This window comes from Cervus canadensis, chromosome 6 (assembly GCF_019320065.1).
Source record: "Cervus canadensis isolate Bull #8, Minnesota chromosome 6, ASM1932006v1, whole genome shotgun sequence".
NCBI classification, from domain to species: domain Eukaryota; kingdom Metazoa; phylum Chordata; class Mammalia; order Artiodactyla; family Cervidae; genus Cervus; species Cervus canadensis.
Window position 1 is genome coordinate 46,099,622 of NC_057391.1, and position 144,179 is coordinate 46,243,800.

The window sequence follows — 144,179 nt, forward strand, 5'->3', positions numbered from 1 at the left end:
AACAGGAGTCTATGTGTTTCTGGGCTTCCCAGGTGGCTCAATGATAAAGAATCCGCATGTCAGTATAGGAGACCCAGTAGTCACTGGTTCCATTCCTGGGTCAGGAAGATCTCCTGGAGTATGAAAATGACAACCTGTTCCAGTATTCTTGCCTGAAACATTCCATGGACAGAGGAGCCTGGAGGGCTGCAGTCCATGGGGTTGCAAAGAGTCAGACACAACTGAGCACGCACGCATACTTGTGTTTGTAGCAACTCCAAGACTGGATTATTGCAGGACACAATCTCTCTTACGTAATACAGGCCTTAGCTTAGGCAGAAGTCTTTAATTACTCTAGTGAACTCTGCCCTTTTAAATAAAGAGATAAGGTGACTGCGTGCCCTTGGGCTAAGCCCAGCCCTGTTGACTCAGAAAGGGGTCTCTAAGGTCAAAATCTACTCACCAAGACAGAATAACCCATTCCATTTCTGCCTTTGCTCAGGTTCTCTAGAGGTGGTATTTATCAGAATGTGCCGTGCCTTTGACTCTCAGAACAATACCGTGTACTTCGATGGGAAATATGCTAGCCCCGATGTCTTCAAATCCTTAGGTAAGAAAATGTCTTCAAATCAGGGCTAGGGGAAAAGTTGGGAGTTGGGTGATAGCTCTTGAACAAAATGGAAATCGTGGGTTTTTTTGGATATAAGAGTTAAAGGATGTTATACACTAATGCATACCTGTGTTAATAATACTTTCTAATTAATTACCATAGAAAATTGACAGCTTTGTGTCCATATGACATGTAAAGGTCTAGAGTTTCATTTTATCTATTTGGTATATTCTTCCAGTTCCCTTCCAGATTTTAAGAACCAGGTTTCCAGGGGATATGTTATTCAGTAAACTGGAGGATATGATTTACTACATAAATCAAGCAAAGATCTGAAAGTCTGCCCTTCCATACCCCTCAAATAACAATATTAATGAGATATCAAAGAAAGAAAGTGTAGTTAAGTGAAACTATGGCATATACCTTAGAAATAAATTATTTTAGATGTCTATAATTTAAATAAAGTGAGATAAAGTCATTAAAATTGGGATAGTATCCAAGATATATTGTTAAATGATTTCAAAAACAAGTAAATGGCATATATACTTGAGAATATATATTTAAGAGGTATATATACTTGAGAATAGCCCATTGACATTTAATTATATGCACATAATATGGAAATCTGAAAGAACAGACACCAAACTTAACCAGTTTTGGGGGGTGGATTTTTATTTTATGGAACTTTCACATTCTGTGTTTTCAGTTCTATAATAATTATAATGGTTTTACTACCATAAAGTGTCATTTGTTTTCATTTTTAAGCATGTTGTTTTAACACGCTTGTTTGTTTTAAGGCAAACAAAAAATGAGTGAAATTAGCATCTCAGACTATAGCTGTTAGGCTCTGTTGGTTAAGAGTGTGGGCCCTGAAGTTAGGCATCTAGCTTTGAATCTCACGCTGTTACTTCCTATCTGTGGAATCTTGAGTACATTCCTTTTGTTCCCAAGTATGTTTCCTTGTCTTTACAGTGGGGATAGTAACAATAATACTTTCTTCATAGGGCTGTTGTAGTATTGATAGAATGCCCAAAGAATCCTCTCAGAGCAGCACCTAACGTAGTAATCACCTAATAAAAGTTCACTGTCAATGGTACTTCCCTGGCAATCCAGTCGTTAAGGCGCTGTGCTTCCTCTGCAGGGGATACTGATTAAATCCATGGTCAGGGAACTAAGATCCCACATGCCATGTGGTGTGATCAATAAAAGAATACATGTATATATCTTAAATTACAATATTTTTTAAAGTTTCCTCTCATTGTGAATGATGATATTGGTAGTAATGGTGATGGTGGCTAAACTGGTTTTTTCTTTTAAGGTTTGAAAGTATTACACTACAAGAAATGTTATTAGTATTCTCTCTGATCTTCAACTACTAGATCTCTCTTCACTTTTTTCCATCTTTTTTTCTAGGATAATAACTAAAATCCTAACCTGTCTTTAATTTTGGCAGGTTGTGAAGACTTTATTAGCTTTGTATTTGAATTTGGAAAGAGTTTATGTTCTATGCACCTGACTGAAGATGAAATTGCATTATTTTCTGCATTTGTCCTGATGTCAGCAGGTAAGGTAACCAAATACAATGGTTTTTAAATTGTCCAGGTAAAGAATTTTTACAAGTACACAACTTATAATGGCTATAGTATATTCAGGGGGATACAAAGAGAGACTGCCACCCTTGTTAAAATCCAATTTTTCACTTTTTCAGGTAACAATCCCTCTGATACACACATTTGTACATGTACTATTTTAAGAAGACCTCATGCCATTCTGATAAACTCTTAAGAAATGAGAATTGTATAAAATCCTGTCTACAATTAACCTCCTAATAACAAGAGAAATGCTGTGGCAGAGTAGGCTTGCCCTCCTTAAACACCAATCTCCAAAATAATGTGGTGTTTAAAACCTTCTCCTTTTTCTTAAAGTCCATTTGGATGTCATCTACAAGTTTATTTGAATTTAATCTCTGTTTTTAACCAGTACTGCCTCTTGGTGATAACCACTTTTGAAAATTTGCTATCTTCTTTTTGGAATTCTTAGTCATAAAGACTCTGTCCTAAACTAACAGCCCTTAATTAATTTGGCTTTCTCTTGACAATTTTAGTTGCCGTGTACTCTTAAGACAATTTTCATATTTTTTGGAATGGCTGGGAGAATTGATATGAGTATTTCCTTCAGAAATGTAACTTTCAGAAAGTGTTGAGGGGCTGTGGTGGTTGCATTTGCACTTGTTTGAGCATGGTTTTAGATTTAAATGACTCTCTTTTTGGAAGAGGAGGACCCTCCTTCCCTTCAGATGTCAGTAAAAATGGAAAGGCTTAGCACTCTGTTTTGTTTCATGGATTAGTTTTCTTCTTTAGGAGCAAATTTTGAATGAGGGGTGAAAGTGGCCTAATAGTCCCTGACTCTGTATTGTGTTGTAATGATCTATATCTAAGAGTCAGGAGGAATTGGGTGTTCTGACACCAATTGGAAGAATACTAAGGAGTCTGGTTTTTCACACTTAGATCGTTCATGGCTGCAGGAAAAGGTAAAAATCGAAAAGCTGCAACAGAAAATTCAGCTAGCTCTTCAACATGTCCTACAGAAGAATCACCGAGAAGATGGAATACTAACAAAGGTGAGAGCCAAAGGTTTCCAACTGACACAGCTGATTACCCCTTGCCAGTGATCACACCAATCATGTTTGTAAGTCATCCCACCAGACCCCAGAATCCTCAGTAAGTGGCAAGCTACTGAAAAGAAAGAAATATCTCCATTTCAGAAAATTTTCTTGTGCCAAAATTCAGGTTAAGATCTATTTATTATCATTGGTTATAAAGTGTCCTGGAATAATGGAGCAATGATTGAATTTTTTTTAAAGCACTAATCATTCTGAAACCCTCCCCCAACTATTCCATAAGAGATGGGTAGAAAGCAGAGTTAATGTTCCACACTGATATAAACTAGAGAACTTAGAATTTAAATCTTGGAATTTAGAAGAAGGAAGTGATGAAGGACTAAAGCAACCAGAGTAGCCATCTATTTTAGTTTTAGTTCTATTTCCATTAAATTCATTAATAATCAACAGTAAATGACTTTTGTATTTTCTTCATCAATTTCTCATTACTACTCTGTATGCAAAACATAAGATTTCATTTGTGCTTATTATCTTTCACAATAAAGATATAATTAGGATGGCAATTTAAAATAGGCTAATATCCTTTGGTGCTGGTGCTAGTAGTATGTATTTAGTCTTAGAAAAATCAGCCCTGTTCTTTCTTGGATTATTTTATTTGTTTTATTGTTATCAGATGATGATTTGAAAGGTTTGGGGGTTTCTTCCTGTTTACTTTCATTCTTTTCTCCTGATAGCTAGGCAAGGTCAGAAAGGAGAAGTTGGGGGTTAATTGCAGTTTGTTTTTGATTTTGCATCTATTAAATGAGACACTGAGGCAGGAATGGGAAATGGAAGAACCACCCTTCTCCATCTTCTTGCCCCAGTGCCAGGATACCACTAGGGTCTTTGATTATAGAGAGCACCTAACACATAACACATGGTCAAGATCGATGCTCTGGTGAAACATTTCTTAGGATGATTCTGAGTTGGATATTTTGTGCTGTACAGTGCTGTAGAGTTTAAAAAGCATTTGTGCAAGTCATGCTACTGTCCTCAGCAGGTAAATAGTCAGTGCTGAGACTCTACCAGTCCTGTTAACTTATTTTTTTTTTCAAACCAAGGCCTTTTGCTCAGACCCAGAATTGCTTTGTTCTAGGCAGAGCTCTTTCTAGCGAAGAAACTTGTCGTTGGAGTTGGCTAGTATTCCTTTTGCATAAAATATCTAAAGATGGCTTTGCCTGTAGTAGCAGTGACTTTGTCTACCCGTGGCTGCCCCTTGGCCCGCTTCTCTGTTCTCTCTCACCACATCTCTTCCTTTTCCCCCGGGGTAGAAGGCAGGGTTCAGCATGATAGAGCAGAAAGCATGTTGGAATAGGAGGAGGAAGTAAGAGACTTGAGTTCTTTTGCTTATGATCATCTTTTTGGGTTACAAATTATTGAAGACAATATTTGTCTTCAAAATCATATTTAACATACACCTGGTATTCTATGAGTATATCATTTATTTTTACCATCCCTCTATTACTAGATGTTTAAGCTGTTTCAAGTGTGTTTCATCTTCGTAAACAGCATTGTGACGATTGTCCAGATTCCCTGATTTTTGATTCTTGCATCTCTTCTCTCCTAACCCCGTGTCCTTTATTCCACTTACAGCTAATATGCAAGGTGTCTACATTAAGAGCCTTATGTGGACGGCATACAGAAAAGCTAATGGCGTTTAAAGCAATATACCCAGACATTGTGCGACTTCATTTTCCTCCATTATACAAGGAGTTGTTCACTTCAGAATTTGAGCCAGCCATGCAGATTGATGGGTAAATGTATCACCTAAGCACTTCTAGAATGTCTGAAGTCCAAACAATGAAAAGCAAACAAATCAATTAACCGAGACACTTTATATGGCCCTACACAGACCTGGAGCGCCAACACACTGCACATCCTTTGGTGATCGGGGTCAGGCAAAGGAGGGGAAACAATGAAAACAAATAAAAGTTGAACTTGTTTTTCTCATGCATATGATTTCCATTATGCCTACAGATATGGACCCTTTTTCTGTCTCGACTTCTTGATCGTTGACCTCTGTTTACAACAGAAGGCGGGTACTAAAGTTGGAAGATGTCCTTTTCTTGTAGCTCACTGCCCACAGACTTTCTACAGAGTCACCCATCTGTCGGTAACCACAGAGGGTCCAGCACTAATCGGTGACTGGTGTGCATAGCGGAGGTTGCGGCATTACTTTGCACAACTTGCTCTTTGTCTCATGAAGGAAGTTTTTATTTTTTTCACCGATTATTGCCAGTCAGCAGGATGGCACGAAAAGGGTCCATGGCACTAGCAACAATAGCATTATAATATATTACAGGGTAAATGGGCATGAAGACTATATATAGCTAAAAAGAGATATTGTTTATATATTGTTTTAATTAATATAAAATGTAGTTACTGGAGTAGCTTTTCCTGTTGAATTGATAAGGCACTTTCATTTTGCACCTTTTTTCTTTAAATTAAATGCTAGCGTGTTCACTGTCGTGTCGCATGTGCACCAGAAACACAAGTTTAACTGAGAAGGCTTGGAAGGTACGTCGGGAGGTATTTATGCTGCTGTTTACACAATTATTTTTAAAAGACTGGCTGGTCATATCTAGAAATCATGCTGTTGGATTAATTTTTTTTTTTTTACATGTGAATTTGGAATTAGACACAGAACTCTCCCTAAATTGTACTTTGCTTTTGGATAAGTTTAAGGATAGATGTGTTTATGCTTCATACAAAGTTGAGTGATTCGGGTAGACTTACACCCTCATGCACAGTATTTTTCAAAAGCTTTTGAACATGCCACCTCATGGAGATTGGGGGGTGGGGGGGGGCTGCTCATTTTACATAGTTGAGTAGACTCAGTCTCAACTTGGAATTCTTAGGCTTTAAGAACAGATCAGTAACCAGAATATTTATCAGAATCTAGCTTTTAGTAGAAGGACCCAAAGATTTTGTCTGGAGCAAACGCACACTCCCCATGTGTGAAGACATGAAGCATTTGGTTCGTGAATGTTTATGTTCTTGGTATCATCTAGGAACCCTGAGACTTTCAGAGTGAATGGTTTCTAGACTAACTGCCTCTCCATGGTGTCATTCTAGAACACTCTTCTCCATATTTCACAGTCAGTGGACAGGAGGGCAAAGGAAACATACGATGTTGAACTAGTTTCTCTTATTTAAATGTTGACTATTGTTAAGTCTTTAAAGTGAAGTTGATGCAAGCTGCAAACATTTTCTTTTGTATTTATCTTCACTAGAAAACTGTGGACTGTAATTTATTTTATTAAATCTTTAGAAGACAGTTTGGCTTTTGTATTCAGGTGAGAAATATTGAGTTGTTTTTGTTTAATTTTGTGTATGTGTGTGTTTTTTGTTTTTTACATAATTCCCAGTGGTGGGGAGGGGAAAGGAACAGTCTGATAAGGCAAGTGTGCATATTCTAAAATAAGTGACCTTTGGTAATATAGGTGTTTAGATGATTTTAGTCACACTTGGAGTGGGATTCAAACTCCTGGCCTAACATCAAAGACCATGTCTATAGAGAAGAGAGAACATCTTCCCATAGTGTAAAGGTGAGCGTTTCCTAGCACCCTTTTACAGGGAAGAAAGGATCTCCTCTACCACCAGGGTTTCTTCCCCCATCCTCCAATCTTCTGCAGGAATTCAACTCCTGCTGGGTCACCCAGAGCCCTCCACTCTGTTTTTAACTCCACTGACTTTCTGACTTGTTTCCTGAGGGACTTGGAAAAGGGGAAGGAACTATTCACACAGAAGTGTGTATGAAGCCTAAATAACATCTTTTAACAAAAGGTTTTTTTTCAAAAATACAGTAAGGGTTTAGCATAAGTAGAAGATGAGAATAGTATTTACTTAAATTTCTTACAAGCATATAAAACTTTATGTGACTTTATATAGAGAGGTAACAGTCAAAGTATAGTATTTATATTTGGGCAAGAAGGATTAAATCAAATTTTTAATTTAAATAAACATAGTTCCTTGAAAAATCAATAGTATTTATACTCTGAATAGAGTACCAACTTTAGTTCAGTTATTTATTCATCCTCCCCACCCCGTTGTTTCTCCTTTTGGGAAGAAACGGTGTGTTTTATTTTGGTTTGGGTTTGTTTTTGCTTTTTTGTCATTTTGATTCACTAAATTTGGGGATGATTTTATTAAAGTCTGTTAACTTCTTTTTAACCAAAGCTTTCTGAATATGACCAGCCTCAGGTGCTAGCGCATTAAAGAGCAACTAAACCTAATTCCAGTGTCCATTTGTGAAATGATGAGAGCTAATTGGACTTCTCTGAGGGTGAGAGAGAATACAATGTTGAACATAAATTTCTTTTCCCAGAAAGGATTTTGCATGTAACTAATGCAAAAAAAAAAAAAAGCTCTAATCTCAGTAAGTCACTCCATGGTGACATTGCTTTTGGAGTAAACCAAGATACATTGACATGATGCTGCTACTAGGTCTTTGTGAAAGAAAAACAGGGTGTGGACTTTAAGACGAAGTACATCGACAGTGTAGGAACAGAGTCGTAGAGGCGTGCTCGGTGAAATAAGGGAACAACTATTATACGGATCGAAGTTGGGATCTGAAGTTAAACAATTTTTGTTGAAAAAATATGAAATGCAGAGAAGGATGTGAAAAACTTTGTATTTTTAATTTCTTCCTTATTATAGAAATACCTGTGTGATGACACAAAATACTTGGTGATATAGAACAATTATTCTTAATCGTTCTTGTAATTAAAATTGCCTAAACATAAATGTCCAATAGTCTTTTAAAGATTGGAATCACATCATTGTTATCCTGACTGCTATAATGCCTCTTATACAATTTTTAAACGTATGGTAAATAAGGCTTTTGCACAAAGCCTGAATACCTTCGGTGACAGTGGTGTCCAAATGGTTGCATTGTGTTGTGAAGAAACTGGCCTTGGTCACAATGAAATCAAAAGTGCAGATGAAAGTGCTTTTGGGGGCAGTTTGCAAATTGTGGTTAAAGCTATGGATTTTTTTTTTAAGTGTTCAGCATCCTAATTTGCTTTAAAGGTGTGGATTTTTTTTTAAGTCTTCAGCATCCTAATTCACCCTTTCTAACTTAAAGAAAACATTACTTAAGACACTGCTTCTAAGTTTGGTTGTTCTTTATAGTGTGGATATTCAGATCTCTGTGAGCGTATGGGGATGGGCTGAGGGTCAGGTGAGGAGGGAGTGTGTGAGTGTGTGTGTGTGCGTGCGCGCATGTGGTTTTTGTATGTATGATGTGTATGTGTCGGACCGCTTCTAGGCTACTAAGTGTCAATGGAAAAGAAAATGTATTCAAAATACTTAAATCAAAACTAGAAGATGGAAAAAAAAAGATTTATTCTATACAAAGCCTTGTCTGGACCACTTTAGAGAGACTTCTATTTTTTTAACCCTTCTATAAATATTTGATGGCACTTGAAATATTCCTGCAATAAAATGTGATTTGTGTAAAGAAAAAAAAGATTTTGTAATGTGAAACAAAGAAAGAAAGTAATGTAATTTTCTAAAAAAAGAAATACAAACAAACAAACTTTGTATTATTTTCTTGATGGAATTTGTCTATCTGTCTTTGGAGAACTTTTTATTTCATTGAATGTGCCATAGTAGAAATACATGTTTTTAGTTTTAGACTTAAGGAATAGCTGTTTGTGTTCCGACATTCCAAAATGCAAAACAACCTAGTAAACTCTTTAATGAAAAGGTTTAAGTAGGATGTAAGCGTCTCTCGTTGTTGCTTTTTTGCACATGTTCTTCATTCCTCTCTAGTGCAATATGTACATAGAGCACTTCCAGGTGTACTTTGATCCCTCAGGGAAAATTACATATTTGTACAGTTTTTTTGGTTTTTGTTTCTTGTTTTTTTTTTTTTTTTGCCTTTTGTTTTTGGCTAAGGAATGTCGATTGAATCACTTGTTATTGTTGAGGGGCAGCCAGATAATAATCCTAAAGCCACTGTTTCCAACATTGATTGTTTAAATCATGTGTCCTTCCAATGCTATTATTTGAAGATAATAATAAAAAATTATTTTCTGACAGTTCTTTGTGCTGATTGGTGGGAAAAAAAAAATGGGTAAATAAGCACCTTACGATTGACTTAACTGTGAATGACAATCCATCTTGATATCAATAATAGAAGCCCTATCATTTTGGAGTTCGGGTTATAAGAAACAAACAATGCGCTCAGGGATCTTCTAAAACTCTTAAAACAGGGTGGCCAGTACTACTGGGACAAAATTGTGTTTTGTATTGTTAATAATTATGGTAATACTATCCCTCCAAGGCACAAGTGAACTGTGTAGAAGTGCGTGTGTGTAAACCTCACTATTGTTCATTTTGTTTTGTTCAAAATGTATATGTTCTTCGGTCTTATGTGCTTAAAAACATTGAATAACTTCCAGAGCAGTATAAAGTGATGCCAGTATGTTCAAAAGATAAACTAATAGGTCATAATCAACCAAGAGCATCATTCAAAGTACAATCCTGCATACTTCACTCACTGTTTCTCTAATAATTAAAATATTATTGATAGATTTTATTTATAGCATTATATATTAAAAGGTATTTCAAATTCTACATAGTATGGATAAAAATTTTAGAAGCAGTCGTGAGATAAGAGCCCTGCCCATCAGCGCAGTGAGAGAGGTAAAAGTTGAAACTTTTTTTTTTTTCAAATACCAGCAAGTAACTCCTTTTTTCACTGTGTTCTCCTCTAGAAACAAACAAAAAAATTCCTTTTGGGGGATTTTAACTGTCTTCTACTTCCACATTTGTCATCTGTTGAGTTAATATAAGAGCAAATGGCTATAAAGACAAACAAAACCCACCAATGTAACAACAACATGAGCCAGCTTTTAGGGTAACATTTTGTGTTTTTGAAACATTTTGAAAGTAATTATTTCAATATGTTACTTTCCATAACCTCAGTGAACCTCAGTGTAATTGTTCTCTTTGATTCTTCCACACCTAGAGTACACTTTCAGAAGAAGCTTTACGGTGTTTTCTTATCCCCAAGGAAAAGCAAAATTTAGGATAACTTTCCATGTTGTTTAGATAAAAAAGAAACCATCACCTTGTTTTGATGATAAAGACTATGAAAACTGGCAGAAATCTCTCTCTCCCCATATACATATACATATATATATGTATATACACACACATACACGTACACACACAGAAGTTATTGACATACATATTATACCATTTAGTTCCCAGTTCTTACAAAGATATGATACAGCAGAAGCCCATAAAAACAACTTTATCCTATAGATCAGGGTATATGCCCATAAATGCAGTTGCAACAGTACATTATCTATTACTAACAGTCCATGATACACATCTTCATTGTATTTCCAAAACACTGGTATTATTAAAGAGATTGCACCAGATTTGATGAAAGAGACTTTCCTACTATTGTTTATTCTTAAGATAAGGCTGGCAAGCACTATCTTTACAAAGTAGTTGGTTTCGCTTCTGGGTCTGTTTGCTTATTTGTGTAAGTGAGCTCATTTTTGTCAGGCTCTCAGTACAGTTTTTAAAATAATCCAGAAGCCTGGCTTCATGCTAAGAAGATATTGTAGATGGAGGGGATCTCCATGTTTAAGCAGACCCTCAGAACTTAGAGCAATAAATACGTTCAGTCATTTATTTATTTATAAATGAATGACAGAATATTCAGTCCAAATAGAAACAATGCCTTTTCAGCAATGCAACATAACATGGAGTCTTGTGTTAAGAAGGTGAATATGAGAATTTTAAGGAGATGCCTAGAAAATCCATATTTGCTGTTGACATTTAGTGTTTGCCACAACGAACATCACACCTCTTTTTCTGTTTCCCTTCTAAGAACTGATGAAAGATAGCTTCCTATTAGCTTTGACATGCTGCATGTGCCATTATGTTGTTCTCCAAGAGCAACTAAGTTCTTTGCAGTGTTCGTGTGTGATTCTTTTCTCCTCATTATTACTTTAACATGGATGAATAGTATTCCTACGAACTTGGTTATCATTGAACAGATTGCATATGTAAATGCAGATAATTCTTGAGCAATATAGTGAATATGATTTCACACACACACAAATCTATATGTACTGTACACATCTTCCTGAATCTAAGACTCTCTTCTTAGCCACAATGGTTTGAAATCTCATATAAAACAGTGGTAAATTTTTAAACATTAGGACATTAGCTGGCTGCTTCTTTAAATGTACCTGTATTGTCTGCCTGCTCCTTTTGTGGAGATGTGTTTTTGTATTGGATGTTTGGGCCAATGGGAGGCTTCAAGCAACAACATATTTTCCCAGTTTAAATATATTTAACATACGACAAACCCCAGACAAGGCTTTTAATATGTATAAAGAACTGCAGTGTTAGGTGGTTTATTTGCAAACCGTTTTCAATGTTGTCCATTTTTATGGCACCTTTAACAATATTCTTGTTTCCAAAGTACAAAAAAAAAATAGGTTAAATAATCTAGCCATAACTGAATGTCAAGCAATAAAACAAATGACTTTTGTGCATAGACTTAAAAAAATACAAATTTTAGACATCTGCATGTAAATGCAATCTCTTGTTTACTGCTTTCTTCAACTTGAGCAATTGATTCCTTATTTACTATTAACTTAAGAACTTGTAATGGCCTGTAAACATTTTCTCTCTTACTCTTCTTTCAAATTTACCTTTGTCCCTGCTTTTGAGTCATAATATTTAATGTTGTTCTGCACATCTCTATACAGTTAACTTTTTGGCTTTCATTCTGTATAGATAAGAAAATGTTATATTATAAACAGCCTACTCAGTGCAAATATTTATCTGTTTATCAAATCCACAATATGCTGTATAATACTGGTTTTACTATATAATCTATTTTAGACATAGCTGTTTAGAACTAGAGTGTGCTATTTTTGTGTTTTTCTGATGTGTGGTGCTAGATAAGTTACTTTTGTGAACAACAACAACAAAAAACCCTTTTATTCCTAGACAATACCACCTTTGGGTCTTGTTAATTTCACTGAGTATAACTATATATTTGTATATATATACATATATATATATCTACCTGTGCCCAACGGCAGCTGTATCAGAGTGCTGGATTTGGGACATGCTTTTCTCTTTAAATACATAATATCATGATATAAATTATTCTAGAGTGTATTTAATTAGGATAAAATTACTTCCTTAGTATGGATATTTGACATCTATAGGGTGAATTTGTTTATAAATATGGATATATGAAAATGTATTAGCATTTACTTTATGTTTGCTACTTGGCTTTATACCATATCTCCTAAGCTGAAAAATAATTTGCCAGGCCTTCAAGATCCTAAAGAAACACTCTAGTTTAATGGAGTATTATTTTTTTTCTTACTAAGGCACCTTATTATTGGCACCTGACAGAGTTGTGTACTTAGCTCCTATAATAGATAATACACATTTATATAAAATGTCCTTGTTGGCTTGATGGCAGAATAAACCTTTCCCCTCCTACCTGAGCCATGAGAAGTATAGAGACATCCGCTATCATGGCAGAACATGGGCAATAAAGCAGCTTTGACAAGGGATGTTCTGTGTTAACTTGACCTCAACCAGTTCCATGAACTGCGTGAAGGACCTTCATTTAAAAGTCATTTAATAATGAGCTTAGTTAATTCTTTCACCTGTTCTCCCAAGACCTATTGGCTTTCTTAAAAAAAAAAAAAATCCACGTATATCAAATATCTAACTAAGGATGTAGTTAACCTTATTAAATATTGATTAGAATTGTTCTGTAATATTACTGAATTTGTAAGATCTTTAGCAAAGATTTTTGAGCAATTTATAAATATAGAGCAAATGTTTCTGTTTACTGCACTTTTTGTAATTGAAGGTGATAAATTCTCAAGCCATGGTTATTGGCTTCCATGCACTGAATATTTACCCACAATTCTAGACATTTTCCATTTTTATGGAAGAGTTGCTGTTACCTTAATTATAAATGCAATCATGTGGTTAATGAGAGCTAATGCTAATAGTTAACCTTTTAAAGTGAATTGGCTATAGTTTAGGGAGAAATCTCTTTGAATACAAATCATTTCATTCCTTATTGCTTCGCTTAGAAAGGGATTGAAACTTTTTTTTTTTTAGCACCATTTCGTATCCTAAGGTTCCTAAGGATAGAGATAGTATCTCTTTGTGTCTGCACAGTGGCCAGCACATCTCAGCATTTGATAATTGTTAAATGACAACAAGCGTGCCCCAATTCCAACTTTTTTCCTGGGTTGTTTTGGTAAATTTATAAAGTATGCCAAGCCTTATGGTTAATACTTTCTTCTACAACCAAGTTTTAAAGCCACATTTTCAAAGACCACATGAAATGCTGATTCTAATTGTGTGTAGGTCTTGAGGATTAAGCACACAAATTTCACAAAACTCTGTGAGTAACAAACTCAGCCTTCTGTAAATATACATGCAAGTTCAGAAACAGTAATACTGTACCTATAAATATGCGCTGTCTGTTTTGTGTACAGTATGTAAAAACTCCTTTTCTGCCACACTAAAAATGCAAGCCATTTATGGGAATCCTAAAAAATAGTATTGTACTAAAACTTTGCTAATGATCTTTATTAGAGGATCATCCAACTTTTCACTGACATTGGGTTTTCTTTTCAATTCACTCTTACAGTAGTCTGCTTATTTCCAGCCGTTTGTTATTTTATTGAGTCCTCAATTTAAAAAAAAAATATTTTGATTCATTTTGTAAATACAAGCTGTAAAAAAGAGAGATTTAATGTTGTCTTTTAAATACTCCGATTTTCATTCTAATATGAATGTTGTTATATTGTACTTAGAAACTGTACCTTTAATATTACATTACCTTTATTAAAAGTGCATTGAACACATCAATTTTAGATGTGCTTTATGTACTGTTATCCTATAATAAAATTTCAGCTTCTAATGGACCACTTGCCTCATTTTTCTTTCTTTTTCTTGGTTCTTGAGTTACATGTACAGTTTTCTAGCTTGTCTCCATAGAATGGAGTAGGACAACCTTGCTACTCAAAGTGGGTCCATAGACCTGTGGCACTGGCATCACTCATGACCTTGACCTTGTCAGAAATGCAAAAACCTAGGCACTATCCCAGACCTACTAAAATGGGATGTGTACTTTCACAAAATCCCCAGGTGATTGGTTTTCCATATTAACATTTGAGAAGCACTGGTCTATAAGGTAGTACTTTAAAAAAATATAATTCGTCTCTATTTTGCAGGGAACAAAACATATACAAGGATCGAGCTACCCTTTGATCAGAAAAGGCAAAGGAAATTTCAACTTGTGAGGAAACGTCTATTGGTTGATAGTAGCTGCCAGAATTGCAGAAATGAGGATTCTCAAAGGAGTGCCATGACTGATCGGTGATATCTACCCTGAATGTAGGAGGGCAGAAAACCTGAACTCACACCACACTTTGTCATCTTTGCTTTAGAAATCATTAAAGGAGAATGTCAGAATGATACCACAGGCTTTAAGGATGCCAAAGACTTTTTAAAAATCTGACTTTACCTGGGCTATCATTGTACCATCCCAGCCTGGCCCCTTCTCTTGAGTAGATCAGATAGGAGTAAACCAATAGAGTTAACTTCAGCTAAATATCACATAATTTTAATGATGCAGAGTCTCATCATAAATTATTTTCAAAGTAATCTCAAGGACACTGACATTATAAAATATTTGGAAGTCAGACTGAAGTCAGACTAAAGGCAACTGAGTTGGGCTTTTGCTCCACCCACATTCCTAAGCATCTCTTGCACTTAGTAAAATAAATATTTGAAATGATCCCCAAAGTCACTGCATTTAACAAACATCATGAATCACATTAATGGATCCCCAGTTGTCTGGAGGCAAACCTAAACAGCCAAGAGTGGCAGAAGCCTCTTGCTAGATTAACAGCCACTTTTTCCTTTTCCTGCACCATCAGTTGTGAGCTTGTTTTCCTGATGTCATTTATCTATGATTAAGGAGTTAACAAAAGTCTTTGTGTGTTTACTATGATTCTGGATTTTTTTCTCTTTTGGAGGGGAAATATTGACTCTAGTAAGATATAGTCATGTCTCAGTAATCCATTTGTTACTTATCTGCCTAATAGATTTCTCAAACAGTATTTTTAATTCCAGAATGATTTCTTTGTAGGGGAAAAGATGGTTCAACTGTGACTTGTTCTTTGCCTACAGAACAAAATTAATTTTAGCCTCCCTCACAGTTAATTACAATAGTCACCCCCTAACAAGTCTCACATCTATCTTTTACCATTCTTTCTTTACTGTTTCCATAAAATACACATTGTATTCTAAAGACAAATACTTATTTAGTTGTCCTACTTGGAATTATTTCTGCTATTATTACCTTCACTCTGTGGGATAGTTAGGGTCTACCTATAAATAACTAGTATCCATGGAGTGAATGTGGAGGGAAAAAAAAAAATTCTGAGAAATTGGTGCAACCAATGTGGAAAACAGTATGGAGGTTGAAAAAAAAAAAAAACCTAAAAATAGAGTTTCCATGTGATTTAGCAATCTCACTCCTGGGCAAATATCCAGAGGAAACAAATTCAAAAAGATAGCACTATTTACAATAGCCAAGGCAAGGAAGCAACCTAAATCTCTCTCCTTTGACAGAGAGAGGAATGGATAAAGATGATGTTGTACATACATACAGTGGACTCAGCCATTTTAAAAAAGAGAATGAAATAATGCCATTTGGAGCAACATGGTTGAACCTAGAGATTATTGTATTAAGTGAAATAAGTCAGAAAGAGAAAAGCAGATACCATGTGTAACACTTAAATGAGGAATCTAAAATATACAAATGAACTTATTTTCAAAATATAAACAGGCTCACAGTCATAGAGAATGAACTTATGGTTACCAAAAAGGAAAGGGGATAGGGAGGGATAAATTAGGAGTTTAGGATTAGCAGTTAAAAACTATTATGTGTATCAATCAATAAATAGCAGGATCCTATGGAATAGCACAGAGAATTATATTCAAAATCCTGTGATAACCTAGAAAGTAACACAACATTTTAAATCAACTATACTTCAAATTTTAAAAATTAAAAAAAAAATTGGCATTCAAATGAACAGTTAATTCTGGGTCTTATTTTAGCCCAGAGATCATCTTATAAAGAATCCAATAAAATATACTTCAAAACTATTATCTTCTGAATAGAAAAATTTGAATACTTTAGTCATTCTGTTCTGACAGCATTTCTTTGGCTTTTCAGGAGTAATGATAATTCCTCCTCACTTGAAGTACCGTTTATTGCTGAAAAGCCTAATTAGAACAAACTACTATTGGCAACAGTATTTCTCCCATTAGTTTCTGAATCAATTACTAGATTGAAACATCTTTGCTAGGGGGCTATTTCTGGATTCTCACTTTGAAAAGACCTTATGGATAATTGTAAATTCCAGAAGAAATTCCCTGAGTGAAGTAGTTAGCAGCTTCACTTCATGGCCAAGTTCATCCCAGATCAAGCAAAGGAAGCTTGTTAGCTGAGGGGTAGGAAAATAACATGGTACTGATTTTAAAAAAAGAAAAAAAAAATAGATGACCTTGCACATTTCTCTATCTTGATTTGGTTGACAAGAAGAAATACACATAACAAGTCTGATAACTTCACTTCGCCAGGTACTTGTATTTTAAAGTTCTTTTTGAAATTGTAGTCCACTGAACCATTTTATAAACTCAAAATGAGTAACTACTCTTGTAAATTCTTTCAAAAGGAAATTGGCTTCTTGTACAACTTACAAGTTTATTTCTCAGTTTTCGCAAAAATGGAAATAAAATCTTTCTTCTGCTTGAATATCCACAGAATAAAATGGAACAATCACTTTGAAAAACATTTGGCAGTGTTTTCAAAAGTCGAACACAAATTTACCATACAACCCAACAATTCTATTTCTATGTATCTGCCCAAGGGAAATGAAAACACAAATTTCACACAAAGACTTGTATACAATCATTCATATCAAGATAACTCATAATAACCGGAAAGTGGGAACCATCTAACATTCATTGTGTTGACAGGATAAACAAAATGGGTATATACATAAATGTGCTACCATTTAGCAACAAACCAATTACTAATACTTGCTACAACATGGATGATCCTCAAAAATGGATGATCTACTAGGAGAAAAGAATCCCGATGCAAAAGACTATCTACTGTATAATTCTATTTATCTGAAGCATCCAGAAAAGGCAAGTCTGTAGAATTATGAAGCTGCTTAGTGTTTGGCCAGAGATAGAGATGGGAAGAGAGATTAACTGAAAAGGAGCACACAGGATTTCTCAGGGCGATGGAGATGTTCTAAAACTTGGTAGTGTTGAGAGTTGCACAGCTGTGCACTTACTAAAAATCAGTGAATAACTGAAGTAAATTTTATGGAACATGGATTACACCTCAATAAAAACTGTTTTATACACACACACACACCGTGTTTTCCCTATAACTCAAAGAACAAGTCCAAAGTTCTAAATTCTTTAGCATGGTAGGAAGACCCTCTTAGGCCCCTCCCTTTTCCCCGTCTAAGGGCCTTCACTTCCCCAACACAGTGATACAGTAGCGTTCTCCTCCCGGCACCATATACTGTTTCATACTTACGTAGTCTTCACACCCCCAAAACCACAGCCCCTTTATCCAATGAACTCCTACTAGTCCCACAAGACCCAGCTAAATGAAACTTCTTCTCTGAAGTAGCCTCTAAATTGTCAGAATGAGTTCCCTCCTCATTGGGTTCCCATAGTATCTATAATGTGTGTGTGTGTGTGTATGTGTGTGCACACACACGCCACTGAAATAAACACACACAACATGAGAGCTCTGAGTTTCGATTTTATTCAGGGACTTACTGAAGAGTATAACCCAGGAGACTGCCTCTCAGCTCTGAGGAACCAAAGAGGTAAGGGGACAGGTCAGTATACATGTGGTATTCTGGAAGGGAGATGTAACCAAGCAAACCTTCTTGGTATAAAAGGTTGCTGCTAGTCAAGAAAAACAGACAGCTTAATGGTTGTAGCGCTTTTCTAAGTATAGGAAAATGCATTTAATCCTCTCAAAAAACTGCTGAATAGGTGCTCCACGCTCACACACACGTGCTCACAATATCTCTATTTTATTGATGAGTCAGTTAAGACACTTGAGTAAAGTCACAACAAAGTCTGGGTATGTCCAGTACTGTACTTGTCACCTGTCCTCCTTCCAACTTACCATACCCTCAAGGTGGAGGAGTTTCTAGGACAATATGCAGCCCGGAGAAGGAAATGGCAACCCACTCCAGTATTCTTGCCTGGAGAATCCAAGGGACAGAGGAGCCTGGTGTGCTCCGTCTATGGGGTCGCACAGAGTCGGACACGACTGAAGCGACTTAGCAGCAGCAGCCCCTCAAGCGAGTGTCCAGCAAATCCTGTCTCAGCTTCCAGGGCAGACTACCAGGAGTCTGGGGACCTGGAGAGGGCCCCGCCCACTGCGTCACTGGTGACGCCATTACGCAGGGTCGAGGCGGCGCCGCCGCGTCCTTTAAATAAGGCCTTCCCAGGGAGTGCGCGGGCGAGAGAGGAGTCGGGTGGAGGGTGTGTTTTTGTTCCGGGGGGGTCGCGGTCTGGGCCAGAGCCGCCGCGGACCACGAGGTGGGCGGCAAGGCAGCTTTGTGACGGAGACGCGGTGGGGAGGGCGCGCTCGGGAGAGTCGGGAGGCGGGAACATGGCGGCCCGTTGGCCGTGCCGGGACCCTGAATAGCTGGTGCTAGCGCAGACCTGTTCTCCGGCTTTGCTGGCCGTTTTCTTAGCTCCCTGAAACCTTGCTTCTCCTTTGGTTCCCTTTCCCTCAGCCTTCCTTGTGTCTTCCTCGGCTCTCTCGCCCCAGCCTCTCTCCGGGCAAAAGTGTGGAAGGTGGGTTCAGTAGGAACAGGTGAGGCCCGTCCGTTACTGAGAGATAGACTCTAGCATTTGGCTGCGTTGCCCACAAACTCTTTATCTGTACGCACACGATGACAGGAGACGCACTGAACTTGGAGTGTTGATGTTCAGACCAGATTTGTAGTGCTATTGATTCCTCTTCGTGATCCCGTTAAATGCCACTTAGGTTATCTAGACCTCAGTCTGCGCAAAAGTGAGGTTCTGTTTGAAAGATTCTTGATATACAGAGCTTCTGCCCTTCGTCGCTCCCCAGAATTTATCGTTGGGAAGGTGGAAGCATGATTTATTTTGGCAGTAAGGGAGTCGGGGCAGGAGGCTGAGTGAAGATATACATCCCGTGCCCTAACGGGATTTAGTATATGAGCAGTGAGAATGCCAATGTGTTTCTGTCTTATTTCGCGAAGTTCTTGGAATTAAGTTAAATGGAGAAGGACTGATCCTGTGTCAGCTTCGCGGTTCCGCCTCAAAGACCTTGGAAACAGCCATCTGTCTGCTTTTTTTCTGTTTTTTGTTTTTTTGTTTTTTTTTAAGTGTCTGTTTTTAAGTGTCTGTGTCGGGTGAGGGTAGGTGTTAGGAACAGGTTCTTGCCTCATCTGAGTTAACAGTATCTGGCCCGCCAGTCACCTGATTTTGTTCTTGATCTTTGGTTTTTCCTCAGTTGAGTGCAAATTCTGGAGAAATCCTCTTTTTTTAAGAGCCTGCACTGCCAGGCAGCAGAATTGTGAACTAGAGTGAAGGAGAAATCTAGGAATATGAACTCCATGATGGCCATGGGTGAACCAAGGTTGAACTGGTGAGTTACATCTGTTTGTAATCCCCTAAAGTGGACTGAGGGCCTTTCCAGGTGGCTCTGCTGTAAAGAATTCGCCTACCAATTTAGGAGACACAGGTGCAGTCCCTGGGTCAGGAAGATTCCCTGGAGAAGGAGATGGCAACCTGCTCCAGTATTCTTACCTGGAAAATGCCAGGGACAGAGGAGATTGGCAGGCTGCTGTCCATGGGGGTCTTGAAGAGTCGGATACAACTGAGGGACTGACTAGGCACCTACGAAACGAGATTGAAGTGGGTCTGGTGACTAGATTAGGAAAGGAGGGTATCTGGCCTGAAGAGATCTGGAGGAAACAAGAGGATAAGTTCAGTAGCTTAAGAGTTTACAATTCTCATCCACACCTACTGAGCAGTTTTGAGTTACCTTTGACTGTACTTCCTCTCCTAAAGTGATGACATTTCAGCACTTGGATTGCATCTGTGTATAAGTCCATCCTGTATTTATTGTTGGTCTTAGTGAAGGAGAGATACTGGAATATTCTTGTATTCAAGAACCTAGCCCATATCTGTACAAGGAATAGACCTTCTTTAAGAATTGACAAGCTTTTTTTGTAATATTGGAATCTATATCAAGTGATAATGTAAATGCATAGACTATTTTAGAAGTGTATGAGAGCATCCCAAATAAAGGACTCTATTTAAAGTAATATAGTGGCAATAGAAATCTAATGTATGTGCTGCTTTAGGTCAATTTGACACACATTTACTGAACATCTATACTAGTGAAGGAGTTTGCTAGCAGAGGAGAATATAAAAGTTACAAGAGATAACAATGATAGCTAAGATAGCACCTGACTCAAAGATTCAATCAGTATGTTTTCTAGTATAATGTAGATGATGATATTGTGTATAATGATGTAATATTCATATTACTTCACTAGCAATCATATTACAATATAGAAATGTTATCGAAGTAACATGCTATACACCTTCAATTTACAAAGTGTAAAATGTCAAATTTATCAGATAAAGTCAGTATGTGCTTAATAAGTACATGCTTATTGCAAACAGTGCTCTCTTACTCCAAGGAGCTCACAATCCCTGGGCCTGTGACTTTGTTTTTGTATGTTATGCAAAAATTTTAGAATTTAATGAGATGTCACAAATACATAGCAAGTAATAAGAAACTACCCTGGTGTATAGCAAATAAGATTTTTTAATTTTATTGTTTGTACATTAATCATTGTTTTTTAGATAAACACCTTTAAAAATAGAAATGAATATGGGGCAAATATGCTAGAATTTCCCATTTTAGGAATGGCCAGCTGCAGGTGCTATTTGATTAGATTGTTCTGTTGTAAGTTCCTAGAGATATGCTCATTTATGCTTCTTGCTATAAAGAATATGTTCAAATGCAACACAGATGCTGTTCTATACCGTTGATATTGTGAAACCAAGTGTGGTTCAGGGCCTTTGCATTGCCTTTGCAATGTATTATAGACCTTGGAACTGTTCTTTTCTATAGAATCCTACTAATTTTTGTCCTCCCTAGATTAATGGGTCTCAGTGTATTTAATTTATAAATTGTTTCCTTAAACCAGCATTTATTTGACACTTACTAGATGGAAAGCCTTGACTACAGTATGTTAGTCTGTAAGTTAATTACAGTATGGAAAATCGTATATGACCTTACAAGTGGTTTTAGCAGAGGCACACTATTGATCACATTTGCCAAGTAAACAAAAATAATTGGATAATCAGTCTTTGTAGTGTTTTTTGGCCGAGCACAATAGTGAATGAGACAAAAATAAGTTGGGAAGCATTTTCTTTGAGCAATCAAACAGCTTAATGTTATGCCACAGAGTCTAAAATGAGTACTAAAGGAAAAAACAAGGCTGATTATTGAAATTGGAGAATTTCAGAATGGGCCTAGCTTAAAAACTATACAAGAAGTAAAACATCTAAACTCTGGTATGGGAAGTTAAAACATTAAGAAGTGATTTTCTGGGAAAGGAGAGGTCGGGGACTTGTAGTTTTAAATTGCAGTTGTACCATTATGCTTGTTAATCTTGCCTGATATTTCAGTTGTCAAATCCAAGTAAATTACTTTGTTTTTCAGGGATGTTTCACCAAAAAATGGTCTTAAGACGTTTTTTTCTCGAGAAAATTATAAAGATCATTCCATGGCTCCAAGTTTAAAAGAACTATGTATTTTATCTAGCAGGTAATATGCTTATTTATTTGGTTATTTATATACATATTTGATATTTTTCTGATACTTGAAGTTTTATATCTACCTGTCTATATCCACTGTGAAACATTTGAATTATAGGAATGTAAAAATTAGAAAATAGAAGAACTTAGTATCCCCAAAAGACCACTCTTTGGTGTATATATGTAACATCTTTTAAGACCTTTCTCTACACATGAACAGATACATATTAAAAATGGGGGGAGTTCCCTGGATGTCCAATGATTAGGACTTCATGCTTTCACTGCTGAGGGCCCAGGTTCAATCCCTGGTCAGCGAACAAGCCATGCAGTATGCGGCCCAAAAAAGAGGGATGTAGGTTGGAAATCACACTATAAATACTATAAACACTATAAAACTTTTGCAATTTGGTTTTTTCATTTAACATAATACTTTAGGTATTTTGTGCCCCTATATTATCTCAGTCTTCTTAATGGCTGCATATTACTTTACTATACAGAGATACTTTTAATTCTTTTCGCCAGTTCTACATTGTAAAATGTTTGTGCAGTTTTAACAGTAACATTTATAAATTTCTTGTAATTATTTCTATAAGATAAATTTATAGAAATTGAATTATTTGGGCAGATACTATAAACATTTTATATTTTATTAGATACCACCAAATTGCCACAGATTTCCTGCCACCAAATTTCTGGTATGAGAATGTGTGTTGTGACAGTAATAATTTCCCCTTCTCACTGCTTGCCTGCTTATAACAGCTCTTCTTTCCTTTGTGATTGGCTGCATCTACTCTGTTGTGGATGAATCTTAAAACTGAGTCATGAAGTTTACTAGAAAGAAATGATAATATGCCAGATGAAGAATTGGGGAGCTCCCCTAGGAGAGCTCAATGTTTACTTTCATCTTTTCTCCACTTCTTTTGCAATGGAGAAACATACTTCCACCCTCTGCATGGAATGGGACCCCATCTTTTCCACTTTTTCAGTGCCCTGTCAATTAGCATCCCCTGTTACTCCCACTTCGCTAGCTCTCTTGTTTTTGGGTGGGGGGCACTTTGGTCAAGTGGCACAAACTTGCAGGATCTTGGTTCTTCAACCAGGGATCAAACCAGTGCCCCCTACAGTGGAAGCTCAGTCCTAACTGCTAGACCATCAGGGAATTCCCTCGTTCTTCTCTCTCGATCAGTATTTAAGCATGCTCAAGTTTGTCCTGTCTCAATCCCTGAATTTCACCTTCCCTCCTGGGTAGTGTTACCTCTCCTCTCATTTGTCCTTAGACTTCTTTGTACTTGTATATGCTTGCCGGGGGGACATGAGGGAGAAGAAAGCTGTAAGACCTACAGAAAACAGCTAACAAGATAGCATTACCAAAAATTACTTTAAATGGACTAAATGCTTCAGTCAAAAGACAGATTTGGAGCATCTATTTGAGAAACAGAATGGGGGGAAAAAGAAGAACACCTTCCCTTTACTGCACATCCCATTGCACTTGATTTCACTGAACATCTCACTATGATCTGATCTGTCTCCTACCCTCACTAGGCTGTTAAAACTACTCCTGTAAAGATAATGAGCTATTTTCTATGGAGGTATCTCACTCACCTCTAATTTTCCTCCTAGTTTTCTGGTGATTGTGGTATTTCTAGTGGAATCAACTCATTACTACCACTGATATTCATTTAGGCTGTTTTCATTCCCTTGCTATTAGAAACAGTGAGCATCCTTTCTATATACTTGCTGGTATAAGAATAAGTCCCTATGAGAGGAAGATGTGTGTGTGATTTTAAATTTTATAGATATTGCCAGATTGCCATTAAAAACATTAAACAAATCCTTTTTTGATTCCATCAGATAAATAGGTAAGTTCAAATAAAGGCAAGCAGAAGTTGTATTAATGAGACATTTTCAGAACTGCTTAAAAAAGGCAGTTTCAGGAGCAACATTTCTTGCCGAAGTGCATAATTATTTTCTTTGCAAGTATCAACTACAAAAGGTTAAGACTATAAATTCTTTATCAGTGTGCATCTATGAATATTTTTCAGAAGCTATTTCTATTATCCAGCTTGTACCACTTCTTGGAGATAACTAACTTCTTAAAGCTTGTTATCAGTTAAACAGTTGCCTTTGTTTATTTGAATCAAAGAATGCCTACCAATATTCATGTCCTGAGATTTAGTGCACATATATCTTTACTCTTAAAAAAAAATTTAAAAACTCACTTTTATTAACTTTTATTTCAGCCTCATCTTTCCAGACTAAAAATTTCCAGTATTAGTCTTGTTCATTCTGCTTCTTAAATATTTTATGATTCTTTGTGAATCTGGTTCTATTCAGCATATCCCAAGTGTGGGTTATAGTCTGAAATACGTAAAGAAGAGGACATATTACTGGAAGCTGAGTACACTTAACTCCTAAAATCTTTTTTTCTTATAGTAAGAGTGAATTTTCAGACTATATTTAATTACCAGTTTTCTTGATAAAAAAAAAACTAGAAAGAATGTAAATTTATTAGCCCTAATTTTGCAATTTTTTATTTTCTATAAATAACATATTTGAGAAAATATTAATACCTCTGTTTATGCTACTTTCAACGTGAGGTTTTTAATTCAATCCTTCTCCCTCCACTAAAAGATAAAAATTTTGCCTTTTAAAAAATTAGTTTCAAAAAAAAAATTAGTTTCTGGTTATAGATATTTATAACTGAGTTTTAAGGCAGCAAAAGGGAAAGTAGCTTCAAATACAAAAAAAGAAGAAAAAAATTTTTTAACATGTTTAATGTACATAAGTAAATCAAATTCAGTGGGTACAGGTAGACTTGAGATGGGAGCTAGAAGCACCATTTCCAAATGCTACTTAAAGAAGCTACCCAAACCAGGAGACTTTAAAGTACAGGAAGCAAAAAGTTTTGAATTCTGCCTTTTTTTCATAGAAGCTTAAGGTAAAATAGGAGAGTGGGTAGTTGACAAAATGAAGGATGAAAACTTCAAACTATCAACTTAAATTAAATATAATGCTGTAAATGTGGATAGAGAAACCCTGTCAGATGCTTTTGGCTTGCTCCCTGATGAAGATTTTGACAGCACTGCACACAGAAATGATCTTGATGCGCTGCCATTTCATTCTTTGCTGAATGTAGCCAATTTAAACTGCTAGAATTTCTTGACATTCCTACTCTGGCATATCTGAGTCAGCATCTTGTTGCTGCAGCAGCTTAATTAAATTTGCCAGTTTGTGCCACAAGGACAGACATGTTCTCATATTCAGAGAGACAGCTGTGAAGCAGTATTGTTAAGAGTTGCGGACACAATACTGTTAGGTTTGAATAGCTCTCAAGACATTTTCTAGTGAGAAATCAATTTGCTGTATTACATTTCTCCCAAGATCAGCAGTTAATATTCATTTTGTTAACCTAAAATATGCTTATTTTTTATGCAGTTATTGGAGAAACTTTAGTAGCTAAGTATGTCTTCACCTGTATTATTTTCAGAGCCAATCTAAGCATCCTTATTTTAATTTCCAATATTCTTTTTCTGTTCACTAACCTGCCCTCTTGATTAGTTTTCCATACAGAGTTTAGTTCTAAAAGAGTAGTCTTGAATATTTTGCTTACTGGGGGGCCTTTTAAGTCTTTTTTTTTAAAGAATTTTGAAATTTTTACCATGTTTATTCTAGTATTTTAAAGGTGATCTAAAACACATTAGTGGTAGTTTTAGATGGGGTTTGACTCACCCTTCATCCAGACACAGATGTTGGTAATCCTCAGACTTATGAGGCTGAAACTTTCCTACTTTGCATGACAAATGTTAATAAGAAGTAAGACACCTCTTTGCTATGAATTAAAATTCATAGATATTAGTAGCCACAGACATAATACTTTAAAATAATGCTTTACAAAAAAAAAATAAAAATAAAAAAATAAAATAATGCTTTACATAAATGTGAAATAAAAGGAAAATCATTTTTGTCGTGTACTATAGTAGATGCTACTGCACTAGAAGATTTAATGAAGTAGTCAGATGCACCAGCTAACATGAATAAAATTGGATTTAAGATAAACTATATCACAAAAAAATCATAAAAGTAAAATTTATTGCTGGATAATAATAATGATACAGTAATAATAACAGACCACACTTATTTGTATATGAGAAGGGAAAGTTTGAAATGACTTCTGAATGTTGTGCAGGACACTACCACACATTATAAAAATCTAGTGTTCTTGACCTCTAAATGCCTTCTATTCTTCTGTTTTGGGAAAACCCAGATACATGCACAGGCTTCCAGAATGCTCTGAGGGTTAATACTGTTAGATTGAGAATCATTGCTCTGGATATTTCTTTCCCCTCCGCTTTCTTCCTCTTAATCCCTGATTTTCATATCCTTAGGATTCTCTCCAATCACCTATTCAATATGTTCAGTTTGGAAACCCTAGGTCTCCATAGTCACATTGTATTGATGTACGTATTTACTTCTGTTTCTTCCCCATTCATTTGTCTGATCCACTTGATTATAAAATCCTAGAGAGTAGAGACTTACCACACTCAGCGTTAGTTGTGTGGCTGTATGTCTACTACCCAGCATAGGGCTGGCATATGGTAGTAGACACTCAAAATAAATACTAATGAATGGAGGAATGAGGAATGAATCAGCAGACATTCATCCTTTCATTAGTTTCCCTTCCTTTTGGTTATTGTTGTTTAGTTTGGAACCAAATCATAGGGTACGATTACTGTGGTGGAAATTAAAGTTGCAGAGGCTAAGAGAATGTAGTTTTGTGTGTGTACTTTAAGACTCTTATGAAAAGTGTAGATTATAACACTGAATAGCAGTAACAGAGACAGAATATGTACCAGGTAAGAAATTTGTGTTAATGTACCTTAACTGGGATAATAAGGTGATTTTTTTTTCAATTGGGGGTGGCGTTTTGTAAACAAATACGGTAACAGGTTCTCTAGCTACTCGCTACTTTTTCCTCTAGTGCATTTCACTATAGATAGGCCAAGACTTCCTGTATTCATACAAGACATTTCGATCGACTCAGCCATGTGCATGAGTGGTAGAGGATTATACAACTTTTTTCAAACAACCATTGCTTCCATAGAGTATATCCACACGGTGTTCAAGCTTTCTTTTTAACTCTTGAGATAATAAATGCAGGGGAAACCTGAAAATTTAGAATTTCAATGAATTTGTGAACTGCAGGTTTATGACCTCATCCTATCCTGTTCCTAGTGGCTTTTGTTCAGTACATTAACTGATATATCTTATTGAAGAATTTGAGTATTAAAAAGCAACTTGCATTGTAATAAAATGTGAATCCAAAATACCTGCATATATAATTGGCAGGAGTGATTAACTCTTCTTCAGTAAAGGAGAGAAACTTCCAAACTGAATAACTTGTTTAAGAATATGCCTCTTCCTCTCCATCAGGTAATTGAAGGTAGACTTGTGATATGATACTATCCTGCAGAATACTTAATTTATACTAAATGGCTAAATATCAAAATGCAGGTGGCAGAGTTAGATAATAATCCAGAGTTTAGTCTGTTAATCACTCTATATTCTCCCTGGTGATTGAGAATCATGAAGTTTCATGATAGTAATCTTCTTATGAAAAGCACATATTTGTAAACTGTATTTTTTTTTCCAGACGTATAGGAGAAAATTTGAATGCCTCAGCAGGTTCTGTAGGAAATGAGCCGACAGTTAATTCAGCAGCTCAAGCAAAGGAAAAAGTTAAAACCACAGTTGGAATGGTTCTTCTTCCAAAACCAAGAGTTCCTTATCCTCGTTTCTCTCGTTTCTCCCAGAGAGAACAGAGAAATTATGTGGATTTATTGGTTAAATATGCAAAAGTCCCTGCAAATTCCAAAACTGTTGGAATAAATAAAAATGACTACTTGCAGTACTTGGTATGTATTCTATTCTTCAGCTTCCATAAAAAATATTTAAAAGTTAGAAAGTATTTTAAATTTGCTTTTTAGGTACAATAAATATCATTAATAAAAATTAAAAATAAAAGGAATTTAACTGACAATATTAATGCTTTAATTCATAGTTAAGGCATTTTGCTCTAGTTCTGAGTATATTTCACCCTAGTTCATGTTGAGTACTAGTAGTAGAACTTTACCTTGAATCACTTTAAAATTTTTGTGTAATTATTAAGTAATTTCTGAATTCTCAATTATGTGTTGCTGTGTTGAACATCACTGTTGCAAACTCATTGTTCATATCTGTGATCACTTCCTTGAGATAAATTCTTAGAAATATAATTACCAGATGAAAAACTATACATGTTCTTAAGGCTTTGAGCTGCAGTTACACATGAGCAAATCGTTCTGCAGTAATTTTAAACCAGTTTGTATGTACCACTATTGTACAAAGGTTTTTCCAGAATATCTTCACTAATACTGAACATATGGGAAAAAATGGCAATCTTTTGCTTTATATTATAGTGGTTACTAATGAAAATAAGCACTTTGCATGTGTTTATAAACCATTTCTAATTCTTGTTTTGTAACTTGCCTGTTCATATGTGTGCTTATTTTTCCATTTGAGTGTTTGTCCCTTTTTATGTTAATTCAGAACATTTTATTAAATTAATTTATTAATTTCTGATTGTAGTGTTAGTCATCAGCTTTTCTCTTTTTGCAGTTATCTGTTTTGTGATTTCTGCTTTGGAAATGATCATTTAAGTTCAAATTATTAGTGCAGTGATTGAGAAGTGATTGTTTTTAACCAGGTGTCTTATTCCAAGATATGTCTATTTTTTTTTTTTTGTCAAAATCAGGATATGAAAAAACACGTGAATGAAGAAGTTACAGAATTCCTAAAATTTTTGCAGAATTCTGCAAAGAAATGTGCCCAGGACTATAATATGCTTTCTGACGATGCTCATCTCTTCACAGAGGTAAAGAAAAATCACATTTATTTAAGCTGCCAAGTGATAGGCAATAGCAGCATTTTAAAATGTGTGATGATTTTCCAAAAGTATGTATTAATGTTATCAAATTAGAGACCAAATTGTATATAGGTCTTTTATTCATCATGTATTTAAGTGATGGAAATACTAGAAATAATAACACCTCAAAATCAGACACTGCTTTTAATGCTCTAGCTACTGTATTTGAATTGTATTTTACTCATATGGGTGATCTGATGTGATGAACTGATTTGCCTTGTGAGAGAATGGGGATTGCCTTAAAAATCTGAATGATCCTTTAGAACTGAGTCATAAATTTGTGTTCACTATCCTCATGGTAAACAGCCACCAGATGATAAATTTCATCAGATAATTTTTTTCTTATTAAATTATTCATGCAGATTTGTTAGCAAAAAAAAAAAAAAGCATGTAAATTGCTCTGCCTTGCAACCTCCCATCATTTAGTGGACATAGTAAAAATTTAGAGTTGTAGTATTCATCTAGAAACATCAACCCCAGTCTGAATTATTTTTAAGCCTTTAAAGCTAGTCTCTGTACAAATCAGTGTGATAAACTTAATAGTATTGAACTCTACACTTAAAAATGGTTAAGATGTAGATTTTAAGGGTATTTTACCACTTTTATAAAATAAGCATGTTTATTAACAAAGTACATTATTTGATAGCTAGCAATCAGCTTTAAGTCTTTTTACCCAGATTGACTTAGCAGCACATTGTCTTGTTACGTTTTACATCTCACCCCAAAGACTCACTGATATTTATCTAATTTTTTATTGTTTTCAAATTTTAATTTTATGCTATGAAATGTAATGTACCTATGGAAAAGTATTTAGAGCAAATATATATATATAGCTTTCCAACAAATAATTTTATAGTGAACACCTTTGTGACTCTTCCAAGTCAAGAAGTAAAACCATTAACCTGGAAGCCCTCTGTGTTACCCCCCTAAATAATGTTTCCCTTGTTGAAGAAATAATCACTGTTCCAAGTGACTGGTTTGATAATTTCCATGCCTTAAAAAAATTTTTTTTTGGTCGTTCAGGCTTTCTTTTGTCTGTTTTTAAATTTTATGTGAATTCTTTTTTTTTTTTTAATATTTATGTATGTATTTATCTGGCTGCGTTGAGTCTTAGTTGTGGCACATGGGATCTCTGTTGTGTCATGTGGGATCCTTCCTGGCAGGGCATAGACTCTCTAGTTGTGGCATTTAGGCTCCAGAGAGTGCTGACCTCTCTAGTTGCGGCGTGTAGGCTTGGTTTCTCCGTGGCCTGTGGGATCTTATTTCTCTGGCTAGGGATCAAACCCACATACCCTGCATTGCAAGGTGTTTTCTTAACCAGTGGACCACCTGGGGAGTCCCCGCTTTTGTACTATGTGAACAGAATTCTTGTTTTACTCAATAGTATGTTAGTGAGTTTCATGTATATGTATGTGTGTAGTTGTATTTCATTCATTTTCGTTTCTGTACATTATGAATGCACATAAATAGTTTATTCTGCTGATCAAAATTTGGGCTGTTTGTACAGACAGAATAGACTTACGGACTTGGGGAGAGGGGAGGAGAGGGTGAGATGTATGGAAAGAGTAACATGGAAACATACATTACCATATGTAAAATAGACAGCCAATGGGAATTTGATGTACGGCTCAGGAAACTCAAACAGGGGCTCTGTATCAGCCTAGAGGGGTGGGACAGGGAGGGAGATAGGAGGGAAGCTCAAAAGGCAGCCATAGGTATATGTATACCTATGACTGATTCATGTTGTGGTTTGCCAGAAAACAACAAAATTCTCTAAAGCAGTTATCCTTCAATTAAAAAATAAATAAATTTTTAAAAATTGGGACTGTTTCTAGATTTGCACTATTCAAGGCAGTGCCCCTGTGAAAATTGTCATACATGTCTCTTGGTGTACATGTGCACACATTTCTACTGGATATATGATTAGGAATGAAATTGTGGGTATAGAATAGGCACATCTTCAACTTCAATAGATAATGTTAGACTGTTTTCCAAACTGGTTATGCCACTTTACATTCTACCCATCAGGTTTTGAGAAGATTTTACTCCATATTCTCAGCAAATTGATACTTAGTCATGTTAATTTTAATCACACTAGAGGATGGGGTGCTATGTACAAAAGACTGTATACGTTTTCATATGTCTTTTGGTCATTTCTTGTGAATTGATTGTTCAGGTTTTTCCCTTTATTCTGTTGGATTTTCCCTTTTTGTTGCTGATCTGTGGGAGTTTTTTGAATATTCTAAATGCAGAAGTTTTATGACTTGTATAGTAGTCCCTCCTTAAACTCAGTTTCACTTACTTTCCTCAGTTTCAGTTATCCACGAGTGGAAAATTGCAGAAATATCATATTGACATATCATTTTGAGTAGCATGATGAACTCTCTCAGCTTCCTGCTTCAGCCCCCCTGGGATGTGAATCATCCTTTTGTCTAGCCTCTCCCACCCATGAGTCTCTCTGTAAACCCCTCGGTTATCAGATGACCATTGAGGTGTCACAGTGCTTGTGTTCAAGTCACCCTTACTTAGCTTGATAATAACCCAGTAGTGCCAGTGTAGTGACGCTGGTGATTTGGGTAAGTCACAAAGAAGCCACAGAGTGTTTCCTTTAGGTAAAAGGTGAAATTTCTCAACTTAGTAAGGAAAGAACAAAAATCACATGCTGCAGTTGCTAAGATTTACATCAGAAACGAATCTTCTATCCATGAAATTATAATGAAGGAAAAAGAAATTTGTATTCCATTTTGTTGTCCCACCTCAAACTGCCCAAGTTACATCTGCAGTGCTTAGTTAAGACTGAAGAGACCTTGATTTTGTAAGATATTTTGAGGGCAGAGGCCACATGCACATAACTTATTACAGTATCACTATAATTGTTCTGTTTTTATTTTATTGTTTTTAGTCTCTTACTGTGCCTAATTTTTAAATTAGATTTATCATAGATATATAAATGGATTGAAATGATATTTGGTTTTACCTACGATTTCAGACATCCACTGAGAGTCTTGGAGTATATCCCCCCTGGATAAAGGGAACTACTGTATACATAGGAAGTTTTTTCCTTTACCTGATAAAACAGTTTCTTTTAATCTGCAAGTTACCCCTTCATATTTTTTTTCCCTTTAACTATCTTTTCAAGAACCTGGATCATTTGACCTGTAGACTTTCCTACAGTCTGGATTTTGATAATTATATATTCATAATAATCCTCAGTATGTTCCTCTCTGCTCTGTATTTCTTAGAAATTGTCAGCTGGATCCAAAACTTGATCAGAATTATAGTCTTGCCAAAGGGATTGAACATATAGATGGTGGTATATTCTTTAATCAGGTGACACATAATGTCTGATTTTGAGATGTTAGGAGCTATTGAGGTTTAATGCCTGGATTCATTGATTCACTTGGTCTGCAAAATTATAAGATTCTAATTGCATCATTTATTTTTATTCATTAGTTGGAATAATTTTATAAAGATATTTTTCCTCGTCTACTGTTTGGCTTCCCATTTCATGTAGCAAAAAAAAATGCTAGCTTCTTTATCAGTTTTCAAGAACATAATTGGCCCCATCTTACTTTACAATGGTGATCACTGTTTTTTGAAAAATATCATTGAATAATGAAGATAAGTATATTTGATGGGTTTTAGTCCACTGCAATTATCCTTTTTGAAACTCAGATAATACCAGCTTTGAACAGTGATGGGTTCTTCATACTGGCTTTGAGTCACTCTAGTAGTCTTTGAGGCTTGTTTTGTACAATACCTGACCGAGCCCTGGAATCAAGAATCTCCTAGAGCCTTAGTTTGTAGTGGTATTTCAAGACTACAGTCTGGGCACTGGGGATGCTCACTGCACCTAGGTTAATCAGTGTTTCTGAGAGCATTTCAGTTTATGGAGATAGAAAAAGTATATTTTAAAGAAAAAAATGGACTTCCCAGGTGGTCCTCTGGCTAAGACTCCATGCTCCCAGTGCAGGGGGCCTGGGTTCAGTCCCTAATGAGGGAACTATATCCCCCATGCCACAACTAAGACCCGGCACAGCCAAATAAATAAAAGTTTTTAAAACTTTTTATTTTGTATTGGTTTATAGCCAGTTAACAATGTTGTGATAGTCTTAGGTGAACAGTGAAGGGACTCAGCCATACATGTACATGTATCCATTCTCCCCCAAACTCCTCTCTCATCCATGCTGCCACCTAACATTGAGCAGAGTTCCATGTGCATGTTCTTGTTGGTTATCCATTTTAAATAGATCAGTGTGTACATGACCATACCAAACTGCCTAACTGTTCCCTACCCCCAGCAACCGTAAGTTTATTTTGTAAGTCTGTGAGTTTCTTTCTGTTTTTTAAGTAAGTTCATTTGTATCATTTCCTTTCAGATTCCACATATAAGGGATGTCATGTGATATTTCTCCTTCTCTGTCTGACCTATTTCACTCAGTATAACTCTTTCTAGATCCATCCATGTTGCTGCAAATGGCACTCTTTCATTCTTTTTAATGGATGAGTAATAATATTCCATCATATATGTGCACCACATCTTCTTTATCCACTCCTCTGTCAGTGGACGTTTAGGTTGCTTCCATGTCTTGGCTGCTGTAAACAGTGCTTGCAGTGAACATCGGGGTGCATGTATCCTTTCAAACTGTGCGTTTTCTCTGGATGTATGCCCAGGAATGTGATTGTAGGGTCATATGATAATCCTGTCTCTCTTTCAAACCAACCTGCATTATTATTTCATATGGGCAATATTTGTCTTCATTTAACTACAAATTTGGACCTTTTTTCTACCTTTCCATCTCCTCTTACTTTTCACATATACATTCTGAGATCCTCTTCATTATTTCTAAAATGCTTTATGTTCTAGATGTTCCTTTCGTGAAGATCTCCTGGTGGTGAACAGTCTTCTTTTTTGTTTACCCAGAAATATTTTTACTTTGTTCTCATTTTAATAAGATAGCTTTAGTCCATACATGGTTCTAAGTTGACAGTTTGATTTATTTCTCAGTGTTTGATGATATAATTCTCCTGTTTCTGACTCATGTATTTTTATTGAAACATGTATTGTTTAATTGTCAGTTTCTTTTAGGGAATCTGTCTTTTCTTTCTGACTGCTCTTTATTTTTGATATGTTACAGTTTCATTACAATGTATTTTAAAAAAAGAAAATCCTACTTGGTTCATTGTGTCTCTTGTATCTGTATATTTAAATTCATAATTAAGTCTTTAAAATTCTCAACCATTTTCAATTAATTGCTTCTTTTTCATTTTCTCAAGTCTCTTTCTGGGATTCCCAAACTTACTAAGTTTCAGTCTGTCTTATATTTCTCTTTTTTTGGTATAACAAATTTTACCATTTTAACCATTTTTAAGGATCGTTCAGTAGCATTGAATACTTGAACACTGTTGTGAATAGATTTTCATCATTCATTCCCAGACTTTTCCATCTCCTCAAACTGAAACTATATTCGTTAAATAACTTATCATTTGCCTTCCACCCAGTCCCTTACAACCGCCTTTCTACTTTTTATTTCTATGAATTTAACTTCACTAGGTACCTTATATAAGTGGAGTCATTGCAGTGTTTGTCCTTTTGTGATTGGTTTATTTTCCTTAGCATAATGTCTTCAGAATTCAACCATTTTGTAGCTTGTGTGAGAATTTCCTTACCTTTTTTAAAAATTCATTTTAATTATGGTAAAATACAAATAACATTATATTTACTGGCTTAACCATTTTTTAAATGTGCAGTTCTATAGTATTAAATACATTCATATTTTTGTATGGCCAATCTCCAGAACTCTTTTCATCCTGTAAAACTGAGACTATCCCTGTTTCTGAACTGTTTCTATTCACAACACTTCTGAAACCATTTATGTGGGATTTTTCCCTCATACCAACCGATTCTCCAGCTCGAGACACTGAGTGTAGGGTTTCCCTGACTCACCCCTGCCTTGAGTTCAATAATTAGGTAGAATGGCTTAGAGAATACTTGCTATTTCCAGTTTAATATAAAGAATACAACTGAGGAACAGCCAAATGGAAGAGAAAGATGCATAATGCAAGTTGTGAGGAAGAGGCAGGGAGCTTACATGCCCTTTCCAAGCACACTACCCTCCCAGACCTCCCTGTCTTCAACCCAGAGGCTCTCTGGATCCCATTCTTGAGATTGTTGAGGGGGCTTCTATGGAGATTACTTAGTGGCATGCTTGATCAAATCATTGGCTGCTTGTGACTAGCTGCCTCTGGGCCTTTTGTCATCTCATTAGCATAAAGAAGACATTCTTATCACTTAGGAGATTCCAAGAGCTTTAGGAGTTATGTGTCAGGAATAAGGAACAAACACAAACTAGTTCTTATTGTATCACACACCATTTACTTTCTGTCTCTAAATTTGTCTGCTATAGATACCCCCATATAAGTGGAATCATAGTATTTGTCTTTTTGTGATTGACTTACTTTACTTACCATGATGTCTTCAAGATTCATCCAGCTGTAGTGTGTGGCAGAACTTCCTTTCTAAGGCTGCATATTCCATTGTATGTATATGGACATTTTCTTTATCCATTCATCCATTGATGGAAACTTGATTTGCATCTGTTGTGAATACTGCTGCTGTGAATGTGGGTATACAGATATCTATCAAGATCTCTGCTTCTCAAGCATTAAATGTAGCACTGTCCTGTTCAGCTGCCTACCTAATCTTAGAACTCGTTGAGACATGCTCTCAAGCCTCTTCATGTATTTCTTACTGCTCACTGCTCCTGTTTTTCTTCATTCCAGGTATTTGGAGTTTGTTTATTTAGTTATGGTTCTTGGAAATTCTTCTCACTTTTACCAAGCCCAGCAATGTGTGAAAATTGCTAGTTGTAACCTAGCCAGCATCTAGTGTTATTTGAATAGGAGTGCTGTTCAAGATACTACTTTAGCATATCGCCAGAAGTAGTGTCTGTTAAATGTTAAGCTTGAAACATGTATGAAAATGTATTTTCTCTCTCTGGAGCATAGTCATTTTCATCTTTCTTCGTAATGATGTGTACATGTATGTGTTTTTGGTGTTTTTAATTTTCAAGATACTTTGAGTGTTAAATAGTATTCGTGGGTGGGTGATAGGGATCAGCATGAATCTCTTAAACTCATTTGTTCACTCTTAGTTGTTTTTCCAACGTAAGTAAATTACTAATTAAAATTTTTAAATTAAATATTTTAAATAAGATCTTTTGGTTACTTAATACCTACCAGCTGTGAAATACCTTTAAAACTATGTAATATATCTGAGTATAAGTATAAAACTGTCATAGATTTACACTGAATTTTTCTCTTGCCATGATTACGGAGTAAACTTACTTAACGAGCACTGTGATATTCAACAGAGTTTTACCAAGAAAGATGTTAAGATAAATATCGAATCAGGATAATCTGTATGTCACATAGTTCTTATATATTGCTTTCTTTTGCATGTTCAGATTTTTGTAATAACTACTTTAGGACAGGAATGTTAGGGGTGAAAGTTGACTAATATTATAAATGAGGAACAAAGATATTATGCAAATATGAGTTTGCAGTTAACTAGGTTTTTTGTGTTGTTGTTGTTGTTAACATTTATTTGGCTGCGCCTGTCTTAGTTGTAGCATGTAGGATCTCGTTCCCTGACCAGTGATCAAACCCAGACTCCCTGCTTTGGGAGCACATACTCTCAGCCACTGGACCACCAGGGAAGTCCCTTGACTCGGGTTGTTAAAAACAAACAGAACTTCCCCATGTTATCCTACATGTGCCTTAATTGCAAGTAGTGTGTGTGTGTGTTAATTGCTCAGTCACGTTCAACTCTTGCGACCCCATGAACTGGAGCCTGTCAGGCTCCTCTGTCCCTAGAATTCTCCAGGGAGAATTCTCCAAGGAGTGGGTAGCCATTCCCTTCTCCAGGAAATCTTCCCAACCCAGGGATCAAACCCAGGTCTCCTGGATTGCAGGCAGATTCTTTACCATCTGAGCCACCGGTGAAGCCCAATTGCAGATAATATCCTGAATTAAATATCATAGTCATTATTAAAAAGCGTAGAATTGAGGGGAAAATTGTGAAAGATAGCAGGGAGAGAGGATTAAAGAAGAGAAAAAGAAACTGTATGAAAAGGTATTGGAGTAATGATACTGATTTGTAATGACACATTTTATAAATGTCTGAAGGGAAAGGGGATATAAAATATAAAAGTATACTTATTGCTAAAAGCTTTTGTGATATAAACTATATTCTAACAGGTTCAGATTAAAGTTCATTGAGAGAAGAAGAAAAAACACATCCATTTGGTCCTCCATATCTGCCAGCTCTGCGTCAGTTTATATGGATGGCTGATGGTACTATATACCATTTTATATGAGCCATTTGAGCATCCTCAGATTTTGGTGTCCATGGGCAATTCCATAGATACCAAGAGACACTTGTATCTTAGAAGATAATGTAGTGTGTATGGTTTTACATTATAAGTCCCCCACCCCCTCCAAAATTGCTGTGCTTCTTTGAGTTATTTACATGTCATCACAGGTGGCATAGATCCTATTTAGGTGAAACAGTGAATTTTCCTTCCTCATTACATTTCCTTGTAAGTCATTAATATTTTGAGAACATTTTGGAGAGAAGAAAATACAAATTAGTTATAACCTTTCTCATTTAGTTTTTAGATTGAAGATTAGAATAACCTGTAAAATAACTACTTCATTAATTCATTGTGCTTGGGACTCTTTTTAGGGTATTAAACTTATTTCTAATCATTCATGTAGCTGATTTTATTGCCACAAAGTGTGAAAATTTTCACCTGTCTCTATTTCTTTGACAGTTTCTTAAATAGCATAGAAAATATGTCTTCTCTAACTTTAAATTCTAGGGCTTCCTTGATAGCTCAGTTGTTAAAGAATACGCCTACGATACAGGAGACCCTAGTTCAATTCCTGGGTTGGGAAGATCCACTGAAGAAGGGATACGCTACCAACTCCAGTATTCTTGGGCCTCCCTTGTGGTTCAGCTGGTAAAGAATCTGCCTGCAATGTGAGAGACCTGGGTTGGATCTTTGGATTGGGAAGATCCCCTGGAGAAGGGAAAAGCTACCCACTCCAGTATTCTGGCCTGGAGAATTCTAATACAATTGCTATTTTTAGTATTATTAAACATCATTTTTTAAAGAAATTAAGCTAAAAAGAATTGTTGTGAAAAATAAGAGTTTGAGTCAAATAAAGAATATACAGTATGCCTGAGTTATGAGAAGTTCAGTTAATGAATGAGGCTCATATTTGAAGTAAATAATTATATAGTCATATGTAACTAAATTATTTTTGTTGCATTGTTAGAGAAGTACAATGAAAATGAATTTCTCTTAATTTTTAATTTTTAGCAAATTTTAAAAGCTTGTATTGAACAAGTGAAAAACTATCCAGAGTTCTATACTCTCCATGAAGTCACCAGCTTAATGGGATTCTTCCCATTCAGAATAGAGATGGGATTCAAGTTAGAAAAAACTCTTCTCGCATTGGTAAGGTTTGCCATATGAAAATAAAAATAAATATATTTTTGTCTGAAATATCATCTATATTTCAATAGAAACATAATTTAATTATATTTCAGTATTTATGCTTAAATTTTGAGCAGTAGCAAGATGTCATTTTTAAAATATGCAATATAAATGTGTCCCCTTTTATTGTATGGCTACAAGTATTTGATGTTTTAAAAGTTATTACTACCAACTTTATTTCTTGATTTTCTTAGTTTCCATCTTTTTTAATGTTCCTGAATACAAGCAAAAAGCCCCTTTAAAGGATTTTACTCACAATTATATTGGAAGTATGTGTGTGGCGAAGATATCTTCTCTTACACCCGGTTATGACTTGTACTGAATAAAATAAGAGGTTAGAATTTAAAGTGACAGAGAAAATTCCATGGCATCCTTATCTTGGATCCTTTTTTTAAAAACACATATATGGTGATTGTTAAGTAAAAACATGAAAATCTTGTCTTAAGAAGGCTCTAAATTTGATAATTTGCATTTAGTAGAATGAAGAATTTTAAGTTTAATGAAAAGATACTTCAGGAAAAAATACGTCAAGATTTCTCTATAAAACATTCATTTTTTTCTTATTTAGGGAAGTGTAAAATATGTGAAAACAGTATTTCCTTCAATGCCTGCAAAGTTGCAGCTGTCGAAAGATACCATACCAGCCGTTGAAACACCAGAACAAATAGCTGCAGCTATGCATTATGTAAGTAGTAAGATGGTTTTGGATCTTCCTTAAAACTTTATGAGGTAATCTTCTTTACCTCATAAAGTTCATGTAAACTGATTGTTCTAAAGTACCCTTTCTTAATTTCTCCTTTCTCATGACTTAGTCAAAGTTTCCAATAAGTATAATCAAGTAACAAGTTTTATGTTGTTTTTCAGGACATTAGTAAAGACCCAAATGCAGAGAAGCTTGTTGCAAGATACCACCCTCAGATAGCTTTAACTAGTCAATCATTATTTACCTTATTAAATAATCATGGACCAAGCTACAAGGAACAGTGGGAAATTCCAGTGTGTATTCAAGTAATACCTGTTGCAGGTGTGTGATTTGCCATGTCAAGTAACGCTCTCAAAAGAGTCCAAACAGTTCTCTTTCAGCTCTCTAAATACAGGTGGTCATTTGTCAAATACAAAAAGCTTAAGTTTTGATTTAAGGAGGATGTATACTTGACAATTATGTTCAGGAGAACTTTTTAATATATAGTGCTGCTCTAGAATTGACTCTCATAAGTGAGTTATTAGATCTACAGGACCTGTATGCATGCTAGGTTTGTGAGAAGTAGAAAAAAAATTATAATTTAGGGTGGCCAGAAACATATAAAATGGGAAAGGTTGTTCTTTCACTGAAATGAATGTAATATTTTATTAGACAGCCTCAAATGGATTAGTTTCCAGGGCTTGTTTACTTACCTATTATTGGAATTCAGATTTAAAGTAAGTCTATACTTAAAAACGTTAAGATAATTTCTCTCTTGACGGTAAAATTAGTATTTGAACATGAATTCTGTATAAAATATTATTTCCCTTCTGTTTTTGTTCATATTTAATAGATTTTTGTATCTTCTAGAATTAATATTCTTATATATAATAGCACAATTCTAGTAAATGAAGAACTATGTCTAAAAATAAAACTACAAATTAGTGTTAAATATGATATATTCTCTGGTAACCATTTTATCACAAGTATAACTCAAGAGTAACTGAGTAATAATGACAGTAAAAGCATAATATTAATAATGAACAACAGAAAACCCTCTAAAAACTTGTTAGAAACAGAACATATTTTTTTGCCAGTAAGAATCTCTTGCCCTTAGATCTCTAAGAGTCTTTCAATTTCTTCATGTTCAAGGCACGTGTATGGGACGTGTGCTTCCACTTTCCTATCCTGTGTCTCTTTGTTTAGTAATTCTTCTGTTGTACATCCTATATTGTTTTATTTTTATATGACTACTACAAACTAATCACTCCCATTCTTTTTCTGTTTTAAGGTTCAAAACCAGTTAAAGTAATTTATATTAATTCACCACTTCCCCAAAAGAAAATGACAATGAGAGAGAGAAATCAAATCTTCCATGAAGTTCCCTTAAAATTCATGATGTCCAAAAATACATCTGTTCCAGTGTCTGCAGTATTTATGGACAAGCCAGAAGAATATATATCTGAAATGGATGTATGTAACACTTTCTTTTTTTTTCCCTTAAGAGAATGTACTTGTTTATCCTTTTAAAGTGTAATGTTTTACTACAAGTCTCTAAATCTGGTAATTAAAAATATAAACATTAGATTAAAACTTAAAATTGAACCCCTGGTGGATCTAGACTTTAGACAGCTAATTTAACCTCCTTCAGCCTCAGTTTTCTTCTATTACGGAAGAAAGATGATAATACCTGCTTCATAAAATTACTGTCAGGATTAAATTTGATACTTATACATAAAATGTTGAGCACAGTCTTTAGTAGTATTTATTATATACTAAGAGCTCAGTAATGGCGGTCATTGTGGTAATGGTTTTATTTAATTGGTTTCATTAGTATTCAATAGTTTTTAGGTATGAAAAGGATCAGATGAGTTTGATTGATGCAGAAAGTATTTAGCCGAATTGTTAATCCTTATTAGTATATACTTATTATCTGTGTGACCCTAGGCAAACTACATAATCTATCTGTGTCTAGTTTGCTGTCTGTAACATGGATATCATGATAACCTGGGCTTCCCAAGTGACTCAGTGATAAAGAATCTGCCTGCCGCTGCAGGAGACACAGGTTCCATCCCTGAGCAGGAAAGATCCTCTGGAGGAGAAAATGGCATCCCACTCCAGTATTCTTCCCAGGATAATCCCATGAACAGAAGAGCCTGGCGGGCTACAGTCTATGGTGTCAAAAAAGAATCAGACACAACTGAGCATGTAGGCACACATAATGATAACCTAACTCGTAGAATTATTTGAGATTAAATGAGTTAATGCATCTAAAGCATTTAGAACAGTGCTTCGCGTTTTATAAATACTAACCTTTATTATTTTGTGTATTGTAAAATATTTTCCCGTGATTATTAGAGTAAGACATTCTATTTTACAAAACTTTTATTTATCTATCCCACAAATATTTATTGAGCAGATACTATTGCATGCACTAAGGATACAACAGCAAATAAAAATGAAGTCTCTTTTTTCTCAGAATTTACATCAGTGTCAGGACACATAATTGAAACAGTATCAAAAACAAATATTAATAAATGCTATTCAGAAAAATGGAGCAGGTTAGGGAAGAGAGATGAGAATAGGATTCATGATCAGGGATGCTTTTCCAAGGAGAGGAAATATGAAAAAGGACTTGAATAAAATGAGAGTGCAAACCAGATTAGAAAATAAAATAGGAAAATGTTGTTCTTATTTACACATAAGAATTCATACTATTTTAAGAATATTGACCTTTTGTTTTTCATGTTGGCCTATATTTTTTGGTTTACTATTTGCCTTTCAATGTTTTTGTGATGTGTATGTCATAAAGCACTTCCAACTTTTCTTAAGTTTTTATAGGTTGTTTTCTGTTTTGTTTTACATTTTAAAATCTACTTAAAGCTTACATTGGTGTGAGATGAATGTCAGTAAATAACAAGTACTATGAAAAAAATGAAGTAGGTTAAGAGGGATAAAAAATGATGGAGTAACTTCTTTCAGTAATGGCAGGCCAGATAATTTGGACCATCCATTACTGATGTCAACTGAAAAACACTGTACATATTATATAAATTTATTTCTTAGAATCATCAAAGACCTAACAAAATAAGGGAAACTTATAGGACTGAGATAGTAAAGAAAACTGGAATCCAGGTTGGTAAGCCTGTCACGTAGGGTAATTTTTGCCCTAATGATATTTGCCAGTTCTGAAGAGGCAACAGAAAATCTGCTTTTTGGCAGCATCACAGGACCAGTCACTTTTCCACCATGAGCTTGGACTCTGCAGGGCTGTACCCCAGGAGTAAGGATGAACCAGAAATAAATCTGCTTTCTCATAGATTGTATCCTGGGTTTTCAGGCCTTGAACTTGGATTCAGATGCTTTTGGATTGCTGGTATCTCTAGATACCTAGCAAAAGCAAGTGGAAATAATTCTTAGAGGAACAGAATAACATTTTGAGCTTCATATTATTTCTACAAATAACTTTCAAATATAGCATCCAGAAAGCATTTAAAGATAACTAGACACTGAAGGAGACTGGATACTCTGAGCAAGAACCATCACAAACAATGATTTGAAAAAGAACTAAGTTAAAAAAATTTTAATGAAAAATATATCAAGTACAGTTAAGAATTCTGTAAAGATGGTTATTAGCACATTAGATAAAACTGATAAGAGAATTAATAAACTGAAGTTGGGTCTGAAATAACTATTTGTAATGAAACAAACAACAAAAAGAAAATATGAAAAAAAGAAAATATGGAGAATAGGGCACAAGGTACAGAGAATATAGTGAGAATGTCCAGCATTTGTATACTTTCACCCAGAAGGAAGGTTTAAAGGGATAAGGGGACAAAACCATACTTGGAGACAAAAACTCCTCTTAAAAGCCACCAAAGAACCAAAAGGCGCATTGCCTGTAAAGGACTGAGCGTTAGACTGGCAAATAACTTCTAAACAGCAACGATGGAAGCCAGGAGACTTGTTGGGACAGTATATTGTGGTGGGAGAAAACAGCCAGTGAAATATCCTTAAATAATAAAAAATTAAAGATATTTTCAGGCATTAATAAAAACTGCTTTTGCTACTCGCAGACCCTCTCTAATGGATGTTCTTCGTTGTGGTGGTTAGTTGCTAAGTCATGTCCAACTCTTTGCAACCCTCTGGACTGTAGCCCTCAAGGCTCCTCTGTCCATGTGATTTCCCAAGCAAGAATACTACAGTGGGTTGCCATTTCCTTCTCTGAGGGATCTTCCCAACCCAGGGATCGAACCCACGTCTGTTGCATTGGCAGGCAGATTCTTTACCACTGAGCCACCAAGGAAGCCTGGATATTCTTTAAGCACAAGGAAAAGAATCCCAGATGGAAAGAGGATGGTGAAAGATGTAAGAATAAAAAAAGTGAAGATAATGTGGATGGACTCTAATTTGTAGGTGAGTGCAGGGACACTTAGGACCTCAACATAGTTCTGAGATGACCTGGGTCCTAAGAACTCGAGAAACTAACCAACCAAAGTTCCTTCCAAGACAGAAGACTTCACTCAGGAAAAATCATTAGTGGTAAAGTCTGTATTGAGCAGAACAAGGACATTAAAGGTAAAGGAAAAATAAGTTTTCAGACAGTTGTAGTAGAAGGGAATAGAGGAAGCAGATATTAGAATGTACTAAAGATTTTATATGCACACAGGAACACAAACCAACCTTCATGCGCACATACATATCTAGTGGTGACGCTGAGACGTGGACTCAGAGCCACGAGTCTATGAATGCTGTCCTGGGACAGTCCCACACAGAATTGTTCTACAGGTAACAATCTGAGCAGATAAACCCATCTCAATTAAACATGAGAAACAAAAGAGGATTGTTGATGGAAGTTCTTACAAAGTTATTAGAGGAAAAAAAAGATGATTGCTGTAACATTTCTACAGTCAAAAATAGAAAGAAAGATGTACCAACAGAACAGAGGAAAGCTAATATGTTCATCCTTTGCCCTAGAATTCTCACTTCTAGCAATGTAGCTCAAAGATACACTAAGAAAAGAATGAAATATTTGTGCAGGATATTCGCTGCAGCTCTAAGGTATTTATTGGAAACAGTCCTCATGTCCCTTAATGGGGTATTTATTAAATAAACTGTACATCTTCAGTGGCCTACTATGCAGCTATTACAGGCACACATTGCTTACTGTGCTGTTTTGGGTTTTTACAAGTTGTAGGTTTCTGGTAACCCTACATCAGGCAGGTCACTCATCGCCATTTTCCAACAGCATTTTCTCACTTCATGTCACTGTGACATGTTTTGGTAATTCTCGAGTATTTCAAAATAGTTATATTTGTTATGGTGATCTGTGATTTTTTATGTTACTATTACAGCTTGCTGAAGGCGCAGATGATAGCACTTTTTAGCAGTGAAGTATTTCATGATTAAGATGTGTATACTTTTAAAGACATAATGTCATTGCACACTTAATAGACTATAATGTAAATATATCTTTATATGCGCTGGGAAACAAAGAAAATTTGTGTGAGTCACTTTTTTTGTGATATTTGCTTTATTGGGGTGGTTTAGAACTGAAATATACAATATCTCCAAGGTATGCCTATAAAAAGAATCAGAAAGCTTTAGGTATGCAACTATAATATGATATCTAATATATATTAAGTGAAAATGGTCACTCAGATAATTTAGTGACTAAAAATTTATATCATGTTCAGAAAGAATTGCCAAAAAATCTTTAATTTCATTTAATAATCATATTGTTAGTAATGATATTGCTGTTCTTATTTTGAACATATTAGTATGATAAAACGCATAAGTACTTATTTTTGTATTAGATACCAAGAATTGTAGCATAGGAGGTACAAATGCCAATCAAAGAAGCAAAAATCTTACAATAATACTGGAATTGTGTAAAAAAGATGCTGGAAGGTTTTCCTGTTGGCCAGAGATGTGTTAGCTTGACTGTCACAAAAAACAACTCTGTGGTACATGGAAACATATGAAATATGTTAAAATCCGTGAATTAAAAATAATATCTTTTTAAAAGACTGTTAGTCACCTTCAGAGGATGCTAGTGTATCAAGTCATTATTCTGAAAACTTTTAAAATTTCAAATATCTGTCTTTTCCAGTACAAACTATTTCATGGTAATGCTAGAATTTTACTGTCACCATTTTGCAGCTTCTAAGTGAATGTGAAAATGTTAGTCACTCAGTCGAATTCGACTCTGCAGTCCCATGGGCTGTAGCCCACAAGCATTCCTCTGTCCCTGGAAGAATACTTTCTCTAGGGAAGAATACTGGAGTGGGTCGTCATTCCCTTCTCCAGGGGATCTTCCTGACCCAGGAATTGAACACGGGTCTCCTGGATTGCAGGCATATTCTTTACCTTCTGAGCCACCAGAGAAGACCTTGCAACTCCTAATGAAATAGTAAATCTAGGCAGTGATCATCATCAGTGACTGCTAAAATCATTAAAAGATCAGGAAAGAATTTTGATAGAATAGGTTGTTGACACTTGATGAAGCAATGGAGCAATTGTAGTATCACAAGAAGAAAGATAAAAAACATCATTAGCCTCCTGATTGAAGTGGGAGGTATACATTACCACATACAACATTCGAAGATTTTTTTTAAATGTGCCTGAATCTGATCAAGCTACTAGATCATTTAATAGGAAATGTAGGGGAAGCATGTGTTAAATGATATCATAGGGATGCAAAATCCAGAATATGGAAAATTCCACAGGATAACTGATCTAGTTTCTTCTACAAATATCTGGTGGATATGGGAATTGGAAGAGAGTAAGGGAGAGGTTTTTGACAAAGAAAATTGAGAGAAATCAACCAAATGCAGAGTCAGGATCTTGGTGGAATCCTTATTCCAATAAACAGTTGTAAAAAGAAATGTATCTATCAGACTAGAAAATTTTAACACCGATTAGGTATTTCATGACATTAAGGAAGTGTTAATTTTATTGATATAATTAATATGTTTAACAGAAGAATCCTTTTATAAGCACATATTTACAGGTAAATACCATTTTTAATTTTACCCAAATTTGTTCTGTCAGGGGTGAGAACATTGTTTTTCAGTTCATTAATTTTGGTTTTATATTTATGAAATTTTATTATTTTGAATATATTATTCTTTACCTATTTCTTGAAAAGGCTATGAATGATACTTCTGATTTTTAATATTCACTGTTCTCATTTTTGTTACTTTTTAAATAATCAGTAATTATCACTCTAATTTCTTCTTTTACCTAAGAATTTGGGCAGTTTTAAATTTCCAAGTGCTTGCATTTATTATTGTTTGTTGACTTTTTCCTTAATGATTTCTAATTTTATTTCCTTCTAAACAGTCAGACCTTAGTAGATTCTGCTTTGTACTCTATTGATATTTTCTTTGTGTATTAATTTGTAGTCCGTCTTTGGAAATACCGCTTCGATCCTTGGGCAGGGAAAGGTATATCTTTGTAGTCTATGTGTCTGTTTTCAGTCATTCATGTACCTGATTCAGTTATTAAATATTCATACTTTCTACATCCCTTTCTTTACTTACTTTGAAACAGTGTATCATTGACCAAGTACAGTTGTTTCTTTCAAATTTTTCTTTTATTTTTCAGTTTTGACAATTTTATTTGGCATGTCACAAATCATTATCTATTCATCGTGGATTTCATCCTTTTTCTTTTAGGTTTTTTTTTTTTTAATTCAGTCGAGCCATGTGGCTTGTGGAATGTTAGTTCTCTGACCAGTGATTGAACCCATGCCCTTGGCAGTGATAGTACAGAGTCCTAACCCCTGGACTGTCCGGGAATTTCCTGGACTTCATCTTTTTTTCAACATAGGATTCCTTTTTCTATCCAATGCTTTTTGCATTGACTTTTCTCTAACACTTAATATTGTTAGTCCTTCTTTCTTTCTTTCTTGATGTCATGTCCCATTGTTTCTCCTTGAATCTTTTTGTGTAAGAATGCCTCACGTAAACAGTGTATAGCTTTATTTTATTTTTTTTTTTACTAAAAGTGGTATTATTTAGTGACAAACTGCTATGATTGACTATACCAAGAAATTTTCTATATATAATTGCACTTTTAATGCTTAGAACAAACCTAAGATGATGACCCTTTTATCATTATTTTACTGATGAGGAAATTGAGTTTCAGAGAGGTAATTTACACAGATCTTTTTTACTGCCTGAGGCTGTCAGAATATTTTTCTCTTAAATCCTAAGCTATAAGACAATTTCATGGTGTTTATCTAAAATACTCTGCCAGACTGAGGAGAGATTTTGCTACTTGACAAGACAGTTTATTCCTGAATAAATTAAAACTGTCTGGAGTTCTTCCATGACTAAAACAATACGTTAAAAACTATAACCTTCAATGGCTTCATGTCCCAAGATACAGTAAAACCATTTCCTATCCATTTTTCCTCATACTTTTGAGAGCTGTTTTCCCTGAGTGAATGTGTGAAGAAAGGTACTGATTGATGTTAGAGGCTGGTGACTCTTCCACAGTTGCATTCGTTTCCTTAGAATGGCAAGAGGCTTTTCTCCTAGTCACCTAAGTCCCTGCAAGAGCATATAAAATGGGTGTGAAGGGAAATCCAGTGCCTTCCTGTTTGGCCTCACATTTCTTCTTTGAGGTGCTACCTGTTTTTGATTAGTGGGAATACCTCTTGAGATGTAGTAGTTCACAAGTATTTCCCGTTTCCTATCGTATAGCAACTTGGAAAATTTTTCTGTGTTTCGTCAACATTTCATTGGGAAGATGAGGGTAATCGTTGCTAATACTTTGTCAAAGCAAGAACCTTTCAAAGCCATTTGACTTTTCTTTCTCCTTTTAAAGAGTATGAACTATGTTTGTGATGGGTCACTGATAGGTGAGGGGTGGCCTAGAATTGTTGCTAATAGTTTGCCAATATATTTTCTTAAGATATCTTATGAAGTTAACGAGTGCCGAAAAATTGAGACCCGAGAAAATTTGGATCTGGAGTTTGATGATGATGTCACAGAACTTGAAACTTTTGGAGCAACCACCACCAAACCATCAAAGTCACCAAGTCCAACAAGTACCTCCACAGTACCCACCATGACAGATACGCTCACAGCCCCCAGCATAGCAGACACATCTGAGGCACCAACTTCACCAGACATTTCTGCTCATTCTAGAAGTTTATCTCAGATTCTGATGGAACAGTTGCAGAAGGAGAAACAGCTGGTGACTGGTATGATAGACAGTGGCCCTGAGGAGTCCAAAAATAAAGATGATCAGAGAGTTATACCATGTGGTGAGAAGGTAACAAATTCTGACAAGTCTTTGGTGCAAGATAGTGACTTGAAAACATCTGATCCCTTACAATTAGAAAGTTCTATGGAAATTGAAACCTCTAATAAAAATGATATGGCCACTGAAATGGAGAGTGTTGATGAAAGAGTAAATGTTCTAGAGAACACAGACAATAATTCAAAGGAAAAGACTGTTACATCAGAAGCAGCTAATGCTGAAGATGTAGTTCTTGACAGTAGTGATACAGATGAAGACTGTTTAATCATTGATATGGAGTGTCAAAATAATAGTAATGGAAAGACAGCTGAAGTGGGTTCTAATTTAAGTTCTAAACCAGCTAGTCTAAATTCTTCCTCAGGACAGACTTCTGCAGGAAACCAGACCAATAGTACTTGTAGTCCTGAAGAGTCATGTGTTTTAAAAAAACCTATCAAACGAGTATATAAAAAATTTGATCCAGTTGGGGAAATTTTAAAAATGCAGGATGAACTCTTAAAACCAATTTCCAGAAAAATACCTGAATTGCCCTTAATGAATTCAGAAAATTCTAAACAGCCTCCTCTTTCTGAGCAACCCTCTGCTCCGTCAGATGCCTCTAGCTGGTCGAAGTCTATCTGGCCTTCTGCCTTTCAGAAGCCAAAAGGACGTAAGTAAATATTTACAAAGAATTTTATATTAACTGCTTTGCCTGTTCCTTGTCCTTAGGTTATTTCCCCCTCATTCCCCTCTTTTCTCTTTGTAATAATGTCTATGATCTTTACATAGTCACTGATGGTTCATTTTAATTGGAAAATGAACTATCATTGACTGTAAAACCCTTCACTCCAAAAATGCACTGACAGTTGTATGGATTTTTGTAACCTATGTTTATTCAACATTTACAATGGCCAATAAGCTATAGATAATACGGTTTGCTGAAATGATGAAGGGGAAGTGTGTCAAAAATCATGATAAATATGTATTAATATAAATTTACTTATTCTTGTTGTTAGACTGCAGTTTTGTACTTTTTCATTTTGTAAAATAGATATTAGGCTGCACCTCAGGTCTGTCTCTATTATGAAGAACACTACTTTTTAAAACTTTTCTTCTTTTTTACTTTGTATGTTGTCTCACTGATATATTCGTCAGTGAGGGTAGTAGGGTAAAAGGAAGAGAACCTTAAAGCTTTGATTTCAGCTCTTGCTGGAGTTGCAATTAAAGTAAACAGAAATGCTAATACTGTAATGGTCAGAGGAAATAGAAAGCTGGTAGTTCAATAGTTTTATCTTGGATTATGATGGATAAAGGGCTAATGTAGTTTAAAATAAAAATGATGAATATAATTATTTTTAAAGGATTGCCATATGAACTTCAGGACTATGTTGAAGATACATCAGAATATGTAGCTCCTCAGGAAGGAAATTTTGTTTATAAGCTGTTTAGCCTGCAAGACCTGTTGTTACTTGTGCGATGCAGCGTCCAGAGGATAGAGACCAGACCACGTTCTAAGAAACGGAAGAAAATCAGAAGAGTAAGTTGTTACTTGGGGAGTTAAGATATCATAGCATAAGTAGGTGGGCAGCAAATATTGAACATGCCGTTGTAATGAAGTTTGATTTTAAGTTATGGATCATTCTTACAGTAGTTTTTTCAGGTTGAGATTTTTTAGTAAAATACTGAAAACACTTTTAATAAAGTTTAGTTGAATGTAATAATCATGAGTGCTGATAACATTCTTGCGTGGACTATATATAAACTTTGTGGAAAACGGCACCATTATAGACTTGACCTAGACTGGCACATATGTTCCAGCTTTCTCTGTGAATTTGGATTTTCCTTTATTGGCCCCTTCCTTTCTTTCTTTGAGAATCTTTTTGAGTTATTTTAAAAGTTTGCATTTTGAAAGGTGGGCTTTCATGCACATTTGAAGATGTCTTCCCAGGCTTGATAGAAGATTAAATGTCTTCTTTTCTTTTTCCTCTATTGTTTCTTTGGGGCTTTGATATATTTTCCTTAGTTAAAGTTTTTGCTACAGTTTGAGTAATTGGTTCTTTTTGCAGTTTGTTATATTTGATATTTTAAGTTCTCTTTGAGGTTAGTTTGATTTTTGTGTGTGTAACCAATGAATTTAGGTAAAGAAAGAGGAGCTTTTATGCTATAAATGATTATGTAAGAAATAAGTCTCTCCTTTGTTTCCTAATAAGATTTTTTCTGTTTTGTCCATTTTATCATAGTTCACTTTTTCTTCCTTTCTTTTCCTTTCCTTATGTCTTCCTTCCTTCCTTCTTACCTTCCCCCCTCCTTTCTTCCTCCTGCTTTCCTTTCTTCCTTTCTTTTTTCCCTCCCTCCCTCCCTCCCTTTTTATTTTATTATTTTTTTAATGTTTTTGGCCATCCTATGAGGCATGTGGGTTGTTAGTTCCCCAACCAGGGATTGAACCCACACCCCCTACATTGGAAGTCCCAGCTCCTTCCTTTTCTGATGTTCTCTATTTCTTGCTGTTTAACCTGCCACCCATTAAGAATCATGAGTGACCACTGTAGAATGTCAGTGTGTTTGGGGCTAAGAAACTGTGATGTTCCAGCATTGACCCTTGTGGATCAAGTCCCTGACTACTACTTTTATCATATTAAGGTGTAACTGAATTTAAAAAAGAAGAAGAAAAGAAAAGTTCTGATAATTGGTATTCATCACTGGTTCAGACTTGAAATTTTAGAAACCAGCTCATTTTGAATGAAACATATGGTAGAGAGTTTTTTAAAAGAGAACATTAGGGAATGACAAAATGCTATAGGTCTGATTTTAGTCTCCTTTTCGATAAATACAGGTATTCTCTGTATTAGAAGATTTTATTTCCTAATTTTTTCCTGTCTCATCTATACTTAACTGTGATTAAGTTCGTGGCCATAGCATGCACATCTTAAATACATATAGTGTCAGTGCTTTGGATTGTATTTTCAAGATTTTATTTCATTCATTCTTACCTGCTATCTGATTATTTGGAGGCTAACATCATTTCTGTGAGCCCATACCACTATGTATTGATCTACCAGCTTATAACACTTAGAAATTATTGATGGGCAGGATCTCTTAAGTAAGCCTAGGAATATTTTGGACCCTGATTTAATTGTTCAATGAGATAAGCTGTTAAGGACATTGTCATTCACTTAACCACAGTGAAATTTATAAAACCTTATAGGAGAGTATTCACTCCTCGTCAAAATATATCAAAACCACCAGGTCCCAAAGAATAGCTAAATAGGAGCCTTCGGTTTCTGATTATGTCAGACCCTTAGTATAATTTTAAAATTTTCAGCAAATACTTATTTTATCTATCATTATATGTAATAGTTTAGTACACATATTTTAAATTCCTTAGTAGAATATGTTCCCTTCGGAATCATCTCCTAGTCATCTGTATTTCTCAAATGTTTTGTTCCATAGAAACTCAATAAATAAATATTGAATAAGTGAGAAAAAATTGAGGCATGAGGAGAGAGGAGGGTGTTAGGGAAGGGAAATTGAGGCACTAGTTGAAATTTTGAAGTGGTAGTGTTTAAACTCCAATTAGGTAAGAATACATCCTCATTAACATTTCCTCCTTTAAAACCTACTGGTTTAGATCAAGTTTTAAAATACTCAGAAGTCTCTTCAACTTCTTCAGCTTCTATCCAAGAACCTCGTTTCTTCTTTGTTTTTCCTTTGGTTCTTCAGTTCTCTGTTACTGTAGCTGAGATTTTAGTTTCCAGTGTCATTTATTTTTTCTCATCAAGATTCTGCTTAATCTTGTACAACAGAGGGGAACCTAGAACAGCGGCCACTCTCAAGTGATGAAAAAGAGGCTCATTTGGAACACAAGATGAAGCTATAACTTACTGAGTTCTGCATGTAGTTATGAAATCCAGACCAAATACCTCTAAATGATTTAATATTATATTATTGTCTGTCTCAGTTAACCAAATTTCCTATGAGTTATATTCTGAAGTGATTAAAAAACTTAGATCCAGTTATCTTGAAGTTTATATTGGCATTCTTGGTCCAGAGAAAAGTATCCTGAAGGTGCTTGAATCTTAGGGAACAACAGAAATGTACCTATTGGGATACTAGCTATGTCACTATCCTAGTGACAGGATACTAGCCATGAAATATTTCGGAATGTATGGAAAAATTTGAAAGGTTTACAAAGGTTGGAAGACGAAAGACCAAGAGAAGCTTTTACTTAGAAGTGAACAACTAAGGGATAAAGAAAACAGTAAGTTTAATTTATATAATTTGGAAACTTTGTACTTAAAATTTCACTTTAATTTTGGAGTACTGAGATAAAATATTCAGACTTTTCCTTCCCTTGGCTTCCTGGAGATGGCAGTAGAATACATAAATTAATACCAGATTCAAGACTTAGTTTTATAGATATGACAGTATTATCAAAGAAAATTCCCCAGAGTACTTTCTTCAGAAAGAGTAATGTTTTTTAATTTGAAAAGAAATCTTGAGTTAATTCTATTACCTATTCATGATCCAAAAGAGGATCTTCTTTCTCAATTATTCGTTTTCCAACTCTGCTGGGAACTGGTGATGTGTCCTTGAGCACGTATCTTAACCCTTTGAGCCTTCATTTCTTTATCTCTGGGTTTTATTTGCAACTATAAGCAACCATAAATGCAGATTACCAATTGCTGAAGAATTATGATACAATTAAGTGATGTTAGCAAGGCAGCCCACTCCAATATTCTTGCCTGGAGAATCCCACGGACACAGGAACCTGGCAGGTTAGAGTCTATAGGGCTGCAAAAAGTCAGCCGCAACTGAAGCGACTTAGCACACAGCAATAATATTATCCTAATCATAATTTTTTTTTAAATTAAGGTGACACTGTAGGGAGCTTAGTACTCAAACTTTGGGCCCAGAAACAACAGCTTGTTAAACATGTATAGACTTGGTTTTCACCTCAGATTCTGCATTTATTTTAAAATAGTTATTCACATGCGCATTGAAATTTAAGAAGCACTGCTATTGTAAAACTATTATTAGTTTTACAATATTCAAAGGTAATAATGAGCCAAAGTTATTGTTCATAGAAATTTTACTGGATTTGAATTATTCTTAACACCACCATTATGTTAGGCCCACTAAATTTGCCAGTTAATAAAAATCGGTCATTCTGAATCATTTATGAAGTAGTTTCAAGTATAAAAGTGAAAGACAGCTTAGTATAATTTCAGAAGTTGTTGTTCAGTTGCTAAGTCATGTCCAATTCTTTGCAACCCCATGGACTGTAGCCCACCAGGCTCTTCTGTCCATAGGATTTCCCAAGCAAGAATATTGAAGTGGGTTGCCATTTCCTCCTCCGGGGAATCCTCCTGACCCAGGAATCAAACCTGCATTGCCTGCATCTCCTGTGTTGGCAGGCAGATTCTTACCACTGAGCCACCTGGGAAGCCCCGTCTCACAAGTACTAACTGGCTATATAAGTTCCTTCAATCATGTGTTTTTCCCTCTGCAGCTAGAAATGAAGAGACTGCTATTAAGATTAGAATTTTCTTTGACAGAAGTGAGTTAATATGAGCACAGTGAACATGACTAGCGTTATGTTATGTTACAGGCATGGATTTCCTTACATCTCATTTAGACTAGTCATAAGTATAGTCATTTTGCTTAATCTGTACAGTCCTGACCAATAAATGCTAAATGGCTAATTTGTCAAATACGTAGTGTTTGGAATAAAGTCTTTTGTATTAATGAAGAGAGCAACATCCATGTGTATTAATGTAAGTATTAGTGCTCATACATTCGTAGAATGAAAACAAGCTGCTCAGGGTATTTAAGCCTAAGACAATGAGACTAATGGTTTAAATGGGCAAAAAAAAATCATACTTTTTTTTAACCCTCTTGAGAATTATTAGTATGTATTACAGTCATGACTTCCCAGCTTCTAGTTTTTGAACCTTTGGGCAATTATGTAACCCAGGCTTTATTCCAAGAATTCTGTCAGTCATGTTCAGTGACAGAAATAAAATATATTTATGTATGAAGAGGTATGATTGAAGGTATGTATGAAGAGTTATGAATAGGTTGATTTTGGTTGAGGGTAGGGGAGGCTCTCGGAGAAGGCAATGGCACCCCACTCCAGTACTCTTGCCTGGAAAATCCCATGGATGGAGGAGCCTGGTAGGCTGCAGTCCATGGGGTCGCTAAGAGTCAGACACGACTGAGCGACTTCACTTTCACACATTGGAGAAGGAAATGGCAACCCACTCCAGTGTTTTTGCCTGGAGAATCCCAGGGACGCGGGGAGCCTGGTGGGCTGCCGTCTATGGGATCACACAGAGTTGGACACGACTGAAGTGACTTAGCAGCAGCAGCAGCAGGGGAGGCTCTTGGTTCACAATCTCTTTTTTATCCACCACTGCCCATGTCTACTAAGGGTTCTATCCATATTTCTGCCTGCATCCAACTGTATTTGAAAGGATGAAATAAGATTACCTGAAAACATTTTGAAAAGTGGCAAAGTTATATAGGCAAATGTATTTACTGTTAATGGTAAATTAATAAAGCTTTATAAGAGTATAACCTTGAATTGCAGCAATTTCCAGTTTATGTACTACCAAAAGTGGAATATCAAGCTTGTTATGGAGTTGAAGCTCTGACTGAAAGTGAACTCTGTCGCTTATGGACTGAAAGTTTATTGCATTCCAACTCCTCATTTTATGTTGGTAAGTTAAACAAGAGGCTTTGTTCTCCTTTTTAATTCCTTTGTAAATATACATAGTTTAATTCATCTGTAAATTCTGTACTTTTAATTTTCAGTTTTCTATGTATTAGTATTTCTTTCTATTAAAACATTTCTACTGCTGAGTTAAATAGCAGAGTGTTAGTAGTGATTATCATATGTTTTGATTTCTCTTATTCCCTTATTAGTTGTATATGAATGTCAGTGTAGTCAGTTTATTTTTAAAATATTTAGGAGTGTAATGAAAAAATATAGATGTGTTTTCTAACAAGCTTCTTTTAAAAGTAATGTATAATTGGTTTTAAAATATATTTTTTGAAATTTTCTTAAATTTGTGACTTTATTTTTTTTTTGTGACTTTATTTTTTAAATCTCACATATTATCTTGATGAAATAATTTATTTATGGAGAAGGAAATGGCAACCCACTCCAGTAATCTTGCCTGGAAAATCCCATGGACGGAGGAGCCTGGTCGGCTGCAGTCCATGGGGTCGCAAAGAGTCGGACACGACTGAGTTGACTTCAAACTAAGGAGGAAATGAAAGATTAAGAACTACATGGGGATGTCAATGTTCAGCTTTGCCGTATAAAGAATTTGCAAGTTGCTACTCCCCATCTCACAACAAGGGAAAAAAAAAAAATAGTTTATTTACTTTGCTTTGTTTTTTGTTAGGGGAATAGTTAGGCAGGATCTTAATTTGTGTTGACTGGTTTAATGTACAGTTAACATACTTCATACAAAGGATTACTTGATAATCATTATTGTTCCATTCCATTGGAATGCTTACTCCTATACTTCTCAATTCATCCCTTATATTTCACTGCATGCCAGCCATCTCAAGCTGCCCTTCCTTCATGTGATTTCCTTCCTTTGATATCTCAATGCATTGCCTTTTTTTTTAACCACTTTTACAGTTTGTTGCTTTCTACTTAATTGTTGTTTTTTTAAAGTCTGTCCTATCTTCCCATTGGGCTTCTCTTGTGGCTCAGCTGGTAAAGAATCCACCTGCAATGCGGGAAACCCGGGTTCGATCCCTGGGTTGGGAAGACCCCCTGGAGAAGGGAAGGGTTACCCACCCCTGTATTCTGGCCTAAAGAATTCCATGGATTGTATTGTCCATGGGATTGCAAAGAGTCAGACACGACTGAGCGACTTTCACTTCACTGTCTTCCCAGTAGACAATAACTGGTTTAAAGTCAGAGTCTGATGAAACTTTATATTCTTGTAGTACTTAGCATAATTTCTGGTATGTAATTAAGTGTTTATAAGTGTGCTTTTCTTGGTTGATCCAAAAATAGGTCACTCACTTGAAAACCTTTTCTGTATTTTGGTTAATCAATAATTTGTCTTCATGTTTGGTGAGAGTGTTAATAAGATCATTGATTCACTCTCTCTACTTAACCCCAAAAGGAAATAGCTAAAGATTGTTGGTGCTCTAGCCTCTTTCTGCCTCTTCATACACACTGCCAGAAGTTTGTTGTTGTAGTTTTCAGTCAACAACCACAATTTCAGTGTTCCTCCAAAGACCTGTTGCCATGAAACCCACTAACAGTCTTCATGTAAACTACTTGAAAACAATTTTCAGCCACGTCTGTGTTAGGAGGGGACCAAACAAAAACTTAACTATTGAAATCCTTTTTAAGTACTAACAAAGAATAGACATTCTTGACTTAAATATTTAAGTTTTTTTTTTAATGTAAAGTTTAACAAATAAAACTACCGTCATTTATATCTATGTGATTTACTTCATCAAAACTGCAATAGTCACCCCTTAATTGCAGTTTTACTCTGTGGCTTCAGTTATCTTCAACTAGTCAACCGTGGTCTGAAATAGTAAATGAAAGATTCCAGAAATAAGCAAATCGTAAGTTTTAAAAAGCACACCAAAAATAAAAATAAAAAGCACACCATTTTGTATCGTGCCTGGGATGTGAATCACCCCTTTTCTAGTCTCTCCAGCCCATGTCACTTTGTAGTATCCCAGCTATCAGTGCTTATCTTCAAGTAACCCTTTTTTTACTTAACAGCCCCAAAGTGCAAGAGTATGTGATGCTGGCAATTTAGATATGCTTAGGAGAAACTGCAGACTGCTTCCTTTAAGTGAAAAGGTGAAAGTTTTCAGCTTTCTTTTCTTAATTAGGAAAGAAAATTTATAAGCTGTGTGGCAAAGATCTGTGGTCAGAACAAATCTTCTATCTTGAAGTTATGAAGGATAAAGAACATATGTTTGTTTTGCTGTCAGACTGCAAAACAAACCTCAAACCGCAAAGGTTATTGTCACAGAGCAGATAAGTATTAGTTAAAATGGAAAAGGCATTCAATTTGTAAGATATTTTTATAGGGAGGGAGGGAGACACACACCACGTTCAGAAATCTTTTATTATAGTATATTGTTAAAATTGGTCTATCTTATAATTGTTAAACTCTTACTTTTATACATTTAACTTTATTATAGGTATGTATGTGTAGAAAAAAACAGTATATTTAAAGTTTGGTACTATCAGTTTTAGGCATCTACTGGGGGGCTCTTAGATTGTGTCACTTGTGGATAAGGGGGGACTACTGTACTCTGTAAAGTCATAAGTAATCATTGCCTTACGTGCTGTTTATCATCAGTGAATCCTATCTACTGATAGGCCATTCATTTTGATGTAATGAGGTGGTGTATTTAGTGTCTTTGGCAACTGTTTGGTGAGAAACTTATGCTGTATTCTTATATGGTGTGTTTGCTTTGTTTGGGTTTTTTGTTTTTTATGGGGTGAATGTTTCAAAATACTATTTTAAAAACATCTGTGAGTTTTGAGGTTTTTTACAATTTTATTTTATTACTCTCTTAATTTAAGAGAAATGTTGCAACAGGCAGCGAGTTGAGGAGAATGGACTCCTAAATAAGGTTTTGCTGCAGTTACTTTCAGGAAATAAGATAAAAACAGAAAGTAATAGTTTGTCCTCGTGGTGTCTGGAATGACTGAATATAATTAAAATAAGTTATATATCAGGTATGACTCTAAAGTACCACATGTGACTCATTACTTAGTCTCTTTATTTTGTAGTTCTACCTTGCATTGTGTAGACTTAGTGGTTTTAGTTTTAAAGAAGAGTCCTATCTACAGATGGTCAAGAGGTAAAAGATGTGTACAAAATATTATTTAGTAAATCTCTCTTCAAAATTATTTATTATTTCCCTTTGACATGTAAATAAAGGCTAATTGAACATTGTTTTTACCTGTATGATGCTTTGCTAGATATGAGTTACAGTATACACTTCATGGCAAATAGATGGGGAAAAAATGAAAACAGTGACAGATTTCATTTTCTTGGGCTCCAAAATCACTGCAGATGGTGACTGCAGCCACAAAATTGAAAGATGCCTGCTCCTTGGAAGAAAAGCTATGACAAACCTAGACAGCATATTAAAAAGCAGAGACATCACTTTGTCAACAAAAGTCTTTAAAGTCAAAGCTGCTGTTTTTCTAGTAGTCATGTACATATATGAGAGTTGGATCATAAAGAAGGCTGAGCGCTGAAGAATTGATGCTTTGAACTGTGATGTCAGAAAAGACTCTTGAGAGTCCCTTGGACTGCAAGGAGATCAAACCAGTCAATCCTAAAGGAAATCAACCCTGAATATTCGTTGGAAGGACTGATGCTGGGAAAAATTGAGGACAAGAGAAGAGGGTGACAGAGGATGATATGGTTGGATTGGCATCACTGATTCAATGGACATGAGTTTGAGCAAACTCCAGCAGATAGTGAAGTACAAGGAAGCCTGGCATGCTGCAGTTCATGGGGTCACAAAGCGTTGGACTCGGCTTAGCAACTGAACAATACACTTGAAATTAGTAATGTCTTTCTTTTCAGGTGTTCTGTTTTTTATTCTGTGTCAGTCTTCTTGTCCTTTTAGTTTCTGTTCCTCTTAGGCTCCCAGTATAACAGCTCTTAGGGTATTGCTGTGTATTTTGTTTTGTTCTCTCCTTTTGCTTCCTTATGTATCTACCACTCTCAAACCAAATTATAATATAATGCACTTGAAATACTCCAAAATTTTCCTTAGAAACTGTATATGTGTGTTGTGTATATATACATGTATACGTGTATTTTTCTATATATAAAGTTAATACAGCAGTATTTCTAATTGTCATTAATGAAGTGTGTGATGGAGGTCGAGGACTACTAACCCATTATTACTAATCCTCAGTATTCTGTAAAATAAGTGTTGTCTGTCTTTGTTTCACAGATGAGGAAACTGAGGCTTATTGAGTTCATTGCTCAAGATTACAATTTGTGGGAAATCCGGGATTTATATCCATGTGTTTTCTGATTCCATAGCCTGTGCTTTTCCATTATAATGGAATGTAGAAATCATGCTGAATGTGTGAGTCAGATATGTATATGAGTACTTCATACTTTACAATTTTCTTTTTACTTTGGGTAAAATCATGTAAGCTTGTGAGTCCTCAGCTTTTTCATCTGTAGATAATGGACATAATAATATTTTGTTCAGGGAATTCTCTGGCAGTCCAGTGGTTACAACTCAGTGCTTTCACTGCCATGGCCCTGTGTTCAATCCCTGATTGAGGAAAAGATACTGCAAGCCGCACAGTGCAGTCAAAAAGTAATAATAATATTTTGTTGAATCTACCTCAGGGACTCTATACACAAATCCTTTTTCTTACAATGATTATGTAATTTTTGTTGTTGTTCAATTGCTCAGTCATGTCTGACTCTTTGTGACCCCATGGACTGCAGCATGCCAGACTTCCCTGTCCTTCATAATATAATGCCCTAAAAGTACACTTCTCCTTAATGAAAATAAATACCACAAGACAATGAAGTTATAATTCATATATTTTTGTACTGAGAAAAAAATAGCTATTAACCTAAAATTTAGATAAAAATATGACAATAAAAAAGGATTTCTTAACCAAAGATTAAAAGTAGGCTAAAACAACAACAACAAAAAACTGAGAACTTCTCTATATTTATGCATAATTTTCAAAAAGATCTACATAGCACTACTTTTGTCCTAAAATATTGTCAGTTGTAACATATACCTTTGCTTTGATATTTTTCTTTCCTATATGTTATTTTTAAGTATAACATACATTCAGAAAAGTGAAAAGAAAAGAACCTCCCAGGTGGTAAAGAACGCACCTGCCAATGCAGGAGAAAAGTGAAAAATGTACAGCTCAAGGAATTACGTAACAAAGTCTGCACCTCTATAACTCACACCCAGATCAAGAAGCTGAGTCAGAGACCCATCTTGTGCCACTTCCCAATATAGCCTTCTTCCTCTTCTCCGTTAGTAAGCAGTGTCCCACCTTCTAACGTAATCATTTGGTTTTCGCCAGCTCTGTACGGATGGAATCATAAAGTTCTTTCATTTGTACCTTCTTTTGCTTGATAGTTTTTGAAGTTTATGTTGTATATAATGATATTTTTCTTTTTGACATTTTCCTTTTTAAGAACATACCACCATTTATTTGTGCATTTAACTTTGGGAGCCTGTTTCGGTTGTTTCTATGTTCATGCAGCTGTGAACATAAGTGTCTGTCAGAGCAATGTGTATGTATTGCTATTGGGCACATACCTGAGAGTGGAATTACTGGGTCGTAGCTTAAGCTACATTATCTTCAGTTAGATAATTCCAGAAAGCCTTCCAAAATGATTATACCAATATACACTTAAGTCAGCAGTATGTGAGGGTTATATCTTCTCCACATCCTTGCCCACACTTGGCATTATCAGTTTAATTTTAGTCACGCTGGTGGGTATGTATTATTAACATCTCATTATTGTTTTAATTTGCTTTTCCTTGGTTATTTATGAAGTTGGACACTTTTTCATGTGATTAATAATCATTTGGATGTTCACCTTTTGTGAATTGCGTATTCAAACCTCTTTCACTGTCGTCAAGTTTTTATTTGCGTGTTAGTTCTTTGTTGGTTTTAAATGTTACAAGTAATTTTCTCCTGCTCTTGCCTTTTCAGTCTCTTAATGGTATCTTTTGGATTCAATAAAAACCAATATTTAGCCATTTTCTTTATGATTAGTGTTGTTTTTTTGCCTGGTTTAGCAAGTCTTCCTTACAGCAGCGTCATGAATATAATATCTTCTGGAAACCTTTCTAAAATTATTTTTACATTTCCAGATACATAGTTTATATGGTATTTATTTTTGCATGGAATATTAAGGTTTTTTTTTCCAGTTTTCAGCACCATTTATTGAAAAAGACTATCTGTTCTCTGCTGTCCCATTTTACTTGAGTTATATACATGAATCTAAGCTGGACTCCCTGTTTCTTTATCCTGTTTTAATTACTCTAGTTAGGGTAATTACTCTAGGTAGACAGTTAGCACTGTCTTAATTACTTTAGCTTTATAAAATCTTTTACTGTTTGGTGAAGCAAATCTTGTCAGCTTTTGTTTTAAATTAACTTTTATTGGAGTATCTTGGATTTGCAGTGTTGCTTCAGGTGTGCAGCATAGTGAATCAATTATACAGACACATGTATCCACTCTTTTTTAGATTCTTTTTCCATACAGGTCATTACAGAGTATGGAGTGAGTAGAGGTCCGTGTCAGCTTGTTTTTCTTCAAGAATTTCTTGGCTGTTCTTGGTTCTTTGCATTTACAGACTTTGGGATCAGCTTATCAGTTTCAGCCAACAGCAACAGGAAGATTGGGCTTTTTGTTAGGATGTGCATTAACTCAGTCAATGTGGAACAGATTGACAGCTTTATAATAACAAACCCTTCAATCTGTAAACTTTAGTTGGATATTCTTCTATTTATATCTTTAATTTCTCTTAATATCTTTATGATTTTCTTTGTAAAGTTCTTGCACATCTTTTGTTAAATATTTTTGTTGGTGGCTGATATATTATTATAAATGATATTTCTGAAATTTTATCCTATATTTATAGGCTGTTACTGATAATACAGGATTTATTTGCATATTAATTTTGTATGTTGATCTTGTATCTTAGTAACTTGGCTAAGCTCATTCTAATAATTTATATTTTCAAGTTAAACAATTATGTTCTCCGCAAATAATGACCATCTTACTTCTTCTTTACAATCATTATACTTTTTTATTCCTTGCTACCTTTGCCTGGAATTCAAATAGAAGGTAAATAATGGATGTCCTTGCCTGTGTCTGATCTTAAGAGGAGATTTTCAACATTTCACCATTTTATGTAGTGTTTTGTATGGGTGTTTGTGTATGCCTTTTGTTTGAAGAAAGAAGTTCCTTTCTATGCTTAGTTAAGAATTTTAATAATGAACGGATTAAAAAAAGATTTATCAGATATTTTCTCTGTATTTATTGAGATTATATGATGGTATGACTTTTTTATTCTACCAATGTGATGAATCATATTAATTAATTTTAAAATGTTAATCCAAACTTGTGTTCCTGCCATAATTCAAGCTTGCTCATGATATATTACTCTTTTTAAATACTGGTGAAAGTGTTAGTCACTTAGTCATGTCCAACTCTTTGCGACCCCATGCCTCTGTCCAAAAATTGGTAGATTCAATTTATTAATATTTATCTTGACATTTGTGTTTATAAGTGAGATTGACCTGTAAGTTTCCTTGTGAGGTATTGGTATTAAGATTAAGTTTATGTCTTAAATGATTTGGGATCTATTTCTTCTTTTTCTGTTATCTGGTAGAATTTCTGTAAAAATCAGTGTTATTTCTTACTTAGATGTTTGGTAAAATTGACATGTGAAGCTTGCGGGCCTTGAGTTTTCTTTTTGAGGAGTTTCTAATTATCAGTTCAATGTTTGCTCTTTTTAAATTGAAGTATAGTTGATTTACAGTGTTGCATTAATATCTGTTGTAGAGCAAGATGATTCAGTTATACTACATATATATATAATATATATATAATATACACACACACATTCTTTTTGTATTATTTTCCATTATATTTTAATCATGGGATATTGAATATAATTCCTTGTGCTGTACAGTAAGACATTGTTGTTTATCCATCCTGTATATAGTAACTTACATCTGCTAACCCCAGACTCCCAATCTGCCCCTCCCCACTGCATATTTCCTGGCTTTGTTCTGTTGAAAAGTCAGCTGTTTATCCATTTATGCTGCTTTGCAAGTAATATGTTTCTTTTCTTTGTCAGACTTTAAATTTGATCTCTCCCCCTTTCAACAGTTGTCCTACATTGTAGCTATGTTAAACTATGTTAGTCTTTTGTTGTTGTAAATATTCCTTTTTATATGTTGTTCATTTTATAACATATTGCTCCTTGGTATGTGATTTGATGGCCTTTACCAGTTTGGGAAAATTCTCTGTCATTATCTCACCAAACATCACTTCCTCCTCATTTGCTTTCTCTTCTAGGATCTAGGTTGTAGTGTTACATCTTACTGTGTTCTGAACATCCCTTACGTGCTCTTATGTATTTACCCTCCTTTTGACTCTTCATGCATGATTCTCAGTATTTTCTTCTAGTTTACTGATTTCCTCTTCAACTATCCCTAATACACTATTTCACCCATCACCTGAGTCCTTAATTTCGTTTACTATATTTTTTAGTTCTAGACTTTTCATTTGGTTCTTTTCCCACATTTCTGTGGAAATTCTTTTGTATAGTTTCTACAAAAAGTCTCAATTATGTCTTAGGCACAGTGAATACATCTTAGGTGTATTAGGCAAAATTGCTTTAAAGTCTGTATCTAATACCTCTGTTATCTAGAGTCTTTGCAAGTCTTTTCTATTATTTGTGTGTGTGTTAATTTTATAAGGCTTCCATAACAAAGTACCACAATAGATACTTCTTGTTTCACAAGTCTGAAGGCTGAAAGTTTAAAATAAAGGTTTTAAAAGGTCATGCTCCTTCTGAAACCTATAAGAGAGAATTCTTTGTTGCCCCTTTTTCCTTTTGGTGTTTGCCAGCAATCCTTGGCATTCCTGGCTTGTAGATCTATCATTTTCATCTCTGTCTCTGTCATCATGCAGGATCTTTTTTCCTGTATGTCTCTATCCTCTTCCTATAAGGACACCATTCATATTGAATTAAAGGTTCACCCATCATAGCTAATTACATCTACAACAATTCTATTTCCAAGGAAAGTCACTTTCTGAGGGAGTAGGAATTTAGGGTTTCAATGTATCTTTTTCCAGGGACACTTCATTCCGTGCCATGTTGTTTTTCTCTCTTCTTGTTTATTCCGTGTTTCTTCATTGTATGCCAGAATATTCTTTATCAGGGGCCAGAAAATTGTATATGAAAAATTCTGGACATCATGTCAAAGCTACAATGTTGTCTTCCTATATTACTTTTGACTACACTAGCAATCTGGATTCACTGTAATCCAATTACAGGGAGTTAGGTGGTTTGAAGCCTGGCTTTGCACCCTAGAAAGGCCAGTATGTTTCCCACTTACTGCTGGGATGTTGCCATTCATGGTCTGACATTGCCAGTCTTTGGAAAAGTCTGCTTGCAAGGCTGGCTCTCTGCTAGCATCTGGGAACTTGGCTAGTAAACAGTTTCCTATGCTGATGTAAGACATCCATTAGCTGATAAGGAGGGCTCATTGTACCTACATTGTTTGTATAAATATGGCTTATTCTGAACATCTGCTTTCTGAGTGTCTGAAATTTTTGTATGTGTTAGACAGAGGGTTGCCTGCATGATGCATCGCCCAATAGAAGCATTGAGTGTGGAGTCTTCATTAAGTTTATCTGGTACAAAAAGAAGATGTTGCTGGAGGAATTAAGTAAAACTTGTGTGACTCCAGTGAGAAAGGCCTTTTTTATTTAATTGTAGAAAAATGTTTGTACCATAAAATGTACCATTTTAACAATTCCAAGCTACAATTCAGTATACATTAAAAAAAATTATCTGTTTATTTTATGGCCACGGAATGTGGGCTCTTAGTTCCTCGATCAGGGATCTAAGTCATGCCCCCTGCATGGAAGCACAGTGTCTTAACCACTGGATTGCTAGGGAAGTCCTACTGTACAGTTTTTAGTATATGATTTACTATGATTAAGTACATTCATAGGGCCATGTAACCATCATCACTGTCCATTTCCCGAGCTTTTTTATCATCCCAAATAGAAAGCCAGGAAAGGACTTTTGAAGATTGCATCTCATTTTCTCTGAACTTTATCCCACACTTCTTTTCCTTTTTTGGATTCTCCTTTATTTGTATCCTTTTGCTATAATAAATCTTGTGCATATGTGCCAGTGTATGTTGAAGCTATAAGTCCTTGTAGAGAAGCACTGCGCCAGGGTCCCAACTCAGTGTTTGTTTATCTAATTCACAGACCAGTTTTTGTTCTTCTAATCCTGAGAGGCTGTTAAAAACTCTAGTTCACCTCTTAGGTCTCAGTTGCTTTCTCCAGATTAACGGGTGCTCCTAAGAGAAGTGCAGCCGTCAGTGACAGACTCACATCTCCAGGTGTCTTTCTTCTGCTGGTTTTTGGCTCTGAATATAGTCCCATTCCCTTTTTCTGGTAACCACTAACAAATTATGTAATTTAATCACTTATGGTATTTATGGCCTGTCTCTGTCTGTTTTGTTTATTGATATATCATAAGCACCCGGAACAGTATCTGACACACAGAGGTGCTCAATAAATATTTTTTAGAAAGTGAAGTTGGCTTGGATAATTGGTTGAAGGAACAGTAAAAGTCAAGGAGAAGGGACATGGTAGATAACAAACCACAGAATTTATATACTTTATTCATTTTACTGTTCCTAGATGTGTGTAAGACAAGTCATTGGAATACAAGAAGAAAATATTATAGCTTTTATTTTTTCTCTAAAGAAATGAAAAACTGAACATTATTCATGTTAAGTAAGTGGACTGACAGGTGGTCCTCTCCTTTGAATGTTGTTGTAGAGTCCTGTTACCTATAAAGTAGAATGTTTTTTATTACCTCCACATTGTACACCATCCAGGAGACAGCGTGCCCAGTCCGTTCCATATGAATGGTCACCCTCAGAGTGGTGCAGTATAGCGTCCTCGGGCTTAAGGATGACTTTGTGGCTGAAAATGAAAGATGCCGCTTATTTAAAACAGCAGCAACAACAACAAAAAGAAACCCTCATATATGCCACAGAGTCCATCAGTGGCAGGATCAGAATTTAGTCAGGTTTTTTCAATTATTTATTCATTTTTGGTTTTGCTGGGTCTTTGTTGCTGCACATGGACTTTTCTAGTTGAGGTGAGCAGGGGCGTCTCTTGTTGCGGAGCACAGACTCTTACACATGGGCTTCAGTAGTTGCAGCATGCAGGTTCAGCAGCTGTGGTGCACGGGCTTTAGCTACTTTGCAATATTTTGAATCCTCCCTGACCGGGGATCAAACCTATGTCCCCTGTATTGGCAGGCAGATTCACTGTGCCACCAGGGAAGTCCTAGTCACAATTTTTGTGTTTATAACTTTGCTGTCAACCTAAAAAGGGCTAGGAAAAAAATGTGGGGGGGGTCAGAGATAACAAAAATGAAGCACTGTGTGTATAACAATGTTAATCAGTGTGACTGAACACAAATAATTCATTGTGTCTTAGAAGCTGGGATAAAATCTTAACCAGAAGATTTCCACGTGCTCGTGTTTCTTTCCCATGCAGTCATGCACCCTAGTCCTTTCTAAGTTGTGACCTGTGTTTTCCTCACTCAACCTTTGCTGGCCACTCCTCCATTTAACTGTGGCATTTCATTGTCAGTTTTCCCTGCCCAGCGCTATGATTTCAAAATTTCAAAGTGCATTAGAGCTTTCTTTTTTTTTTTTTGCATTAGATCTTTTGGAGAGAAAAGTGAGCCTAGAGTTTACATGTGTGATTGAAGATTCAGATATAGTGTTTCATACAAAACACGAGAGATAAAAATGTCACTTACTGAACTGAAGAGTATATTGATTTATAGGACTCTAGTTCAGCAGTTATCTAAATTGACTGTGTGGCAGTCATTTATAGAGCTTTTAGATTGAAGATTATTGGCCCTGACCCTAGGAGTGTCTGATTCAATAGGCCTGGATTGGAACCTAAAACTTAGCATTTGTAGTATGTTCTCAGGTGGTGCTAATGCTGCTAGTCCAGGGACCACACCGTGAATACCTTTCCTATAGCTCCTAGTCTCCTTTTCAGGTAAATAAAAATACTTGTTTTTTGGGGTACTCTTTTGCCCCCTGCTGATGCCTATGTCAGAAGCTTTCTCTATCTCCTTTATACTTTAATAAAACTTTATTATACACACACACAAAAAATACTTGTTTTTTGTTTGCCTGCTTTGCTATGAACATGTTCTTCTCCTTTAGATTGCTGTGGTCTTTTTTTCCCTCTTGCCCCAAACACTAATGTGTACTCCCTAAAGAAAATTCCCAAAGTCATCTTACCACAACTTCTGTATCTACTTTTCAGTTATCTAATGTATATCAATTCTGCATAGTCAACATACAAGCAGTCCTTCTTTTGTGCTATTCTGATATCCACAAAGGTCAGTTACAAAGGTATATTAACTGTAATTGTGTAAACTACCAGCTTTACTGCTGACTCTTCAGTCCACAGATCACTACATAAATAACAGACATGCATCATGACCAGTCACCAGTCATATCACTCCTTTAAGAGTCTGTTAATGTTTTTGGTCATTGTGTACCTGTTACTGAGTTTGTGCATAGAAAGCAAAATGTCTAGTTGTGTTCCCTCCTTGTCTCCCAGTGATAAACTCACATGATGTTTTTTGTAAAATTGGATAATCAGAAGAGGGAATTGGCCAACAAAGATTAAAGCACAGTAAAGAAACAGAAGACCGTACTGCTAAAAATGGAATTTGAATTGTATATAAATGGAGTTAATAGAAGAAATAACTGGCAGTAGAAATGTTGACAGTGCTGAGGTTTAAGAGACAAGATAAGCCACCAGAGGAACTTAGTGAAAGTGAACTGACTCACATAAATAAGGAAAGTGCTTGTGGCGTAAAGGATGAAGAAATGACCCTGGCACAGTGTTTTACATTGAAGGAACTCTTTGAGATATTTCATGACCTTAAAAGTTGTGAAGTGTGACCATCCTCCACAGCATAGAAAAGGTGCTTGCTCCCTATCATAAGTTGTAACAGGAGAAGGTGACAAGCACTATTCAGACTACTCTTAATGAGTTTTTTATAATAAAATAACACTTTAAATCTCAGTGTTTGCAATTTGTAGTCTACTAAATAAAGATTACTTTTTACTGTCTTCATTTCTCCATGCATTTATAACTGATTGGGAATTTGTAATGTTTTGACTAAAAAACCTTAAAGGTAATGGAACAATTATAATTTTTCCCATTGATTATTAAAATTGCTTGCATAGTTTTGGCTTATGCATGATTATTTTTATCATCCCCTACTGCATGTAGAGTAGGGACTGCCTGTATATGTATGTGTGTGTGTGTGTGTGTGTGTGTGTATGTATGAATTCATGCATGTATGTAAAGCCCTGATTTGTACTATCTAACCTTCCCAACCTTGACACAGTTAAAAAAGTATTTGGATACCATACTGTGATATGCAGAAGAGTCTACAAGGGTTAATGGCCAGGAAGCTATTGCCCCAAAGACTGAGGAGATAAACATCTGAATTCATTTGAGGCCCAGAGGTTAAAATGTTCCAATGTTGAGAGAATTGAAGCCCTCATAGAACTTGGTACAGTATTCTCTGTATGTTTTTGACTAACTGCATTTGACATATACTGTAATACATACTTTTCATTGAGATTGCTTTAAAAAGGTAAGAACTGTGAGTTTCCTCAAAGACACACTTAGTAAATGTCTAAACTGTTTTATTGTACTTAATATTTATTGCCTTTTGGCAGTCTTTAAACCATTAAACTGTGTTCTTTTTATTAGAAACATCACTGTGTAATGAGTGTTAGAAATGCAGAGGTGGAAACTGAAATTTGGCACAGGAAAGAACAAGTAGGCATGGGGAAAGATTTGTTGTCTTAGAAGAAAAGTATCTGGTAAAAATGTTTCTAATTCTTTTTTATAAGCACAAAGCAGATGAAATGAAAGGGGGCAAGATAAAATATGAGATATTAAGTATTTGCAGTTTTTTTGCATTATGATTGATGTCAACTATCCAGGTCATGTGTTTTGATAACCAAATTTTGGAAGCTAAAAAAAATTAAAGTGATATTATTTTCAGCATTGCTAAGTCACTTCAGTCACGTCCGACCCTGTGCGACCCCATAGACGGCAGCCCACCAGGCTCCCCCGTCCCTGGGATTCTCAAGGCAAGAACACTGGAATGGGTTGCCCTTTCCTCCTCCAATGCGTGAAAGTGAAGTTGCTCAGTCGTGTCCGACTCTTACCGATCCCATGGACTGCAGCCTACCAGGCTCCTCTGTCCATGGGATTTTCCAGGCAAGAGTACTGGAGTGGGGTGCCCTTGCCTTCTCCGATTTTCAGCATTAGTGAGTATTATACTCTTATGCAATTGATGTTTTTGACTGGTGTAATAACATGGGTTTTGTATTAATGTGATTATATAACATTTAATATTTTGTATCACTTCCCTGGAACGTTCCAAGGCCTCAGTGTTGTGTCTCAACCTGTTTTGTTGGAGAACATGTGCAAGTGTAATCATGAAAGTTTGCTGTTTTGTTTCTTTGAATTCTAGAATTAGGTCATGTTTATAAGAAAGTAAGACTTGGAGCAGACTCTTTTGATTTTTTTTTTTTAACTGTAGGAAATCTTATCATATGCTTTAATTAAAAAGTAAGCCAGATTTTTTGAGGTTTATTGAGGTAAAACTAATAACATTTTAAGATATTTAAATAATACATCATAATGATTTGCTATATGTATATATTGTAAAAGAATTCCTCTCATCTAGTTAAATTAACAAATCCATCACCTTCAGGTATATATATATTTTTTTGATGGGAACATTTGAGTTCTACTCTCTTACCAAATTTCAGTTATATGGTATATTATTATCAACTAGAGTCACTGTGTTATACATTAGATCCTCAGACCTTATTCATCTTGTAGCTGAAGGTTTGTACCCTTTTAGCCCCCAACCCCTGAGAACCACTTTTCTACTTCTTTCTATGAGTTTGACTTTTATTCCCCCAGATTCCTCATATAAGTTATCATGCAGTATTCATCTTTCTCTTTCTGACTTATTTCACTTAGCATAGTGTCCTCAATGTCCTTTATGTTGTTGCAAATAGCAGTATTTCCTTTTTTCTCATGGATGAATAATATTGCATTATTTGTATGTGTATCACACCTTTATCCTTTCATCTGTTGGTGGACACTTCGGTTATGAACATCTTGGCTATTGTGAATAATTGAGCCAAGTTTTTACCTTAACCAAATCTGTCTGAGAAATGTATTTATCATACCCAAACTATAAATTTTATTTTATCTGCTTGCTTTTATAATATTACAGTATGTGCATACATGAATGCTAAGTCGCTTCAGTCATGGCTCTTTGCGACCCTGTGGACTATAGGCCACCAGGTTCTTCTGTCCATGGGATTCTCCAGGCAGGAATACTGGAGTGGGTTGCCATGCCCTGCTCCAGCGGATGTTCCTGACCCGGGGATCAAACCCACATCTCCTATGGCGCCTGCATTCCAGGCAGATTCTTTACTGCTGAGCCACCGGGAAGCCCAGCACCACCTGGGAAGCTCTCTAAAAACTTAATTTCCATAAAAATGCAAGTTTAATAGAAATTAGAAACCACTGTTTTAACAGTTGTTGTTCTTAAATTGTAGACTTAGAGATGATTTTTTTGATGTGTATAACCTTTTCTATGTTCAGCAAATATTTTAGAATTAATACATATTCCTTTATAATCTGACTTCTGGTGTTACTTTAAAATATAGTTTTACTTAATAAGCTTAATAAAATGTCTATTTCTCTTTTTAGAATATAAAGTTCCTTTTATAATTATGACAATTGTGTAAAAAATCTTTAAAAAATTGGATAACTTAGCTTTTTTTATTTTTAAATACAGCAATTGTTCTTTTTAAGTTTGATCTTTTATTTTAGGACATATTGATGCATTTACATCAAAGCTTTTCCTGCTTGAAGAAATTACCTCAGAAGAATTGAAAGAAAAACTTTCAGCACTCAAGTAAGAAATTTTGTGGTAGGAAATTTAAAAGCTTGTTAATATGATCATTAATTTTTCTTTATCACTAAATATTGGTTTAAATTATTTATTTTCAAGACTTTCATCCTTTTATAAATTGAGGCTTTCCTTGACCTGGTTTATGATCCATTTCACATTAATCATTTCCATCTCCAAATTAAATGTTCTAGTGGCACCAGTATTTCTACTTAAGACAAAGGAGGCTAAAACAATAGAGAGTCTTCCATCTTGGTGAACTATGGGCACACATATCTCACTTCTTTCCAGAGGTGGGAAAAAAATAGGCCAGTCAGACTTTGAGCTCAGGGATATATACACTCATTCAGGTATTCTAACTTCTAAAAATTTGTTCTTCTACCAAATGTTACTGTACATCAGATTGAAATTAATTTGCGTCTCACAAGTTTCCAGGAAGAACTGGTGGTACCTTTAATCTCCATTTTATACATGAGGAAACTGGAACTTGGAGTGACTTTCCCCAGAGCACACAGCCGAGCTAGGATGACAGCTTTGGTAGTTAATATATTTGATTCATCTGAAAGGGTGGGAAATCGCCCTGACTTACATTAGTTCTGTAGTTCCAGCTTTGGGGCTTGTCATAGTTTTTGAAGGCTGTAGATTCAAGTTTGACTTCTTTGCTTATACTTAAACACCTGTTATAAGTATTACTTCTTTTGATGGGTAACTTTGTATTTACATACGTGAATAGAAAAGCTTTTCCATACATTTATGCACTGCCCACTCTACCTCTCCCAGTGAAAACCATTTTTAAATAAATAATCAAGGGAATGAATGTAGGTCTAGAAGAGATATTTAAATCAATATCTTACATTTCATTTCCTTTTATTCATTTAAAATACCTGTCAATTTCTTTGAAATTCACCACCACCACCTCTAAAAGGCAAACTCTTCTGCAGATTAATTCTGCTAAAGACTTTTTAAACTTTTAAACTTTAAAAATTTTCAACTTATAAACTTATTAAAATGTTTATAGTTTGAGAGACTTTCCTGTCAGTCCAATGGTTAAGACTCCATGCTCCAGTGCAGGGGGGGTTGATCCCTGGTGGGGGAACTAGGATCCCATATGCTGCGTGGTACAGCCAAAAAAAAAACAAAACAAAAACATGTTTTTAAAAAACACGAACTCTAAAGGGAAATACATTTCTTTAAAAAAATCATAGCTTGAATATAAAATAGTGATCTCTTTACTTATCACTGCTCTGACTGACACAAGCCAAAATACTTTATGATTTTTAAGGGAAATCAGAAAATGGCAAAAATGAAGTAAATACTAAAATTCAGTCAAATTAGAAATACATTTTGATATTTGTTTTACATTATTTCATCTGTTGTTTTCTTTTGTTATTGAGACATTTCTTTTCCCAAGGAGTTAATAGTTGTTAAGAGTAAGTTTTTTTGTTCCTTAATTTTATTTGGATTTCTTCTGTTTAATAGGATTTCAAGTTTATTTAACATCCTCCAACACATTCTAAGAAAATTAAGTAGGTAAGTACTTTTTTTTTTTTTTTAGTACTTTTTTCATTTGAGGCATTTTTCATTGATATGTGTAATTTTCTTGGGTGAAAAAACTTTAAATACATGTTGTTAGGAATAGACAGAAAATAACCTAGAAATACAAAATTTATTCTGTTGTGTCAAAGTGGAATTGTGAAAATATAAATAAGAAGGAAATATAATAGCATCTGGCTTTACTGGGCTTATAGTTAAACATTTTTTTCTGTACAGCTATTATAATGGCTTCCTATTGCCACTGTAACAAATTGTCACAAACTTAGTGGCTTCAGACAACACAGATTTGTTCTCTTATAGTTCTGCAACTCAAAGATCTGAAATTCTCTTCACTGGACTAAACTTGTGTCAGCAGGGCTGGCTTCTCCTGGAGGCTCTTAGGAGGCAGTTGTTTCCTTGCCTAATTTTCAGCTTCTAGTGGCTAATTGTATTTCTTTTTTTTTTAATTGAAATATATATAGTTAGGGTACAATATTATGTTAGTTTCAGGTGTACTAGATAGTGATTTGATATTTGTATACATTATGAAGTGATTACAATAAGTCTAATAACCATATATCTCCATACAAAGTTGTTCCAATAGTATTTATTCTTTATGCTGTGTGTTACATCCTTGTGACTTATTTATAATTGGAGGTTTGTACCTCCTAAGCCCCCTGCACCTGTTTCTCCACACACACACTACCCCCACCCTTTTGTTTATGTATCTGTAAGTCTATCTTAATTTTGTTTGTTTCTTTTGCTTTTCAGATTCCATATATACATAAGGTCATATGGTATTTGTCTTTTTCCGACTTATTTCACATGGCACAATACCTTCTAGATACATCCATGTTGCTGCAAATGCAAGATTTCATTTTTTATGACTGAGTAGTATTCCATTGTACTTATATCACATTTATCTGTTCATCAGTGGACACTTAACTTGCTTCTGTATCTTGGCTCTTATAAATAATACTGCAGTGAACATCGGTGTTCATGTCTTTTTGATATATGATAAATACCCAAGAGTAGAATTGCTGGATCATATGACAGTTCAATTTTCAGTTTTTTGAGATACCTCCCTACTATTTCCCATAGTGGCTGCACTAGTTTATAATCCCACCAATAGTGTACAAGGTTTCCTTTTTCTCCACATCCTTGCCAACACTTATTAATTGTCTTATTGGTGATAGCCATTCTGACAGGAGTGAGGTGGCATATCATTGTGGTTTTGATTTGCATTTCCTTGATGATTAATGGTATTGGCCATCTGTATGCCTTCTTTGGAAAAATACCTATATTTCTTAGATTGTAGTCCCTTATTCCATCTTCAAAGTACATCATTCAAATTTTTGCTTTTGTTGTTACATTGTGTCTTTAATCACGTTTACAAGCCATTGATGGGTAACGTTCACAAATTCTAGAGAGAAAGAATGACTTATAAGTATGATTAGTCCTTGTTTTTAATGATAGATTGTGAGGAAGAACTGATATCCTCCATAGTACCTTTGTGCTGGAAGAGTGTTAAAAAAAAAAAAGGAACACACAGTATGTCAATCATATCCTTTTAGCTCTTCATGTTGTTACACTGAATTCCTTAAAGCTTTCTAAAGAGAAAGGGTTTAATGTAGATTTGACAGAACTTATTATTGTGACAGTAGAAGATCATAATTAAGGGTATGGGGCTTTTTGGTGTTTGACTGCCTTGGTTTATATGCAGGTCCTGCACTCAGAACTTGGGTAAATTACTTGCCATCTCCAGTTTTTGTTTGTCTGTAAAATGGAGTTAACAATTTTATCCCTTCAAGATTTGTTGTGTAGAATTTAATGACAAAAAGGACATAAACAGTGCAACAGTTAGTTCATGATAAACGTTCAATACCTATTAACTGCTTAGGTTGCTGTTATTCTCAGGGCCTCTCGTATTGTGATTGTTCTGTTGACTGTTTCTGCCACTTTATTTTAAACTTCCCAGTGTACTGTGTCACATTCGCCTTTCTATCTCTGTTCACCTGTTAGTAGACAGAAAGTAGATACAGTGCTTGTTTAATTAAATGTCATGTATAGGAATGTATGTATATGTTCTTACATACTTATACGTCTGTGTACTTTTCGTTACGTGTTGTCCAGGAATTAGAGAATTAGACATGTGTTTCCCATTAAATTATTGAAAACTTACAAATTGACTGACATAACAATGAAAAGAAAATAATTATATATCCAAAATTTGTAAAAAGAACTAAAACTAGTTGCTGAAAAGGCATGAAAATATGAAAATAGATTAGAAGATTCTTAAATCTTATATGATCATCAGAGTATTTTTAGAGATGATGTCCCATTCCCCTAATTGTTTTTTTATTTTATTAATAGATCGTGATTAAGAAAGTGCTATTGAAATTGACACAGTGAATCAGTGAGTTGAGTTTTACTGTGTGGATTTAGCTTGCAGGAGGGTTCCTACTTGTTGTCTCACGCCGCAGAAGATTCTTCACTCTTGATCTACAAAACCTCTGATGGAAAAGTTACCAGGACAGCGTACAACTTGCATAAAACGCATTGTGGCCTTCCTGGTGTGCCTTCCAGCCTCTCAGTCCCCTGGGTCCCTTTAGATCCCAGCCTCTTATTACCATATCATATCCATCATGGAAGAATACCCTGCACTTTTCCACCTAAGTCACTGGGTCCCACAGCACAACAAAAGGTAGGATCTTTTCTGAAATAAAATGTTCCACTAGGTTGTTTATTCTTAATCTGTTTCACTGACTGTGCATTTCAACCTGATGTCCGTATTTGCCATGTTAATCACAACACCATTCTAAAAACAATGTTTATTGGAAGGATAGGTAAAGTTGTATGCTCTTGTGAACCCAGTCATTTTAGCGGAACTTTCTGTTTTTTGTAAGGTTTATGCTCAACTACAGAAACTTCTATTAGCCTGCCCAGTGAGGGCATGAGCAAGGCAACCACACAGTTAAATCCCTATGTTCCTATGAAAAGCAGTTATAATTTTTTTGCAGTTTTTATGTTTACTATTTTATTTCATTAAATATTTGAGGCAATTTACAGAAGAAAACATAGAATAAAATTATGGTGATGCAATTAAAAATTGATAAGTAGGATATGGGAAAATATAAAAGCAAGTGTTAGTAATTAGTGACTGCAGTGCCTTATTAAAAGTACAATAAAATGTTAAGTAAATTGTGTTTTAATGCTAAGTATTTTTTATAACTCAATATTTTAGATATAGTTAATGTTACACTCTTTATAGCATCCTTCCTAGAAATAACAGTTGAATGATATTTCTCAGAAACTTTTGTAAAACCGTGGTTAGAGATACTGTTTACTGTGTAGCTCATTCTTTATATCATGTAAGAAGTTCCAGTTCGAGTTTAATTGAAGGAAAACTTTTCTCCTCTATGAGTGAATCTGACTTTTCCTTCCCTGCTGCCAAAAATCTTTGAGTCAAAGTTATTGAGGCCTCTGTTCTCAATATTTCACTCCACAACATCTATCACTTGTATATCCTGTGGATATTTTCTGTTTTTTTTTTCCTTGCTGTATTAAATTAATCTGCAAATGCCCACAGTTCCTTTGGAGAAATAGCTAGAATGCAGATATTGAGGATTATTTTGTAATTTACAGTGGTTTTATGGTTTACAAAAGTTGTTTATGTTTTTCAGTTCTCCGCTCTTATTATTGAGAGAATCCTTTTAGAAATGACAACATCTTGTACATTGTTAACTTTGGCCAAGAGAATACATAAATGTGATTAATTAGTTGGAACAAGTAAAAGAATAGACAGAATGAGTTATTGGTATTTTAAGCCATTTTGGCTACAGTTTTTGTTAGGTATTTTTCAGTTTTCCTTTCAAACTGGAGTCTTATTTTCTCTTCCTTTCACATTTATCCTTTGTATCTTTCTTCTCTTTTGGACTCATATTTTTCTTACTCTTTGTCTCTCCATTTCATAATTTCTTCCCTGTCTTTACCATCTCTGACCTTCTTATAGTTCCTTTCCCTCCCTTCTTAGTTTTCATTTCTTCTTTTCTACTGCCCTTCAATTTCATTATTGTAAGCACATTGCTCTAAAGTTCTGTCATTCCTTCCTTTCCTCATTTAACATTTCAAACTTTTCCAAATTTAACACAAAAGAGTGATTTTCCTCTTCACTCCCCTCAGATTACTCTGAACTGTCTGCCTCCCTGATTGTTATTTGAAAATGTCATACTTTAAAACTCTGTCAGATTAAAGCTTGCTTAGAAGCAGTTAAGTGGCTGGAGGCTAAAAATATATGAAGGACAATTTGCAGGGTAATTATTCCATGTGTAAACAATAGAGTTGACTGTATTGTAAACATGTTAAACTGTCCTGTTCTTTGCTTCTTCTCCTAGATTGGTGGAACAAGAATGCCTACCCGAAGCCACAGGAATTCAGTTTCTGTGGAAACGAAAAGCCTGCCTGCTCAGCAAGTTGAAAATGAAGGAGTGGCTTCAAGTAAAAGAAAAATAACTTAAAGACTGTACCATGGAAAACAAAGAAAAACCAGTTATCACAACATTTAGTTTAGAAAAATTTGAGGGAAAATATGCCTGAAAAATCTGTAGGCAACAGGAATGTTTTTGTTTTACTGTCCTTGAGAGTTCTTAGAGTGCCTTAAAAAAACACTTTGACTATTGTGAAGCAGTGTTCCAACTCAAACGGGCTAATATGCCCTTAACACCTGAGGTTTGAGGAGACTATAGATATGTTTTAGCATTATCGTGGCAGGGAAATATAGAGAGAAGAAAATATTTTTATACTCGACCTTTAGCAAAAAATTGTAAGTAGGAAAATAATTTGCTCTTTCAAGAGCAATATTTATCATTATGTATTAGATTAATCCTCGAGGAGGAAATGGCAATCCATTCCAGTATTCTTGCCTGGAGGATCCCATGGACAGGAGAACCTGGCAGGCTACAGTCCGTGGGGTCGCAAAGAGTCGGACATGACTTAGCAACTACACATTAGGTTAATAATTTCAGTTGTAATGGTGGTCTATTGGGGTTTGCTCAAAAGGTTAAATCTTGCTACTGTCAGAGATAATTTTGACTTACGTAAACCCTATTTCTGACCCATCTGACAGTTCTTCTATACTGATTTAAAATGATGATTGTTGCAAGTTACAAAGTTAATACTTTTAAAAACTTTGGGGAAATTCCATTGCAGAAGCCAAAAAGGAAAATTAAAAGCTCTCTGCCTATGAAAATTCACAAGGAAGTTAACAGTTTTTTGTTGGGCAATCATCAGTTTGTTTTAAACAAAAAAAGCTTGTGGTGTAACAGGATCAGAGACTGCCTCTGTCCCTTGGCACAAATCCTGGCTAGGTGTTGAAATACACTACTAAAAACAAAGAGATGAGTGTATTTTCCAGAAAAATCTCATATTTCAACTAGAAAGACTAACGTGTGATAAAACAGAAGCTCTTTTTCCTCATCTGTACTAATTAATTTAAAATTTTCAGGATCATGAAGGTGAATTTAGGAAAGGTTCAATCATTTAATGTTATCGTAACCAACTATTTGTACTTATGAAGGGATGAACTCATTTAATTTTTGTATTCCTATTCTTTAATGTGCACTAAATATGTGCATCATTTATAAAATACAAGCTTTATAATTATAAAGGCAAAGTTTGTTTTTGGAATTTTTTATGCATTTTATATTAATATAGGAAATTAGCCCCATCAACCTTCTCAACTGTTGTAAGTAGCATTTATTTTTTTTTTAAGTAGCATTTAAATACTCTTTTTACTACCAAGTTTTGTTTTGTGTTCTTTGGTTGGTTATATAATATTTTTAATTAATGACTAGTTATTAATGAACTTGTCTTATGTATTTTAATATATAGTTTCCTCATCCTGCCATTCCCTTTTTAAAATATTGAGCTTTGTTTCAAGTGGTTATGTTTTTTTTTTTAACTTTTGTCACATACCCATATTTCCTGAAATACTCCACTTGTGATTCATTTGGCAGTGAACCATGGGAGAGGCAGGGATTCCCTAGTAATTTGCTCTTTTAGAAAAGCTAAGCAATGATTGCTTCAGACTTCTGAATGCCAGAAAGACATGGCTTTCATTTTTTTAGTATTAGTTTTTACTTAATAAAATGTGTGATAAGAGATTTTAAAATTATCTTAGCCATTTATTAGAGTAACTCTGATAATATATATAAAGCTAGTTTTTGTTTTCCACTTGTGCTTAATCAGCTTCTTTTTTCTAATGTATATTTGAACTTGTCTTGTGTTCTTTTTATTGATTTTTAGTACTGAGAATGTATAAGCAAGAAAGTGATGTTGTCAGTATGAGCAAAGATGTTTTTAAAAAAACAAAAGCAGTCAGTGTTGGCAAGGATATGATGAGCCTGCCCCACTTACATGTCTGTGGTGAAGGTACAAACATTTCACTCAGTAAATGTTTGAGTGTATCTGTGTGCCACACAACCTAAAATTGGTCCCCATGTTTACTCTCATAAAATTCTTACTCATATATCAGAATATTTGTTTATTTTACTTATTACTATCTTTCTTCTTAAATAGACTACAAGCTATGCCAAGGTGGGGCATATTTGTTTTGTTCACTTGTGTATAACATACATAATACATAGTCACTCAGTAGATAGAAGTTGAATATATGAATAGATGAATATCTCAGTATCAAAGATAGATTTTGGTTTTCCCATGAGCTAACCTTCTAGTGGAAGACACAATACTGATCTATGTGACAAGTACCCCAAAAAAGTAATATAAGGAAGTCATCTAACCAGGACTTGATAATTAAGGAAGTCTGGATAAACCTTGAGCTGAGTCTTTAAAAATAAGTAAGAGTTATAAGGAAAGAATGAAAGGTCTTCCACACAGAAAGAAGGCAGCATATGCAGAGGTGAAAGACAGCCAGATTGTAGGCTGTGAACATGGGAGATGAGAGAAAAGGCTATAGGACAGGAACAGGCATGCTATGCTATGGCATTTGAATTTTGTCCTCTATAGTGTGGGAACTAGTAGTGATTTTTAATAAAAATAAATAACATGATCAGGTATAATTTTGAAAAAGTTCTTGTGGCATTAGTGTAGAGAATGGAATGGAGCTGGGAAAGACTGTAGGGAAATAGATAAGTTGCAAAATTATGTTATAATAATTGAAAAATGAATTAAAGTAATAAAAATAGGGTCAGGCTCAAGTGATAAGCAAAAAAAAACTGACAACTTGGTGATATAGTTGGTAGGGGGAGTAAAATATGGCTTTCAGGTTCCTCGTGGGATACTTTGTAAATACACTACTTAGAAAGTATGAAGAGGAGTGTGGAAGAGCAAGAGGAGAGCTTGCTCAACATGTTCATTCCCTTTCACCACTTGTATTCCTTGAGTTCTGGGCCGGGTGTGCTGTTATTACTGTATAATAGACTATTACCATCCCACACCAGCCAGGACCCCGAAGCAACAGAAGCCCACTGACAGATGAACAAAGAAGCTGTGGTACGTACACACAATGCAATATTACTCAGCCATAAAGGGGAACACATATGAGTCAATTCTAATGAAGTGGTTGAACCTAGAGCCTATTATACAGAGTAAAGCTAGTCAGAAAGAGAAAAATACTTTATATTAACCCATATATATGGAATCTAGAAAGGTGATACTAACGAACCTAATTGCAGGACAACAAAGGAGATGCAGATATAAAGAACAGATTTATGGACACAGTGGGGGAAGGAGAGGATGGGATGAATTGAGAGAGTAGCACTGAAACATTTATGTTACCAATGTAAAATAGATAGCCAGTGGGAATTTGCTATATGACACAGGGAGATCAAATCCAGTCCTTTGTGACACCTAGAGGGGTGGGATGGGGTGGGAAGTAGGAGGGAATTTTAAGACGGAGAGGATGTAATGTATCCCTATGGCTAATTCATGTTGATATATGGCAGAAACCAACACAATATTGTAAAATAGTTATCCTCCAATTGAAAACAATTTTAAAAAAAAGAAAAAATATTAGCCCCAAACTTAGCTAGTTAAAACCGCAAATTATTTTTTTTAAAGAGTAGGTACATTTTAAGACTTTTTAAAAATTTGTTTCCTTTCGGCCCTGCTGGGTCTTCACTGCTGCACGTGGGCTTTAGGGCTGCTGTGTGGCGATGCACGGGCTTCTCCCTGCAGCGGCTGCTCTTGTTCTGAGGCACAGGCTCCAGGCTCATGGGCTTCAGTAGTTGTGGTGCAAAGGCTTAGCTGCTCCTTGGTGTGTGGAATCCTCCTAGACCAGGGACTGAGCCCGTGTCCCCTGCACTGACAGGTGGATTCCTATCCACTCTACCACCAGGCAAGTCCATAAATAATTATCTCAGACTTGGCTGTGGGTCAGGAGTTCAGATGCAGCTTACCTGGGTGCCTCAGGCTCAGGGTCTCATCAAGTTGCAGTCAAGCTGTTGGCTGGGGTTGCAGTTGTCTGAAGACTTGCATGGGGCTGGAACGGTCTGCTTCCAAGAAAGCTCGCCGAGTCATGGTGGACTTCCTCAGTCTCTCACTGGTTGTCAGCTGTAACTCATCCTCACCACATGTACCTCTCCACAGGTCTATTTGAGTGTCCTCATGATGTAGCAACTGGCTTATCAGAGTGAGCAGTCCAAGACAGGGCAAGAAGGAAGCCATGGTGTATTTTATGGCTCAATCCAAGAAGTCAAGTACTGTCAATTATGCCACATTTTCCTTGTTAGAAATAAGTCCCCAAGTCCACACGGAGGATTCACAAGGGAGGAGTATAGAAAGATTTAGTGAAGTTATTTTTAAACCTCCACGATGCCATTGAACACTTAGGCATATAGAAAGATTATGTTTAGGGTGGAGAGAAAAGAAAGGACATTTTTTTAAAATGTCATTACCAACACATTAAATCTGAGATAGATAGTGTCAAAGATAGTTGATCCTTTGAGTTTTAAACTCAAGTACAGATTTGGTGTATCTGTGGTGACTGAAATCAGAAAAAGAAGGCATAGCAAGAATGAATGAAAATGGACCATGAATGGGGTCCCAGGAAAACCATAGAACTTTAGTAACAGGAGGATTAAAGTGGCTAGTATGGAAGTCAGACTTATAATTGTTAAGGAATAAGAAACTGAGGTGGAAACAATGAAAATCTTTATTGCAAAACTTGGAAATAGTTCTGTTTGGATCTTCTTTTGCAACTACCACAAAGGAAGTTAACCTATTTCTTTTCATTTCTTTTGGATTCTCTGTTTAGAAACCATGAACATTTTAGAGATATCAGAAGGAGGCATGTGTTTAGGGTAGAGAGAGAACACTTCTTAATATTTTGCTCCCAATTTGAAGTTCTTGATGTACATGCAGGTAGAGATATTAAGATAGTTTATAGATATATGTTTATAGATATATGCAGGTACTTTTAAATCAAGTCTTAGAATATTTTATGTCAGGATTTATTGAGCTTCTCATTGAGATGTGGAAATAAAGGCTATGTATTTCATTGATCCTTCCACTTCCACTCTTGTGTTGCCTTGGCTAGTGTCCAGACTTCTTATCAGAGTACATAAGGGCAGACACATAAGCATCTATCTGGAGATTGAGGCTGATCTGCTGAGCAAAGCTTACTCAAAGTGTCGAGGCCCAGACGTATATTTATAGGATGGGTCTCCAGGTTATCTCAACAAATAGGAAGATTCAGTTACCTTGGCGTATATGTTTGCTTTCTATATATGAGCTGCTGCTAGAAGTGATCAAGCAAGGACCTACCAAGGGTTGGTTTTTCTTGTTGTACAGGCATGGTTATAACCTTGCTAATCCTCTGAGGAACTGGGATTGCGAAGAGGGAGTATGAGTGTGACTTAATTGATGTTTTGAAAGTGAAGACACCTAAAGAATCTGTGGTTAGTGAGTGGAATCACTCCTTCCCCTTTCTTGAAAACGTGCATTTCTTAGAGGGGGAAAAGTTAATCTTTTCATATTCCCTGTCCCCTGTTTTGCTTACTCAGAAATACACAGCACAAGAGAGTGTGTGCGTGTTAACTTTAGGAAGCACGCTCCAGTATGGCAGCACCACGCCATTGCCGTGGGTCTCGGATCTCTCCCAAAACCTGCATTAAGGCAACATCTGCTCCATCCCGGCTTTACCAACACACAGATCAGCCTTTCTTGTCCCTACCTGCATGTTTTCACCGTGTAAAGCTATGTCGTCTTGCATTTATTAACACCTGTCAAAACTTTGTCCTCTCTTTAATTGGTTGTGCAGATTTGAGCATCATTTGGGTGTAATATACCAGTCTCTTGAGATTTAAAGATAATACTGGTTTCTGCCTTAAGGGTATTTCCTAATCTAGTTGGGAAGATGAATATACACAATTAGCTGTAACACAGAGAAGGATATTCAAGTAGCACAATAGTGACAGGAGTAAGAAAAAGGGATAATTAGAAGTAAGGCAAACTCATGGTAGGAATGACCTTTAAGCTGTGTTTGAAAAACAAATAAAATACTAATGTGGATAAAGAGGAAGAAAAGCATTAGAGCATGAGAGACATTTTTATGAAAAGAACTGATTTTAGGAAGTGGCTAATATGCTTATTTAAAAAGCATGAGGGTAAAGAATGATAAAAGTCCATATAGTCAAAGCTATGGTTTTTCCAGTAGTCATATATGGATGTGAAGGTTGGACCATAAAAAAGGCTGAATGCCAAAGAATTGATGCTTTGAAATTGTGATGTTGGAGAAGATTCTTGAGGGTCCCTTGGACAGCAAAGAGATCAAGCCAGTCAATCCTAAAGGAAATCAACCCTAAGTAATATTCATTGGAAGGACTGATGCTGAAGCTCCAACACTTTAGCCACCTCACGTAAAGAGCCGATTCATTGGAAAAGGCCCTGTTGCTGGGAAAGATTGAAGGCAAAACAAGAAGAGGGCAGCAGAGGATGAGATGGTGAGATAGCATCAATGGACTCAGTGGACATGAATTTGGGCAAACTGGGAGATAATGAAGGACAGGGAAACCTGGTGTGTTGCAGTCCGTGGGGTGACAGAGTTGGACACGACTTAGCAGCTGAACAACAACATAGGATGATAAATGGAGGATGAAGTTGAGTTAAGTTAAAGCTTGGTAGTGAAAGGGATTAACTATTATTCCCAGATTGTTTGATTTGATTTTAAAAGCAATGAAGAGGGAATTCCCTGGCAGTCCAGTGGTTAGAACTCTGCACCTTCACTGCGAGGGGCTGTACTGAGATCCCACAAGCTATGCAGCATGGCCAAAATAATAATAAATTTATAAAGTGAAGAGATACTGAAGGCTTTTTGAGCAAGATGACATCTTTTGTAAGAATTACAGTATAATGGTTTATTCAGAAAGGAGAAAGACTTCATATTATTTTATACTATGAAAATATTGGAGAATATGGATGGGGTGAAAAGACAACTAGTTATGTTTTCAACCAAATGTTGGCAGTACAATTCAGGCGTTATCCTACAGAACCTATAGACTGAAGATGTGGGTCTGCAACTTAGGAGAGAGAAACAAGAAAGTTAGTGGCCCACCTTTGGGCTGACATATTAAGAAATTGGGACATGTCTGGGACCAAGGTGGCCTTTTTTCTTTTCTTTTCTCCACTTCCCCCTTTTTTCGGGTCAAGCGGCTGGGAGTTTCATTATATACCAAGTTAATTGAGCAAGCAAATACACGAAGAATAATGGGAAAGAGGAAAGCAAGAATAAACCCTGTGGTATTGATTTGGAATTGGAAATGAATTCATAGTACTTAATAGAGAGATGGTGAAATAGATGTGTTTGTGTACATATGCATCCATACTGCCTAATTCTGCTGATAGGGTCTAGAAGCAACAGCGCTCTGGTAGTAATGAACATACCTAGCACCCGTATCCAGACCTTGGTTTCTAAGTCCCATTCGTCACTAAAAGAAACTGATGCTCCTTGGAGAAATTACTAATTCTGAGAATGGGGAAGGGAAACTATAAGATGAACCTGAAGGGCTTCCCTGGTGGTCGAGTAGTTGAGGAGCCTGCCTACCAATACAGGAGACTCCACATACTGCACCACCACTGTTGAGCCTGTGCTCTATAGCCCAAGAACTGCAACCGCAGAGCCCGCATGCTGCAACTACTGAAGTCCAGGCACCCCAGAGCCCCTGCTCCATGAGAGAAGCCTGTGTACCACAACTAGAGAGTAGCTCCCGCTCGCCCCAACTAGAGAAACCCCGTGCAGCAATGAAGACAACTGAGCCAAAAATAAATAAAATTATATATATATATATATATAAAAAGATGAACCTGGAACATCAGCTTGTACTAGCAAGTGTGGATATGCTCACAGAATGATGGTTCCATGTCAAGAGAACACAGGAGCTAGCTTAAAGGAGTTCCCAGGTCTGGTGACATTTGAACAGGAATTAATGATAGTAACAGATTGAAATCCTTTGAGTAAAATAGTCCACAAGTTCATACTTATATGAATGAATTAAAAATGGGGCAAAAGGGAATATTCTGTAGTAGAATGTCAATATACTAGAGAGAATGATGGAATTAGAAAGCTCACCAATTTGCAACCATTACAATAATAATAAGCTAAAACCCATCAAAGAATGCTAAATGCAGTGGGTGAAAATTTGATAGCAGATGAGAATATTTGCATAATCGTAAAGAATCTCACTGCCAGATAGTTATTAATAATAAGCATAATATGCTTACTAGTTTACTTAATGCTTAAACCTTGCAGAAACTATTTTAACCAAGTGCTTAAAGTTGATATCACCAGTAATGAGACAAATCAGTAATGTGTGTTTCTGGGTGTGCACCTAAAACACATCATTTTTGTGGTTTGTTCTTGCCAATATACATAAATTATAAGGAAATACCAGGGAAACCCAAAGGCATAGTCTGTGAAGTAATTGGTCAATAATCTTAAAAAATGTCATGATGGTGCAAGAAAGAGAAACACCGGAGGGCTGTTCTCCTTAAAGATTGACCGAATGGGACTCCTAATCCTGGTTTGTATAGTCCAATAAAGGACATTATTAGAACAGTTGGCAAAATTTGAATGGAGTTTGTAGATTATATATATCTTTGTTCATTTCCTTCGATGTGGTTATGTCAGGAGCATGCCCTGTACTTAGGAAATAGACACTGAAGTATAATATGATAATGAGACATCATGTCTACAACTTTGCCTCAAATTGGAGGGACTTGGGCAGAGAAAGGTTAACAGGGAGTCTTGGTGAAAGGTGTATAGGAGCTATATGTACTATTTCTACAGCTTCTTTATAAATTTGAGATTATTTTACTAGACAGGCGCTTTCACCAACTAAGCAACGGAGCCAGCTACATAAATTTGAGATTATTTTAGAGAAAGTTTATGGGGAAAAAAATGTATTGTTCCAGTGTTAGGTATTATAGGAAAGTCAAGAAGAATGAAGACTGAGGGGAAAAGGCTAATTAGATTTAATAATCAATCAGGCAATAGAAGTGCGTAAATGAAACGGCAGGGGTAAGGGAATTAGGGACTCCTGTTTTGAGAGTCCCAGACATGAAAATTCCTTACAATTGAACACCCTAAAAACAAAACTTTTCTGCTTTAAATTCCTACTCTGCCTATTATAATAATACAGATTTTTAATTTCAGCTGTTTACCTACATTATTCTCTTTCAAGTATTTTGTAAAAGTCCTTAAACAGATGCTCCTTGGAGGCAACAATTACGTTTGTATACATGTATGTCTAACCTAAGACCAAACTCAGGACTAGCCAGCCTCCAGATGCCCCATTGACACCTACTAAATTGTGCTGATAAGAGCCTCCACATATTCCAGCATGTAGCTAAGTTGTCTGTAACTCAGTCTTAGATCCCTTACCCACAAGGGCAAGGCTATGGGCAGCTATGAACCCTGCGCAAGAAAAGAAGTTTAAAACTTTGTATTTAGGGAATTCCCTGGCAGATCAGTGGTTAGAACTCTACACTTTCACTGTTGAGAGCCAGAGTTCGATCTCTGCTTGTGGAACTAAGATCCCACGAGGCCCATTCCCACCCCCACCCCAAAAAGAACAAATTTTTTTTTCTTTTTTTCAAATTTTTTTTTTCTAATAAAAAATAAAAACTCATGTTTATTAAAGGCCATACCAGTCACCTCTCAAAAAAGACTGAAATCCCATGTTTTGGATACAGTTTTATAATACTAACTCATTTAATGTTACTATATCTCATTTAAGAGCAACAAGGTAAGTTCAGATTCAGGTTAGATTTAATAGTTGGAAGATACGGTATTTAAAACCTCTTAAAAACATTCTTTCTAGCACTCAAAACTTGTTTGGACATGAATATGTAACCTGTGATTCTTTCTGTGACAGAAAAAAAAAAAAGTTTGTCAAAGAGATACCCTTGTCCACCCATGTCCAGTCACTGGCATGCTGAAAAGAAACCTACTCTTTCACACAACTCTGGAAGCCATTCCAGCTGCAGGGATGTTCTCAAACATCAAGTAAACTCAATTTCTCCCCACTCTGCAAACTGGCCTTTCAACAAACTTCTACCAACCTTAGACTGCAGACACTAAACTTTAAGGTTTTTTTGATTTTAACCTGGTAGATGAGACTCTGAATAAATAGCATGTTGTGTCCAGGAACAGTCTTACTAACTGCATAATCTTCCATGAGACAATATTTAAATTTAATCCTGAAGTTTCCAACTGAAAGAAATGAGTCCAAAATAAAGTGATTACAATCTTTATTTAATTGAATGAGAAAGTAAACAATTTCTATACAAGTAAGAAATGGGATGTATTTTATGGAGTTTGTGTTTTATTTTTAACTAGTCTTGGGTTCCAACAATATGCAAACAGCAGTTTTACTAATGTGAAAAATAAATAATATAATTGAATACATTTCCCAAGTATGTCTGCTCTCTGCCCCACCAAAAGTGATGCAAAGTATAGTTTTCCCAAGTGCCACAGTGGACAGCGGGAAGTAATCTCTGTCCAGTTGCAACATGCAGCCTCATAGAATTGCACAATGAGTTCTTTTGAGTTCAGGAAGAGGATAAGGGAGACTGAAATCACAGTGCATCAGGCTTGAATGTCTCTATATGTGTGCTTGTTGGGAAGCTAATAAAGCGGTAGGTCAGTTCCTAATTCAGTTTGGCTTTTTTTTAATGCTACACTCTAGTGCCTGAAAACTTTTACTCCTAAGGAGCAAGGACTGTGTAACTTACTAAGTGCCTAAGGCCAAAATGTCATTTTGCATATCAGGGAGTGCTGAGTGTGCTGTCAGCCAAGACTTCCACCTCTCAGGAGCCCCTGCTAAAGTTAATTCACATCCAGCAGTTGGGGAATTGTCAGCTGTAACTTGGAGAGGTATGAGAGGCTGCATCTTAGAAGTAACCAGTCCAGAGTTTGTTGGAAGAAGCAAGCGATGAGTGGGAAGCAGAGAGCACTGAGTGAGTCTCAGCTGTACCATTTGCTAAGGCAGTATCTCTCCCCTTTTGAGCCTGGATCTTTTCGTCTGTGAAATCCAGAATTTGATGCCTTCCCATCATATTCTACAGACTCTAGTGGCCTTCCAATAAATAATACATATATATGTATATAAAAGTTATTTTTAAACTGTAAGTCACTGTATAAATGTGAAGTATTGTCAGATCACATCAATGAGAGAGATTGTTAGAGCTGAAGTTTGAAAGGAGTTTGTCAGATGGAAAAGGAAATTTCAAGCTGAGGGACAAAGTATAATCCATGCTCTAGAGGTAGAAACATGCACCGCTTGTTGGAATGGCAGGCCTTCCAGGGTGCCTAAGACCTGGCCAGGGGTATTTATGGGGAAGGAACCCAAAGATACCTAAGAAAGTGTGCTGGGGAGCAGTTGTCAATAAAAAACCCCACGTACCTTCTTAGAGACAGAAGCCATTGTCTTGAGATGGGGCATAATCAAAAGCTTTTTAATGAGGGTAGCAATAGAGCTGGGCAACGTGATTAAACTTCTATAATGGAAACTGTGGCTGAAATATGTCAGCCAGATTGGGAGGCGGAATGGAAACCAGGGAAATCTGAGGGCAGAGAAATCAAGGGAAGCTATTTTTTCAGCCTAAACTTGAGGCTATAGTGATCAGTCTTACTGGCGATCTGTTCACCTGTGTTTCTGTGGTACCAAATATGCCTGCCACCACATATGTAAGGATGTGGCTGAGCCAATGAGATTGACAGTGCAGATCTTAAGTCTCCTGGAGTTGGACATGTCAGAACTGGTGGTAATCAGCACCACAGATCCTCACCCTAGGTTAAGTCAGATGGCTGTCCTTCCTCTAGAGCTCAAAGCAATACGAAATGGGATAAAGGTTCCTTTGCAAAAGTTGTTCTTTGGGGAATTAAATTCCAGTTGTATCATTTGGAAGTGGATTCTAAATCTGGGGAAAAAACAAAGAAGTTGGTATCCTTCCAAGAAGGTCACTTAAAAAAGAATGGTTAACTCTTTAAATGTTGCTTTCACCTCGCTGGACTCTCCTTACCTTTTAATGCTTGGACTCCAGCATCTAGAAAAGAAAAAAAGAAAAAGTGAGCCCAGCAACTGAGCCCAAGCTGAATGAAACCCAAGTTACCCTCCCTCAGAGACTTGAGCATTTGGGTAAGTAATGGCATGACCTCCTCCCCGTTTTAATGTTTGTGTGATATTTATGTTAATGTTTAAATATTTAAATGGCTACTACATCCTTGAAAGAGAAAATTGAACTTAACCAGCTAAAAACCCATGTGGGTCTCAGGCTATGCCTCTGTCTCCTCCGCATTCCTTTTCGGTTTGGTATCAAGTGTGTGCAGGCTTCTTTTTTTTTTAAACAATACAAGGTGGATGACTTTTTTTTGTTTTAATGTTCCTAACATAAACAGACCAATTTGTTTAAAGACTAACAGAAGCAATGTCAACAATTCTGAGATGATCTCTGTTTATGAAGGATAAATAACTGCATTTCCAGGAGAATGGTCAACCTTTGTAAGGACTGACTGGTGGAGGTCTCTGAACTGATCTCTATCCACTAACTCTGTGCCTTATCCTTTTCCTCTTCAGCTGTCTGGATTTCCGTCTTAAGTTTGCTGCAGCTCTCCAGAATGCCCACATGAATACCACAGGCTCTGGAAGGGAAAAGAGATTAACAGTATTGACTGAACTCATTTTGATGGAGACTTACAGGAAGATGATGTCATTCATTGGAAACTGCAGCAAACCTGACCATTCCGTTGCCTGTGGGAGTATTGGGTTTTTGAGAATTTTTTGTTGTTATATAAATACCTCATCCTCATTTATGTCATTATTGAAGATTCCATTTCAGTCCACTATATTTTTGGACATTTTCACCAAAAAAAACAGAAAGAAAGAAACCATTTTTAAATAGCATTACATAATTGTGAATATTTAGTATCTCAAGAACTCTGAAAACCTCATTGGGCTGACTTCAGACCTCATATCAGAACAATCAATTTCCTTAAAACTAGAAAGAAAAAAAAAAAAAAGATAGTACTCATCCATTGAACAATGTGATCAAACGAGGACCTGATCACCCCTTCATGCATTTTTAACCCCCGTCGGCAGTATCTTCTCCTGCTCTCCTTTACTCTCTGAGTCATGAGCCCTGTCTCAGAGTGACCTTTAGCTGTTCCACAAAACTTCTCTCAAGTGACTAGGATTTGCCTTGGGCTCTGAGGGAAATACTTCAGTGAAGAATTTTCAAAAATATTTCCACAGTTTTCACAATAGTGGCATTAAATAAATAGGCACCTTCTCCAGTGACTAATCCCCTGTACCTTTTTTTGTAATGGACTATTGTTGTTTTTTTAAGAATTACCAGCTATGTCTCTCTACTTTGATCCTTCACATGGATATGGAATACTTTGGTATATGTTACATTTCCTCTTTTATGATTTCACAATGACTTCAAATATTAATAGCTATGAGTAACCTTGAATGCATTGGTCTAGAGGGACTATCTCACTTCCTTTCTCTAAGGTTAACTGCTCCTAGGCTTCCCTAGTGCTTTGATTTCATTTCTGATACATTTGTGAAATTACAATTATTCATTGGCCTCCACCAGATCTTGAAATTGGAGTTACTGTGTTTTCTCCTGTCATGCATCTGCTATATACAATCTTGCCCTAGTGGATACTTCATGTTGGTTAAATGGAGTGAATTTGCCTTGATTTCTATAGTCAGATAGATTCTGGAGCTTTTTTGGGGATGTGAGTGATCAAAATCAAGTAGGCTTCTCTCTATACTACATTAATCATTTTACCACTTTTCATAGAAAAATATATGTATAAAACACTCAATAAACAAAACATGCATGTAGTTGTTACTTAAAGAAGAAAAATGGGGGCACTGGATATAGGATGGCCTCCTGGGAAAGATGAATGAGTTAGGAGTATTATGAGTCATATTTTTTTTTTCATTCTTTGACTATCTTAACAGTTTTTCTCAGATTCCTTCCTTTTGAGCTACAGCATAACCTGAACATTAGCATTGTTTATTTTAACCCCACCCTGGTTGCTATAGTTGATGAGTCACAGAAACCAGAGAAGGGAAAGACCAGTGAAATCATCTGGTTCATCTCCAAATTAGGGAGTGGAGCACTGGGATTTGGGGAAGACTAACTTCTCATTTGAAAAAAAAGAAAAGGAAAAAACTGCAACCAGAGCTGTTTAGAGCAGCCCACCCATCTGTTTGCCTTTTGCTCCTAACACAGTCCTGAGATCCACCCTGTTAGAAAGCAATCAGGAATTCTTATCAAGGGCCCGTGGACAATCAGGTGCCAAAGTGTTAAGGAGTCAAACTGAAGTCCTGCTGCTTGAGTAATAAAGTCAGATTATGAATCTTTAAATGATTGTTTTAATGGAATCTTAAAGAATTTTAAACTCTGTTTTTAACTAGGTCTTATAAATTTAAGAGCTAGCAAGAGCCTCACTGAAGATCCAGGCTAAAATGCCTAGTTCCCAGATGCAGAGACTAAGGTGGAGATGGTAAGAGGTGGCAGGTCTGCCAAGGTCAGGAGTGCCGACTCTCAGCCCTTTTCCCTCTGTGTCACAGTGCCACAGTATCCTCCCTCACAGTACTCTCCTCCACAGTCATCTTCTTCCTGTTCGCTCCTTCTTGTCTTCTTTTTTGCACTGTTGGATGAAGCAATGGGAGATATGATTCAGCATCTTTGTCTGCTCTTCACATCAACCAAGCCTGACCACCAGGTATCACACGTCCATTGGCCACAGAGGCAAGCGTGGCAAGACGCCACTTCAGCTCACCTGGATCTTGTCTGCCAGTCTGCCAGGCTCCTTCTCTCCTTCTATTTGCTTCTGTGTTGTTCCAGCTACATAATCTTGGTTTCATCTTTGCTTTTTGTCCTTTGAAATTTTTAAAAGATCATAATGTCCTTAGCTCTTCCCTTGATACCTAGCTTAGTTCTCTCCTAGTTTCCAACATCCTTCTATAGCATCCCTGCACCAGCTTTGGCCTCTTGGGTTGCAAAACCGGCTTCCTACTGCTTGCTCTTTGCCAGTGTCCCCTTAATAATGGGGAGGACTCTGAACCTTATCAGTGCTGATATGCCAGTGGAAGTTCCCATATCTAGTTACCTAAGTATGTTATCACAGGTTCACGTTATCAAAAATCTAAAGTCCTTTGCAACATGAGAGATATTCAACACTGGCCTGTTATTTTGATAACATCCTAACAGCTTTATTTCACTTTAAATTGATGTTTCTCAGTCACAGCTATACATTTGAATAACTTAGGGATGAAAAACATGCTGGGGTCCCATGACTCAAAGATCTGAATTAAAACAACTTTATATGAATATATTCAGTGGCACAAGGGATACGCTTCCTAATTTGGACAAAAATGGAATGCAGAGAAAGGAGGTGGCCAATTGTATTAGATAAAAAATGATCTATTGATATCCTTGTAAAGCGATGTAATTTTGTTGTTCAAAATATTTCCATTTAGAAATCCTATTGGGTCTGTTTTAATGAATAGATAAGACCTGTTTCTGTTTAGTAACATCCAAGTGCTTATATACTTTAATGTGCCTAAATCAGTTATATTTGCATATTAAAGATTGAGTTTTAGAGTTAAAAGAGAATTTGAAGATTTTCTAGCCAAAGCACCTCATTTTGTTTTCCAGGTAAGAAACAGAATCATAGATCCTGGATGATTTGTTCAAGTAAACTCAGTTAGGATCAGAACTAGGACCAGAACCTCTTCCTCCTGAGGTTGATGATTACTAGCATAGGACTCAGCAATAGAGAAGAGTCCGGCAAAGTCAGACCTTGAAAGATGGCGAGCCTGTCATGTGCCCACAATGGGTCAGGTGTGGAGTTGCAAAGATGAACGGGAAGCTCCCAGTCTGGTGGTACAACTTGATACATAAGCAGGCATGGTGCCCTGAGATAAAGTACTACAAGTAAGACAAAGGTTATCTGAATAAAGATACTACTCTACCTTCCACAAACCTTATGCCACAATATATCTTATTTATTATATCAATTTATTTAGCAAAGCTTTTTATTTCTGTATAGTATATGAACTATGTAAGCATAGGTTGTAATATCATAAATTATGATCAGAAGAATCAAAATCAAATGAAATTTTACTAGATGGTTTTCTTACAGATCGAGTTTTTCACAGAGTGTCCTGTGATATAACTTTTACTCTATTGTTTGTTAATTGTATTTTCTTGAATATATTTGAAAAATACCATCAAGAGGATGGAAGTTTTTCCCAAAGCCTGGCACAGACTATCATAATCCTAATGTGTCATAATCTTAATCTTCCTTTAAAGAAGGAAGCCCTCTTTTCACTAGCTATATTTATTTTTTCTATGTAAACCATGTTGACAATTATAGAAGTAACATATATTCATTGTTAGCAAAAATCAAAAAAGTAATATAAAGAAGTGTATAAAATAAAAGGTGAGCATTCTCCTTTACACATATACACCAATCTTCTTCTTTCCCAAGAGCTAGCCAGTATCAGCTTGGTGTATATCCTTCCAGTATATGTATACACATACACATATGTAAATATATAAATGTACATATATAACTATTAATATAAATACTCAAATAAAATTAGTATTATTAGTCTAATTGACTTTTTAACTCACAAATCATAAGGTCTTTAAAGTTTAAAAATAGTCAAAACACTCAAAAAAGTATCTAGTAGATATTTAATAAATATGAAAATGTTCGAGGTGTAGCTATCTCTATGTGTTTTTATACTCACTAAACATTTTATTTTATGAAGAATACTATTTTGAGCAAACTGTTATGACTAAAAGATACATTTTTTATTATAGAATTAAGATCATTCCAAACACTCAGCACCTAAATATTTGTATATATGTTGTGCAACATTCTGTGGGAAATACTGCTTGAAGGAATGATAGAGGCTGGGAGAATTTGAAATATTTATCCTCTGACTTGCCAAACCATAAACATGCAGCAAAATGTGCTGAGGTAAGAATATGCCACTATGATGACTCAGGAGGTATCCCAATATCTCAGCAATTTAATGTAAGAATCAACACGATAGGGTAGATGTTTACAGCCAAATCTGTTTTTATAGTGTTTTATATATCACTATTGTAATTTAGCATGCCAACAAGACACAGGCTACACTGACATTCTGCTTTCTCTTGTTTTACTCTATATTTTTAAAATTTTTTTAAAACATTTTATTTATTTGGCTGCACCAGATCTTAGTTGAGGCATGCAGGATCTTTGATCTTTGCTGCTGCAAGCGGGATCTAGTTCCCTGACTAGGGATTGAACCCAGGCCCCCAGCAGTGGGAGCAGGGAGTTTTAGCCACTGAATAGGCTAGCTTTAGCCTATTCTAGGGCCACCAGGGAAGTCCCTACTCTATATTTTTGAAAACTGTCCATATTGATCTATTCCAGCTTCAGTTGATAATACAGATATTTTATAATTTTAATTTAGCCTCACTGATAAGCATTTAGGGTATATCAGTCTTTTAATGCTACAATAAAAATCCTTACACACATATGTTGTGATCATATATGACACACCCTTTTTGGGATAGTTTTCTTGCAGCAAAATCACTCAGTCAAAGGGTATGAACATTTTAAAAAGTATTTAATTTATTTATTTGGCTGCTTCGGGTCTTAGTTGTGGCATGCGGGATCTTCATCGCTTCATGCGGGATCTTTCATTGCTGCGTGGAGACTCTTAAGTTGTGGTGTGTGAGCTCAGTAGCTCTGTGGCATGTGGGATCTTAGTTTCTGATCAGGGAATGAATCTGTGTCCCCTGCATTGCAAGGCAGAGTCTTAACCACTGGGCCCCCAAGACTTTTTTTTTATTTTTAAAATTTTATTTATTTTTGGCCACAGCACATGTTGGATCTTAATTCCCTGACCAGGAATCAGACCTGTGCCCCCTGCATTGGAAGCACAGAGTCTTAACCACTGGGCCACAAGGGAATTCCCTAGTATGAACATTTTAAATATTGATAGATACTCCTAAATTGCCTTCTCACTGGTAACATTTGAAAATTCCTATTTCAGCCATTTCCAGCCACTCTGGATACTAATAGCCCATTAATATTTAACAGGTAAGTTTAACTTTGAATAAGGACAAGGGAATGTGTTTGTGGAGAGAAATACAATAACAGCAGGTACTGGGTAAAAACAATGTCAGCACAACCAAAGGCCTGTCCTCAAGGAGCTCCTGCCTTGTTGCAGAGACCAGCAAATAAAAGAATAACAATACAAAGTGATAACTGAGAGAGGAGAGGGACACAAAAATATCAAGAGAAACAGATTGGAGTCAGATCTACCTGAAGGGCTTGGGAAAGGCTTCCCTTCATGAGAAAATGCTTGCTCAGAGGCTTGAGGGAAAAGAAACTCACTATCGAGGAAAGTGAGAAAGGGCATTCCTGGCAGGGAAACAGTCTGAAGAGGCATGCGTGTGATTGGCAGGGGTGCAACGTGGGAGTGAAGGGAAAGATGTGGGGAGCGAGAAGCATTTCCAGAGAGGGCTCATGTAGTCAGAACTATTTCTTAGAAAGCTTTTCTGGATGCCTTGTATAGAATGAGCTGAAACAAAAAGTATATGTTACAACTGGGAAAAAGAGGCATACATTTCCCTGAAAAAATCTCAAAACAAAACAAACTGTGGTTTGTCCACACTCAGTTCAGTCCAGTCGCTCAGTCATGTCCGACTCTTTGCGACCCCATGAATTGCAGCACGCCAGGCCTCCCTGTCCGTCACCAACTCCCAGAGTTTACTCAAACTCATGTCCATCGAGTCAGTGATGCCATCCAGCCATCTCATCCTCTGTCGTCCCCTTCTCCTCCTTCCCTCAATCCCTCCCAGCATCAGGGTCTTTTCCAATAAGTCAACTCTTGGCATGAGGCCACACTGAAAGCATCTTAATTCAACACGAGTTTATTGAAAACTTGCCATTCAACAGGGCTAGTGCTGGAAGAACTCAAAAAGCCAGTGAAATACCCATTTTTTTTTTTTTTTGCAACAGTACAATACATTAGGCACTTTTTAGTACTTTGTCTAATCTTTACATTTGTCTTGCAGTATCACAAGTGAGAAAACTGAGGTTGTCAAAAAAGCAGACACAGAACAAGACTCCAGGACTGGTTCACTTCAAGCCCAATTCTTGTTCACTGACTCATTCTCTCTGATTCTCCTCTTTCTTTCCTTCCTCTTTCCTTCCTTCCTTCTCTCCCTCTCCCTCTTCCTTTCATCTTCCCTCCTCTTCTAATTTTTATCTTCAGCTAAGTTACACAAGAGAATAGTTGTACAAGGCACATATTCACAGAAGAATTCTATATAATTCTATGTAAGTTAGTGTTAAGCTTATTTGTTAGTAACAGAGACTGAATGTAAGTACTTCAAGGTATAAATTTATTTTTTTCTTTCATGTAAAAGAAATCTGGAGGAAAGCAGTCCAGGATTGAACAGATGGCTTAACAATTATCAGGAAAACAATCTCTTGACTTTTTGCCCTATGCTTTTGTTTCCATGCTCAGGTTTTTTGTTCTCTATCCTTTGTGCCTAGTTTCCATCTTCCAGTTTTTCTCAGTGCCCACAGTAACTGCAAGAGCTCCAGACATCACAGCAAGTATTAGGCAAAGGAAGCAGGGAGGAAAGGGGATTTCAGGGTAAAAGTTACTGACCAGACCAAACAAACCAAAACCCCATGTCAACTGCTGTTTTCTTTTTAAGGACGTTTTCTTGAAGCTGAAAACTGCAATCTTTTAGCTGAGTATATTGCTGCCCACATTAAAGAAAAAGGTTGCTAAAAAAAATAATCAGAATGTATATTGAGTCAGGAATTTGTATCTTCTGTGATAGCATACACACACACACACACACACAATTACTCACCCTCATCCCCAGTACTCACAATTTCTGCTCCAAGAAGCCAAATATTTTTAGCACTTACAGCTATTTCTTGTGGAGTTTCACCAATTTATTTCTGAATAACATTCCACTGTTTCTTAATTTTTCAGTTTTAAGTAGCATGTATTATGTTCTAATGAAAAGAGGTCTTTTACTCCTTACCTATGATATACACACAAATGATTACATTATTTTTCTCTAATGTTGTTTATAGAATTACAATTACAGAAACATAACCGTAGCATAACATAATGTGTTATGTTTTCATTATCTTCTCACGGCGACTGTTTTTGGCTCTGTATTGCTGCATAACTAACCACCTCCAAATTTAGTTTCTTAAAACAGTCATTTGTTTTTCTTACTCATTTGCAGTTTGGACAGAACTTGATGGAAGAGGCTTATCTCTACTCAACTTCAGTTGCCATGGTCCACTTTAAAAAAAATTAATTTATTTTAATTGGAGAATAATTGATGGTTTTTGCCATACATTGACATGAATCAGCCATGGGTGCACATGTGTCCCCCACCGCCCCCCCCACCCCATCCCTCTGGGTTGTCCCAGAGCCCCAGCTCTTGAGTGCCCTGCTTCTGGCATGGCCCACTTTTAAGATGGCTTTATGTCAGGTTGGTACTGGCTGTCCGCTGTAGACTTTAGAACCTCTCCATAGGCTGCTTGCACTCCCTCACAGAATGGTGGCTGGATTCCAAGGCAAATGTCTCAAGTAAACAAAGTAGAAATGTAATCATGATCTAGCCTCGGAAGGCACACAGCATGATTTATGCTGTGTTCTGTTGGTCAGATAATTCACAACAGGTCATGAGATTCAAGGGAACTGGGCATATCCTCCTCCTCTTGAGGGGAAAGTGGTAGAATTCTAGAGGAGCACCTGGGATGGGTCATCTTTGGAGAATATAATATGTGTGTCTTAGTCCATTTGGGCTGCCACAGCAAACTGCCACAAATTCTCATAGCTCTGGAGATGGGTAAGTCCAAGATCAAGATCTGATGAGGACCCATGTGGCTTTTGGGAGTTTAGTTTCCCGAGCTGGGATTTTGAACCCAGGTCCTCAGCAGTAACAACACAGAGTCCTAACCACTGGACCAACAGGGAATTCCCTGGGCTCTTTTATAAAAGTACTAATCTCATATGAGTCTTCTGCTCTCATGACCTATTCACTTCCCCAAAGCCCCATTTCTAAATACCCTCATGTAGAGAGTTAGATTTCGAGATGTGAATCATGGGTGGGATATAAACATTCAGTTTATAGCATGCTACAACAAGTTTTTGTTTTCCCAGAGCTTTTCATTGATAGTTTTCCTTTTCAGGCTCACATTCATGGAGCTGTTAATTTCTTCTCAGTAACTTAAAACCCCTGTGGTAATTGCTTCCTCCTACTGTTTCCGAGGCACGTGTGCTAGAGCCATTAGTCCCCTTCTCCAAGCTACACTGGTTGCCCTGAATGCCTGTTGCACAGCTCTCATTCCAAGTTCTCTCCTCCCCATCATTCTGGGAATTCTGTTCACTTATTTTTGCATTGAATCCCTTGTTTTCTGAATCCACTGCTTCCTAATTTTGCTTTATTCTCTTGTTTTGGTGAAGTACACCATTCAGAAGTCTCCTGAGACTAGGGTGTATAGTGGGATGAATGGTGGTGCCCTAATGCTATGTCTACATCCTCAGTCTTATAGAATCTGTGAATATTTCCTTGTTGGGAAAAAGAGTCTTTGCAGATATAATTAAGTTACAGATCTGAAGATAAGTTACAGATGTGAAGATAGGATTATCCTCAATTATCTAGACAGCATATTACAAAGCAGAGACATTACTTTGCCAACAACAAAGGTCCGTCTAGTCAAGGCTATAGTTTTTCCAGTAGTCATGTATCTATGTGAGAGTTGGACTATAAAGAAAGCTGAGCGCCAAAGAATTGATGCTTTTGAACTGTGCTGTTGGAGAAGACTCTTGAGAGTCCCTTGGACTGCAAGGATATCCAACCAGTCCATCCTGAAGGAAATCAGTCCTGAATGTTCATTGGAAGGACTGATGTTGAAGCTGAAACTCCAGTACTTTGGCCACCTGATATGAAGAGCTGATTCATTTGAAAAGACCCTGATGCTGGCAAAGATTGAAGGCAGGAGGAGAAGGGGAAGACAGAAGATGAGATGGTTGAACGGCATCACTGATTCAATGGACATGAGTTTGAGTAAACTCTGGGAGTTGGTGATGGACAGGAAGGCCTGGAGTGCTGCACTCCATGGGGTTGCAAAGAGTCAGACATGACTAAGCGACTGAACTGAACTGAATCTAGGTTGATCCTAAATCCAATGAGAAGTGTTCTTCTGAAAGAAGAGGAGAAGACACAGGAACAGAGAAGAGGGCCTTGAGAAGTTGGAGGAAGAGATTAGAGTGATGTAGCCACAAGGAATGACTGGAGCCACCAGAAGCTGGAAGAGACAAGAAAAGTTCTGCCTTAGCGCCTCCGGAGGGAGTGTGGCCCTGCAGGTACCTCAGTTTCACACTTCTGGCTTCCAGAACTGCAAGAGAATACTTTTCTGTTCTTTGAAGCCACCAGGTTGTTGCAATTTGTTCATGGCAGTCTTAGGAAATGAACACAGGACACATAGGCATAAACAATATTTTTGGAAAATGTTAATGATACATGCATTCTTTTTTAATTTATGTATTTTTGGTTATGCTAGGTCTTTGTTGCTGTGTGCACGCTTTCTTAGTTGTGGTGAGCTGGGGCTACTCTTTGTTGCAGTGCTCAGACTTCTCATTGCAATAGCTTCTCTTGTGAAGCATGGACTCCAGGTGCATGGGCTTCAGTAGTTGTGGTACATGGGCTTAGTTGTTCCATTGCATTTGGAATCTTCCTCCACCAGGGATCTAACTTATGTCGCCTACATTGACAGGTGAATTCTTATCCACTGTGCCACCAGGGAAGTCCATTCTTGATTTATAGTTTGGCTGGGTATGGAATTCTAGTTGCAAAATAATGATTTTTTTTTGTATTTATCTTTCCTGATACATTTATAAGTTAGCATTCTTCTCTAATTAAGAACTTCTCCTGTCCACTCCTGTGTTTTCTATTTTACTACTAGACTATTCAATGTGTATCATCAGTTCCTATCACTATTCAATATGATGCTCAAATTACCCCCAATTTTAACCAGTGAGAACTCCTTTAAATCGTCTCTTGTGTCTTTTTTATTTTTTACCATCAGTCATTTAGGACAAAGCTCACCACGGATTTTCTCTGTTCCACCTCTGGATCCAGCCATTGCTTTAAGAACTGGTTTATTTACTGGGAATAACATTTGGAAACTAAGATCTAAGTTTTGAATAACATGTCAGTCTTCTTTGTTACCCTTCATAACTGAGTTGTTTTTTAATTCCTCTGAAATCTTTTAGGATCTTTCCCCTGGCCCCACTCAGTGTTCTGAAATTTCACAATAATGTGTCTTGGGTTTGTTTTCCCATTACTTGTGGTTTTTCCAATCTAAAGCCTCATAGCCTCTGGTCCTAGAAAATTGTCCTCAGTTATTTCTTGGTGATGTTCCCCCCTTCATTTTCCCTATTTTTCTTTATAGAACTCTGATATTCTGATATCTGATATATCTGATATCTGAATATTCTGATATTCTGGATATCAGGTTTTCCAAATAGGTATTTTTCCTCTTCTGGCCATGTCTTCAAATATAATACATGATTATATACTGATTGCATATAACAAGTTTCAAGGTAAGAACAGCTTTATGGTTAGTGAAACTCGATACCATATAATGCAGAGGACTTAGAGACAGCCTGCTTCTTACTGAAGCAGTGGTGGTGTGTGAGAGATGGCATGATGGAAAAAGCAGTGGATTGAAAGGCAGACATAGGATACCCTTAGTTCTGCCACTTACTAGTTTAAGGATTGTGGTGGATTGTATGCAAAAGTGGTTGCCAACAACTCCTTCCACTCATGTAAACATATATCACTCCCTTTATGAAAAGGTGGAAATTATTTCCCCTTCCCTTGAATCTGGGTTATACCACTTCCCTTGATCCATGGGATGCAGGGAAGTGCCACTGTTTCACTTCTGGGCCTGGTAGCTTCCACTTTCACTCCTTTGAAGGTCAGTAACTACTCTGCTGGATGGAGGGAGGCCCTTATGGGTCTTCCAGCCTCATTTGAGTCTCCCTAAACAATGCTAAATAGACCAGAGATGAGCTGATTCCATGAACTGTGCCCTTTATAGAATCAGAACAAATACATTCGTTGCTGTTCGAAGTTTCTAATATTTGGAAGTGGGCTTATTTCCTAGTAACAGGAGACTGAAACAGAAATTAGAGTGTGGACATGAAGTGTTGCTGTAAGAAAAACCTAGAATATGTGACATGGACTTTACTTCCAGACAGTAACTGGAGAGAAGACTGTTACTAGAGTTTGGAAAAGTGGTAAGGATATTGCCATGGAAGTTTGGAAAAAAAGGCAGCCCAGATTATGTGTTGGCAGAATGTTTAATGTTACTGTTGCCTGTGGTAACACAAGTGATAGAAAATGTGCCTAATGAACTTGTGAATCTAGCCAAGGAGATTTCCAGGCAGAATGCTGAAAATGCCAGTGGTCTTCTTTTAGCTGTGTATGATAAAGTAAAAAACAAAAAGCACTAAGTAAACATATGTTTGGTTTTTGAGCAGAATTCTAGCCAATGAAAGATTTGGAAAATAAGAACTGGCCCCGGGATAAAGATCAAATCATGTGTGGTCGCAAAATCTTTTTTTTTTTTCAAAAAATTTTATTTATTTATCTATTTTTTACTGCACTGGGTCTTTGTTGCTTTGCACAGTCTTTCCCTAGTTGTGACAAGTGGGGGCTTCTTTTTGTGGCAATGCATGAGCTTTTCATTGCAGTGTCTTCTCTTGCTGCAGAGCACAGGCTTCAGTAGTTGTGGTTTGCAGGCTCAGTAGTTGCGGCTCAGAGGCTCTAAAGTGCAAGCTTAGGAGTTATGGTGCACAGGCTTAGCTGTTCCAGGCATGAAGGACCTTCCCAGACCAGGGATGGAACCCAGATTCCCTGCATTGGCAGGCAGATTCCCATCCACTGTGCCACCAGAAAAGTCCCTTTTCTTTATTTTTAAGATTCCAGAAAGATTTAATGTGTTACTTTGAAGGCCATCTCAGGGCTTCTAAGAATCTTAAGTGCATTGTTCTAACTTGACAAACTCAAAGTAAGAGAGATCTTTTTTAGAAAGGATAATCAATATGAATAATCAATGTGAATTTTGGAGCATTTGGATGTTAAGCCTCATTAAAATTTACAGAAATTCCTCAAAGGTTTTGAGAAAAATTCCATTGGATATAAATTTTGGAGCACGGAATGAACCTCAATAAGATGTATAGAAAGCCCACAGAATTTTAAATATAATCATATTAATGAAAGGACTGCCAGGTTGGATACAGAAACAGTTCAAAAATGAAAAGAAGTTTCTGGCCTTCGAGTCTCTACTAGCATGAAGCAGATTGAGAGAACTACTCAGGAACAAACATGGACCATTCTGAAGGAAAAGGAAAGACATCTCAGAGAGTGGAATCAAGAGGCAAAGCCAAAGACTGATCAGATGACAGATTAAAGTGAAGATCAGCAAACTACAGCCCACAAAACCAATCCAGCCTGTTTTGGGGTAGCCCACAAGCTAAGAGGCCTGGCAGCTCCAGCTTTTGCTTCTTGAGAGCTGGCTGCCATGACTATCCTGGTGTAGAGGAGGACCTGGCAGATGACAGTCCAAGGGACAGAGAGATTCAGTCTGCTCCCAGGCATTCCAGCAACCCCAGCGAAGGCACCAGACAAATGAGTGAAATGCCTTTCCATCCTGCAACCCCAGTTGAGCAGCCCCACCCAACATTACAGAGAAGAGACTAGCTGTCCCGTGAGTCCTGTCCACATTGCAAAATCATGAGCAAACGGTTTTATTTATGTTTGAACCACTAAGTTTTGGTGGTAATTTGTTAAACTGCAATAAGTAACTTGTGTGCATTTTTTCATCTCCGGCCTGGGCAGGAGACTTTCTTTGGGCTCCAGTTTCTACATCTATAAAAATCAAGGACTGGATAAGTAGCCTGTTAAGGCCCCCCTCTGCTGTAACATTCTATTATTGGGAGAATAATTCTATTGTTTACTTTTAGTGAGTGCCTATCACTGCTAGCTAGGCACAATTAGTAGTGCTGAGGTGCAGCAGATGAAGCGTGAACAAAATAAAGTCAAGGCTTTGGAGGACAGAATGCACAGCAGCAGAGAAATAATCTGAGATTTGTTGTTGTAAACATTCTTCCAACCATGAGGGGAAATGAAAAAAAAAAAGGATCTTTGCACAGAGTTTCAAGAGCTCAATTCAACTGGCAGAACTGGCCCCACATTCCTCAGAAAGAGCAATCCATGACCTGCAACAGCTTTCTCTTTATGAAAACACCAGTGTGAAGTTCTGCAGTATGAAGCAGACTCTGGCTATTGAACAGATCTGTATGTTTGGATTTGCTAGAGGCCCTAGATAAACAAAAACATTCTTTTGGATACTTGGCTCCTAGGTATTCCACATGATTTGAATTAAATCTTATCTTCTGTAGAGTGCCTATCACAGCACAACTGGGAATCAGAGGCTGTACAACCAGCCGGGAGAACAGAAGGGAGACAGAATCCAGCCCACCATTATTGTCAGTCTATGGTCTCTTTCTGTTCAAAAATATTCAGGGAGTAGGCAGAAAAACACAATTTCTGGTTGTAAAGCTTTCAGTCTGAATTGAGGAGCTATAAATGTTAATGGGCTTCCCTGATGGCTCAGTGGTAAAGAATCGCCTGCCAATTAAGGAGAGGCAGGTTTGATCTTTGGGTGGGGAAGAACTCCTGGAGAAGGAAATGGCAATCCACTTCAGTATTCTTGCTTAAGAATCCCATGGACAGAGGAACCTGGAGGACTACAGTTCGTGGGGTAGTAAAGAGTCAGATAGGCCTTAGCAACTGAACACAAATGTAAATCAGAGACTGTGTCAACAGAAATGCTTTATTTTCTATTTGTCCTTCTGATGGTGTCTATCATGTTTCATTATGAGTGGAAGAAACGGATAACAGTGAGCTCTGGGCTGAGTGTTTAGAGACCCCATTTGTGGTCTGGACTTGACTGAGCTTGGCAATGATGTCTTGGCCTCACCATTTCTTAATTCCCAGGAATGAAATGACGCTCAACTGGAAAGTAAAAACAGAGCTTAAGGGAGACAGGAGACTAAAACACAGAAGCATCAGGAGAAAGAGCTACCAGAGGTGTGTGAAAGGAAAGAATTCAGAGGTGCAGAGGGAGATTTTGGGGATTCTTAGCAAAACTTTTCGGCTACTTTGAGGTGTGAGTACAGTATTTTCACAATCACACACAAAATCATGTTTGCGTGCTTGTTGCCACGGTGGTTCATAGAAGCAGAGAATGAAAAAAAAAACAACAACAAAACGGGAGAAATAGCAAAACCAAGCCAGGGAGCTGAGGTTGGGGGTTAGGGGGCGGGGGGCGGGCGGGAAGCCAGTTAGGAAAGAAGGAAGGGAGGAACTTCTTTGTTGGAACTCGAGGTTCAAAGCCACTGGTCCCACCCAGCCTGGGACTGCCTGCCACGAGGACGCGCACAGCTGCCCGACACGCGGGAGGCCCGGCGTCTCGGGAGGTTTGGGGAAAGGGCGCCTCCCCGGGCTGGAGGTGGGGGATCTTGCTCCTGGCTTCGGCCTCCCACCCGCTACCCAACAGCCACAGTGGCTCCCTGTGTACCAGCGCGCCCCAAGGCGAAGGAATCCTTTGCCCGCCAGGACACTGCGGAACTCCCTCCCAGCGCTCCTCCCGGGAATGGCCGGTCAGAGGTTAAGCTAATATGTTTGCAGATGGTAACCGGGGGCTGGATGCCAACGGCCCAGCTCAGGGGAATCACGATTTATGTTTCTTGGAACTAATCTTCCTTACACTGCATCGACGCCTTAAAAAAAAAAAAATGACTTAACCAACCTCGTAGTCAACTAAAGTCTTTCAACTGTACTGATATGAACCTGAGGCAGGGCTGAGAACTCGACGTGGCACTGGAGAAGCAGAGAAAGGGAGGAAAAAAGAGGCCGCTAATAGGCCTCGGGGAAGTCTCAGCTCGCTTCACCGGAGGGCAGGGCCGTGGGCGCGGGGCCACTCCCCCTGGCGCGGCCCAGGGAATGTTCCAGGGCGAGGCGGCCCTGGCGGGCGCGCGGGGCGGGACGGGTGAGTCACCCCCAAGTCCGGGTGCGAGCAGGGGAAGGGGCGAGGGAAGGCGGGGCGGGGCGGGCCTCCAGTGCACCGCGAGGATGTGGTGACTATAAAAGCCCCACCCAGGCCAGCCGGCTCCGTTCTGATTCTGGGGACGCTCGAAGCGCACTGCGCCCGGCCCAGGTAAGCGACGCCCCGCCCGCCCTTCCGCTACAGCCCGAGGCCGCCGAGCTAGCGGGGGTTGCGGAGAGGCAGGGAAGAAGTCAGCCTTGCAAAGAGAAGCTCTGGCGACGGGGACCCGGGAGAGGGCCGGAGGGGTGGTCTGCCCTAGGGGCTCGGCGGGCAGGGTGCCTAGTGGCGAGGAGGTCTGGGCAGGAGTGAGGGGCGCCGGGTGTGCTTCGGCGTGGGGGGTGCCAGGCAGAAGGAGGGGTCGGGCATCCCTCCTGAGTGCTCGTAGGAAGCCAGACGAGGTGGCGCCGGGGAGAGGGGCAGAGGGAGGCCCCACATTCCAGACGCGCCAGGCGATGAGGGGGGCTGGGTGTGGCCACCCTAGGATCCCCGGGTCGGGAGGAGAGCAGACGGTGCGGCAGCCTCCACACTGAACACGAACCTCACGGCCATCTAGAAAGTGATCCCCATCTGTTGCAAGTTAACTTGACTTGAAACAAATGTGCATTTGTGGAACTTGTGCCAACCAGCAGGAGGGAAGCAGCTGGAGGGACGATAAGGGGTAGGGGTTTTTAGCAGCGACCTCCTGCCCCTACAGAACAGAACAGAACGGAAGAACCTCAGCTCCTTCTCCTTTGTCTAGATTATCCTGTAGGAGAGCACTTCTGATTTCCGTGTATCTGGAGAGTTTCCAACTTGCTTGACCACTTTTGCTTGAGGAAGGAAGTGTCCCCCGTGGTTCTGTGGGCAGAGTTGTCACTGACTTACTGGCGCAGATGCGACAATGAGTCAAAGACAGAGGCTACAGAACAGGGCGTGGCCCCCTAGGCCTCTCCTTGTAGCTCTGTGAGATCGGTCCTGGCGTCTGGTGTGGAGGGCTGTTTTCCATCAAGGCACGGTTAAGACGGTGGAAAGTGGGCGTCTATTTCCTTATCGATGAAAGTGGTTTAAGAATTGCCCCTGAGGGTTATTATCAAAGGTTCCAAAAAACATGTCCATTCAAAAATAAATTTGTAAAGCACCCTGAAAGCATTGTGTCATACCAAAGCAGTATCATTCTTTTTGTATTAAGATTTGCCATTTTAAAGCTATTGGAAGGTATTCTCAATTTGTGTATAAAAGATCAGTACCCTCATAGGGGCTTACTGGGTCTTTATCCAGAACCATAAGGTCATGGAGTCCAGGGTTCTGGACCCTTGAGCTCATACTGACTGTTTTGATAGGTTCTATCCAAAACGTACCATACTGTGCCTGTCCCGAACTTGGTCATTTGGGATGTAGAAGGCACTTCTATAGAAAGTACTGATAGTACAGGCCCAGCTTGGGGGTTGGGAGTGGTGGGAAGTAGGAGGGAAGATGGGAGGAGGGTGAGGGAAGATGTGTAGGTAAGAAGAAAAAAATCACTGAAATATTTTACTGGAAGTCTTCTTAGTTTTAATGCTGGCCTTGATCACATTATTGTAATTGTAATTATGTCCTTATCACCATCTCTACTTTTCTCTGTGTTCCTCCTGCCTCCTTGGAGATCCTCTTCCCTGACATATTGCAAAAGCCCAACCATGCTTATCCAGTTCTGGTGCATTCCCCCCATCCCTCCTCCTTCATTGTACTTATACCCAGCTGGAGAGTAGCAGATTGAATCAGTATTTGTTAATATTCAGTATTAGGAATGTTGATGGTCCTAAAATCCTTAGCAACTCAGGGGAGTTGTGTTATTTAAAAAATAGCAAGGCACCTTTCTGAACCGAAATATCCGTAATTTACAACATTTGAGGCTATGGAATCAGAGAGCCACGTAATATCCAGGCAGTGTGAAGGAAGATCTCATATGAGGCTAGGTTTCAGTGTTCTTATTGGTCAGGGGCGTTTAAGACCACTGTCTGTGCAACTCTCCTCCCTTCTAACTCCATCTGCTATCTCAAAGGTTAAGTCAGTGCTTTCCCCAGAAATAAATTGCATCTGCCATGGAAGGGTGTGACCCATCAAGCTAAATTTTTTTAGTTGGAGTTTTATGATAGGGGGACTGCCTGGATTTTGTGATTTCCTGTAGTACCAAATGGCTTGCCTGTTGTAAATGCTCAGGAAGTACTGCTGACTCACTGGCTTTGATCATGAACTTGGTTTGGGACTGGGGTGTCAATATTCAACATCCTCTGTCTTTGAGCTATTAAAAATACTGTATCAATTGATGTCTGCAGTCATGGCCATTAGTTTCCTGACTGATTTCTAATTTAAGTATTTTTCCTGGCAAGGTAGATATCCTCCTCCAATTGTTATTGATTTTGGGGTTTGTAGGCTCTTCCTGCACCGATGGGCCTAGAATCTGGCCTTTGTCCTTCCTTTGTGTGGGGCTGTGGGCCTGCTGAGGCATCTTACAGACTGAGGGTGGGTATGCCAGATGAACGTCCCAGGCTCTCCTGGGCTGCCTTAAACATCTCTTCATTCAACAATATTTATTAAACATCTACTATGTTCCACTCAGATGTTCCATCTACTGTGTTTCGCTATGGCTTCCCTGGTGGCTCAGATTATAAAGACTCTGCCTGCAATGCAGGAGATCTGGGTTCAATCCCTGGATCGGGAAGATCCCCTGGAGAAGGAAATGGCAACCCACTCCAGTAGTCTTGCCTAAGAATCCCATGGACAGAGGAGCTTGGTGGGCTACAGTCCACGGGGTCGCAAAGAGTCGGACATGACTGAGCAGCTAACACTTCATTTTCACTTCATGTTCCACTCACTAGTGTCAGCACTTAGGGATACAGCAGTGAACAAAACAGACCAAAAGAAAACAAAGCACCACTCTGCTCCTTAGGTTTTAAATCTAGTGAGGAGAAAAACAAAAATGAGTGAATTGTATAGGCAGTAATTGATTGTGAACTTTACGTTTTCCCGAATTAATATTAGCTTCCGAACTTGACTGGGGCTCATTTCCCCTTTCATCCAGCTGTTCCAGAGACCTGAGCTTCATGTTTAACCTGCTCGACAATGTGTTGTTGCAGGTTATCATGACTTAACCTGCCTTTTGGATTTGACTGTGAGAACAGAAATGGAATGCTTTTTTTTTTTTTTTTGCATACGGGAATCCACCTCCTTTTTTTTCTCCCCTGGTGCCACACCCTATTCTCATTGTAGGCTATATCAGAGGACAGCAGTCTCTGAATAAAACTCGTTCACCCACCAACTCGTTCACCGTCAGGTCTCTTCTTCCTCCCCCAGTTGCCAGATGCGGCCCGCATCTACTTAGCTGGGGAGCAGGTCAGCAGAAGGGGTCAGGAGGTGCCCAGGCTTGTCCTTCTCAGTGGGTCCACTGGGATGACCTCCAAAGCTCTCTCGTAAGGTACAGCCTGAAGCTTATTAAACCGTCTTAGTTCAGTCTTGTCAAGAGAGAAGTCAGTAGCATACAAGTGGTCTGAGTTATCCTCCCAGGCTTGGTTCGGAAAGTTCTGAGTCAAGGGAGTGTCTGTCACATGGACTCCCTGCCCTGTGTCTCCTGCCACACCCGTCTCCACACTCCCAGCTCAGAGGAAATCAGAGTCCCAAGGCCACTTGCAAATCCTTACTCCCTCCTGCCTCCTTTCCCACTTTGCTTGCCATGGCAGATGTAGGTTACTTTTCCACATTGTCCTGTGGACAGAGCTAGGCCCCAGGGGGCCCTGATGGTATAACGGTGGTATAAGTGAGGGGCTGTGGGAGTTGGGAAGAGCTGCAGATCATGAGAGAGAGTCTGTCCCCTGAACGGATCTACCCGGCGCTACAAAGATGTGAATGGAGGCTGGGGATTGATGCCGCCAGCTCTGTGTGTGTGGAACTAGAACTGCATTTGAGATGTTCAGTCTGAGGAAGAGAAAGAAAATTGAGAAAGGAGAGTGTATTGGAAAAGAAGGGGAAAAGGACAGAATGTGGGAAGACCCAGTGTGTGTAAACCATGCCAAAATGTTAGTGAATACCTCCAGTGTGCTGAGCACTGTGCTCAGACCTATGGGGAAATGGCAGTGAATAAGACGGAACCCCTAGGGGTGAATTGAGTGGAACTGACTTTATACTCTCAGCTCTGATACTTCACAGACATGCCAAGAGAGACAGGAACCCAGAGCAGGGAGAGCTGCAGGAGAAAGTTAACAGTAATTTTTGTACCCTGAAGTTGCATGAGGATGTCAGCTGATCCACACTGAGCATTCCCAGTACTGGGGACTTGAAAAACCCAGACATGGAGGTCACGGAATAGCACTGAGTGTGTTTGGAGAATTACCAATCCAATCTGACTTTGGTGCTGAGTGTGTGTACGTGTGTGTGTGTATGTGTTTTATTTAAGGCAAAGTAGGTAGAGTCCAGATTGTGGAAAATCTTGAATGCTGTGTAGACTTTTTACTGTAAGCAGCAGGGCCCCACTGGAAATGTAATATGTGGGCCGTAAAACACTGAAATTGAGTTGTAGATTCAAAGACCTCGATTTCTCAACCCTGAGAGTGCTTGGAGCCAAGTGACATCATTCTTCTGCATGTCTCTTTCCACCTACTCTAACCCTGCATCAGGAGCTTGACTGAGAGGCTCTGAGCTCGAGGCTGCATTGTGTCTGAAGTTAGCAAACAAATATTGATTCAGATCAGGCAGCAAAAGGGACAGGCCAGAGCAAGTGCTGCTGTGTCCATCCTGCTCTGTTTGAGCAAGGCCACTGGGCAGAATTCCAGGATTTCTCAGGAATGACTTGCGCCTGTGACTCAGACATTAATCAAGACCATAAAAACCAAGGAGAAAACTGGGTGCTTTCAGAAAGGTTCTGTTAAATAAAAATGGTTTGGGGAAGGGGTGGAGAGTGGAGTATAGTGGGAGCTCCACCTCTTCCCCCCCACTCATGCATTGTTTTTTTTTTTCCCTTGCTTTTGATTTAAAATTTCAGTCTGGTCCTGTAGACATAGGACTGCAAACAAAGGCTTGGTGGGGAATCCCAGCCCTCCACCCCCTCACCCTCACCCTTTTTTTTTTTTAATTTTAAAAATCGTTTGTATCATCCAGTTCCTGATTGATTCATCATGGTTGCTAGGGATGTGTTTTGCGGTAACACATCAACACTCCACATTTTCAAAGTGGGTGTGCCCGCGAAACTGCTGGGTTATACTCACGTTGTGTTGTGCAGATGAGCCTGTTGCAGTGTGTTTTTGTTTGTTTGTACAAATTGCTATTTGGGCTTTCTGGATCTGGTTCTTCATAATTCATATCAGTAGAACTTGTTTTTATTATTTAAAATGCTCACTTCTGGTTTTCTTTGTTTGTTTGTTTTCCACCTTTTTGCAAGCTTTGTTTTACTTTTTACTGGGTGGGGGTTAGGGGAGAGTTTAAGGCTGTTTTACTTGTATGACTTGTTGCAACTCTGTTGTGGAAGTGAAGCATTGAAGTACAGTATAATCTTTTTTTTTTTTTTAAGATAAACCCTTAAATTATCCTTAAAATAGTCTTTATGTTCGACGTAAGTTGCCTGTTTTCCAGCAGCTGCACAGCTTTCTTGAACATCTAGCTTTGCACTCTAAAATCTTTGGTAGTCAGGCAATTAACAGCCTCATTTATTAATATTTTCAAGGCCAGAGGAAACCATTCTGTTCCCTTCATTAGGGTGGGGTGTCTGAGTTCCCTTCCCAGTGATGAGTTATTTCAAGCCAGTTTGAAATGGGTGTGGCTCTTTCAGTCAGTCTCCTTGTACCCCTCTGGTTATTTTCTTAAAAAACTTCACCTGATAAAGGTAATTTTAACAGTCTTGTCTAGTCACCCAGCCCTTCTCTGTTATGTGGAGGTACTCATCAACAGATGGAATTTGCTGATTTTTTTTTTTTTCCTTTCCTGCAAGTTGAAACCAGTTGGAGATCTGGGTGAGGCTGTAGTGTTGGAAAGAGTGATACAATTTTCATGTTCCATAGAGAGATCTGCCAGAAAAGAAGTGGTGGTTCTGCTTATAATGGGCTTATGAATTTTTCACTGTAATGAGTGGTCAGTAGGGGTGGAATTGTACCCTATGGTATGGACAGTTACCTTCCTAACAATAGGTACACCATGGCAGAGCTATTGTTTCAGTAAGAAAATTCACCCTCCAGAGCAAATACTGTGAATGGATACTGTGAGTATTGGGGTCAAATCCCTTTCCACAGCCACAGTTAAATATGCACCATCCAGAAACTTACCTCTCAGGCCCCCACATGCCACCGCATTAGACGTGGCTGGTTTTAAACCTGGCCTTGTGTCTTCACACCCCCGGAATACTCAGCCGCACCTCATCTCCTCTGACTTTCCCCTGTTGTTCTATCTTGAGCCTTCCAGAGTGAGTGATTGCCCTTCTCAAACTAGTGGGTATGTCACCTCTCAGATATTTAGCTAGCGTCATGCATGCTGCTCTTATCTTTCTCTTCTCTTATCTTTCTCTTGGAATGAAGACCCACTGTGGTGAAGTTGAAAGGGCCCTTGAGTCTGAGGACCTGGACCTGGGCCCCTGCCTCCCTCATTAGCTGGGTGACCTGGTCTTGTCTTCCTAGGCCGAGAAAGGAAGAGAGTTGGAAGGTCCTGCAGAAGTGCAGTCAGTGTTACATAGTTTTGTGTGTGTCTGTCTCAGCTTTTAATGAGGAGCAGGCTGAGAGAGAGAGAGTGTGTGTGTGTGTGTGTTAGGGGCTTGTTGATTGATTTCCTGGGTGTCACCAGTGTTTGTAACCTACAGTAGCCCTGCCAAGACTTTCTCTTTCCACTTTCAAGGGTAGCAGCAACCTGACATCTTTTCATTAATCAAATGCACTATATTAAGCTAATGTTTTAACAAATATTATGAGTGGCAAAGCCGACTGTTTCTTCTGGAGATTAATTAGTCATCTGCAAAATGACTTTGCATTGCCAGTAGATTGGATGTAGTGAAGAGACCAGGATATGGGGAAGAAATAAACGGATTGGTGGTAGTGAAGAACTGAGGGCCATGTTTATTTCTAAGGTGAAAATGTCTTTGCTGTTAAGCTTGCATGAAGTAGGAGGTATTTATATGGATGCAGAAGGACACTTGCATGGAGAAATAGCAAGCTTCATGGATCTTGTTTTTTGGTTATTGTGATATTCTTTTTCTGCAGAATGCTTGTAAAGAGTAACATATCAATGTTAACTATGCAAAATATCAATTCATTGTTTCTGAAAGTTTATTTAGCATCTAAAGTGTGAAGAGCCCTCTTAAATCTGTTGGGGAACTGGGACTCTGTCCAGCAGATGACCGTTTTGTTGAATTGTACTGTGTAGTTGCCATTTGAATATGTGATGCATGGCAGGAACTCAGGATACTGTTTCACGGCAAGTAAGTTGAGTGGCCTCAGAAAGTGTTTCTGACACCGAAAGGTGGGAGACAGGGTTGCGGGGAGGGGGCTGCAACCGCTCTATTGAAGCATGTGCCAAAGTGCTAGCGACTTGAGAAGTGGGCAGAGTCTGTGACTGGGAGAAGACGAGGGGAAACAGTGAGATAGGAGACACGGGTCAAGATGCTGTGGATTACAGCAGTTACGGTACGTGTGAGGAGAAGCAAGGAACAATTTGGCTCAAGTCCACTTTGTTTTTTCTTCTTTTTGAGGGGGCTGTGCCGATTCTTCCTGGTACCATGCAGGCTTCAATAGTTGTAGCATGTGGTCATCTCTAGTTGTGGTGTGTGTGCTTAGATGCCCCCCGACGTGTAGGATCTTAGTTCCCTGACCAGGGATTGAACCCACAACTGCTGCATTGAAAGATGGGTTCTTAAGTAACTGTTGGACCACCAGGGAAGTCCTTCAAGTCCACCTTTGCTAGGGAATAGATAGCAGGCTGGATGGAGCTGGAGTAAGAGAACATCACAGAAGGATGGATAGTGAACTGTTGTGACAAGATAAAATAGAGGAATGTAGTTGATGGTGGCGTGAAAGGGCCACTGAGTTGGTGAAAGAGCAGGACGACTATGGATGGGCAGGGAAGTCTGTGGGCCTTTTAAAATCCTGATTTTCTGTGTCAGTGTGATGTGGGCGTGAGAAGGATTAGTTGAATCACATGTCCTGTGGTTGGTACAGCACCAAGGGATCCATCTAGGGCATGGTGAAGCAGCTGTCTCCCAGGCTGGTGCTCAGAGCCGGAAAGGCAACTTGGAAGAACTACCTGGCAGAACCTCACCTGCCTCTGTGGCTGCGGATTCCTGAATATCAGAACTGATGTGAAGTGCCTGGTCTAATAAATCCATCCAGAAACAGTTCTGATTTACTGGTCTTCTTTTTGTTTTGGCATTTTTATTTCTTAGCTGCTTACAGTGAGGCCTAGAATTCCACAAGGCAGAGGATAACAGTTTATCCCTCACTGCAGACCTAGTCCAGTTCTGACTGAGCCCCATGAGTGAGAGTCAAGGCCAGGTGGCCCATGTCCTAGGGGATCCACCTCCGCTTTGGTGAATCTCAGCGGGATACTGAGGTGACCCTATAAAATGTTTCTTGGCCCAAGGTGAAGTTGGGAATTATTAGATTTTACATTCTTCTCTCACACTAAGTCTTCCAAACCTGGTGTACATTACTCTTACTTAAGCACATCTCAGTTTGGACTGAGCACCCTTCAATGTTTGATAGCCGGTGGCTATCAAATGGTTATCCGTGTCTGGTAGCCATGTGGTTGGTGGCTAGTATATTGGACAGTCTGTGCTGTGTGCTGTATTTAGTCACTCCATTGTGTCCAACTCTTTGCGACCCCATGGACGGCAGCACGCCAGGCTTCTCTGTCTATAGGGATTCTCCAGGCAAGAATACTGGAGTGGGTATTCATTTTCCTACTCCAGGGGGTCTTCCCAACCCAGGGATCAAACCCAGGTCTCCTGCATTGCAGGCAGATTCTTTACCAAACTGAGCTACCAGGGAAGCCCTTGGACAGGCTAGCTACTCTTAAAGAAAGTAGACTTTTGAGGGCGGTTTTAGGTTCACAGAAAAATTGAGTGCAAAGTAGAGAGTTTGTATGTATTTCCAGCACCCCCTCTACACACACAGCCTCATTAACTCTCAAGATTCCCCACCAGAGCAGTACATTTGTTTTCATTGCTGAACCTACATTGACACATCGTTATCACTCAAATCCCATAGTTTATATTAGGCTTCACTCTTGGCGTTGTAAATTCTATGGGTTTTCACAGACGTATAATAACATGTATCCACTGTTAGAGTATCACGGCCCTAAAAGTCTCTGCTCCGCCAGTTCTTCCCTCCCTCCTTACCCTCTAGTCCCTGGCAACCACTTAGCCTTTTACTGTCTCCATGGTTGTGCCTTTTCATGAATGGCATATAACTGGAATCATACAATATGTAGCCTTTTCACACTGACTTTTTCAGTTAGTAATATGCATTTGTTACTTCCGTGTCTGTTCACAACTTGATAGCTCATTTCTTTTTAGTGCTGAATAATACTACATTATCTGGAGGTACCACAGTTTATTTATGGAGGACAACTTTACAAATCAGGACTATATCCCAGCAGTGGGGTATATTGCAGGGATTGGGTGTATGTGTGATAGTGTCTGAGAGTTGTGGGAATGGAGGAGTTGGAATAGCTGTGACTTTCTCTTTTGCCATGCTTAAAAAGTTTCTATAAGCATCAGTTGAGAGAGAAGAGTTGGTGTAGGACAGAGTTCATTGTGAAAGTCTTGCAGAAATATTTCCATAACCACAAATAAAGGCAAATCCTCTTCTCTTACTTTCTTATAACTCACTCCCCACAGAGCCTGGAATCTGCCTAGTCCAGAGCCTTCTGATAAATGAAAAAATGTCTGTGTCAAAATACTCCCTCCAAGCCAGTTGTATGAAAACATGTAAACTAAGCAAACGATTGGAAGAAAACAGAAAGCTGAATTGCATGGGCACTATTTCTTGATCACAGAACATTAAGCAAAAAGAGCAGGGACTCCCCGGGTGGTCCAGTGGCTAAGACTCTGTACTCCCAATGCAGGGGGCCCAGGTTCTCTCCCTGTTCAGTGAACTAGATCTCACATGCTGCAGCTGAAGATTCTGCTTTCCTCAGGATCGGGGATCCCACATGCCATGACTGGGACCTGGTGCAAATGTATAAAAACATAAAAATAACAATAAAAGAGCAAAACAGAAGTTGCTGTAGTTCAGAGGTCATGCCCACTATTTGAGGACACAGCTCCGCTCTATTTTCTTTATTTTGGGGAGGCTGCTGCTGAATGACCTGTCTTGTCTCAGCTGAGGTAAATTTCCTGCCAGTCGAGCACTTTTTTTGGCAGGGGTTGGTGCATCAATTCCGAGAACTGTGATCGCAAAGCTGGAAAGCCAATTCATCAGGCTGTGGTATCACTGCCTGGTTAAGTGTATTAACTGGAAGATGACATCATTTCAGCCATTTTGAATCTTAAAATACAAGGATTACTCTTTCATAAGATGAGTTAACATCAGAAGATATGTCCATTGTCTTTCTCATCAACAGTTTAATATCTTCTAATACCTCTTACATTGGTGAGCTAAGAGAATCATTAGGGGTAGTAATAAAGGGCTCTATTTAGGAATGAGCCACCATGAAAAGGCCGCTGATTTCAGTTCACATCCATAGTTTTCAGACCCTTTGCAATATATTAAATTACTGGTGAAAAATACCGAAGTAATGGCTAGTTTGACAAGATTGCCGTTTTTTAGGAAAACCAAAAGATTCAGTCTTATCCTGTTTGGACAAGTTGCACTGCTGTTGGGAAGCATTTTGTTTTTTGTATTTACAAGTCAGTCATCCCAAGTTCTCTTTAAGCAGAGCAGGAACAAAACTAGCTAGTTCTGTAGTCCATCCCAAACAGTGCAAACCATCTCTCAGCTTTAATTTTCTCAGTCACAAGATGAGAATTGCATCTATTTGCAAATATTACTCTAATATCACCAGATGAAATGGTCCAAGAAGTAGAGATTAGTATAATGAATTACTGTGCTTCAGGGGAAAGGAAAGTCTCTTCATAATAAGGACTTTTTGTTGTACTTTTTTTCCAGCTTCTTTCAAAATGTCTACCGTTCATGAAATTCTGTGCAAGCTCAGTTTGGAGGGTGATGTAAGTATATCATTTTCATTTGGTGTAATTTTTAATGGTTGGGCATCTTTGGGTAACTGTGCCCCTTCTTTTCCTTGTGCATCTAAAGAAAATGAGGACAGAATTAAGATACTCGTTCCTCTCTTGGTTCCTGTCTTCCCCATTACTTTAGCTATTCCTAGTAGTTCAATTTGAAAGAAATGTTATGGCTTCAGAAACTGTTTTGGTGTCAGATCAAAATTGGGCATACACTAGTGACTTTGATGTGCCTGGAACTTTATCTTGCTATATACTTAACATGCCAGTGATAGTACTTGTTATGATGACACAGAACTTTTAGCATCATGCCCTCAGATTTTATTAATGGCTGCATCAAGCTGCAGCCATATTGAAAATGATCTTGCATGTTTTGGAAAAACTTTTCTCTAAAACCGCTAGAATTTTTTTAAACTAAATAATAAAAGTATTCTATATTCTAATTCATCATGATGCCTTTTTTGCTTTGGTTACCAGGGAGCTCAGCATTGTATTTGTCTTTCACAGGAACCTAGAAATTCTGATGCATTTGGTTTTTTGTTTGTTTGTTTTATGGTCAAAAATTTTGAAAGCTATATGCAAAATTGTAAGTCATTGCAAATGCTTTTAGAATAAAGTAGAATATAAGTTGTGAATGTGTAAATTACCTAGTAATACCATACATCATCCAGGTCATCTTGGCAGAACTGGCTTTTACAGAAACTCAGCAGTGACACTGGTCTGTAGGCATATCTTACAGATATTTCAAAATATGCTGTCACTAAAAAAAAAAAAAAATATGCTGTCACTGAAATTAAAATACAAAGCACTCAAGTGGGTCAACAGCAGCCTGGGTCATGAGGAACAGAATCCTCCGTCCCTGGTGCTTACCAATAAACTGTTCCAATGATGTCAGTGGTGTAAGCACAAGTTGTATGGCGTATAAGCCTACGTGGTTTTCATCTTTCCTCTTGGACCTTGTGCATGCTGTTGCTGGCAACCATACAAGTGGCACATTGAGGTCCAGACAAGTCTAAGAGCTAAATAAATTTTTTCTTAATGGAGTAGATCATTAATTCGTTTTTAGTATCAGGTTTCATAAGAGGGCTTTTCATGTGGCCTTTGAAGTTCCTGAGGTATGATGTGTTTCTTGGTGGGCAGAGATGGGACTGCAACAGAAAACGTCATGTATGCTTCAGTACCTTGAGGGAAGAGAAACATTACTTCATTACTTTTGCCTTCTTAATTGATATTCAGATAAATGGATTTTACAGATGATTGCTTCAATTGCCCGTTTAATTTTATTTCCAGAGGTAAAAGTATGCAAAACTTTTCCCTACTCACTGTTGTTTTTGAAATGAGATGACATAGCACCTGCTATATGAAGCCACATTTCATATGGCTCCATGACTAGACTGCCTGCCTTTGTAAATAATGGTTGGAATTGTTAATAAATAAGAAAATGTGTTCCCATGGATTTCTTTACTTATTTTGTAGCCACTCTAACATATATAGTAAGTATTTCAAAATAATACTTTGTCCTTACCTTTTCTTGGTTGTGTGCTCTATTTCCACTGAGTTAATCTTTCCAGTAAGTTTAGTGAAATTATAATGAAAACACGTTGATAATACACTATGTTTCAGTTATATATATTAACTGGATTTACTGCTTAGCCAAGATGATCACAAGTTAGTTTGAAATATTTTGTCCAGTCATGAACTTAGATTTGTGGGTTTGTCCTGGGAGACATTTGAAAGGATGGCATCTTAGTTGTTTACCTGTGCAGCCTCACTGCTATTAATAATACATGCTGGGATGCCTTGTAACATGATGTGTGTGTGTGGGAAGGTAAGTCAGGGTGACTCAGTCTCTCACTCTTTCCAGAAACTGAGCCATGACAAAGTCATGTATGATGGGAAGTGTATTCTGGGAGGGGATAGGATGGGGGAGCCTTGATGCTGAAGGTGGTGGATAGCTCCACCACCTTTTAGCCAGCCTAAAGAACATTGTCAGTGCTGTTTAGTCTGTCCTTTGCTTTCAGACTGGATAGCAAGGGGGAATAAAGCTGCAAGAGCATTTCAAAGGAGAAAAGTTAACACTTTGGAAAGGAGAACTGATGTAAAACCGTGCTGTTACCTCAGTCTAGGGTGGGTCCCTCAGATCAAGAACAGTGTCAAGAACAGCTTTCCAGGGCTTTGAAAAGCACTGGAAAGCAAGAGTGAGTGCATGGTCTAAAAGACAGAAAAACAAAATTCTAGGAAGAGTAGTTGGTGGAAGGGATTGTGTAAAAGACAGCAGAGAGGTTTTATGATGATGGCCATTCTGACTGGTGTGAAGTGATATCTCATTGCAGTTATGATTTGTATTTCTCTAATAATTAGCAATGTTGAACATCTTTTCATGTGCCTCTTGGCCATCTGTATGTCTTGTCTGGAGAAATATGTATACATTGGAAACTCGGCTCAATGTTATGTGACATTGAGTAGAGCTCAGTGAGCCTGGATAGGAGGGGAATTTGGAGGAGAGTGGATACATGTCATGTATGGCTGAGTCGCTTTGCTGTGCCGCCTGCAACTATCATAACATTGTTACTTGGCTATACACCCAGTATAAAGTAAAAAGTTAAAAAAAAGAAGAAAAGACAGCAGAAGGGAGGGTAGAGAGAGGAGAGAAAAGAGGAAGAACTTGGTCAATATGTAGAGGATGTGGGCCACATGGCCTGACCACCTTGGTGCCACGGCTGTGGCCAAAGTAGGGAGTAGGAGGAAGATGCTTCCCTCACTTGCCTGATAGTCAGAGACAAGCAGGCAGGCACTCTGCATTTGCTTTCTAAAGAACTGTGATACAGGCCCAGTGGAAATTCATGTGCCTGTAGCAAAAACTTGGCGAAACACACTTGTCATTCAGGCATTTCCACATTTCCAGCTTGTTTCAGATTGTTGCCAGCCTGGTTTTGTGCTCTTCAAAGCCTTCCCCAGAGAAACAGGTGGTTTCAAGTGCCCAGCTTTGCGTTGTCTACTTTGAGCTTGCACACAAAGTAAGATGAAAAGTAAAAATAGATTTATCAAATTCTTAACTAGTTGAGCCTTTGAAGAATTCTCATTGGAAACAAGGAAGTTTTATATCCTATGTGTGATGGCGTGTTAATACTTACAAGTTCCCTGGCCTAAGGATGATGTGAATTGCTAAAAAACAAAACAATAGGAGAAAAAGCTTTAGTAATTGACATTTCAACAAAAGGATTTTAAATGTGTATGACTTCAGTGTGTTTGCCTTTTAACCTCAGCACTCCACACCTCCAAGTGCATACGGGTCAGTCAAAGCATACACTAACTTTGATGCTGAGCGGGATGCTCTGAACATTGAAACAGCCATCAAGACCAAAGGTAAGCCATATGTTTATCCTCTTGTCAGACTCTCATAAAAATGTTATCAGTCTCTGTCTTTCATCCTCATACACTGGTCATTTGAAATTGTCATCGAGCTTAAATGAAGTGATCCAAACCTACCCCATCCCATCCTTCCCTTCTTCCTTCCACCTTCCTCCCTCCCTCCTCCTCTAGGAGAGAAGAAGAGGATTTAAAGCATGAGAAATTAACCGAATGGCATAGTGACATGGAAATAGGCTTATATCTCAGGGCCAGGAGGCCTGATCCCCTGAGTGTGTGCTTTGGGCTCAGAGGCTTCAGCCTCTGAGGAAGGAATTGGAAGAATTGGAATTGGAAGGAAGAAATTGGTCATGGTGATCCCTAAGGGCCTCTTTTTGGTCCTAAGTCCCCTTGAATTTCATCACTTTTGTTGGAAAATTGCTGGGTACATTTTGCTGCTTTGCTCTTAGATTGATCTAATGAGCAAAAAATCCAGGCTTTTTTTTTTTTTAACTCCATAAGTTTTGTCACTCCTTAGGCCTGGAGCTCAGTTTTAAAGAGCTGTCTGTATGACTGGATGACTGTATTTCCTAGAGTTCCAGGATGAGTAAGAGAGGACCAGGAGGCATAAAAGCTTCCGTTCTGAAATAAAGCAGATGAAGCATTTTGCGGGTAGAGTTGAGCAAGGACCTGTTCAGGTCATTTTGCTGTTTTCTGTATCTACAAAAGCCTGTGACCAGACTTTCAGGCTTCCGTTGATGAAGCATGTACCTCTGGGGTTGCTCCATCCCTGGATCCCTGGACACACTGCGATGATTGTAGTGATGCTTGTGATTCACCACACTCTTTCCCCGCTTTGGACAAAGCACTTCTTTACATGCAAAGCTTGTGAGACACAGATGTGATCCAGCAGCTATTCTGATTGCTGGTTCATCCCCTGCTCACGAGCTGCAGGACATTAGGATGATGGAATGTTTTTGCTTGTTGACACACCCCAACAGTTCACATACAGGTCACTGCAGACTAGGGACCTCAGTCAGGGTAACCTGGGGGGCCTAAAACTGGGATGACCATATGTCCCCGTTTTGCCTTCATATTTACTGATTGTGCCCCTTTGCACCCTCAGAACTGTTGTATTTTGCAGGATAAATTGCATAGTCACCTTTCCTAAAACCCTTGGAAAAACTGGATACTGTGTTTCCAGGGCTAAGAAGGAATGTAGAAAGATCCTTTAGGTCCTGCGGTTCTGATGCGACATACGCTTGCATCATCAGCCTCAAAGCAACCTTAGTTTCCATGAGGACACTGTGGGCACATCTGGCCTGGCCGACTAACTAACCTTCAAAAAGCCATCTCTTGGTGCTTTTAAATGACCATACTTGTCAAAGGCCAGGCTGGGAAGTCAGGAAGTCACTGATCAGGAAGTGAAACTAAAATCTGCAGGTATTATCTCCCTGCAGTCAGTTCTACTTGGTGGAACCTGGTGGATGAGAGCATATGTGTTTGTGGTTTCAAATCTAATTTACTAACTGCAGACTCTGGGAAAACATTTAGCTTCCTTAAGCCTGAACTTCCTTACTATAAAGGGGGAGCTAATAAAAGTTCCCACCTCACTTGTTGTGAAGTATGAAGCATGTAGCGTGGTGCCTGCCATATAGACAACTCAGAGTATGTTACCTTAACACACACACGCAGTCCGCTCTCCTATAAACTTACCCCGTCTCACTATTTGGATGTGCCTATATTCCTAGGGTTTCCCAACAAGCCATTGTAGAGATACAATCGAAGTTTTAACAGCTCACTCATCTGACAAAGATGGTGCCTTTTACAAGCTTGAGACAAAGGCTGCTTTTATCCCTGCATGAGAAAGCTTTTAGTGCACTGGAATGTAGATTGCACAAGTGAACTCTGGTAACAGCTGAAGCTCCCAGGGTAATAAAAATACCTTCAGGCCCTTTCTGAGTTAGTAGAAAAATACTCAAGTTTCTAAGCAGAAATGTCTGGAGAGCTATAAGATTTGGATTCCTACATTCCGGTTTGGTCAAATGCAGCTGACATCACCATTATCAGGGTTGCAGGAGCTCCTTATTGAGTGCTGCTCATTATGGGCTGGCATGGCACCTAGCACTTCAGGAACATTATTCCTGGGTGAACTTTGGATTAATCCTCTCATACTAGGTGCTGTCATCCCCAGTTTATGGAGGACACAATTGAGGATTAACATGCTCCAGGTCTCCTGACTGTGGTTCAGACTGGGATTTGAATGTGACTCGGTCCAGCCCCAAGGCTGTGTTCTCACGCACCCTAATGTTACGCCACCTGCTTGGCAGGACCAGACTTCTTACTTTGCCATAAGTTGTGTTCAGGCATGAGACCATTTTCCATCTGTGATTCTAGAGATGGCAGATATATGTCATATTTGCAGGTCCAGCTTTTGGTCCCCTGTCGTCTTCTTTCCCAAACTTAATGCCCAGTGAGTCCCACTTAGGACTGCTTTTTATTTACTTATTTTTGGTGCCTAGTGGTTTAATTTTCCTAAATCTGTTGACCCTTTAAAATAGTTTCTAAAAATAAAATAAAATAAAATAGTTTCTAGATTGTTGGTGTATTTAGAACCTTAAATTCTTCTAGGACACTCCTGAGAGGAAAGACTGTGATACCCATACAGAGCTCAGTGATGTAGCAAAGATGTTATTGGCAGTATTGGTCATGATGGTGACAAAACCCAGGTCTCTCTTCTAGCTGGGGAGTGACTTAGTAAATTATAATAACTCTCTGTAGAATATCTATAGAATGTCACCACAATATGAAAAGTAAAGTTTATTAACAGTTGTTTTACATTGCTATTGAGATAACATTCACATCTCATACAGTTCACCTATAGAAAATGTACAATTCAGTGTTTGTTTTTTTTCCTAGTATAGTCATAGACTTGTGCAACCATCCTTGCAATCAATTTTGCAACACTCCTTTTAACATGAATTTCACCTTAGATTTGTCAGTTTTATAAAAAATGGACATAAAATAGTAAATACAGGGAATTCCCTGGTGGTTCAATGGTTAGGATTCCATGCTTCTGCTTCAGGGGCTTGAGTTCAACCCCTGGTCAGGGAACTAAGATCTCACAAGACTCATAGTTAAGCTCCCTCTCCCCAAAATAGTATATACAGTGTGATCACACCACAACAATTTTTTTTGTCAGAAAGAAAAAATAAGGCATTATTCTGTGTGTATATACATATATATATATATATATATATATATATATATAATTCAATATATTCTGTATTTTCCAATTTCTCTATGATGACATATTACCTTTGTAACGGGAAGCAATAAACCAAATTAAAAACAAATGAGGTTATTACAATTGATTCCTGAACAACATGGGTTTGAACTACACTTACATGGATATTTTTCAATAGTAAGTACTACACAATCAGAGGTTGGTTAGATGCATGGGTGTGAAATCAGTTATGTGGAGGGTTGACTATAAGTTATATGTGGATTTTCCACTGTGGGGAGGGTCAGCATCCTAAATCCCTGAGTTGTTCAAGGGTCAGCTATAGTTGAGAAAGTCACATCCTTTTTTTTTTTTTTCTCCTTCTTCTTGATCTTTTTAGATATTAACACTACTTTTTTTAAAAAATGAGCTAATTAAGATCTTACCTTCCCTTTTAGAATGCCTTTCACTTTAAATGTAATTAAGAAGCTTGTGCCACGCCTTAGCCAGCTTCCACCTCAAACCCTTTTCCAGAACACAGTGCAAATTAATTGGTGCTTCCTTGATAGCAAAGGAAACAAAGGGTAAACCTCAAATGCTGATAGAAACAAAAGCCAAAGGACCATGAAAAGGTGACTCTCTGTGGCCTCCCTCTCAGATGGTGTAGCCCGGGTGTGTGTGCATACTTGTGTGTGTGTGTGTGTGTGCCAAATGTAGAGCTTGCTGGGCATTACGTGTACTGCTAACATACATCGACCGTCCTGTCATCTGAGCGGTCTAAGGAAGAAGGGCTGCAAGCCGGTCACCTGTGGCTGAGGGTTACTCACTGCTGTTAAACACGAGAACTGTGAACTGGGGCAAGCCTGCAGTGGGGAGGGTGAGGAGGGCCAGGCCTGGCTGAGATCTGTAGGGTGGGGCTGCATAGACTGGTCAGAAGGCCTCGAAGTAGCTCTCATCCCTTCCTTCCCCTCTGCCCTTACAATCTCTCATCTGGGCTGCGAGGGCGTCTGTCTTTATTTCTAAAGAGCCTCCTTGCCTCATTCATGACCGATTCTCTGTCTAGCCTCATCTCCAGGCTACTTCATGCCCCACACAGAGCCTTTGCTCTCTCAGGAGCATGCAGCCCTCCTCTAGTGGGAGTGTTACCCCACTTCTATCATCTGGGCAGTTCCCATTTATCTCTCTTTCTCTCGGCAAACTTTTTTTGGCCATGCCACGTGGCATGTGGGATCTTAGTTTCCCAGCCAGGAATTGAACCTTCCTACCCACCACCCCCTGATTTGAAGTGAGGAGTCTTAACTACTAGACCGACAGTGAAGTCCCCCTACTCATCTCTTGACTTGAGCCAATGCACAGCCTCTTCTCCAAGCTTTCTCTTAGCAGGAAGGCAGAATCAATTATTCCTTGACTGTGTCTCGTAATACTTTTCATCTCATTTATAGCTCTTGTCACATTGTATTAAAGTTATTTATCTACGGATTTGTCTCCTCCTACCAGCATGTGAGCTCATTGAGGGTGAGGGCTTCACTTCATTAACCTTTTCTGACACCCAGGCCACTGGGATCATGTGAGAACGTACGTATTTAACCTGAATAGTAGTGAAAATGTACACAGATACCAGAGCTTAAAGGTGAGTGTGGACACGTGGCTGGCAAGATAAGGCAGCAAAAGACAGATCCGGAATCTGGACCATATCCACAAAGGATTAACAGTCCCCTAGAGAGGTTTGATCCTTTTTTCCAAAGTGAATTTAGCTCATGCCTTGGAAGTCTGCTTTGTTTCTGGTTTTAAGGGGTCTCAGTATTCTGTGTATCTCACCTCAACCAATTGCATGATTGTTTTGTGTATGTTCTGGCTTGAGGTAGACTCTGCAATTACTTACCTCAATTAATGTCTAGTTAGAAACTGAATAAAGTCGTGCAAAAGTAGTAATATTGCTTAATTAACAAGAGGTTGCTGAGACTTAAATCTTGTAGGAGTCTCTTGGTCTAGATTGGCCTTGGGTTAAATATATACTGTGGAGTGTACAACACAGCTGTGAGTGGTTTACCATATGGGTCCAAATAACTAGAAAGGAAAGTCAGCTAAATTAGAAAAGGATGAATCTAGACTCCATAAAATAGATTGTAATTAGAAGCAGCACAACCCGAGAGTTAGAGTAAGTGCCAATAAATTGGTACAGCTTTGGTCTCTCTTTCTCTGGAAGGGGAGGGTAATGAGTTGCCCTATTATCATTGCCAGTTTTGATTTTAGCTGTATTTGTGTTCTCCGGAAGGGTTGCAATAGCGGGTGTTTTTCCCCCACTTCTTATTAGCACAAGTATAGAAGCATAAGTGCTGCAAGTTTTTGCACTTTTTTTTTTCCTTATACTTTTAAAATGGAACTGCTTAAGTTTTCCAGCATGGGTAGAAGACTAACATCCCATGGCAGTGGGAAGCAAGCCAGGATGTGTGTTTTGCATTTCACCTGCATACCTGTTTAGGTATATTCATTCAGTTGAGATAGCAATTAGGAATATATTTTCTTGAATATGCTGGGAGGGGCAGATTGGCTGGGAAAAGTAGCCTCTTTTGGCTTTGGAGGTGGGGGCCCAAACCAAGAACCCCCAAGTTTGAGTGCGAGCCAGCTTGTGGGAAAGGCCTTTGTGACTCACGTAGCCCGGGGCCTTCTCACCATCCTGGAAGTTGAACAGAAGGGAACACAACCTTCCCGTTGAAGACTTTCTCTTTGTGTTCAAGTTTACTCTAGACTGAGTTCTCATCTTACAGCAGCGCTGGGAACAGAGTGACCAGTGCTGAGTCATAGCCACCTTTATTCCGGGCACAGATTTTCTGATTTTCCTCAAGAAGATCATTGTCTACTCAGGTATGTAGAGGCCACACTCAAGCTAAGGAGCCTGTGAAACCTGGGTAAAGGAGTCCCTGGTGCCTTTCTCATTGTAGGCCTTGGCTGTTGTCGCCTGCCTCTCAGTTCGTTCTTTTGTAAAAAACCGTTACCTCTTGTCCATTGAGGAAATCAAATACCAGTGACACCCAGGGACCATGGAAGTCACTGCATTCTTATCTGGTGTCTGCAGTACTGGGGCAATAAATAGTAACTTCTCTGTCAGCTGAGTTCAGGGTGAGTGTGGCAGTTTCTCTTGCATCTGTTCAGATGTTTTACTTTCTGACTCAGGAGGCTGATAGAGCGACAGGGCACAAATTGCTGCTTGCATTTTATGCATGATCCTTCATTTGCAGTTTTATTTGATTTGGATCTTGAACAGTGGCCCTTGTGCTTTTCTGCTGGTCCTGTAGTATCGCAGAAATATAATTATGCACAGAAGGCCGGCAGGGTTCTAGATTATTAAAGAATCCAGTGGGATTACCAAAGAGAGGATGCTTAAATCCTTTCTAAGGGACTCAGCTGAGGTGAGACCAGAGCAGAGTGGAAATAGAAGAAATTTAATTTCTCAGCCAAACCTCCTCCTTAGAGGTAGTTAGCTAAACTGTGCTTTCTCTGAATCAGGCCAGGTAGCACCGTGTCAGATGGTAGGAAGGTTACTTTGGGCAATGGTGTGTGTGTGTGTGCACGCACGCATGCATGCACGTGCTTCCCTGTCCCTAAAATCACTCTTGTTGGCACTTTAGGTTCCCTCCGAGTTATGAATGGCTATTTTCAGAAGAGGGTCTTCTAGCTCTTGCTCTTAAAAAAACCTCAGTGGGGTTATCTCATCAGTGGTTGGGCATTGTTACTGTGTGGCAAATGTCATCTAAAGATTATCTGATGGTTGTACCTTTGTATGTTCTGAACAGTAAGTCCAGTTCTGTAGACAAATAGACGCATTACTGTCTCAGATGCTTTTTAGGAACAAGATGGAGGAGTGTCGTGTAAAAAAGCACCAAAGTATAATTTCAGAAAGGTACAAATGTGACTCATTAGAGTATACAGGATACTCACGTGATACAGAATAAACACATGTCAAACATTAATTCGTTGAGATAGGGCTGGTTCAAAGGAAATTTGAGAGGCTGGTTGTTTATAAGTACTGAGAAAAGAAGGTTAGAAGAAGTTTACTGGGCTGGATACAAGACCATTCATGAATTTGAGGGCACTGAAGCCATAATCTTGGAAACTGTCCTTTCTACTGGACCAAAATCTACAAGTGAACACCTAACGCACAGAGCCTGTGCTATAATCAGTGATGAGTAGCCAGGCGAGTGAGAGCAAGCCCTGGAGAAACAGTCTTGGAGGGCAGGTAGCCACACTCAGGGGACATGTTCCCTTCCTCTTGCCTCGTGTTTTGGTTCTGGATAGTTTTCTCTAACAGGAAGCAGAACAGCCCAATGCAGCTCTTTAATCCTGACTTGAACCCCAGCCCTGCAGATGACTTCCTTGTGTGACCTGGGGTGAGCCCTTGCGTTGTGAGCATTGGTTTCCTCATCGGGTGCAGTAGAGGTGACCATAACACCCCTCACACACCGACGTGGTGACAATTGCAATAGAGAGTGGTTTGTACAGATTACCTCGTAAAATGTCTGGCACATTGTAGGTATTCAGTGAATAGTTGATACTGTTTTAATAAAACCCATGGGTCCGTGGCCTTCCTCTCCCAGTGGCCTTCCTTTGACCTTGTTCCAAGGTTTGATACTGATATGCCCAGTAACCTAAGCCAAGTCCTGGTTTTTCCTCTGATCTAGATAAGGAGCAAATCTGGGCAGTTTTCCTTTATTTTCTAACCAGTCAGCCCTGCCCTGAGGGCCTCCTGAGTCCTTTATCAAGCAGAATGAAATCTATTCTCTCTGTGCAACCATTGTGTCTTGGCAGATGTGAGTCAGCATCCTGTTCAGAATGGCCTCTTGGTTCCTTGCCATGGTCAGTAAGGATACACATTTTCTATGGAATGCCACGTGTGGAGCAGGCCTGGGGTTTTACCCGCAGAGAGGAGGAGACTCCAGGAGGCCCACGTTGTGGGTTTGGATTCAGCCATTATTTTAGACTGCAAGTGTTCTTTGTTTTAAAACCATGACTGGTGGTTTAGGAGACCCACGAACCCCGAGTTTTCTGTGTGAACCCTGCTGTCACTGGGCCCTTCCCGCGGTGTCACTTGCCAGAACTGTGGCTTCAGGTGACTGACACTTAGATCAGGGACTGCTTTTCCAGATGCCCTAGCTCAGAGTGGACTATTTTTATAGTTAGCTGAGAAGATTGGCCGGCCATTTTCATTCAAGGAATAAATGCTTAAAAACTTCTGTGTTGTTTTCTCTCAGGGGCCAAATAAATGTGTGTCTTAGATCCTCACCAGTCTTAAAAATTTTAACTTCTATTAGTGCTGAAAAGACATTTGATGTCTGTTGACAGAGGACTGGATAAAGTAGATGTGGTACACATATAGGATAGGATATTACTCAGCCATAAAAAAGAATGAAATAATGCCATTTGTGGCATCAATGATGGACCTAGAGATTATCATACTAAGTAAAGTAAGTCAGAGAAGGACAAATATCATATGATATCACTTATATGTGGAATCTAAAAGTATGATACAAATGAATTTATTTGTAAAACAGACTAACAGGTTTCAAAAATAAACTTATATTTAGCAAAGGGGAAAGGTTGGGGGGAGGGATAAATTAGGAGGCTAGGATTAACATATACCCACTACTATACATAAAATAGATAACCAAGAAGGACCTACTGTGTAGCACAGGGAACTCAATTCTGTAATAACCTATATGGGGAAAGAATCTGAAAAAGAGTAGATAGATGTACATGTATAATGGAATCTCTTTGCTATACATTGAAACTAGCACAACATTGTAAATCGCCTATATTCCAATATAAAATAAAAATTAAATTGAAAAAACATTTTAAAGAAGTCTGAATCACAGAATTTACTGTGTTTGCACCCACGTTCTGTGGGATCGCCCATCCGTGTGACTGTTTCCCAGGGTGAGGCTTTGCTCACATTACTTTGTGACCGTCCATATCCAACACAAGAGGAATGGGAAGAGGAAAGACGCGTTATTCAAGTTTCTTGTTTTCTTTATGCTTTTGCTTCACTCACACAGTTTATTTTCGAGCTGGGCTCCTTCTCTTGGCAAACACTTCCCTTCACACGGGCACAAAAGAACAGATCCAGAGTGGCAGAGGCACCCGCGCCGGGATTAACTTTGTTCAGTGTAGAGGTTTCCTGGAGTGCTGGTACTCGCTGTGTATTTTTTGACGGTGATTGTGCTGTCATAGGTAGCTGAGTGTTCGGCCATCATCCTTCAGCTGCATCCTGGGCAGAAGTGATGAGTCACCGGATGACCCTTGCAGCTTCAACCTGGACTGAACCATTTTCCACAGGAATTACCATCTTACCAGTTACGATAGCAGGTCGAGAGGAAGCAGCGGTGTTCTGAAGATAAGATGGTCAAATCCCACTGGCAGATGTGTGCATTCCGCTGTTCCAACGTACGATATGCCTTAAGTGACTTTGACTCAACCATTGATCCTAGACCCTGTGATTTTTTTTCCTCTTTCTAGTTCAATTTGAAACTTGAAGACAAAGGTAGAGGAGAAACAGCTGATGTAGGTCAGGGTCTCAGAAGGAGGAGGGGCTTCCACTGGTAGACAATTTTCAGTTGTCTCTACAGTTGCTGGTATTAGCATTTGTGTACTGTATCAGATCCTTCACTGGTCAGGGGTCCCAGCATGCTCGATACTGCATCACAGCAGGCTGTTTGCGTGATAAATAATTTAGGTAAAATACACTGAGACGCCTTCAGGCTATAGCCATTGCTGTCTCCCAGGTGAGATTCAGGTTAATCACCCAGGCTCTTTATGGGGAGTTCCAATAATTGGATTGGATTCTGACTGTTGGCTAAACGCTAAGCTGCTGTGAACAGAAAGTTTCATTGTTTGATTGCTAAGAGAGGTTTCATCGATCAAGAGCATGGGGCTGCACTGAAGTTTGTGGAATGAACTTTCTTCATGTGTTATTTCTTACCTGGGTTTTTGAACAAAGGAAAGCATTTTTTTCCCTAAGATTGTAGCTGACCCTGCACCTCACAGAAGCAATTGGTCAGTTCAGTCAATTCAATTCAGTTCAGTCGCTCAGTCGTGTCAGACTGTTTGCAACCCCATGGACTGCAGCACATCAGGCCTTCCTGTCCATCACCAACTCCCAGAGTTCACTCAAACTCATGTCCATCGAGTAGGTGATGCCATCCAACCATCTCATCCTCTGTCGTCCCCTTCTCCTCCTGCCTTCAATCTTTCCCAGCATCAGGGTCTTCAATGAGTCAGTTCTTCGCATCAGGTGGCCAAAGTATTAGAGTTTCAACTTCAACATCAGTCCTTCCCGTGAATATTCAGGACTGATTTCCTTCAGGATGGACTGGTTGGGTCTCCTTGCTGTTCAAGGGACTCTCAAGAGTCTTCTCCAACACACAGTTCAAAAGCATCGATTTTTCAGCGCTCACCTTTCTTTATAGTCCAACTCTCACATCCATACCTGACTACTGGAAAAACCATAGCCTTGACTAGAGTGACCTTTGTTGGCGAAGTAATGTCTCTGCTTTCTAATATGTTGTCTAGGTTGGTCATAACTTTTCTTCCAAGGAGTAAGCTTCTTTTAATTTCATGGCTGCAGTCACCATCTGCAGTGATTTTGGAGCCCCCAAAATTAAAGTCTTTCACTGTTTCCACTGTTTTCCCATCTATTTGCTATGAAGTGATGGGACCAGATGCCATGATCTTAGTTTTCTGAATGCTGAGCTTTAAGCCAACTTTTTCACTCTCCTCTTTCACTTTCATCAAGAGGCTCTTTAGTTCTTCTTCATTTTCTGCCATAAAGGTGGTGTTATCTGCATATCTGAGGTTATTGATGTGCAAAAACAACACTCAGTTGTGGGTGTAACTGGTGATGGAAGCAACATCCGATGCTCCGATGCTGTAAAGAGCAGAATTGCATTGGAACCTGGAATGTTAGGTCCATGAGTCAAGGTAAATTGGAAGTGGTCAAACAGGAGATGGCAAGAGTGAACATTGACATTTTAGGAATCAGTGAACTAAAATAGACTAGAATGGACAAATTTAACTCAGATGACCATTATATCTACTACTGTGGGCAAGAATCCCTTTGAAAAAATGGAGTAGCCCTCATAGTCAACAAAAGAGTCCAAAATACAGTACTTGGATGCAATCTCAAAAACGACAGAATGATTTCTGTTCATCTCCAAGGCAAACCATTCAATATCACGGTAATCCAAGTCTATGCCCCAACCACTAATTCTCATGCAGGTATAGAGACCGGGACCCCAGGAAGGCAGATGTTTCCCTGGGTAACAGTAGCTGAAGCCTCAGCTTCCCCACCTGTAAACTAGGAAGAGAAATAACCACCCTGCCACGTTGTTGTTGTGAAGGTTACGTAAGATGGTTTGCGTTAGGATGTTTTAGAAAGCAAAGAGAATGATACAGATACAGTTCCTGACTATCATGGGTATCGTGTTTTATTCTAACTAAAGTATTTAGAACCACACTAGGAGTCTCGTGAGGTGAAATCACTAGTTGACTCTAAATCAGTGGTTTTATGCCATTCACTGTATGTATTTTTAAAAAATACCCTTTTTATGCTCATCATGGTGAATTTGGAAACTCTAGACAATTGAAAGGATGAAAACTTGAAATTATCTATAATCCTATCACTATTAGAATTGAACACAACACTGTAAATCAGCTATACTCTAATAGAAATTTTAAAAAATTTATTTTTGGTTTAAAGAGGTTTTTATGTTTTCTTACACACGAGCATTCATTTTACAAAAATCAGGTTAGATTAGGCATACTGTTTTGCAACCCATTTTTTTCCTTAACAGTATATTGTGAACATTTTTTCATGTCAGTTAATACTGAATATCATCATTTAAAATGTCTATATAGTACCCCATTATATGAACAAAAACATTTATTTAATCAGTTATTAGATATTTCCCTGTTTATTTATTATATGTGGTGCTGAAATAAGCATCTTTGAAATAATTTCATATTCAGCAGTTGGGTTTCTACATTGACACTGGCTAAAGGTATAAATGCAGTTAAGGTAACTGACTAACACTGGTATGTTGTTTAGTTGCTAAGTTGCATCCTAACTTTTGCCACCCCGTGGACTACAGCCCCCTGGCTCCTCTGTCCTTGGGATTTCCCAGGCAGGAATGGCAACCAGAGTGGGTTGCCCTTTCCTTCTCCAGGGCATCTTCCTGACACGGGAATAGGACCCATGCCTCCTGTATTGGCAGGCAGATTCTTATTGCTGAGCCACCTGGGAAGCCCTAACATGGGCATAAAATTGCTTAAAAATGAGTATATAAATACAAAAATAAATCTTATTTATTTTTATACCCAGAAATTCTAACTTTCTGCTTTTGATCTTTCTAAGACACTTGAGAGTTTAGAGTATCTTCTCTGTCAGTCTGCTCATGACCTCTGCCTCAGAGCATGACAGTTTTGACCTTGACAACTCCTGATTTCCTTTAGGCCAGGATGTTTGCAATTCATGTATGACCCTGTAGGCTTAACCACTGTGCTCTCTCTCACTCAGAAATTACCTATCCTATTATGGCAAAGGCTCTTTCTTTTATTAAACAAAGTTCATCATCAGTCAGGAGAAAGACCTTTCACTTCCCGAATTTTTTAAATTGTGCTCTCTTCAGTTAAATGGCATGTTAGGAGTATTTCTGATGTAAAATTGGAAACTTTCAGATACCAGAAGGCATTGCTTATCTTTGTAAATACACATGTTTCAATTAAAATAGGTACTAAAATATTTTGGTGGCACTTCAAAGCTCCCAATTTAGATTTAATTTAGATTAAAACACTTACTCTTTTTAATAAAGTTATAAAATTGATTATTAAAATTGCCTATTGAAGATTAAAAGCAGTGGAACGTTTATTTTCCTTACAAAACAATTTGGTCTTCGGTAAGTAGGATTGTATTAATCAATTACGCTATTAAAATACAACTGCCATATTAAATCTGACTCATTTGTCATGACAGTTTCTATAATTATAGAAATTATACCTAGCTTTTATATAGCCATAATCCTGCAATAAATATAAATAATTGTCTCTATTAATTCAGGTCGCAGTTACTGTCTATTAAATCCCCAGTTAAGTGGCAATTCGGGGACCTTCATTTAAAATCCTTCTAAATCTTTGTTGTTCATTTGACTGCCAGAACCCCACAAATGCACCTCCTACTGTTGATTTCAGAAAGCAGTTTATGAGTAAAATAGTTTTTTTTTTTAATACAGATATTTTAGAGGTCCAATTGGACTTGAGGTTTGAGACTTTCAGGAAAAAAAAGAGGATGTACATGTTGCGTGGAGGGTGCTGACAGAAAAAAAGAGAACAAATCTTAATGTCTTGGTATTTCAGTTTAGAGAACAATACATATATATATATCAGGTTTAAAAAAAAATGCTTAAACCCTTCTTTGTAAGCCCAAAGGACTAGAGCATATGGTTGAATAACTCTTCACAACTTGTATCTTTGTAGGTGTGGATGAGGTCACCATCGTCAACATCCTGACCAACCGCAGCAATGAGCAGAGACAGGATATTGCCTTCGCCTACCAGAGGAGGACCAAGAAGGTACGCAGGCTCAGGGCTGTAGGGCATTGCTTGTCGAATTTCAGTTCCTCAGGCATTAGTTTTTCGTTTCATGAGTTCTGGCTCTTACCAGCAAGCGCCTTCGGGACCCCTCGGGGATCCAAAAATTTCCCCTTACATCCTTGTAAGAGTCACAGCTCACACATGTGTGGCCCCGGGGTGCTTGGAGCTCATTCATAAAGACCACAGCATCTTCCAAAGCCAGAGCATGTAGAGGCAACAGTTCTGGAAATAGAAATAGAAAGGCTGGGGAGAAGCAGCAGCAGGTATCGTTTACTGAATGCTTACTTTGTGCTGGGAATGCACTTCTCTATATGTAGCCACTCATTTCATCTTCATGAGTTCTGCTGGCTCTTGATAAAATGTTTTTAATTTAATCTTAGGACACTAACCTCTATTGAGTATTGATCCTGACATGCACCTCTCATTAAGGTAAAAAAAAATATTCACTTGAGTTCTTAAGACCTTTGGAACCACCAGGATTTAGTTAGTGTAGTTTATTTGGTCTCCAGGCTATCTTCCACATGCCATGCTGCCATTGCTGAAAGGGTCTTCTCTGGTTTTTTTCACTTGCTTGTCCACTAGCAGTTAAGGATCAGCCCAGCACTTGTTCATCCTTTATTTTGTCGCAGTGTTAGGAAATTTTATTTTTAAGGACAAGCTGCTTTATTTTTAACTTCTTGCTATTAAAAGCATTTGATTTATTCTTGGACAGTGCCGTAAGCATGGCTTCCCGCAGCTCCCGTTTTATAGTTTTCACTCATAGTCACAGTGGAGGTGAGCTGAAAGGATTCTAGAAAAGTGTTCATACACTTGGGGTGACATGACCCCCAGGGTCCAGGGAGTTGCAGGTCAAGCCCAAACCCGACCTCTCAAATAGTTGGAAAGGACATAAATAGGAAAGTATGTGGTTTCTTTCCTCTCATATGCAATAAAGCTGTTCTTCCACCTAGACTTATGCTAACCTACTGTAGTGAGGCATGGAAGGGAGTGTTTATTTCTCTACTTTCCCCAAAGGATCTGTGAACTGGTAGAGCTGAGTTCAGTTGGAGCAGAAGGCCCAACTGTTTGGACAAAATGCCCAACTCTTTGGACAAAATGTAATTGCTCCTTCAGCTGTTGCTTACAGGGCGTGATCTTCAAACACAGTTGGGTGTGAACACACAAGTGTACATTGAATCATAGAAGCCTGGATCTCAATTTCAGATGAGATAGATGGAGAACCAAGCTCTTACATACCCTGCTGGAGGGAAGATACTACAGAATCATGCTGGGTTTGGTGACGTCACAAGCTTTGCTGTGGGCTGGGGTCAACTCACTGTCCTACTGATTTCTTGATGTCTGTCAGCCTTGGACTAAGGAGAGTTGTCCTTATTTTAAAGTGACATACATAAAATACTTAAGATAACTTTCTGCACACTTATTTTTGTTTTATTTTTCCCACACTGTGCGGCATGTGGGATCTTAGTTCCCCCAACCTGTGCCCCCTTCATTGGGAGCATGGAGTCTTAACCAATGGACTTTCAGGGAAGTCCCTTGAGATACTTTCTGAAGGAAATCCTCAAAGCAGAACTGTATTGTTTGCATAATAATGGGGAAAGCCCTGTATTGTAGTCTTTAACAATAGGGACCCAGTCTGCCTGGGTGAGAGGCAAGCAGGGGCACAGCTAGTAGAAGTGGACAGGCGCTGGGACAGAGGATTGATTTTAATGTTTCTTTCATGTCTGAGCAGATGCCAGGTTTCTCTGTACAAGGAATGGTCGTATTTTATTTGTCAAACATATCTGGAGTTTCTGTAGAGTGCAAAGCCCTGTGCTTGACAGTGTGAGAAGCAGGAAGTTGACCGCCCATGAGAAGTTTATTATAGAAGTGGAAGAAGTCAGTAGGTGCCCAGATGCTATTTGAGATCTGAACAGAGAACGGACGGAGGGAAGACTAAATTTGGAATTACCTAACCTCAAGGTTCCAAGTTAGAAAATTGATGCTATAATTGGAAGGAGTAGCTTTGAAAGTCCCCTCCTAAGTGCTAGGTGTTACTAGGACTTGGGGAAGCCGGAGAAAGTAGGTGATGAAAGGGTTGGTCCAGACGATCTCTAAGACCCATCTCAGTCCTCGACGTTTGTGAATGATTTAAGAAGATTCTCTGAAGCAGGCTGCCATCACCTCTTAGAGCCTGCATGCACCTCTAGAGGCTAAACATCATAGATGCCATGGGTGCTGCTAGAGAGCAGGGGAGGAAGAAAGAAGGGACAGAAGAAGAGGGAAAAAGTGAAAAGAAAGAACAAAAATTACTTTAACAAGAGAGTTCAGCCATCACTCTGCTCCTGGTTTGTAGGAAGTTTAATCCCTGAAGAAGCATCTGTAAAAGCCACATCGAATTGGGATATCTGTCTGCATGTGTGTTGCTGACTCAGGCCTCTGACTTGAAATCAGTCAGTGGATTTTTTATGGTGACAGTGGAACCTTTAAGAAACAGTACACACACACACACACACACACACACACACACAGAAACAGTACACAATGGGGAAGTTAAGAAGTGAATGGGGGGACTTTATCCTCACTACCTCTGTCAACACCATTCCAACTTGGCATGGAAAACAGGTTCTCTTAATAGGTGAAGTGTTTTGCATAGGAAAACTTGATGAGCCTGCTTCCAGCCACGTGGTAGCCTCTGGTATCAACTGGAGACTTTCTGGAGCCCCCTCTGGCACAGTTGCACAAAGTCTCTTACAGGAAGTTATCAGCAGGCCTCGAGGGCTCTGCTTCCCTGGCAGCTCCCTACTCTGACCGCCTCCTTCTTAGCAAGCCCTCGACCCTGGAAAGGGCCCTGCCCTCTGTAGGCTGAATGACGGGTGAGTGTAAGCAAGTTGTGATGAAAGGCATTCACTCATAGCTTTTTGAGGCTGTGTGCTGCTCTGGTTTCATTTTATTTATGGGGGAGAAGGCAAAATCAACTTGGATATCATCAGAGCAAAGTCTGATCTTCCAGTTTCTGACCTTTGGGTCTGGCCAAAGGGAATGCAGTTGAAGAATACCTTGACCCGACACCCCAGAGTTGTCAAAGAACCACAACCTGCTTTACAAACATAGGCCTCTATGTTGTCTTATTAGTTTTAAAGGGACCATCGGTTAACAACCAACTTTTCCATGTTCTCGCCCGTTTTTCTGAAGGAACTTGCATCAGCCCTGAAGTCAGCCTTGTCCGGCCACCTGGAGACAGTGATTTTGGGCCTATTGAAAACACCTGCTCAGTATGATGCTTCCGAGCTGAAAGCATCCATGAAGGTAAACACGTGTAAGATGCAATCTCTGTCAAATCCGCCATTAATATTTGTGAATTACAGCTTTCTGAGTATAATTAGGTGATTTTCGGTTTTGTTGAATTCTCATTTGGAGTCATTTTGGGGGAATGAACTGAAGCTTTAAGTCTCAGGATTTGTACCAAAAATATTTCAATTACTTTTTTTAAGACTGTAAAGAAATTTCATGATGCAGAGAAGTCAGTTACCAGCTGCTACTGCTTGGCACCTGGGCAATTGGAATACCATTTGGAAAAACTACTTCCTTGATTACACTTCCTCCTTAAAAAAGATTTATTATGACATTAAGGCAAAAGTAAAACTCATAGCTTTTGTTAAGTGAAGCTTAACAGAAATCTGCTGATGCTTTTTTGGTTGTTTCTTCTTCTGACCTTCTCCTTGCTGGTCCCATTGTTTGATTCAAATTTTTGGCAAAATCAGAATATCACTGTGGATATTAAGGGCGATTTCAGATCATGAATGGTTCCTGTGTTTTCAAAGCACATACTACTGAGTGTTGTTTGTATTTTTGCAGTTATTTTGAACATGGATTTTAAGGTTAAAGTAGATAGTAAAAATTCTAGGTTGCAAGTGCCCCTGTATTTTATGTGTACCTAAAACATTAAGTGTTATATAAATGTAATAGATACAGAAACATAAACGCATGTTACAGCAAAGCATAGAATCCTTTTCATAAGGTGCCTGTGACACTTTGAATAATGTGTCACTGCCCTCTGCTGGTAAAGCTGGTTAAAGCCTCAGTATAGAGGGAAAAGCTTCAGTTCTGATGTTTCATTCTAAGTCTGAGTGTGTTTTCTGTGATGCCACCATTTCTGAATTAATGGAGAGACAGACCTGTAAGCCTGTCACTAGCTAATGTTACAGTTCAGTTGTCATCACTTTTCCCACAGAACACTTCGAAAGGGAGGCAGCCTCCCAGCCAGGCATTTCCAGGCCCCAGAAGTTGATAGCTCAGGACTGCTATTTGCTCTGAAATCAGTTTTCCGGCTTAAGTCTAAGCTGTGCTCAGTTTATTTGAGCAGACTTGGCTCTGAGTTATCTAAGTAGACTATGTTGTAGGGAAGGTGTAATTAAGAATAAGATGTCAACAACACCTAAAGGCCCTGCTTGGTAAAAAGAACACTGAAAACACTCAGTCTTGGGACCTTTGGAGCTGTGGATGAACCAGCCTCTCCTAGATTTCTTCTGACCATCATCACTTCAGATCAGTTTATCTTATTTTCTCCAAGAATTCATTTAGTTGTGATTTGTATAATTTTACTTGTATCTGTTACTAGGTATTAGTGACCTGAAACAGACCTGTAAGAGCTGTCCATCACCATTGTAATCTCTGTAACTGGGTCCAATGAAAGGTGCTTTGACTGCTGGATCTTTGACCTTGGGCCAGCTCGTCCATTAGCTATCACAGCTGAGTACCCTTCTGAAATCCATAAAGCTCCGAGTGACATTAACTGAACAATGCTTAAAAAAAATCTGTTTTGACTTCTGGCAATACCACTGGCAATATCTGCCATATGTTACAGTAGACATTGCCCTTGTGGTGGGAGCTGTGGACAGTCTGTGGAGAGCTTGGGCCAAGTTTGAAATTGCCAAGGTCACTTTTAAATATAGAGAAAAAACACTGTCAGAATTTTCCTATATTAAAATGGGCATATCAGTGATGTAAGAAAACAAATCTATGTTGCTATACCTGTTTTATATTTCAACAATGTTAAGAAATAACATTTCTTCCAATGCATAAGTTATTTTTTAGACTATATTTACATTCAAGATTGACAAACTGCCCCTTAAAATATCTGAAGATGCTTGGTAGTGTATAATATTTATATAGAATGTTGTATAGACCTTTTGCTAAGGGAAGGAATTTTGGTTTTGCAAGCACCTCTACAAATCATGATTAAAAACTCTGGGAGAAGAGGCCTTGGCTCATAGATTAGATTGAGGAATAAAATTCAGAATTAACTATTAACCTGAGGCTTAGCTCATATTATACAAACCACTTTTTTAGGGGCATATAAACTCTAATAAGTTTAATTAATAGCTGACACACTTTTCATGTGGATAAGTAAGTTTCTTATTGTATTAACACCTTATAATTGATTTACATTTTAAACAGTTGTAATTCTGCTTAGTTCAAAGTGATATTTCCATATTCGGAAAGATGAGTATTAGAGAATCCTGATTATTAAATCTTGACTTTGATCATGAAGCCAGCTTTGAAATACATGTTTCATTGAGTCCTTTCAAGCTATCTGGCATGCCAGCCCAAAAGTGTATATATTAAATTTGAATACATCACCCATCAAATTCTCATTCCTTAATAAAGTGTTGGTGTCTAGGTTTATTTGGCACTTCATTATTTCCTTTTGCTTCTCTAAAATGCCTGAAGAGTGCATAGTAATCAAGCAAAAATGGAAGTACAAGAATGAAATTTTTAACATTAACCCAGTTTTACATTTCAAAGAGGTAAAGCTAAAAATTTTATCTTATCTATACCTTTCCCTCATAAAAGACTTATTTCAATCTAACAATGCTGGCCGCCAACGACAGCCCAAAATCTCTATATTCCTTTATTTTAAATTAATGAGCAGAATTCTGTAATAAAGAAGATTTGTCTATGAAAATAATGGCAGATTATTAGAGGAGTTGAAAAATAAAGAAACATAGGGAGAAGATGAAGTTATTCATTTTATAAACCCATCACCAAAAAGGGCTGTATTTTAACATTTTGGTGTATTCCATTACTGTCTCTTCCCATTTCACTATATGTTTATATATAGTGGGGAAATATATATATATGTGTATATATATATACATATGTGTATATATATATATAGTTGAGCTAAAAAAAAACATGCCAGTTAAACCATCCTTTATTCTAGTGAAGCTTTTTTTTTTTTTTTTAAGGAATAGAATATAACATTACCTTGTGTCAAGGAATCAGTACACATCCCTCAGGTGGAATGCAGAAAGGGGCGCATTGCAGACCAAGCCCGTGCGTGCAGTTTACCTGATTGAGTTCAGAGAAGTGGGCTAGTGGCCAGGGGGTTTCCCTGCTAATGTCTGTGCTGCCTGGTTCCCAGGGGCTAGGGACTGATGAGGACTCTCTCATTGAGATCATCTGCTCAAGGACCAACCAGGAGCTGCAGGAAATCAACAGAGTCTACAAGGAAAGTGAGTAGCCTCAGGTCCATGGTTTCCCACTCCACCTTGTTTCTGGGACCACTCTCCTGGCCCCCTGGTCTGGTGTTCAGGATAGGATCCCTGGATTACGTATGTAGAAACACCTGCCCTCTGGACTGTCCAGGAGTTTGCCGTGACCAGGTCACTCTCCTCCATCTCCTAATGGCCTGGGTGTTGTGATTACATCCCCCTAGAACTAGTGCAAAAGGATATACAGGAGGGAAAGCAGAGACTATGAAACAAAAGAGATCTGATGGGGAGAAGTAGAAAGTATCCCCCATGGATTTCATGTACTGAGTGCTGTCCAGTTTCTGCTGAGGAGATTCCCAGACTTGACTCCGGATCATTGTTTCAGGAGGCAGGAGGACCCATATGCACCAAGCAGTGTAGGAGGCCAGAGGTGGAGTAGATGATGCAGCTTACCTGATATGTGGTACTTCATTTCAACATAGGTGTTATTTTGAGTAGTAAAATACAAATTCATTCAAAAGTACCCTTTAATTCTTACTAGTTTTTTGCCATTGTGCATTTTCTCAATCAGTAGATAAAAAGCACAATTGTGTGTGTATGTGTGTGTGTATAGTCCTCCAAATATTTTGATGTTCTAAATAAGTATAATGAAGAAGTTTGGGAAATAGTATTTTAGCTAGACAGGAGGTCCCTGATCAAAGGTGAGCTTGAGGATCCCCTGTCTGATCCTGCTATGTGTATCCCGTGTCACTGATAATAATATAATAATACTAGTTCTGATTTTATGAGGGTAAAATTCCTTCTTGAGAATCCACCCTCATTTTTAGGGGTATATCCATGCTGCCACAGATTTCTGCTTTTCAGAGGCTTAGTGGGCAGGGGATGGGTGGGGTGGCTGGCTGCGTAGGCAGGAAGTGTTAAACCAGATGTATTGTCTTCCAAGTGTACAAGACCGATCTGGAGAAGGACATCGTTTCCGACACATCTGGCGACTTCCGCAAGCTGATGGTCGCCCTCGCGAAGGTTGGTTTCCGGTTTGTTTCTTTGCCCTTGCTTCCTCCCAGAGCAAGTTGCATACCTCATTTTATACTCGGGAGCGAATTAACTCAGTCTCTGGGCCTGCATCAGCAATCCCAGCTGTATTTTGACACTGGGTTTGCACTGTCAACTGTAGAGTTGTCAGTTTGTATAATAGGATTTCTTATCCTGCAAAACCGTATGGGCGGGTGGACTTTGGGGCCAGAGGAGGAAGAGGCAGCTCTTAGCTCCTGGCCTGGATTTCTGTGCCAGCCTTGTGACTCGGGGAAAGTCATTTTGCCTCTCTCTGTCATCACATAGGGCCCAGTGGGAAGTGACCCTCTTGTTTCTTTCACCTGTTATCACTTCTTAAGGGATGGTTTGCCCAGGTAGTGGTTTGCCTGGAGAGAAGATCTTTACTTGTTTGCCAAGGTTGACACATTAATTGTAGATGAAAGGCATTTCCCTTCTGAGTTCTGACCCATGTGCAGTTTAATGCCTATGAGCACTGCAAGGGAAGAGGAATTTCACCCAGGAACCCTGAAGACAAGTGGGCACGCTCCATCCTGGCCCCCACACCTCCATTGCTGTCACAGCTCCATACCGCCCTCCCTAGCTCCCTTCTCTACCACCTGCCCTGGGTACAGCCACCCACCCATCATTTTGAAATCCACTTGTACCGTTTTACTCCCCTGTCAAAACTCATTTCTTCTGTATCAAATACAAACTCTCAACTGCCTTCAGGCATCCTCTGTACCCTGGCCCTCCCTTAGTCTTCCTCCCTAGGCTTTTCCCCTGCTCACCTCACTCCTCTGAGCCGTTCCTCTTGCGTGGAGGGGCTTTCTCCCGTTCCCCCGTACCACCCTCATCTGACGCATCCTTTGGGTCTACCTCAGCTGTAGTCCATTGTCCACAGACTTTGCTGATGATGCTACTTGACAGATTTCTGCCTTCTTTTGCGTTTCACATCTACTTAGAGCCACAGATACTGTGTTGCTTTACTATTTATCCCATCCTTATTTCTCCTTCTGGATTGTGTGTTCTCCGAGGGAAGGAATTTAAATATCATTACCTTTTTGGGGGGTGGACAGAGGGTGGATTCTATAAGGTGCTTAGCCCAGGAATGGGTACCACAGAGGGTACAGCCCCCCACTTCACTACCTCAATCATTGTAAAATCCTTGGTCTTGCCTAGACTTTTAAGTGAAGAAGAATTTTCAGAGGGTGTCCATTCAGTAAATAGTGGCTTACATGAGTTGGGGAGAAATCAACATTTTCGTTTTTAAAATGTACATAGATATACATTTGATGTTCGTTCTTTCTTTCATTTTTTTTTTTTTTTAGGGTCGGAGAGCAGAGGATGGCTCTGTCATTGATTATGAACTGATTGACCAGGACGCCAGGGTCAGTGCCAAGCTTCTTGGTTTGATGTTTGGTTTCCTAGTCTCTGGATAGTCAATGTAGTCATCTGTCCTGTGTAACAAAATTCCCTTGAAACTCAGTGGCATAGAACCACAAGCATGTATTATCCCTCAGTGTCTGCGGGTCAGGCACTGGGAAGTGGCTTGGCTGGGTGGTTCTGGCTTAGGGCTTCTCATGAGGCTGGAGACAAATTGTTGGCCAGGGCTGCATCCTCTGAGGGCCTGACTGCGTCAGGAGGCTTCCTGGATGACCCACCCACGTGACTGTGACAGGAGGCCTCAGTCTCTTTCCACATGGGCCTCGCTAAGGGGCTGAGTGTTCCCACAGCATGACAGCAGGCTCTCCCAGAGGGAGTGCTCCGAGAGAGACAGTGTCCGGAGGAAGCCAGGTGCCATTTAGGATGTGATCTCAAGAGCCACACGCTGTCACTTCTGTCACACTCTGTTCATTAGAGGCAAGTCCCTAGGTCTAGCCTCCAGACAGCAGAAGAGGAGGTAGGCTCCATGTTTAGGAGGGAGAAATGTCAAAGAACCTGTGGACTTCATTTTCACTTTCTGGGAGCCATAGTTATAAGACCTTGTAATGCTGGTGTTAGTTACAGGATCGGCATCTGACTCACATCTGCTCGTCCAAGCTTTGCTTTGTATGGAGGAACCAGTTTCCGCAGGGTGGGCTACACTGTACGCACTGATGTGCGGTTGCTCCTAATGAACCCTAATACAGCACACAGCACGCAACAGCGGAAGGAGATGGTAGCGGCGTGGCCAGGGACAGGGAAGCTCACGGCCCTGGTGGCGGGGGAGAAGACGAAGGAGGCAGAGGTCTTCCTTTCTGGCCAAATAGAAGTCCTGCTGCTTCCCATCCCATAGTCACTGAGAACTAGTTGGGGAGCTGATGCAGATCACTATGAACTGCCTGCCTTTCCCAGAGGGTCGACAGCTGTCTCGATGTATTTCACAGGAGCTGACGAACAAGGTTAATTTTAATTCATTTCAGTTTTAAAATTCAGTATAGTTCACACAGCACTTTTAGCAGGAGGTAGAAAAGGCTTTTTAATAAAGAAATGGAAGTTAGGCTTTGCAGCACCCAGATAGTGAACGGTCACTCAATGAG

The 144,179-nt window shown here is 38.1% G+C and overlaps 3 protein-coding genes across 13 annotated transcripts in view; all 3 read left to right on the plus strand.

Annotated features, from left to right (window-relative positions):
* Positions 1 to 14,188, plus strand: part of RORA (RAR related orphan receptor A) — a 779,815-nt gene extending 765,627 nt beyond the window's left edge. For all 9 annotated transcript variants that reach the window (XM_043471787.1, XM_043471786.1, XM_043471788.1 and 6 more), the window contains 4 exons: positions 482 to 589; positions 2,040 to 2,150; positions 3,094 to 3,206; positions 4,839 to 14,188. In XM_043471787.1, the coding sequence (XP_043327722.1) occupies positions 482 to 589; positions 2,040 to 2,150; positions 3,094 to 3,206; positions 4,839 to 5,003 (497 nt within the window). In that variant the 3' untranslated portion in view covers positions 5,004 to 14,188. The remainder of the gene's footprint in view (positions 1 to 481; positions 590 to 2,039; positions 2,151 to 3,093; positions 3,207 to 4,838) is intronic.
* Positions 14,189 to 18,556: 4,368 nt separating this feature from the next.
* ICE2 (interactor of little elongation complex ELL subunit 2) lies at positions 18,557 to 79,550 on the plus strand. 2 transcript variants are annotated; one of them, XM_043471795.1, is made up of 16 exons: positions 18,557 to 18,860; positions 19,864 to 19,998; positions 22,093 to 22,197; positions 27,838 to 28,099; positions 28,978 to 29,097; positions 38,535 to 38,672; positions 39,280 to 39,396; positions 39,576 to 39,735; positions 40,685 to 40,866; positions 48,316 to 49,315; positions 50,007 to 50,182; positions 55,235 to 55,364; positions 71,405 to 71,489; positions 72,963 to 73,013; positions 75,462 to 75,720; positions 77,411 to 79,550. In XM_043471795.1, the coding sequence occupies exons 2-16, from the start codon at positions 19,958 to 19,960 to the stop codon at positions 77,531 to 77,533; spliced, it is 2,949 nt and encodes a 982-aa protein (XP_043327730.1). In that variant the 5' UTR covers positions 18,557 to 18,860; positions 19,864 to 19,957; the 3' UTR covers positions 77,534 to 79,550. The 2 variants fall into 2 exon arrangements, with proteins under 2 accessions (XP_043327730.1, XP_043327729.1); XM_043471794.1 differs by having other exon boundaries at positions 18,558 to 18,917.
* A 26,189-nt stretch (positions 79,551 to 105,739) lies between these two features.
* The window catches only part of ANXA2 (annexin A2), a 42,919-nt gene continuing 4,479 nt past the window's right edge, over positions 105,740 to 144,179 (plus strand). Inside the window, exons 1-8 of one of the 2 annotated variants that reach the window (XM_043471796.1) lie at positions 105,740 to 105,891; positions 116,874 to 116,932; positions 120,214 to 120,313; positions 134,040 to 134,134; positions 137,327 to 137,440; positions 140,559 to 140,649; positions 141,572 to 141,651; positions 142,989 to 143,048. In XM_043471796.1, coding sequence (XP_043327731.1) covers positions 116,885 to 116,932; positions 120,214 to 120,313; positions 134,040 to 134,134; positions 137,327 to 137,440; positions 140,559 to 140,649; positions 141,572 to 141,651; positions 142,989 to 143,048 — 588 coding nt within the window. In that variant the 5' untranslated portion in view covers positions 105,740 to 105,891; positions 116,874 to 116,884. Of the gene's footprint in view, positions 105,892 to 116,872; positions 116,933 to 120,213; positions 120,314 to 134,039; positions 134,135 to 137,326; positions 137,441 to 140,558; positions 140,650 to 141,571; positions 141,652 to 142,988; positions 143,049 to 144,179 lie in introns of those variants that run through there. The other variant, XM_043471797.1, reaches the window with a different exon arrangement.

Coding starts and splice junctions, on each gene's coding strand:
- ICE2 (XM_043471795.1), top strand. CDS start 19,958: ATGAACTCCATGATGGCCATGGGTGAACCAAGGTTGAACTG. Junction 29,098..38,534: donor ATGCTCATCTCTTCACAGAG/GTAAAGAAAAAT, acceptor TTTAATTTTTAG/CAAATTTTAAAAGCTTGTAT. Junction 75,721..77,410: donor GTCCCACAGCACAACAAAAG/GTAGGATCTTTT, acceptor TTCTTCTCCTAG/ATTGGTGGAACAAGAATGCC.